The sequence below is a fragment of the Balaenoptera borealis genome, assembly GCF_965194805.1.
Source record: "Balaenoptera borealis genome assembly, chromosome: 11".
NCBI lineage: Eukaryota > Metazoa > Chordata > Mammalia > Artiodactyla > Balaenopteridae > Balaenoptera > Balaenoptera borealis.
The window spans coordinates 80,048,326-80,192,504 of NC_138868.1; the positions used below are offsets into that span (position 1 = coordinate 80,048,326).

General features: G+C 38.3%; 2 protein-coding genes and 2 pseudogenes across 5 annotated transcripts; all 4 read right to left on the minus strand.

Moving 5' to 3' along the window:
- Window positions 1–377: 377 nt before the first annotated feature.
- MMP7 (matrix metallopeptidase 7) lies at window positions 378–18,068 on the minus strand. Of its 2 annotated transcripts, XM_082340029.1 has the most exons (6): window positions 13,662–18,062; window positions 10,924–11,150; window positions 10,690–10,838; window positions 9,183–9,311; window positions 3,153–3,314; window positions 378–686 (listed from the first exon to the last, which is right to left on the minus strand). In XM_082340029.1, the coding sequence occupies exons 1-6, from the start codon at window positions 13,776–13,778 to the stop codon at window positions 658–660; spliced, it is 813 nt and encodes a 270-aa protein (XP_082196155.1). In that variant the 5' UTR covers window positions 13,779–18,062; the 3' UTR covers window positions 378–657. The 2 variants fall into 2 exon arrangements, with proteins under 2 accessions (XP_082196155.1, XP_082196154.1); XM_082340028.1 differs by having other exon boundaries at window positions 378–3,314; window positions 13,662–18,068.
- A 40,804-nt stretch (window positions 18,069–58,872) lies between these two features.
- Window positions 58,873–63,015, minus strand: LOC309604924 (palmitoyltransferase ZDHHC4 pseudogene; annotated as a pseudogene). Its single transcript has one exon. The product of its transcript is annotated as a palmitoyltransferase ZDHHC4 pseudogene (transcript).
- Window positions 63,016–69,178: 6,163 nt separating this feature from the next.
- MMP20 (matrix metallopeptidase 20) lies at window positions 69,179–121,088 on the minus strand. Its single transcript, XM_082340068.1, is given in 13 exon segments — window positions 69,179–70,723; window positions 71,732–71,835; window positions 84,498–84,654; window positions 85,639–85,775; window positions 102,464–102,516; window positions 102,520–102,605; window positions 104,861–105,022; window positions 105,819–105,944; window positions 108,095–108,243; window positions 111,635–111,786; window positions 112,101–112,196; window positions 118,803–118,841; window positions 118,843–121,088. Coding segments are annotated over 13 exon segments (1,449 nt in total). The 5' UTR covers window positions 118,930–121,088; the 3' UTR covers window positions 69,179–70,622.
- Window positions 86,690–89,149, minus strand: LOC309604908 (heterogeneous nuclear ribonucleoprotein K pseudogene; annotated as a pseudogene). The gene has a single exon. The product of its transcript is annotated as a heterogeneous nuclear ribonucleoprotein K pseudogene (transcript).
- Window positions 121,089–144,179: the final 23,091 nt, after the last annotated feature.

Consider the following 144,179-nt stretch of genomic DNA (forward strand, 5'->3'; position numbering starts at 1 on the left):
CATGAAGTTAGTTCAGGGGCAGGAACTTGGTGCCAGAAGGGACTATGAGAATGTAAATCCCTGGGAATTCACACACATTTTGTGGGAAGATTTGGACTTCCCAGAATACTCAGAGTGAGGGATTGGACCAAAGGATGAGGGGAACTTAACATACCTTTGGGTTATACTATCTTGGTTTATACTATACTGTATTATACTATACTATACTATACTATACTACACTATACTATACCTTACCCAACTGGTGATAGGGTGAGGTGCAGCTGAAGACCCAAAATAATGTGGTGGGGTTATTTAATTCTTTTTTCTGGTCTTAGTCTGATTTCATTGTATAGCATATCTTCTCTTGCCACAGAAACAGTACTTCCAAATAGAAATCATTTTACCATGGAATAAAAATTTTATTTATCTATGTATTTAACATTTATTGGCATCCGCCAAGTGCATGTTGCTTGAGGAGAGTCATAGATGAGTAAGACATAGTAATGTCATAAAAGGATTTATCCCCGGAGTGGGAGAGAGATGTACAAAAACCAACCACAATACAAGGATGGAGGCAGCAAGGGGTAAATGGAGTGCAGCAACAGTGTTCTTTAATTCTGGTTGGGAACAACTATATAGAATCCAATGAATGAATGTGTGTTCTCCCTGAAGTTTCTAATTTTTTCTTGAATCATTTCTCTTTCCTGTGAAGAGACAAAATAAGAACAATCTGACAATGTATAAAACATATTAAAAAATCCTAAGACTATAAAAACACAAGAAATGTCACAGTATGTACAGTCCATCGTTAACCCAGCCCAGTTTCTGTGCCTGGGACAACAGTTCTGAAAAACAACCTCCAAAGGCTAAAAAGGCAACCCTGTATGGAGTGTAGTCCCTGGGTGGTCAGATATCTTTGCACCCTGTCTTTTCACTCTGTCATTTTACCAGCCATTTTGTCTTGGGTAAGTTATTACTTAGCCTCTCTTCATGTTAGATTACCAGCCTGTAAAATGAGGACAGTAACAATTCATTGGATTGTTGAATTAAATAAGCTATTGCACGTGAAATGCCTGGTACACTATAAAAACTTGATGCATTTTAGCTATTATTTTTATTATTCTGAAAGGAACATTGGGAATTTTATATCCATGAGTTTAATCACATTCTTTTGAATTTATATTTTCTGCTCACATCACTTCTTGTATTAATGAACTACCTACATTAAAAACCTATGTAATTAAATCTTACTTTCATTTGTCCAGAAGCTACCTCTTTCCAACTTTGACTAGAGGCACTTCACTGTCTAATACTTAAGGATTTAATGCACTAATCCATCTTCTTTATGTTAAATCTAATCAGTCTGCCAAAGAACATTTTTCAGGCCCCTTCTAATTTTCTTAAGGTTCAAAGATAGTTATACATGCCATAGAGTATTCTGTGAGTTCCGTAGTTTTATATAAGGGGAGGTACTATTTTCTGTTTTGTTGGTGTTGACTTTACCAACAATTGCAGTGTTTCGTGAACTTTTTTGGACAGCAGCAGCTCCTTAAGTCAGAACTTTGTGGTATAGTTAATGGTATTTTCCAAAATGTGTTCTCTGAAATGCTATTCTGAGAGGGCTCAATGGGTGTGCCACAAAAAAGATTATAATTTGGGAAGAGCTGAGTTAAATGACAGTTTGTTAGATCATTTTTAACATCCTGTACACCTTAAATACAGTAAGTAGTGGTTTTTGAACTTGTTTCTCCAAAGCATCTTTTTTTGGGGAATTGTCTGGTAGGACCAGTGTTCTGGGAACACAATTTGGGAGATGCTGATTGATAGTAAGTTATAGGTTCAACTGATAGCTTAAATCCATTATCCTACAGGAGTAATTTCCCCCTGAGGACATTACATTACTTATTATGTGGAAGCACTTTCATTGCTCTTCTGAACATTCAGAGACTCTTACGTTATCTTTTTGCCGTATGTTCTTATCATCCTGGTATTTTGCTGGAAAGGTTTAATTATATCTGTGTACTTAAAGATATCATTCCATATGTATTTTCTTTTCCAAATTGCTTTTAGAAGCATACTAAGTAGTGATAGGCTGAAATATGAAGTAGAATGTGAAATCATGCAGCCCTGGCTTGGAATCTTTGTTCAAGAACTCAGCAGCCTCTTGTCCTTGGACGATTTATTTAGCTTCTTTGATTCTTACTATTCTCATCTTTATCTAGAGACATGGCTTTTTATCCTTGTCCTTTGATTCCTTTCTCACATTACTCTTTCTGAGTTGATCAAGCAAATACAAATCAGTTTATTCTTTTAAATTGAATTTGGAACTTGATTAAAACAAAAAAGTGTAGATTGGGACATGGTATATTCATACCCGTCATGACCAGCGATTATAAGAAGTCACTGTCTATGGTTAACCCCTTTCCCTATGCATATATACAGGCAGGAAAAATTGGGTAACTTTTTTTTTTTTTTTAATTTATTTATTTATGGCTGTGTTGGGTCTTCATTTCTGTGTGAGGGCTTTCTCTAGTTGTGGCAAGCGGGGACCACTCTTCATCGTGGTGTGTGGGCCTCTCACTATCGCGGCCTCTCATGTTGCGGAGCACAGGCTCCAGACACGCAGGCTCAGTAATTGTGGCTCACGGGCCCAGCTCCTCCGCGGCACATGGGATCTTCCCAGACCAGGGCTCAAACCCATGTCCCCTGCATTGGCAGGCAGATTCTCAACCACTGCGCCATCAGGGAAGCCCTGGGTAACTTTTAAGCACCTAGGGCCAAACGCTTGGGAGTGGGAAGCTACGGGGGAAGGTGTTATGTTCCTCTGTCCGTCCCTATGGGGGAGGCTCCCCTAAAGTATTTGAACCAAGCAAGAAAGAAGAGTGAGTGGCAGCTTAAAAAAAACGCTTGACAGTGTCATTTTCATGATTTCACCAAATGATACTGTATTACTGAAAATTTAAAATCAATATCCTCATAGTATAAAATAGCATGATTAAATTTCAAGTATCTAATGTCTCAAATTTCTCCCCTCAGTAGGCTTTTGGGTATAAAAGTTCCAGTGTGTTTTTCCAAGTAAATACCTCTTTCCCAGCCTTTCTCATTCAAGCCTACCCAAAGGAGGCAATGTCTTAAGGAGATATTGGAAATACGGAAATCATAAATATTACCATATAATTTCTGAATTCCATTGATATCATCCTGTGCAAGTTTGAAATTCTTGGAATCGCCTTCTTCATAAGTTGGATACATCACAGCATTAGGATCAGATGAATGATCCAGACCCAAGGAATGGCCAAGTTCATGAGTCGCAACATACAGAAAATTAATTCCTGCAACCAAAGAGACATACAGTAACTGTAAAAAATAACTATAAAATCAAAATAGATAATAAAAATAAAATAACTATAAAATACCTAACTATTTAAATTCTCCATAGTTTGCTTATTTGTTTCCAGGCCTACACAAAGGCGGAAGGTTTAGAAGAGGAATCAGAATAATAGTGCTTTCCTCAATACATAAGGCAAATGCTAACAGCCATGAAAGGTGAAATCGACAGTAACACAGTCATAGTAGGGGACTTTAACACCTCACTTTCACCAATGGACAGATCATCCAAAATGAAAATAAATAAAGAAACACAAGCTTTAAATGATACATTAAATGAGATGGACTTAATAAATATTTATAGGACATTCCATCAAAAAATAGCAGATTACACTTTCTTCTCAAGTGCTCCTGGAACATTCTCTAGGATAGATCATATCTTGGGTCACAAATCAAGCCTTGGTAAATTTAAGAAACTTGAAATCATGTCAAGTATCTTTTCCAGCCACAACATTATGAGACTAGATATCAATTACAGGAAAAAAATCTGTAAAAAATACAAACACATGGAGGCTAAACAATACACTACTAAATAACCAAGAGATCACTGAAGAAATCAAAGAGGAAATCAAAAAATACCTAGAAACATATGACAATGAAAACACAATGACCCAAAACCTATGGGATGCAGCAAAAGCAGTTCTAAGGGGAAGTTTATAGCAATACAATCCTACCTCAAGAAACAAGAAACATCTCAAACCAACAACCTAACCTTACACCTAAAGCAATTAGAGAAAGAAGAACAAAAAAACCCCAAAGTTAGCAGAAGGAAAGAAATCATAAAGATCAGATCAGAAATAAATGAAAACGAAATGAAGGAAACAATAGCAAAGATCAATAAAACTAAAAGCTGGTTCTTCAGAGATAAACAAAATTGATAAACTATTAGCCAGACTCATCAAGAAAAAAGGGGAGAAAACTCAAATCAACAGAATTAGCAATGAAAAAGGAGAAGTAACAACTGACACTGCAGAAATACAAACAATCATGAGAGATTACTACAAGCAACTCTATCCCAATACAGTGGACAACCTGGAAGAAATGGACAAATTCTTAGAAAAGCACAACCTTCTGAGACTGAACCAGGAAGAAATAGAAAATATAAACAGACCAGTCACAAGCAATGAAATTGAAATTGTGATTAAAAATCTTCCAACAAACAAAAGCCCAGGACCAGATGGCTTCACAGGCAAATTCTATCAAACATGTAGAGAAGAGCTAACACCTATCCTTCTCAAACTCTTCCAAAATATAGCAGAGGGAGGAACACTCCCAAACTCATTCTACGAGGCCACCATCACCCTGATACCAAAACCAGACAAAGATATCACAAAGAAAGAAAACTACAGGCCAATATCACTGATGAACAGAGATGCAGAAATCCTCAACAAAATACTAGCAAACAGAATCTAACAGCACATTAAAAGGATCATACACCATGATCAAGTGAGGTTTATCCCAGGAATGCAAGGATTCTTCAATATACACAAATCAATCAATGTGATACACCATATTAACAAACTAAAGTATAAAAACCATATGATCATCTCAATAGATACAGAAAAAGCTTTTGACAAAATTCAACACCCATTTATGATAAAAACCCTCCAGAAAGTAGTCATAGAGGGAACTTACGTCAACATAATAAAGGGCATATATGACAAACCCACAGCCAACATCGTTCTCAATAGTGAAAAACTGAAACCATTTCCACTAAGATCAGGAACAAGACAAGGTTGCCCACTCTCACCACTCTTATTCAACATAGTTTTGGAAGTTTTAGCCACAGCAATCTGAGAAGAAAAAGAAATAAAAAGAATCCAAATTGGAAAAGAAGAAGTAAAACTGTCACGTTTGCAGATGACATAATACTATACATAGAGAATGCTAAAGATGCTACCAGAAAACTACTAGCGCTAATCAATGAATTTGGTAAAGTAGCAGGATACAAAATTAATGCACAGAAATCTCTTGCATTCCTATACACTAATGATGAAAAATGTGAAAGAGAAATTGAGGAAACACTCCCATTTACTGCTGCAACAAAAAGAATAAAATATCTAGGCGTAAACCTACCTAAGGAGACAAAAGACTGTATGCAGAAAACTATAAGACACTGATGAAAGAAATTAAAGAGGATACAAACAGATGGAGGGATATACCATGTTCTTGGATTGGAAGAATCAACATTGTGAAAATGACTATACTACCCAAAGCAATCTACAGATTCAATGCAATCCCTATCAAATTACCAATGGCATTTTTTACAGAACTAGAACAAAAAATTTCACAATTTGTATGGAAACACAAAAGACCCTGAATAGCCAAAGCAGTATTGAGAAAGAAAAACGGAGCTGGAGAAATCAGGCTCCCTGACCTCAGACTACACTACAAAGCTACAGTAATCAAGAAAATATGGTACTGGCACAAAAACAGAAATATAGATCAATGGAACAGGATAGAAAGCCCAGAGATAAACCCACACACATATGGTCACCTTATCTTTGATAAAGGAGGCAAGCATATACAGTGGAGAAAAGACAGCCTCTTCAATAAGTGGTGCTGGGAAAACTGGACAGGTACATGTAAAAGTATGAAATTAGAACACTCCCTGACACCATACACAAAAATAAACTCAAAATGGATTAAAGACCTAAGTGTAAGGCCAGACACTATCAAACTCTTAGAGGAAAACATAGGCAGAACACTCTATGACATAAATCACAGCAAGATCCTTTTTGACCCAGCTCCTAGAGAAATGGAAATAAAAACACAAATAAACAAATGGGACCTAATGAAACTTAAAAGCTTTTGCACAGCAAAGGAAACCATAAACAAGACCAAAAGACAACCCTAAGAATGGGAGAAAATATTTGCAAATGAAGCAACTGACAAAAGATTAATCTCCAAAATATACAAGCAGCTCATGCAGCTCAATATCAAAAAAGCAAACAGCCCAGTCCAAAAATGGGCAGAAGACCTAAACAGACATTTCTCCAAAGAAGATATACAGATTGCCAACAAACACATGAAAGGATGTTCAACATCACTAACCATTAGAGAAATGCAAATCAAAACTACAATGCGGTATCACCTCACACCAGTCAGAATGGCCATCATCAAAAAATCTACAAACAAATGCTGGAGAGGATGTGGAGAAAAGGGAACCCTCTTGTACTGTTTTTGGGAATGTAAATTGATACAGCCACTATAGAGAACACTATGGAGGTTCCTTAAACAACTAAAAATAGAACTACCATACCACCCAGCAATCCCACTGCTGGGCATATACCCAGAGAGAGCCATAATTCAAAAAGAGTCATGTACCCAATGTTCATTGCAGCACTATTTACAATAGCCAGGACATGGAAGCAACCTAAGTGTCCATCGACAGATGAATGGGTAAAAAGTTGTGGCACTTATATACAATGGGATACTACTCAACCATAGAAAGAAATGAAATTGAGTTATTTGTAGCGAGGTGGATGGACCTATTGTCTGTCATACAGAATGAAATAAGTCAGAAAGAGAAAAACAAATACCGTATGCTAACACATATATATGGAATCTAAAAAAAAAAAAAAGGTTCTGAAGAACCTCGGAGTAGGACAGGAATAAAGATGCAAACATAGAGAATGGACTTGCGGGCATAGGGAGGGGGAAGGATAAGCTGGGATGAAGTGAGAGGGTGGTATGGACATATATACGCTACCAAATGTAAAATAGATAGCTATTGGGAAGCAGCCACATAGCACAGGGAGATCAGCTCGGTGCTTTGTGACCACCTAGAGGGGTGGGATAGGGAGGGTAGGAGGGAGATGCAAGGAGGGGGGATATGGGGATATATGTATACATATAGCTGATTCACTTTGTTATACAGCAGAAACTAGCACACCATTGTAAAGCAGTTATACTCCAATAAAGATGTTAAAAAAAAAAAAGCAGATGTGGTACATTTATATGATGGAATACTACTCAGCCATAAAAAAGAATGAAATAATGCCTTTTGCAGCAACATGGATGGACCTGAGATATCATACTAAGTGAAATAAGAAAAAGACAAATACCATCTGATATCACTTATATGTGGAATCTAAAATATGACACAAATGAACATATCTATGAAACAAAAACAGACTCACAGACATTGAGAGCAGACTCATGGTTGCCAAGGGGGTGGGGGTGTGGGAAGGAAGGATTGGGAGTTTGGGATTAGCAGATGCAAACCATGATATATAGGATGGATAAACAACAAGGTCCTATTGTAAAGCACAGGGAACTCTATTCAATATCCTGGGATAAACCATAATGGAAAAGTACATGAAAAAGAATATGTGTATAACTGAATGACTTTGCAGTACAGCAGAAATTAACACAACACTGTAAATCAACTATACTTCAATAAAGTTTTAAAAAAAAGAATAGTAGTGCTTTAATCTCATCACCTTTTTTTTTTTAATATAATGTTTTTCTGCCTATTTTCTTCTTATGTAATCACTCAGATAGCAGTATTCAGTAGAGGAAAGCAAAGGCTTATAAGTATTGTATAAATACCTGGTTTTGAAACCCAGCTCTGCTACTTACTAGCTGGACAACTTTGGACAAATTAATGGGTATTTCTGAGTCTCAGTTCCTCATCTGTTAAATGGAGATAATAATTCCTACCTTGTCGATTTGTCATAATGAGTTTCCCAATATCTGGAAAATAATAATGGCTATTCAATAAATGATAGTGACTTTGAATAGCAGGAGAGAGAAAGTTGGCTTTGAGAAAGCACGGCCATAAGGCAGGAACTCCAGGCGATGCTGGGATTTGGTTTTGATTTGTTAAAGTGTATTATGTATGTGCTCTCTCTCCCTCAGACTCATAGAAAGGCTTTGCAAATAAGGGGGAAGGTGTGAGTGTGTGAGTTTGAGTGGCCAGAGTTCCAATTGTGGTGCATTAGATTGAAGGAAGCTGTCTTTAGCTTACCTTGAGTGGGAAGAAGGAAGAATGAAAAAGGTATGCAAGATGTGAAACGGAAGCAGTGTCATAATTTTAAATAGGTTAGATTTTCACGGCAAGGCATCACTTAAGTGGTGAATTCCCATTGCCAAACACAAGTACTCATTTCTGTTTCAGGGCCAGTTAGTAGCCACTTTTTAAAAAACATTGTCTCCAATTAGGATTATTTATCTAGAGCTTCTCTTCATTAGTTTTCTGTTTTGTCTATGATCTTCTACTTTGTAAAGTGATGAATACAATGGGCTGGGTTATGGTGTGGGTTCTTTCTGGAAAACAGTGAATAATATCAGAACTGTATATACTTCTCAAATATCATAGTCTCTGCTCCTCTTTTTCCTTCTATTAAAAAACTTATTTTGGAGATATATACAAAAGAGCTATAATTTATTGAATTATTAATATATTCCAAGCACTGTGCTAAGCACTGCATAAGCATTATCTCATTTAATTCAAACAGCAATCCTGTGAGGGATTACTAAATCCTTATAGTCCCATTTCATAGATAAGGAAACTGAGGCTCAGAGAAGTTAAATAACTTGCCCAAAGACACAAAGTGAGTAATTGGTAGAGGTACAGCAAATTGAACCCAACATTGCTTGACACTGTAGCCTGAGTATCCATCTTCTATATATGGAGCATTATGAGCATATTAAATGCAATAATGCATTTAAAGTACAGAGGTGGCAGTTAGCAAGGGCTCAATAACTATTATTAATTGCTTTCAATTGTCAAATTAAAGATAGTTAAGATATAAAAAGTTCAGGATTTTAAGAAGGATATGTAGTGGAAGAGATATGGGATGCTGTACCTATACTGCTACCATCAGTCCAGCGTTCATCCTCATCAAAGTGAGCATCTCCTCCCAGGCCTGGCCCAGGTGCAAAGGCATGAGCCAGTGTGTTTCCTGGCCCATCAAATGGGTTGGGGTCCCCATGAGCTGAAAGAAAAAAGGGTAATTGCCTTTAGTGACTGAATTTATCTCCAGTCATTTCATCTTTTAGTTTACAGTACATGATAATTGAGGTTAGAAAGATTAGCCCAAGCAGTCAGCTGCATGCACAGGGTGGTTTGGGTGTTTATTTGTCACAGGGACTTTTTCTTTCACAGAACCACTGCTCATCCCTGATAACCACCACATGTTGAAAGCTTACTGATATGGACTTTAAATACATTCACATCCTACTTATGGTGGCATCTAAGTGTTATATTTGATCATTTTCCTTAGCTGGATGGTGGCAGAGTAGAGAATGAGTTTGAGTACTGGATTCAGCAGGTAATTGCATACCATTTAGTATACGTTTTCTTAAAAACCCAGCTTTTTCTTTGTGGGTGTAGTAGACAGTCTCTTGAAGAACTGTGCTGAAGGTGTCTTAAAATAGATTTTGATAGTGCTTTGATTTGTGATGCAGAGACATTTATTTTCAAATTGGTGTCAGGCCATATCCAGTTTATCCAGTTCTTGAAAAACATGGAGTGCCATGGTCAGTGCTTTTCTGTAAGGTTTTCTTCAGTCTTGTTGATATTGTGGTTGAAGCTCAAATTTCGGCTAAATTCACAGCACCCAGGAAGTTTAACATTAAAGCAGGCCAAAAAGAGCAGCATTTTCCTCTAAATTTGCACCATGAAACACCAGCAATTAATAACAGTTCATGTATATGGGTTATATCTCCTTAAGCCCTTTAATATGAAAGTTCTCTATTTTCTACTTTTTACTACATGAAAGGTGTTGGCAATAAGCCACAGGGACTGTTCACTTCTTGGAGACCACTTAAGGCCTTTGGAAGTTGTAACCTCTTCTTTTGGTTTAATGTTGATGTTAGTTAGATATATTTTAAACTGTCCCTTAAATATACATATATATGTATATCATGATTCATGTTACAAAAGAGAGGTTGGCAAACATTTTCTGTAAAGGACCAGGTTTGTGGGCTTGAAGACCTCTGTCAGAATTGCTAAAGTCTGCCACTGTAGCCCCAAAGCACTCATAGACAATAGGTAAATGAAGGACCATGGCTGTGTTCTAATAACTATTTACAGATTTGGCTCATGGGCCATAGTTTGCCATCTTGTGCTATAAAAAGTGGCTCTAAGTTAATGGACTAGAAAAAGTGTAAGAACATTGATCTTTAATGAGATCTATCTACCTATCTATCTATCTATCTATCTATCTATCTATCTATCTATCATCTATCTATCTATCTAATCTATCATCTATCTATATCTCTTTAAAGATTTTAAATCCCAGAAAGAGGAGGGCATTGATATAAGCAACAAGCAAAATAGCACCAGGATCAGCCTGCAGGAATCTTCCTTACCTCCTCTTGCAAAGCCAATCATGATATCAGCAATTCCCCAACTAACTCTCTTGAAGCTCAGTGGGATCTCTTTGCTCCACACGTTGAAGGCCTTTGCCACTAATTGATTCACTATGACATGTGGTAAGTCTCGAGTATATGACACGATCCTGGTAGAAAACAAGAAAACAATGTTTGACCTTTTAGGAAATAGGCTTTATTGTTTTTGCTAAAATGAGCCAAAGCAAAACTAACCTGTAGGTGACTACTTTGGAAGTCCATTTTGGGCGATCTGGGAATAGGGAATATTCTGCAACATCTGGCACTCCACATCTGGGCTTCTGCATGATTTCTATAATATGGGAGCTTAATCTTCCAGTTATAGGCAGGCGAAAGAATTTTTGCATCTGCTTGAGTTCGACTTCTAAACTATTGGGGTCCCTTGATTTTGAGTCAGATGGATAAAATCTCTTCAGATAGTCCTATTGGAAAGAGAGTAATTGATCTATAATTCTTGTTTATTGTCTTCTTTTAGCTCAGAAGTCTGCACATCTTTGCCTCTGACTCCTGTGGACCCAGATAGTAGTGTGAAGGCAGAATACTTACATAGTAACCAAGTAAAACAAGAGTGCATTAATGAAAAGAAAACTTAATATTGATGATGAAGCACTGCCATTTCATTTCATGAGCAAAAGAGTCCCTCCATTTTTCTTTTATCCCATTAAATGTTTTGAAGAGAAACACACTGTATACTTTATAAAACATAGACTTGTGTGTAATAGCCAATCAGGAAGAGTGCCCAGTGTGCCCTCAAGGGGCACAGCTGAGACCTCCCCTTGGTATCAGAGACCCTATGGGGAGATCCAAAGTCACCCAGCCCTTTCTAAAATTCTCTGGAGATCAGGTCCCAGCTGAGGTTAAAGGCCTTAACATTTTAGTCCTGGGAAAGGTTATTATGACATTATTTTGTTTAATATACGTATTCTCCAGGTGAAGAAATCAAAACTCTTAGTAACTAAATGATTTGCCCTGGGGTCACACGTTAAGTTAGTAGCAGAACTGGCTCTGAGTTTCTTCACTGCCAGGCCAGTGCTCTTTCCATGGCTAAATCCTTAGTAAAACCCTCTTTGTGAGGCTGCAGGATAAAGCAGGTCTCTCAGGTGTATTCCATGGGCAATTGGGTCCCTGGGAATTTCTTAAAGGACACTAGTGAATGGGTATGAGGATGGCAGTCCAGCAGCCTAAATAGGAAAAAATAGAAAGTGAATGAAATAACAACAGCAGCAAAGAACTTTTATTAAGCACTTACTAGTGCCAGGGACTATACCAGGAGCTTTACATTACTTATCTCATTTAAACCTCATAACCACCCTGTGAAGTAAGGTATGGCATTATTTTCCTATTTCACATTTGAAGAATCATGGCTCAGAAGAGTGAAATAAGTTGCACGAGGTCACCCCATGAGTAACCAAAGGAGCTGGTATTTGAACTTGTGTTCTGATTCCAAAGCCCATTTCATCAGAAAAATGTATAGTGTTATATAATATGTGATAATATCGTTGAAATGATTTAAACATTGGCTCACTCATTTGCAGTCTAATTTGGAGTAGGTGGTAATGGTTACTTGTCTGAGAATCGCTTAGGAGTATGCACTTTATGTAAGTAACCTTAGCAATATTGTGCTCTGTCTTCCTGTTACCAACGACTGTATTTCATTCAATACAACAAACACTTACTGTTCACCTATGACAATTAGCAATTAATCCCTGATTTGAAAACAAATAGCTCATTTTTTTCCCTTCCAGAGCTACAGGCTTTACAAAGACACCCTTTGAAAGAAATCTCTCTGCATCCTTAAGATTAATTTTCCTGCCTTCCTTTAAACTTAGAGAACCTCCCTCTGGTTTATTGGCAACATGCTCCAGGGGTAAAGGGACTCAATACTCTTGCAAGTGTACTCCTTCTGCAGAGTCCATTAGGTGGACCCATATGAAATTGCTCTTTTGGAGAAAAAGAAACCTGTCAAATATCACTAATTTCATATGGTTCAGTCCAATGTATTACATGGACTTTTAAAAAGTCAAAGTTAGTGTGAAATAAAACACAACTTTTCTTATGCTTAAAGCTTAAATTTATAACCAATACGTAGGAGTAGATGTCCCATTATTTTACCAGGTAATAATTACTTACAATTATTAGGCTACTTATTAAGTAGTATATTGGAAAGAACATGATTTTTGAGCCAGAACTTGTCCTTGACTCTTATCTCTACAATTAGCAAGTATGTGAATTAACCTTACTTTGGTTTCTTCTTTTTCCCAGGATAGAGCTAAGGATTCAATGACACAATGTATATGAAGTACTTTATAATCTGTAATTGTTACATACATGTTAGTTGGTATTGTTACCACTTCCTTTATTCGCTAGAATAATCCTGTGAGGTATAAAGCACAATATTATTATCTCTATTAGATATATGAGAAAACAAAGTCAGAAGTTCATGCCTTGCCCATCATCATTGGCTTGTCAGTGGGAGGACTGCAACTTATACCCTCGTTTTTTCTTTTCAAGTCTCTCCATCACAAGCAGTCCTCATCTTAAGAGGCAACACTTTGCTCTTTATGAGAAAAATCTCAAGTTACAATACATAATAGTAGCAATAAGAACTTCAACTTATTGAATCTGTCTCAGGTACTCTGTTAAGTGCTTCACAACACCCCCATTTGGTTGATATCATTATATTATCCAACTTCCAAATTAGAAAACTGAAGCTCAGAGAAGTTTAATAACATTCCTGTGTTCATCTACACAGTTGAGTGGAGGAGTTGGAACTTGAATCTACTTTGGGCAGGCTCCAAAGCTTGCTCCTAACAGCTACTTGATTGAAACATATATTACCTATATAATCAGAAAAATTATTAAAATTGAAAAACATACTTGCTAATGCTGATGGTGAGCCTGTGGAGGCCCACGTGAGTGGGCCAGTGACATACCTGCGCCTGTTCCCACGGCGGCTCACTCATGCCTCCTGCCTTCCGGGGAAGCTGCAGGGCCAGGGTGCCAGGCAGCACACTCACAGCGTACAGCACGGCCAGCACAACCAGCTGCATAGCTGCTGTCCAGAGATGATTGCTCTCGGACTTACGGTTGGTTTGGTGTTTTCTGCCAGAGGCTGAAGAAATTTATATAGCTTCTCAGACTTGAATGTGGAAATAGGTGACGCATTTGAGTGTTTTCTTTCTTTTTAGTGTCTACGGAACTTTGAAAGTGTGTATTATCTTTTATTAATGACAATGAGGAAGTATTACGTTCTTATTGGCAAGAAGCACACAAAGTGTTTGTCTTTCAAAAGACTTTTCTCCCACCTGTCTTCTGTATAAATTTGACCCATGACAATTTAAATTTAACACATTTTATTTGCCAGAATCAAATTGCTACTTAGACATGTCTTCTCAGTTTAAAAATTTGGGGAGCATTATTCAGGACATATTTTATCTTAACATAATTTTTTAAAAATTTGAAATGCATAGAAAAGTACATAAAAGATACAAATACTCAAATCACTATTAAGCAAGCATTTGTAACAGTCTCCAAAGTCATAGAGGGGAATGATGAGAGGAGTGGCAAGTGGAAATGCTCTGCTGTGATTGGGTCGGTGGCCACCGTAAAGCCTGTGCTCCACTCCCTCACCTTCCAGATACCTTAGTGGAGCCCTGAGAATTCCCTCTTCAAGTCTCCCTTTAATCAGATTATTTCTTTTCTTAGTGGTCAACATCACTTGAATTCCTCTTGAATTACATGAAAAAATATTAAACAATAAAACCCTTCAGGCATGGGCTTGCCTGTTCATCTACCATACTTACCATGCTTCACCTTCTGTAGTTGCAGGTTTCTCCAAAGCTGGCCTTCAACTTGGAAATCACTCTCTCCAATCTTTCTCTTCCAATCGCCCTGACTCTGGCTGCTGACCAGCCACCACTTGGGCTAGTTTGGTCCTCACAACACATAATGGTTATTCTACATATAACAATTAAAGACACATGACCTAGAGATTCTAGTCCATTTACTTCAATTTTCCTGAAGATGAAACTGAAACCAAGACAACAGGTTCACTTATTTCTCCAAGGCTCACACAGCCAGTTAATAATAGGCCTGATTCCCAGTCCAGTGCTTTTTGTGTCATATCACACTACCTATTCATTTTGTCATTATATAGAATACACATTTCTTGAGAGAGCGCGTGGCTTTTTTACTATAATAAGTCATGGGAAACTCCCCAAATATGCTGGAGCTGAAAAATATGATAGAGGTCTTTGGCCTTCTTAGGTAGGTTTATTCCAAGTATTTTATTCTTTTTGTTGCAATGGTAAATGGGAGTGTTTCCTTAATTTCTCTTTCAGATTTTTCATCATTAATGTATAGGAATGAAAGAGATTTCTGTGCATTAACTTTGTATCCTGCTACTTTACCAAATTCATTGATTAGCTCTAGTAGTTTTCTGGTAGCATCTTTAGGATTCTCTATGTATAGTATGATGTCATCTGCAAACAGTGACAGTTTCACTTCTTTTCCGATTTGGATTCCTTTTATTTCTTTTTCTTCTCTGATTGCTGTGGCTAACACTTCCAAAACTATGTTGAATAAGAGTGGTGAGAGTGGGCAACCTTGTCTTGTTCCTGATCTTAGTGGAGATGGTTTCAGTTTTTCACCTTTGAGAACGATGTTGGCTGTGGGTTTGTCATATATGCCCTTTATTATGTTGACATAAGTTCCCTCTATGCCTACTTTCTGGAGAGTTTTTGTCATAAATGGGTGTTGAATTTTGTCGAAAGCTTTTTCTGTGTCTATTGAGATGATCATATGGTTTTTCTCCTTCAATTTGTTAATATGGTTTATCACATTGATTGATTTGCGTATACTGAAGAATCCTTGCATTCCTGGGATAAAATCCACTCGATCATGGTGTATGATCCTTTTAATGTGCTGTTGGATTCTGTTTGTTAGTATTTTGTTGAGGATTTTCGCATCTATGTTCATCAGTGATATTGGCTTGTAGTTTTCTTTTTTTGTGACATCTTTGTCTGGTTTTGGTATCAGGGTGATGGTGGCCTTGTAGAATGAGTTTGGGAGTGTTCCTCCCTCTGCTATATTTTGGAAGAGTTTGAGAAGGATGGGTGTTAGCTCTTCTCTAAATGTTTGATAGAATTCACCTGTGAAGCCATCTGGTCCTGGGCTTTTGTTTGTTGGAAGATTTTTAATCACAGTTTCAATTTCAGTGCTTGTGATTGGTCTGTTCATATTTTCTACTTCTTCCTGGTTCAGTCTCGGCAGGTTGTGCATTTCTAAGAATTTGTCCATTTCTTCCAGGTTGTCCATTGTATTGGCATAGAGTTGCTTGTAGTAATCTCTCATGATCCTTTGTATTTCTGCAGTGTCAGTTGTTACTTCTCCTTTTCATTTCTAATTCTGTTGATTTGAGTCTTTTCCCTTTTTTTCTTGATTAGTCTGGCTAATGGTTTATCAATTTTGTTTATTTTCTCAAAGAACTAGCTTTTAGTTTTATTAGGCTTTGCTATTGTTTCCTTCATTTTGTTTTCGTTTATTTCTGATCTGATCTTTATGATTTCTTTCCTTCTGCTAACTTTGGGGTATTTTTTGTTCTTTTTTCTCTAATAGCTTTAGGTGTAAGGTTAGGTTGTTTATTTCAGATTTTTCTTATTTCTTGAGTTACGATTTTCTTCCTATAAACTTCCCTCTTAGAACTGCTTTTGCTGCATTCCACAGGTTTTGGGTCATCGTGTTTTCATTGTCATATGTTTCTACGTATTTTTTGATTTCCTCTTTGATTTCTTCAGTGATCTCTTGGTTATTTAGTAGTGTATTGTTTAGCCTCCGTGTTTTTTGTGTTTTTTACAGTTTTTTTTTCCTGTCATTGATATCTAGTCTCATAGCGTTGTGGTCGGAAAAGATACTTGATACAATTTCAATTTTCTTAAATTTACCAAGGCTTGATTTGTGACCCAATATCTGATCTATCCTGGAGAATGTTCCATGAGCACTTGAGAAGAAAGTGTATTCTGTTGTTTTTGGATGGAATGTCCTATAAATATCAATTAAGTCCATCTTGTTTAATGTGTCATTTAAAGCTTGTGTTTCCATATTTATTTTCAATTTTGTTGATCTGTCCATTGGTGAAAGTGGGGTGTTAAACTCCCCTACTATGATTGTGTTACTGTTGATTTCTCCTTTTATAGCTGTTAGCAATTGCCTTATGTATTGAGGTGCTCCTATGTTGGGTGCATAAATATTTACAATTGTTATATATTCTTCTTGGATTAATCCCTTGAGCATTATGTAGTGTTCTTCTTTGTCTCTTGTAATAGTCTTTATTTTAAAGTTTATTTTGTCTGATATGAGGATTGCTACTCCAGCTTTCTTTTGATCTCCATTTGCGTGGAATATCTTTTTCCATCCCCTCACTTTCAGTCTGTATGTGTCCGTAGGTCTGAAGTGGGTCTCTTGTAGACAACATATATACGGATTTGTTTTTGTATCCATTCAGCAAGCCTCTGTCTTTTGGTTGGAGCTTTTAATCCATTACAATTAAGGTAATTATTGATATGTGTGTTCCTATTACCATTTTTGTAACTGTTTTGGGTTTGTTATTGTAGGTCTTTTCCTTCTCTTGTATTTCCTGCCTAGAGAAGTTCCTTTTTCACTTGTTGTAAAGCTGGTTTTGTGGTGCTGAATTCTTTTAGCTTTTACTTGTTTGTAAAGGTTTTAATTTCTCTGTCGAATCTGAATGAGATCCTTGCTGGGTAGAGTAATCTTGGTTGTAGGTTTTTCCCTTTCATCACTTTAAAGATGTCCTGCCACTCCCTTCTGGCTTGCAGAGTTTCTGCTGAAAGATCAGCTGTTAACCTTATGGGGATTCTCTTATATGTTATTTGCTGCTTTTCCCTTGCTGCTTTTAATATTTTTTCTTTGTATTTAGTTTTTGATAGTTTGATTAATATGTGTCTTGGCATGTTTCTCCTTGGATTTATCCTGTATGGGACTCTCTGTGCTTCCTGAACTTGATTGACTATTTCCTTTCTCATATTAAGGAAGTTTTCAACTATAATCGCTTCAAATATTTTCTCAAACTCTTTCTTTTTCTCTTCCTCTGGGGACTCCTATAATTCGAATGTTGGTGCATTTAATGTTGTCCCAGAGGTCTCTGAGACAGTTCTCAATTCTTTTCATTCTTATTTCTTTATTCTGGTCTGTGGTAGTTATTAGTATTTTATCTTCCAAGTCACTTGTCTGTTCTTCTGCCTCAGTTATTCTGCTATTGATTCCTTCTAGAGAATTTTAAATTTTATTTATTGTGTTGTTCATCATAGTTTGTTTGCTCTTTAGTTCTTCTAGGTCCTCCTTAAACGTTTCTTGTATTTTCTCCATTCTATTTCCAAGGTTTTGGATCATCTTTACTATCATTACTCTGAATTCTTTTTCAGGTAGATTGCCTAGTTCCTCTTCATTTGTTTGGTCTGGTGGGTTTTTACCTTGTTCCTTCATCTGCTGTATATTTCTCTGTCTTCTCATTTTGCTTAACTTACTGTGTTTGGGGTCTCCTTGTCACAGGCTGCAGTTCATAGTTCCTGTCGTTTTTGGTGTCTGCCCCCAGTGGCTAAGGTTGGTTCAGTGGGTTGTGTAGGCTTCCTGGTGGAGGGGCCTAGTGCCTGTATTCTGGTGGATGAGGCTGGATCTTGTCTTTCTGGTGGGTAGGACTGAGTCTGGTGGCGTGTTTTGGGGTGTCTGTGGACTTATTATGATTTTAGGCAGCCTCTCTGCTAATGGGTGGGGTTGTATTCCTGTCTTGCTAGTTGTTTGGCATGGAGTGTCCAGCACTGGAGCTTGCTGGTTGGAGTGGAGCTGGGTCTTAACGTTGAGACGTATATCTCTGGGAGAGGTCTTGCTGACTGATATTATGTGGGGCCAGGAGGTCTCTGGTGATCCAATGTCCTGAACTCTGCTCTTCCATCTCTGAGGCTCAGGCCTGACATCCAGCTGGAGCACCATGACCCTGTCAGCCACACAGTTCAGAAGACAAGGGAGAATAAAAATAAATAAAGAAAATAAAGTTATTAAGATAAAATATTTTAAAATATTGTTAAAATAAAGAATAAAAAAGTAATAAAAAAGTAAAAAGAAGAGAGCCACCAAACCAGTAAACAAATCTACCAATGATAATAAGTTCTAAATACTAAACTAAGATAAACATAAAACCGGAAACAAATCAGTTGCAGTCAGCAAACCCCAAGTCTACAGTTTCTCCCAAAGTCCACTGCCTCAATTTCAGGATGATTCATTGTCTATTCAGGGATTCCACAGATGCAGCGTACATCAAGTTGATTGTGGATATTTAATCTGCTGCTCCTGAGGCTACACGGAGAAATTTCCCTTTCTCTTCTTTGTTCGCACAGCTCCTGGGGTTCAGCTTTGGATTTGGCCCCGCCTCTGCATGTAGGTCACCTGAGGGCATCTGTTCCCTGCCCAGACAGGGTGGGGTTAAAGTAGCAGCTGATTCGGGGGCTCTGGCTCACTCAGGCCAGGTGGAGGGAGGGGTACCGAACATGGGGTGAGCCTGTGGTGGCAGAGGCCTGCATGAAGTTGCAACAGCCTGAGGCAAGCTGTGTGTTCTCCTGGGGAAGTTGTGCCTGGATCACTGGACCTTGGCAGTGGCGGGCTGCACAGGCTCCTGGGATGGAAGGTGTGAATAGTGACCTGTGCTTGCACACAGGCTTCTTGGTGGCTACAGCAGCAGCGTTAGCGTTTTATGCCTGTCTCTGGTGTCCACGCTGATAGCCATGGCTCACTCCTGCCTCTGAAACTCATTTAGGCAGTGCTCTGAATCTCCTCTCTTCACGCACTCTGAAACAATGGTCTCTTGCCTCTTAGGCAGGTCCAGAGTTTTTCCCGGACTCCCTCCCGGCTAGCTGTGGCGCACTAGCCCCCTTCAGGCTGTGTTCATGCAGCCAACCCCAGTCCTCTCCCTGGGATCTGACCTCCAAAGCCCGAACCTCAGCTCCCAGCCCCCACCCACCCTGGCGGGTGAGCATACAAGCCTCTCGGGCTGGTGAGTGCTGGTCAGCACCAACCCTCTGTGCGGAAATCCCTCTGCTTTGTCCTCTGCACCCCTATTGCTGCGCTCTCTTCCATGGCTCCAAAGCTTCCCCCCCGCCCACCCACCATCTCCACCAGTGAAGGGCCTTCCTAGTGTGTGGAAACTTTTCCTCCTTCACATCTGCATCCCAGAAGTGCAGGTCCCATCCCTATTCTTTTGTCTCTGTTTTTGCTTTTTTCTTTTGCCCTACCCAGGTACATGGGGAGTTTCTTGCCTTTTGGGAAGTCTGAGGTCTTCTGCCAGCATTCAGTAGGTGTTCTGTAAGAGTTGTTTCACATGTAGATGTATTTTTGATGTATTTGTGGGGAGGAAGGTGATCTCCACGTCTTAAGCCTCCACCTTCTTGAAGGTCCTTCCGATTTTAAATTCCCACCAGCAATGTATGAGGTTTTCAATTTCTATATGTTCTTATCAACATTTTTTATGTGTGTTAAATTTTTCAAAATTATAACCATCCTAGTAGGTGTGAAGTTGTATCTCATTATGGTTTTGATTTGTATTTCTAATGAGTAGTGACTCATGTTGAGCATCTTTTCATGTGCTTGTTATCCATTTGTAAATCTTTAGATAAATGTCTATTCAAGTCTTCTACCCATTTTAAGAAATTGGGTTGTTTGTCTTTTTTCTGTTGAGTTGTAAGAATTCCTTATATATTCTGGATGCTAAGCCCTTATCAGATATATGATTTGCAAGTATTTTCTCCCTTTCTGTAGGTCGTCTTTTCACTCTTTTGATAATGTCCTTTGATGTATAGAGTTTCTACTTTTGATGAAGTCCAATTTATCTATTTTTTCTTTGGTTGTTCATGCTTTCGGTGTTGTATCTAAGAATCTACCACGAAGTCCAAAGTCATGATTATTTATGTCTATGTTTTCTTCTAAGAGTTTTATGGTTTTAGCTCTTATATTTAGGTCACTGATCTGTATGCTTTATTTTTGATAGTTTTCCTTTTTATACCTTTAATTTTCCCCTGCTGTACTGTGATTTTCTGCTTTGGTGTTCTGATCACACTGACTGAACTTGTTATCATGTTAAAGGGGTCAGTTTCCTTTTGTGTCATAGTGACAAAGTACTTAACCTCTCTGTGCTTCAGATTCCTTATCTAAAAATGGGGATAGTACCTTTTTCTTTGGATTGTGTTGGAAATTAAATGAGAGGATTAAGTGTATAAAAGACTTAGCAGTATTTATGGAGCATGGTATGGTAAGAGTTCTATAAATGCTAGCTAGCTAGTATTGTTGTCATTGTCGTTATATGTTAGGGATTTTATATATCATAATGCACTTTTTCTTTCACCTCTATAAACATAGCATGGTGATCAGATTAAGTATAAAAGAAAAACAAGAGGTTTAAATAGTTTTGTTCTAGTAGTTTTACTGATGCTGATAATGCCAATGTCTTCTGAGACACAAGGAAGTAACTACTTTAAATATTACAATGTGGTGTATTACAGTAACCAAAGAAATCTTATCATAGATGTTATTTACTTTTTAAACAAGAAAAGCATTTGTGGTATTTATCAATAAAATTTTTGGGTGGAGAATATGAGCAACAAAACAGAAAGGCACAAAGAAGAAAAAGGCACAAAGATTGAAATAGAGTAAGTCAAATATTAGGACTAGTGACACAAATTTAATTTTTAAATGCATGGAAACAGTTCACATTCAGGAGAAGATGGGTTTATACAGAGGAAAGGAAGGCAGTGAAATACCTTAATGGACGCAGCTGATGATACATACAGCCCTCCCATTCCATCTGGGTGAGAGGCGACCGAACAAAGTGACATTTAAGCCTGTTCTGAGTGGAGTGTGAGCTGCTGCAGCAATGTTGCCTCTCATTGCAGCGCCCCCCTCACCCTGCAGCCCCATGCATCAGCTAATGGAAAGTTCTAGAATTGAGAAACAGGAGGAAGAAGGAGCACACAGAGGGAAGGGAAGTGAGAAGAAAGTGAAAGACAGGATGAGCTGAGTGACCGCATCCTCTGCTTAGGTTCCATTTTTCTTGAAGCTTCCTTCCTCTACCACCAAAGGGAGAAAGTGAAAACAAAACCATTTACTCTTCCTTTCTGTCTATCCCTTTCTTTCCTCTCAAACCATAACCTGCAACGATCCAGACTGTGTGTAACCAAGCCCACCTCCCTTGCTTGCAAGAGGAAGGGCAGGGAAACTTCTGAATGGAGCTAGACATTTTTTCCATCAGTGCCAATTTTTACAAGTTATACCTCAGGAAGGAAGGGAAGCGATTGTCCTTGTCTCAGCCCAACCCTGAAGTAGGATATAACTTTGTGTGCTCGACATCCTCCAGATGGACTTGCAAACAGCAGTTCTGTGTAACAGATTTGACTGAAGAGTAAGGGGTAAGGGAAGGAGAAAGTAATTCTCCTTACCCAGCACAGTACCATAGATAATTTAAAATTTAGTGATAAGCTTCCCTGTTCTAAAAAAAAAACCAAAAACCTGTCACCATCTAGATCTGCTTCCTGCCCTGCTGCTGGGCTTTTTCTATTTCTACTGGCTTCCAACCCTAAACTTTTGTTTTATTATTGTTTTTAATTAGGGACCCATTAGTAATCCTTATAATGCAAGCACTCCCTTTCCATTACCAAACAGCACTTCAAGGTATTTTTCTCAACAAAGGTAGTTATTTTTCTAGGGGGACTCTATGCCTACTGGTAAAACAAAAACTTAGCTCCTCAGCTACATCAGATTACATGACCTACACTTTGTAGAAGTAATTCATATTCATGCCTATATTGCTTTTTGTGGTTTTAAAAAAAGAGAGAGAAGCAAATAATTTACTCCAGATTGTGTCTATAAGTGCCATGGCAGTCAATCACTCTGGGAATATTTGCTCTACTCTGTCCCCTCTTCTCCCATATTTTGATTGACATTGAAAACAACTGGATTGTTTTAGAGACAGAACAGTTATTGGGACTTTTTATTGTGTGTATGTGTTTTCTAAGGGCATAAGGTTTTCTTTAATATATCAAAGCAGAACACAGATTTTAAAAGGTAACAAGTATCATTTAAAATCATTAAAAGAATCAAGATCAAAAAGAAGTCACAGAATCCAAATAGTTACCAAGGAATAGAACACAAAATAAAAGTCAAGGAATAGAACATGTATAAGTAAGGAAAATTATATATTATAGCCCAGTTATATATCATTTCTATTATAATATATAACTAAATGACAAATGATAACAAAGCTTGCAAAATTCAAAGGTCTCTATTATAGAAAGAAAACTATAAAGCTAGATTAAAGTAAGAACTAAGACATAAGACTACTAAGAAGCTATAACTAATTATAATGAAGAGTAATTTAGATTTTCCATGAAAAAATAGAGACAAAATGAAAATTTTGATAAACATAAATACAGTACTATATTTTAAACCCTTATATCTAGTCCTCCCTTCCTCCCTGACTCTCTCTCACATACACAACTAACAAATGCTGGAAACAGTGCAGCCAAACAGGAACCTCATTCACACCTGGTAGACATGAAAGCAGTGAAAACCCCTTTTAATAAATGTATGCAGTGGAAAAGAACCCCAAATTACTTATGTCTAAAGGAAGCTCTCACAAAGTTATACTACTCAAAGAAACTAAAGACTTCTTAACTTAACCCAAAACACTTTTTAAAGCAACATTAGTAGCAGAATTGGTCATTTCTACATCCTGGAAACAAAGGATAATGCTATCTATTTTTTTAAAAAATTGAAGTATACTTGATTTACAATATTAAATCAAGTTAGTGTTAGTTTCAGGTTTACCACATAATAATTCAGTATTTTTGCAGATTATGCTCCATTGTAGGTTATTACAAGATAATGGCTATAATTCCCTGTGCTATATAGTATACCCTTGTTGCTTATCTATTTTATATACAGTAGTTTGTATCTGGTAATCCCATACCCGTAATTTGTCCCTCCTCCCTTCCCTTTCCTCTTTGGTAACCACAAGTTTGTTTTTTATATCTATGAATATGTTTCGGTTTTGTGTATACATTCATTTGTATTATGTTTTAGATTCTACATATAAGTGATAACATACAGTATTTGTCTTTGTCTGACTTACTTCACTGAGCATAATATTCTCTAGATCCATCCATGTTGCTGCAAATGGAGGTGTTTAATTCTTTTTTATGGCTGAGTAATATTCCATTATATATAAAGTAATATTCCATGTGTATATACCATGTCTTCTTTTTTTTAAAATTAATTAATTAATTTATTTATTTATTTTTGGCTGTGTTGAGTCTTTGTTTCTGTGCGCGGGCTTTCTCCAGTTGCGGAGAGCGGGGGCCACTCTTCATCGCGGTGCGTGGGCCTCTCACCGTTGCGGCCTCTCCCATTGTGGAGCAGAGGCTCCAGATGCGCAGGCTCAGTAGCTGTGGCTCACGGGCGTAGCCGCTCCGCGGCATGTGGGATCCTCCCGGACCGGGACACGAACCCACGTCCCCTGCATTGGCAGGCGGATTCTCAACCACTGCGCCACCAGGGAAGCCCTACCATGTCTTCTTAATCCAGTCATCTGTTGATGGGCTCTTGGGTTGCTTCCATGTCTTGGCTATCATAAATAGTGCTGCTGTGAACATTGGGGTGCAAGTATATTTTCGAATTAGTGTTTTCATTTTTTCCAGATATCTAACCAAGAGTATTTCTACTTTTAGTTTTTTGAGGAACCTCCATACTGTTTACCATAGTGACTGCATCACTTTACATTCCCACCAACAGTGTATAAGGATTCCCTTTTCTCCATATCCTTCCAACATTTGTTATTTGTAGAGTTTTTGGTGATAGCCATTGTGACAGGTGTGAGGTGATACCTCATTGTGGTTTTGATTTACATTTCTCTAATAATTAGTGATGTTAAGCATCTTTTCATATGCCTGTTGGCCATCTGTATGTCTCCTTTAGAGAAGTGTCTATTCAGGTCTTCTACCCATTGTTTGACATGGTTGTTTGTTCTTTTGATGTTGAGCTGTAAGAGCTGTTTCTATATTTTGGATATTAACCCCTTATCAGTCATATTATTTGCAAATATTTTCTCCCATTCTGTAGGCTGTCTTTTCATTTTGTCGATGGTTTCCTTTGCTGTGCAAAAACTTCTAAGTTTAATTAGGTCCTATTTGTTTATTTTTGCTTTTGTTTCCTTTGCTTTAGGAGACAGATCCAGGCACATATTTCTACGATTTATATCAAAGAGTGTTCCATCTATGTTTTCAACCAGGAGTTTTAGGGATTCAGGTCTTACACTTAGGGCTTTAATCCATTTTGAGTTTATTTTTGTATATGGTGTTAGAGAATGTTCTAATTTCATTCTTTTACATGTTGCTGTCCAGTTTCCCCAGCACCACTTATCGAAGAGATTCTCTTTTCTCCATTGTATATTATTACCCCCTTTGTCACAGATTAATGGACCATTAATATGTGGGTTTATTTCTAGGCCTTCTGCTCCATTGATCTATTTGTCTATTTTTGTGCCAGTACTGTACTGTTTTGAATACTGTAACTTTGTAGTATAATCTGAAGTCAGGGAGCATGATACCTCCAGCTTTGTTTTTTTTGTGTATTTTGTTTGTTTGTTTGTTTTCCTCAAGATAGCTTTGGGAATTCAGGGTCTTTTGTGGTTCCATATAAGTTTTAGGATTATTTGTTCTAGTTCTATGTAAAGTGTAATTGGTATTTTGATAGGAATTGCGTTAAATCTGTAGATTGCCTTGGGTCGTATGGTCATTTTAAGAATATTAAGTCTTCCAATACAAGGACATGGTAAATCTTTCCATCTGTTTTTGTCATCTTCAGTTTCTTTCATGAGTGTCTTACAGTTTTCTGAGTATAGGTCTTTTGCCTCCTTAGGTAGGTTTATTCCTAGGTATTTTATTCTTTTCAATGCAATTGTAAATTGGATTATTTCTTTAATTTCTCTTTCTGATAGTTCATTGTTAGTGTATAGAAATGCAACAGATTTCTATGTATTAATTTTGTATCCTGCAATTTACTGAATTCACTGATGAGCTCTAGTCATTTCTTAGCAGTGTCTTTAGGATTTTCTATGTATAGTATCATGTCATCTGCAAACAGTGACAGTTTTACTTCTTGCTTTCCAGTTTGGAAGTGCTGTTTATTTTTGTACTTTATAATATAATCATAATAGCAAACATTATTATAAAGTTTACCAGGTACTCGGCTCTAAGTGTTTTACATGTTGTTAAATCCTCAAAACAATCCTGTGGTAGGTACTTTTATTATCATCCCCTTTTACTGATGAAGAAACTGAGGTGTAGAGTTTAAGTAACTTACCCAGTATCACACAGCTATTAAGCGGCAGAGACAGGCAGTCTGTCCTCTTCATCACTGTGTAACACTGCCTCTCTCATGGGATGAAATATTGTTTCATAAATTATTTCAAGGTCATTTCCTGCCTCAATAGGACTACAAGGTCCTTGAGAGCAAGAGCTTGTCTTTTTTTTGCTGTGTGCTCCATTTTGCGTGTCCTCCAAGTACTTTTCTCTTTTCATATTTGCCTTAAAAAAACTTTTTAGTTTAAAATAATTTTAGATTTGTAGAAAGTTTTCAAAGATAAAACAAGGAGTTCCTAAACACCCTTTACCCAGCTTCCTCTAATATTAACATTTTATATAACCATGATTCATTTATCAAAATGGAATTAACATTGGAATATCACTTAACTAATTTACAGGCTTTATTTAGATTTCACCAGTTTTTGCAGTAATGTTCTTTTCTGTTCCAGGGTCCAATTCTGTATACCAAATTGCATTTGGAATCCTTTTTTTTTTTTCTTTAAATCAGCAAATAAGCAAGAGAGGAAACCTGACTATATGAGCCAATTTGATAATATCAAATGGCCTAACTCTAAATATTGAGAATTTTTAACCACCAGGTTCTCTTCCTTAGTTTTCAATGATACCAATAATTTTCTGTTTTTTAAATTAGGGCAGTATGACACACAAAATTCAACATTTAAAAATAAGTAGGTTTTTGTTGTATTCAAATAAGGAGAAAATTCAATTTGAATGTGTAATTCTTGTAATTACGTTGAACTCCATTCCCCTAAAAGCTTTGTTATTAATAAAGCTGCTATTTGTTGAGTGTTTATTACTACTTAGTAAATGCTTTACATGGGATTTTGCTGTTAATCATCACATCAATGCTGAAAGATAATTATAGTGCAAATATGTTACTTTTTGTCTGCTTGGAAATTTTTCCTTTAGTGAACTGTCTCTCCCCAAACTTAAGTAATTCTTCATGTGCTTTCACTGGCCTCCACACCCTTTTCCAAGGTTGGATACAATGATTAGTTGAAGGGGCAGGTATTCCAGAAGTACCAGTGAGAACCTTTTCTGGGTTTGATGTAGACAACTGCTGAGAGAGGGAACTTTTTTGTTCTTGTTCTTTTTTTGGAACATGAGTTATATGAACCATGCAAGCTTGGAGCATCTAGCAGCCATCTTGCTACCACGTGGAGAAAAGTTGTCTGAGAATAAAACTAAGCAGAGGTTGGTCTTCAGATTTTCAGTCATATCATTTGATTCCTTGGGTGCAAACAGAGCTGAAGAGATTTCCACTACTTGAATTTCCCAATTATGCAAGCCAATGAAATTCCCCATGTATTTGTTTGTTTGTTTTTGATTGTGATTGTTTGGGATGGTTTTCTGATGCTTTCAACCAAGTAATTCAGAAGGTATTATTATTTATATCTTAGCTTCAAAGTTACATAAATATTAAATGGTAGAGCTGGGAATAAAATCCAGGCCCGCCTGTCTGTGAAACCCATAGTACTTTCAATATTCCATGCTACCTTTCATTCATTAATTTGGACATTGAGTCATTCATTCTACAGATATATATAGAGTGTTTGCCTCATGCCAGGCACTCTGCTAGGTGCTAGTGCTATAGAAACATATGACAGATTTTTTTTTTTATATCTTTATTGGAGTATAATTGTTTTACAATATTGTGTTAGTTTCTGCTGTACAACAAAGTGAATCAGCTATATGTATACATATATCCCCATATCCCCTCTCTCTTGCATCTCCCTCCCACCCTCCCTATCCCACCCCTCTAGGTCATCACAAGGCATTGAGCTGATCTCCTTGCGCTATGCAGCAGCTTCCCTCTAGCTATCCATTTTACATTTGGTAGTGTATATATGTCGATGCCACGCTCTCACTTCATCCCAGCTTCACCTTCCGGCCCTGTGTCCTCAAGTCCGTTCTCTATGTCTGCATCCTTATTCCTACCTTGCCACTAGGTTTATCAGTACCGTTTTTTTAGATTCCATATATGTGCATTAGCATACGGTATTTTTCTCTTTCTGACTTACTTCACTCTGTATGACAGACTCTATGTCCATCCACCTCACTACAAATAACTCAGTTTCGTTCCTTTTTATGGCTAATATTCCATTGTATATATGTGCCACATCTTCTTTATCCATTCATCTGTTGATGGACATTTAGGTTGCTTCCATGTCCTGGCTATTGTAAATAATGCTGCAGTGAACATTGTGGTATGTGTAGCTTTTTGAATTATGGTTTTCTCGGGTATATGTCCAGTAATGGGATAGCTGGGTCATATGGTAGTTTTATTTTTAGTTTTTTAAGGAACCTCCATACTGTTCTCCATAGTGGCTGTATCAATTTACATTCCCATCAACAGTGCAAGAGGGTTCCCTTTTCTCCAAACCCTCTCCAGCATTTATTGTTTGTAGATTTTTTGATGATGGCCATTCTGACCTGTGTGAGGTGATACATCATTGTGGTTTTGATTTGCATTTCTCTAATGATTAGTGATGTTGAGCATCTTTTCATGTGTTTGTTGGCAATCTGTATATCTTCTTTGGAGAAATGTCTGTTTAGGTCTTCTGCCAATTTTTGGATTGGGTTGTTTGTTTTTTTGATACTGAGCTGCATGAGATGCTTGTATATTTTGGAGATTAATCCTTTGTCAGTTGCTTCATTTGCAAATATTTTCTCCATTCTGAGGGTTGTCTTTTTGTCTTGTTTATGGTTTCTTTTGCTGTGCAAAAGCTTTTAAGTTTCATTGGGTCCCATTTGTTTATTTTTGATTTTATTTCCATTACTCTAGGAGGTGGGTCAAAAAGGAACTTGCTGTGATTTGTCATAGAGTGTTCTGCCTATATTTTACTCTAAGAGTTTGATAGTGTCTGACCTTACATTTAGGTCTTTAATCCATTTTGAGTTTATTTTTGTGTATGGTGTTAGGAAGTGTTCTAATTTCATTCTTTTACATGTAGCTGTCCCAGCACCACTTCTTGAAGAGGCTGTCTTTTCTCCATTGTATATTCTTGCCTCCTTTGTCAAAGATAAGGTGACCATATGCGCATGGGTTTATCTCTGGGCTTTCTATCCTGTTCCATTGATCTTATTTCTGTTTTTGTGCCAGTACCTTACTGTCTTGATTACTGTAGCTTTGTAGTACAGTCTGAAGTCAGGGAACCTGATTCCTCCAGCTCTGTTTTTCTTTCTCAAGATTGCTTTAGCTATTTGGGGTCTTTTGTGTTTCCATACAAATTGTGAAATTTTTTGTTCTAGTTTTGTGAAAAATGCCATTGGTAATTTGATAGGGATTGCTTTGAATCTGTAGATTGCTTTGGGTAGTGTAGTCATTTTCACAATGTTGATTCTTGCTATCCAAGAACATGATATATCTTTCCATCTGTTTGTATCATCTTTGATTTCTTTCATCAGTGTCTTATAGTTTTCTGCATACAGGTCTTTTGCCTCCTTAGGTAGGTTTATTCCTAGGTATTTTATCTGTTTTGTTGCAAGGTAAATGGGAGTGTTTCCTTAATTTCTCTTTCTGATTTTTCATTGTTAGTGTATAGGAATGCAAGAGATTTCTATGCATTAATTTTGCATCCTGCTACTTTACCAAATTCATTGATTAGTGCTAGTAGTTTTCTGGTGGCATCTTTAGGATTTTCTGTGTATAGTATCAGACACATGACAGATTTTTAATACTAGGCTTTTGTGTCATTGTGATAATCATGGTGATTAATAATGAATAGATAATAAAATAGTTTCACCAACCAAATTACTGTCTGGTCTGAGTCTCCTTCTACCCTGATCCTAGTATGGTTATGAAAGGCTATCTAATCTTTTTTTTTTTTTTAACATATTTATTGGAGTATAATTGCTTTACAATGTTGTGTTGGTTTCTGCTGTATAACAAAGTGAATCAGCTATATGTATACATATATCCCCATATCCCCTCTCTCTTGCATCTCCCTCCCACCCTCCCTATCCCACCCCTCTAGGTGGTCACAAAGCACCGAGCTGATCTCCCTGTGCTATGCAGCTGCTTCCCACTAACTATCTATTTTACATTTAGGCTATCTAATCTTGCTGTAGTGACAGTGACAGCGGCATGCATGGACTGATGGACCAAGGACAGAGGATTCTCTAAACGTACTGCCACTGCCCCAGTTATAGTTCTTAGTATCCCTCATTTTGGTGTTTGCATGAGTTTTTTTAACTTATTCGTTTACTTACCAAATATTTATAAAGCATGTGGTGTATGGTCTGACCCTGTAATAGGGCTAGGAAACTCTTGAAAAATAACACCTAGACTCTGCCATCAAGAAATTGGCAGCTTGGTTGAAATAGACACAGAAAATTAGAATACAGTATGGTTAGTGCTATGATAAGGTTTTGCTGAGATATTGAGGAATATGGAGGAGGAATATTTAGCACAGCCTGGTGTTGCTGGCTGATGCACTGAGGACAATGAAGGCATACACATACCTGCAATATCTGATTTAATCAGATATATTGTCTCAAGTAACCGTTTGGCCCACTTGAGGAATGGTACCATATTGAGGGCTCAGATTCAGTCCTTAATACTGACAAGTCAAATCTGTAGTAGCAGTGGCAGCAGCTAGGTGAACTGTAGTTGGGCTCATGAATAGCTTCCATGTCCATTACTGTGCCATGTTGTTCATAGGCCCATTATGTTCATGCGGTAACTGAGGACAGAGGCAGGCTGACCTCCATTGTATGCATGATTACATCCACACAGGTGTTCAGTGCTTCCTCCTAGGTAGATGTTCTCCTTCAGGCATTGATGTGAATGAGACACAAAGATCCACACATTTTTGTGCTTACTTGCGTAAGTTCATTCAGGTGTTACTTTCCCAGACCTCCATGTCTTTGGTCTTATAATATTTCTATCTTGTTTGTTCCAGACCCTTGATGAACCAGTCAAGTGACTTGTGATTTCCCAGGAATTTATGTATATTCTTACTTACGATCACTTCGTCCTCCAGGCTGAGTTGATGACTGCTTATCATCATCAGCATCAAGACCAAATGTACTGCTCAGTGTTCTGCTTACTGGAATGATCATCCCTCGTTCCTGTCCTTCAGAGTCACCCCCTGGGAAGCTAGAGTACAGCAGCAGTCTACAGTGAGCTAGGAATGAATTTTTTCCCTGTCATCAGTAGTGAAGGGGGAGCATAATATGCCACCCCAAAATATGCCACTTTGGCATAAGGCTTATTTTGAGCTGAAGGCAAGTGAGAAAAAACAGAGATAAGAAAAGCTCTCTGCCCTTTCTCTATTTGCCTAAAAGAAGGGCATACATTTATAAAGTTATCCCCCCTCCCCTGTCTACCAGGAAGGAGAGAAGTTAATCACCCAGGTCAACTCTAGACCCCTATGAGCTCAGAGACAGCACTAGAAGAATCTATTTAACAAACTTTACTCATTAGATCTTCTATTAGTTTCTCCATATATCTACCTTCTCACAGTTTGTTGCCCTGGAGACTTAAAGCCCCTTTTCTTATGTTGTCATTTCTCACATTCATCTTCTCCACTGAATTAAACCATCATCTTTATCCTAAATTAAATGATCCTTGTGCACTCTCATGTAAATGTTTCCAAGTATCCAGAGACATATAGGTAAGTTAAAAGCAAATAGCTAAACAAAATGTTTAGTATTATTCCATTTACATAAATAAATATATATTTAAATATAAAATATATGTGTAATAGTGATTTCTTTTGAGGAGGTGGGGGCAGTGGAATACAGATAAAGGGAGATTTTCACTTTTTACTTTATAACAGGTAATAAAAGCTAACATTTATTGCATGTGGCAGACCCTCTCCTAAAGCTTTACCTGTTTCATTTCATGTACTCATTACCATCCCAGGAGGAAGATACCAGTGGTTAAGAGTGTAGGCTCTTCTAGTCTACAGACATTTCAGAGTTCATATCTCACCTTACAAACAGACTAGCTGTGTGACTGTGAGCTTTAAACAAGTTACTTAAATGCTCTGTGCCTCAGTTTTCTCATCTGCAAAATGTAAATAAAAGTGGTACCTAAGTAATGGGGTTGCCATGAGGGTTAATTGAGGTATACACGTAAGCTCATTAGAACAGGGGCTTCCCGGGGCTTCCCCGGTGGTCCAGTGGTTAAGACTCCGCGCTCCCAATGCAGGGAGCTGTGTTCCATCCCTGGTCGGGGAACTAGATCCCTCATGCCGCAGCTAAGACCTGGTGCAGCCAAATAAGTAAATAAATAAATAAATAAATATATATTTTAAAAAGCTTATTAGAACAGCCCTTGACACGTGGTAAACACTCATGAAATTATTATTATTATCATCATCTTCATTTTATAGATGAGCAAAGTGAGGCACAAAGGTTTTAAGTAACTTGTTAGTAAGTGGTAGAGCCAAGTTTTAAATCCAGTCTGTCACCAAAACCTATGCTCCTAATTATTTAGTCAAACTGCCTTCTCAATTCTCCTGAGTTATTGAATTTTTTGTAAGCATGCTTATGAATACATGTGTTACTTATGTATCTTGGAGAAATTAAAAACTATGAAAAGAAATGTGAATGGAAAATAAGTAAATTTTTACAAGATAAAGAGAGAATTTTAAACTATCACCTGTGCAATTTTTAAGAGAGCCTCGAAGATATTAACAACATTTTTTTAAAAAACAGCTTTATTGGGGTTTAATTTACATACCATAAAATTCATCTGTTAATGGTGGTTGGTTTAGAAAAACAGAAAAATCTTGGTTAGAGAGTTTTGTTTTAGCTCATGGTAGTATTTTCAAATTCACTGCGGTATTTAGTTTGGTGTCCAATAATTTGGTTCAATTCAAACCCACTCATAATCGTTAAGCACCTACAGAGGAGAAGGCCTTGAGGGATATAGCAATGCATGTGAAAAGTCCCCTATCTTCCCTTCAGTATAATAGCTGGTGTTTTTTTATCATTTGCATTTGATTATTTTTGGCCTTTTTTTCTCTTGATGTAAATCATAATTAAATTAGACATGTAGCCACTGTTCTTTGTGTGTGACATTAGGTAATAAATTCAATAATTTTGCTATCAGGATTTTCTTTTGCCTACTTTTTTGTTTTGAAGAAGCTGCATTCATTAATGGTGAAAGAAAGACTTCTGTAATGTTTACTACACCCTTTGGAAGTAATTCTAACATCACGTCTTATTCCAGTCATTCTAAGTCTGAGAATTTCCCGAAGTGTACAGTCAGAAAGATTCCCCTTAGTTATTAGGAAACCCCACCAGTTCTCCTTTCATGGGGCCCTCTTCATTACTGAATTTCCCACATCCTATGTCTAGCCTTCATCACAAACTGGCATGAATTGACATCATGTCTCTATATATTATAAGCCGAGTTATTTTGTATAAGGGGTGGTCTTTGTCCTTAGGGACCTGAGTTTGGTGTATGTTATGAGCCAGACAGAGAACATCAGTTGGGGAGGCAGAATGGAGGTTACTGGAGGATTATAGATATTTGGGGTGAGTAACATCATGCTGGCAGGGTTACTGTAGCCCCCACAGAAGACTTGACTACATTTCTGAATCTCTTGATGGGGCAGTGACCAAGTCTGACCCTCTGTTTGTACTGATGGAGATGGTTTGTTGTCTGACAGGCAGGAGGCAATATAGGGTGGTAGAAAAAAAAAAAAGACTTTGGAATCAGATACATATTGATTCAAATCCCAGTTTTATCACCTTGGACAGGTTAGTTAACTTCTCTGAGCCCATTTCTTTACCTCTACAAAGAGGTTCTAAAACTCTTGTTTCTGGTCCCCTGGGTCTTGGTAATTTTTTTTATGCAGTGCCTCTAAGCCAAAAGAAATGTCCAACAGTCCTGTTTATTAAGTAGTTAGGTCCAAATCAACTTCGTAATTAAGTCCTAACAACTTAGGAGCTATTTGAAAAAAGAATACACATAAATTGAAAGAAAAATAATTTTTATTTCATCCTTAAATAATCACAATTTCTTACTAATGGAATGTATGTGTGCTCCTGGTGGACACTGCACAACTTCTGGATTTTGGGGAAGATCAATCCACACTGATTTTCACACAGTACTTGCTTTTTTTAAATCACAGAACCTGTGGAAAACCCAGTTTTGCAAAGTTTGATGACATCAAAAGGAATGTAGCATGATCTAATATTGAAACTGTGAACTACTTTAAACTACTACTTTGTCCAATTTCCAAGAAACATTAGGCACTGCTGTATTTCCCCTGAAAATTTAAGCTATCCTATGAGTCCACTTGTGCATCTGGAAGTTTGGGAACCATGGGGTTGAGAGAATTTAAGTGCAGGGATTTTGGAGGGATGAATGTAATAGTGAGTGGGCAGTGCCTGGTACATCACAGGTGCTCAGTAAGTGCAGCTACAGACATGTACTTGGGGGCTGAAGGAGAGAGAATATGGCCCAGTACTTGATACAGTATTATTCCTCTTCAAAGTAAAGTCCTCTCAATATGCTGAAATGGAGTCCTCTCTGGACGCCTCCTGCCCCTTGCACTGACACCTGCCATGATGCCTTTTCTCTCTTAAACACACACACACACACACACACACACACACGATAGGCCAGTAGTACATTGGGAAAGACCTGGGAATTCTACTCAGGTGATCTGGCATGCTGGTTTCAGTAATGTGGGGGTAATTACTTAGCCTCTCTGATCCTCCAGTTAAGAGGCAGCATATTGTTACCAGATTTTTTTCAGAGATTTCAGAAATTTTTAATACAACATGAAAATTCTGATTTTTTTGCATCACTTTCCATTGTGTTTATTTTAATAATGTCACTAATGGCTTCTAAAAGGCTTTACAGTTCTGGGCATAAATTAAACCTTTTTTTTTTTTTTTTTTACCATTTCCTAATCTGCTGAATTCCAGTTATATTTATTATTTATTTTATTTTAGTGAAGTATAGATGATTTACAATGTTATGTTAGTTTCAGGTGTATAGTGAAGTGATTCAGTTGTAAATACATATATATATATTTTTTTTTTTTCAGATTCTTTTCCCTCATAGATTATTACAAAATATTGAGTATAGTTCCCTGTGCTATACAGTAGGTCCTAGTTGGTTATCTATTTTATATATAGTAGTGTGTATATGTTAATCCCAAACTCCTAATTTATCCCTCCTCCCCCTTTCCCCTTTGCTAACCGTAAGTTTGTTTTCTAGGTCTGTGGATCTATTTCTGTTTTGTATATAAGTTCATTTGTATCATTTTTCTTTAAACATTCCACGTATAAGTAATATCATATGGTATTTGTCTTTCTCTTTCTGACTTACTTCACTCAGTATGATAATCTCTCGGTCATTCCATGCTGCTGCAAATGACATTATTTCATTTTTTTATGGCTGAGTAATATGCCATTGTACATATATATACCACATGTTCTTTATCCATTCAACTGTCAGTGGACATTTAGGTTGCTTCCATGTCTTGGCTAATGTACATAGTGCTGCAATGAATGTTGTGGTGCATGTATCTTATTGAATTATGGTTTTCTTGGTGCAGCCACTATGGAGAACAGTATGGAGGTTCCCTAAAAAACTAAAAATACAGCTACCATATGATCCTGCAGTCCCACCCCTGGGCATATATCCAGAAAATCCTAATTTTAAAATAATATTTATTTAAATAATTTAAATAAATAAATAAACAAACAAATAAATAACAATACTATGTGACCCAACACCCTGCAGTTCAAAGAAAACATGCCTTTAGGTTAGAGTTTCCCCATGGACCACCCTTTCCAACTCTGAAACCAGCCCAACCCCCTTATCTCTGGTTGACAGAACCAGGAGCAAACCTAGTGTTTATGGCCTATGGAGTGAGTCATTGTTTTTAACACCCCCTTTCTCTGTATGACAAAATTATTTTGTCATAATCAGGAAACAAAATGAATAAGAATACTGACTGGAAAGGAAATGCAGAAAGTGAAATTTTCAGTTACTGAACATCGTAATGAATAATGTTACAGTTTTTGTTTTTCAGCCTGAGCTTCATTGTAATCGATCTTTGCACATTTGGGTTAAAATTTGTCAGTCTATCTTGACTCATAGTTAATTGAATAACACTTCTTTTGGATTTGCATTTTATTTATTCATTTATTAAAATTTTTAAAAATTGAAATATAGCTGATTTACAATGTGCGAATCTCTGCTGTACAGCAAAGTGACCCAGTTATATACTTATGGACATTCTTTTTTAATATTCTTTTCATTATGGTTTATCACAGGATATCAAATATAGTTCCCTGTGCTATACAGTAGGACCTTGTCATTTATCCATCCTGTATATAATAGTTTGCATCTGCTAACCCCAAACTCCTAGTCCTTTCTTCCCTACTCCCTTCCCCCTTGACAACCACAAGTCTGTTCTCTATGTCTGTGAGTCTGTTTCTGTTTTGTAGATACCTTCATTTGTGCCATATTTTAAATTACACATATAAGTGATGTCATATGGTATTTATCTTTTTCTGACTTACTTCACTTAGTATGATAATCTCTAGTTGCATCCATGTTGCTGCAAAGGGCATTATTTCATAAAGAACACTTCTTATTAATTTAATTTTAAAGTTTTCTTTCACATGGAGCAACCAACATACAAATAGGAAAAATCTTAAACTTAGGGATAATTTTGTCAGAGTCATAAAAATCCCATTTCACATTAATTTCTGGAAATCACAGTGCTATCCATGTCTGTTTCTTTGGGATTGAATTTAGCATCTTTCATATGTCTCTACAGTTGAAAATTTTAAAATATCAAAAAACTCCACATGGTCACAGAAAATGACAGAAATGATGGAATTCAAATTCTGTTTTCTTATTTTTATAATCCCATATTTTGATTATCTCGAATATACTGTTTAAATGCAGGAATCAGTAGTACTATAGAAATTGGCAAAGCAAATTTTACCATAGTGAGCATGAACTGTTATGGACTTACTTTTAAGGGTATGTGTGTAGCTGAGTCCTCATTAGTCCACAGCTAACTTCAGCTAAAAGTTCTCTAAATTAAATTCTATGTGGGACACAATATCTATTAAAGATAAGTAATAAAAATATGCTAACTTGAAGTCTACATATACATTATTAAAATTCAACAGTAACTTCAGTATTTATTTAGAATAGAGACTAAGACAAGATTTTTGGAGGGGGATTATTTCATCAATGCTATTTATTAGAATTTCTGGAACATGGAGATGGAGATTTAGTCATTCTGGAAAGATGAAGCAAGCCATCCAAGAACTCAGAGTTCATTAGCAGAAGACCAGGACTGGAACTCAGATATCTTGTTTCCTAGCACTGGGTAATAAGATGGGTAACACTGCAACATGAAACAATTCCTCAGGACTGTAAAAGGGAAATAAAAATAATTATTAATTATTTTAATATTATACCAATTATTAATTTATTGCTTATTGTGAACTAGGCATTGTGATATGTGTTTTATATAGACTGTCTCATTTAATTCTCACAACAATAATTCTGTAATTATTATTCCCATTATGCAGATGAGAAAACAGGCTTGTGAGATGTGTGTCATCAGAAAGGTAAAGGTGGGAGAGAGCACATTGATCAACAGGGCTGTCTAGAGCTGTGAGCTCCTGCTGCAGCCACTGCCACTTTCCCTCCCACCTCCACCCACATAGCAATTCACCTTTTCACTTTTGGGTTCTGAGAATTTAGGTGGGGTCTGAGTTCTAGACTCTAACAACCTGTGGGTTTGCAGGTATAATATTTAAACTTCATTGCTTGGTGAAAAACGAGAGAGGGTGGGAGAGGTGTCACCCAGGGCCCTTCTGTAGTGAAGCATGAACCCCTTATAATGATAGCACATTGACAACAGTAGCTCCAATGGGATCCAGACAGCCTGTGGGCTGCTCTCTCATGCTCCCAAATCCTGTTTGTGTCTGGACCTTTAACAGTTTGTCCGGGAGAGTTTGAAACTGCCTTGTCTCAGGTTACCAATTAGAAAAATACAACCCCTGTGTACTGATACTTCTCATTTTTCACTTTGTGTTCTCCTCACTCAGGCTATGAGGCTTGGGCTGGAAATCCTGCCCTTCCTTCATAAGATTCGTGAAGCTAAAAATTTCCAGCATTTTGTGATCAAAAAAAAAAAAAAAAAAAAAGTGTTCTCCCTATCCTGGAGAGGCAGAGCAGTAAACAAATAGATTTCTCCAAAGAATAATTAATAATTCAAATACTTTTATCAACTAATAGGTTACCAGTATACTTAATAAACAGAGGCTGACATATTTAATGCTGTATTTGTTTTTCATGTTCCTCTCTGCTGCCTTAGAAAGCTGTCTTCATATTTTATTTTCTCATTGCCCCTTATGTCCCCTCATTTGATGCAGTTTTTGGAGGATTTGGGGCAAGAGGCAAACACTAAGAGGTAGATTGCCACTTGGATGTTTGACTTAGTATCTTCTGTATTTTGGGGAAACACAAATTGCTAGGGACTTGTAATTTGAAGAACAAGATTTTAACCGTTCTTCTGGCACTAATTTGTGTTAAATTAGGCAAAAATCTTAACCTCTGTGGGCCTCAGTTACACTGCTTGTTAGGTGAGAGTAATAACCCCAACTCCCAGGACCATTCTGAGAATTACACTCTTGGCATAGAGTAGGGGAACAAAAAGCTTCTTTCACAGGGACCACAGGAAATAGGACTTAAATATCTGATGTGTAAATATTATGCACCTTGAAGTTAAAACTGTGTTTCAGATCTCTGGAATATTCTTTTGTATACAACAAGAGTTTGTTCTTCAGTTTGACTCTCCATGTGTTTGCTGCCTATTTGTGTTGGCTCCATGATCCAGAGGCGCCTTATTTTCCTGGTGGGAGTAGTGGAGAGGAGAATTTTTTGCATCCTTTGATGTGGCCAATCCTCAACTTGATCTTTTGTCTGATGCCAGAGACATGATTCATCTCTAAGAAACCATGTTCTCGAGAAGTATTTTTACCTATGTAAGAGCAGAAAAAAGCCCCGGCTCTGATGTTTGACCAGGTAAGGGAGAGACTAGCTTGAGAACGGCTCTCCTTCCACCTACAGACTCCTGGAAGGAGAAAGCACAGGTGCTTTCACCATGAAACTAATAAAACCTGAGCCAGAAGCTTTGAAGTTGTTTAAAAAATTCAGAGGTCTGGGCTGCTGCTGAAGCTGGAAGCCTAGAGTGCATAGTTTTCTTTTAAGGATACCACTTATGGTATTTTGATTCTGAAAGTTCAAGATTATGAAATGGGAACTGGAGGCAAAGGAAACTATCAATAAATCGATCTGTGTAATAAAGTAATAGGAATTTCCTATTTTTCCTGGTGGTCCCCAGGAAGTGTTCAAAGGCCTCTGAACTTGGGGAAGCATAAGGGAAAATACAGGCAAGAGGAGAGGGAAGAGTACCACAGATGTGGAGGATAGGGGCCTAAGAAGAGAAACAACTAGGAAAGGACATCGGGCTGATATGGTCAGGAAATGTTACAAGAGAGCCTTAATAGTCCGTTGTAAGTTGTTTCATCTTCTGTGCTCTAATCTTCTCCTTAAACCTGCACTAAATCTGCTACTCACATCAACTCTGTGATTGTGATGACCTGGGACATGGGGAAGAGGGGCTGTGTCCATGCTGAAGGGGACAGCAGGCCCAGGGAGGGTGACAAGGCACAGATGACCATGATGATGATCTGAGGAGGAGCTTGGAGAAAAGACGATGGAACAAATAAGAGACAAGAGAGAATGCAAGCATCCCCCCAGCATGGAAACTCTCAGAGGATCCGAATGGTGATAACTTAAACTCAGTGCAGAAAGGGGGCTCTCATTTTTGTATTTACATAGGGAAAATTGTGACCTCAGAGGTGGAAATTTGGTCCGAAAATGCAGTACTCAGAGCTGGCTCAGGGACATGTCCACCCAGAGAGTAAGGCCAGGCCAACTTGGATCTCAAAGAAGCAGACTGAGTCTCCCAGGGTTTCTGCCTCCTTCAAGGGCATCCAAGAGTTTCAAGAGGGGAAAACCGATGATCTATGCACAGACACACTGCACTTGTGGGTTGTGGGAAGGTGGTCAGACAGCCAGAGGCTCAGAGCGCACTTCCAGGCTTTACCGGGCTCAGCTCATCAAAGAGACTGCTGGAATTTTAGGAGGAATTCCCATCAGAGTAGGAGGATAGACCAGCACCAGGGGAATGAGAAAGAGAGGAAGAAAATTCCACTTAGAAACAACAAACAGAACCAAAGAACAAAGGGTGGAGTTCCAGGAAGAAATAACAAAAATTTTCTCCCCAAGGTGAAATGCGTGTGAAAATCACTTTTTCATTCAGAATCGTGGTGTCTGTATTATTCTGGGGAAAGCTCCAGAAAGTCAGACAACTCACTGCTCAGGAAGTCACATATGCATGAGGCTGCAAGTGCAGAGCGCAGAGCAAGCCCAGTCACAGAGCTCTTTTTTTTTTCTTTTGGCTGCGTTGGGTCTTCGTTGTGGTGCATGGGCTTCTCATTGCGGTGGCTTCTCTTGTTGCAGAGTACAGGCTCCAGGCACATGGGCTTCAGTAGTTGCAGCACGTGGGCTCAGTAGTTGTGGCTCGCGGGGTCTAGAGTGCAGGCTCAGCAGTTGTGGCACACGGGCTCCGCGGCATGTGGGATCTCCCCAGACCAGGGATCGGACCTGTGTCCCTTGCATCGGCAGGCGGATTCTTCACCACTGCGCCACCAGGGAAGTCCCAATCACAGAGCTTTTGACCTCACTTGTGTGTTGCCCACCTCCCAGCCTTGCCTAAGCCATCCTTCCCCTCTTCCCAAATCTCTGAATCATCTTCCCATGCTAACTGTATCTGGAAGGCTTGTGTCTGCTCCCATCAGCCCTCAGGCATATCCCCATGCAGAGCTGACAGTTGACTGATGTGCAGAACTAAATGCAGCTCTTCCTTTACTGCATTGAGGAGTATTTTTCATATGTGTTTGCTCTGGATGCACTGAAGTCTTTCTCAGGGAAGGCTTAGTGGCTTACAGCATTGGACATGGGCTCCAATCCTGGCTCTCCCTCTTTTTAGCTATATGACTGGGGCAAGTTCACCTAACCTAGAAATAGAGAAACAGTAATACCCACCTCACTGAGTTGTTGTGAAGATCAAATAAAACTACACATGTAAAGCACTTACACGGTGTCTGGCTCATACTAAATGCTCAATAAAAAAGATTATTCACTGGAACTCACACACTGCTGGCTGGAGTGTACATTAGGACAACCCCTCTTTTTTTTTTTTTTACACACACACACTGTATTTTATTTTTACAAGAGATAAATAGACTGACACCAAGCATTGTACCTGGATGACCACAACAAAAGCAACAATGATTGCAATTACCAAACATGAAACACACTCATACTATGTCATAATATTGACATTCAGTCCAGTAATCCTCCACTGTAACAGCTCCTTTACTTTGCAGTGAAAATTGATTTGTATATTCTTTGCCTCTGAGTCCTTGTGGGATTTTTTTTTTTTTTTAAATTCAGACAGAAAGTCACAAAAATTATACTCATCCTCATCAGTTCACTCAGTCCCATGTAATTAATTTTTTTTTTTCATCTTGATCTTTTGTTAGCACTTTTATGAGTTCATCAGTTTTTCATTAGAGTTCTGAAAATGCTTATTCATTCAGTTCAGCAGTACAGTCCGTTACCAGAAACCTGTACTTGTCAGAGTCTTTTCCATGAATTTCTTGAAGATGAAACCCTTTTATAGGAACATATTTGCAAAATCATCAGAGTACACCCAGAACTGTCTGTAAATGACAAAAGACTTAAAAATGACCACGGTTAAAGATTTGATGAAAGTTCATAATAATGCAGTTGACAAGAAAATTAGTTATTTCTGAGATATACATTTTAAAGTAATAACTAGGATTATTACTTATAACATTATACCAGAACATATAAGATTTTTAGAAATTTCATGTAATGTCTGAAACATTTATATTAACATATTTCCATACATATTTCCATACAAGTACAAATATAAGATTTTTAGAAATTTCATGTAATGTCTGAAACATTTATATTAACATATTTCCATACATATTTCCATACAAATACAAATATAAGATTTTTAGAAATTTCATGTAATGTCTGAAACATTTATATTAACATATTTCCATACAAATAACCCAATGAAAGTTTAGTATTAGTTGTTTTGTTTGTTTTTTTATACTGCAGGTTCTTATTAGGCATCAGTTTTATACACATCAGTGTATACATGTCAATCCCAATCGCCCAATTCAGCACACCACCATCCCCACCCCACTGCAGTTTTCCCCCCTTGGTGTCCATATGTCCATTCTCTACATCTGTGTCTCAAATTCTGCCCTGCAAACTGGCTCATCTGTACCATTTTTCTAGGTTCTGCATTCATGCATTAATATACGATATTTGTTTTTCTCTTTCTGACTTACTTCACTCTGTATGACAGTCTCTAGCTCCATCCACATCTCAACAAATGACTCAATTTTGTTCCTTTTTATGGCTGAGTAATATTCCATTGTATATATGTACCACATCTTCTTTATCCATTCGTCTGTTGATGGGCATTTAGGTTGCTTCCATGACCTGGCTATTGTAAATAGTGCTGCAAAGAACTTTCCGGTGCATGTGTCTTTTTGAATTACGGTTTTCTCTGGGTATATGCCCAGTAGTGGGATTGCTGGGTCATATGGTAATTCTATTTTTAGTTTTTTAAGGAACCTCCATATTGTTCTCCATAGTGGCTGTATCAATTTACATTCCCACCAACAGTGCAAGAGGGTTCCCTTTTCACCACACCCTCTCCAGCATTTGTTGTTTGTAGATTTTCTGATGATGCCCATTCTAACAGGAGTGAGGTGATACCTCATTGTAGTTTTGATTTGCATTTCTTTAATAATTAGTGATGTTGAGCATCTTTTCATGTGCTTCGTGGCCGTCTGTATGTCTTCTTTGGAGAAATGTCTATTTAGGTCTTCTGCCCATTTTTGGATTGGGGTGTTTGTTTCTTTGATATTGAGCTGAATGAGCTGTTTATATATTTTGGAGATTAATCCTTTGTCCGTTGATTCATTTGCAAATATTTTCTCCCATTCTGAGGGTTGTCTTTTCGTCTTGTTTATGCTTTCCTTTGCTGTGCAAAAGCTTTGAAGTTTCATTAGGTCTTATTTGTTTATTTTTGTTTTTATTTCCATTACTCTAGGAGGTGGATCAAAAAAGATCTTGCTGTGATTTATGTCAAAGAGTGTTCTTCCTATGTTTTCCTCTAAGAGTTTTATAGTGTCCAGTCTTATATTTAGGTCTCTAATCCATTTTGAGTTTATTTTTGTGTATGGTGTTAGGGAGTATTCTAATTTCATTCTTTTACATGTAGCTGTCCAGTTTTCCCAGCACCACTTATTGAAGAGACTGTCTTTTCTCCATTGTATATCTTTGCCTCCTTTGTCATAGATTAGTTGACCATAGGTGCGTGGGTTAATCTCTGGGCTTTCTATCTTGTTCCATTGATCTATGTTTCTGTTTTTGTGCCAGTACCATATTGTCTTGATTACTGTAGCTTTGTAGTATAGTCTGAAGTCAGGGAGTCTGATTCCTCCAGCTCCATTTTTTTGCCTCAAGACTGCTTTGGCTATTCGGGGTCTTTTGTGTCTCCATACAAATTTTAAGATGATTTGTTCTAGCTCCGTAAAAAATGCCATTGGTAATTTGATAGGGATTGCATTGAACCTGTAGATTGCTTTGGGTAGTATAGTCATTTTCACAATGTTGATTCTTCCAATCCAAGAACATGGTATATCTCTCCATCTGTTGGTATCATCTTTAATTTCTTTCATCAGTGTCTTATAGTTTTCTGCATACAGGTCTTTTGTCTCCCTAGGTAGGTTTATTCCTAGGTATTTTATTCTTTTTGTTGCAATGGTAAATGGGAGTGTTTCCCTAATTTCTCTTTCAGATTTTTCATCATTAGTGTATAGGAATGCAAGAGATTTCTGTGCATTAATTTTGTATCCTGCAACTTTACCATATTCATTAATTAGCTCTAGCAGTTTTCTGGTGGCAGTTTTAGGATTCTCTATGTATAGTATCATGTCATCCGCAAACAGTGACAGTTTTACTTCTTCTTTTCCAATTTGTATTCCTTTTATTTCTTTTTCTTCTCTGATTGCCGTGGCTAGGACTTCCAAAACTATGTTGAATAATAGTGGTGAGAGTGGACATCCTTGTCTCGTTCCTGATCTTAGAGGAAATGCTTTCAGTTTTTCACCATTGAGAATGATGTTTGCTGTGGGTTTGTCATATATGGCCTTTATTATGTTGAGGTAGGTTCCCTCTATGCCCACTTTCTGGAGAGTTTTTATCAGAAATGGGTGTTGAATTTTGTCAAAAGCCTTTTCTGCATCTATTGAGATGATCATATGGTTTTTATTCTTCAATTTGTTAATATGGTGTATCACATTGTTTGATTTGCATATATTGAAGAATCCTTGCATTCCTGGGATAAATCCCACTTGATTGTGGTGTATGGTCCTTTTAATGTGTTGTTGGATTCTGTTTGCTAGTATTTTGTTGAGGATTTTTGCATCTATATTCATCAGTGATAATGGTCTGTAATTTTCTTTTTTTGTAGTGTCTTTGTCTGGTTTTGGTATCAGGGTGATGGTGGCCTCATAGAATGAGTTTGGGAGTGTTCCTTCCTCTGCAATTTTTTGGAAGAGTTTGAGAAGGATGAGTGTTAGCTCTTCTCTAAATGTTTGATAGAATTCAACTGTGAAGCCATTTGGTCCTGGACTTTTGTTTGTTGGAAGATTTTTAATCACAGTTTCAATTTCATTACTTGTGATTGGTCTGTTCATATTTTCTGCTTCTTCCTGGTTCAGTCTTGGAAGGTTATACCTTTCTAAGAATTTGTCCATTTCTTCCAGGTTGTCCATTTTATTGGCATAGAGTTGCTTGTAGTAGTCTCTTAGGATGCTTTGTATTTCTGCGGTGTCTGTTGTAACTTCTCCTTTTTCATTTCTGATTTTATTGATTTGAGTCCTCTCCCTCTTTTTCTTGATGAGTCTGGCTAATGGCTTATCAATTTTGTTTATCTTCTCAAAGAACCAACTTTTAGTTTTATTGATCTTTGCTATTGTTTTCTTTGTTTCTATTTCATTTATTTCTGCTCTGATCTTTATGATTTCTTTCCTTCTGCTAACTTTGGGTTTTGTTTGTTCTTCTTTCTCTAGTTTCTTTAGGTGTAAGGTTAGATTGTTTACTTGAGATTCTTCTTGTTTCTTTAGGTAGGCTTGTATAGCTATAAACTTCCCTCTTAGAACAGCTTTTGCTGCATCCCATAGGTTTTGGGTCGTCGTGTTTTCATTGTCATTTGTCTCTAGGTATTTTTTTATTTCCTGTTTGATTTCTTCAGTGATCTCTTGGTTATTTAGTAACGTATTGTTTAGCCTCCATGTGTTTGTCCTTTTTACGTTTTTTTCCCTGTAATTCATTTCTAATCTCATAGCGTTGTGGTCAGAAAAGATGCTTGATATGATTTCAATTTTCTTAAATTTACTGAGGCTTGATTTGTGACCCAAGATGTGATCTATCTTGGAGAATGTTCCGTGCGCACTTGAGAAGAACGTGTAATCTGCTGTTTTTGGATGGAATGTCCTATATATATCAATTAAATCTATCTGGTCTATTGTGTCATTTAAAGCTTCTGTTTCCTTATTTATTTTCATTTTGGATGATCTGTCCATTGGTGTAAGTGAGGTGTTAAAGTCCCCCACTATTATTGTGTTACTGTCGATTTCCTCTTTTATAGCTGTTAGCAGTTGCCTTATGTATTGAGGTGCTCCTATGTTGGGTGCATATATATTTATAATTGTTATATCTTCTTCTTGGATTGATCCCTGGATCATTATGTAGTGTCCTTCCTTGTCTCTTGTAACATTCTTTATTTTAAAGTCTATTTTATCTGATATGAGTATAGCTACTCCAGCTTTCTTTTGATTTCCATTTGCATGGAATATCTTTTTCCATCCCCTCACTTTCAGTCTGTATGTGTCTAAAGGTCTAAACCCACTTAGGTCTAAAGTGGGTCTCTTGTAGACAGCATATATATGGGTCTTGTTTTTGTATCCATTCAGCCAGTCTATGTCTTTTGGTTGGGGCATTTAATCCATTCACGTTTAAGGTAATTATCGATATGTATGTTCCTATGACCATTTTCTTAATTGTTTTGGGTTTGTTTTTGTAGGTCCTTTTCTTCTCTTGTGTTTCCCACTTAGAGAAGTTCCTTTAGCATTTGTTGTAGAGCTGCTTTGGTGGTGCTGAATTCTCTTAGCTTTTGCTTGTCTGTAAAGCTTTTGATTTCTCCATCAAATCTAAATGAGATCCTTGCCGGGTAGAGTAATCTTGGTTGTAGGTTCTTCCCTTTCATCACTTTAAGTATATCATGCCACTCCCTTCTGGCTTGCAGAGTTTCTGCTGAGAAATCAGCTGTTAACCTTATGGGAGTTCCCTTGTATGTTATTTGTCGTTTTTCCCTTGCTGCTTTCAATAATTTTTCTTTGTCTTTAATTTTTGCCACTTTGATTACTATGTGTCTCGGCGTGTTTCTCCTTGGGTTTATTCTGTATGGGACTCTCTGCGCTTCCTGGACTTGGGTGGCTATTTCCTTTCCCATGTTAGGGAAGTTTTCAACTATAATCTCTTCAAATATTTTCTCTGGTCCTTTCTGTCTCTCTTCTCCTTCTGGGACCCCTATAATGCGAATGTTGTTGCGTTTAATGTTGTCCCAGAGGTCTCTTAGGCTGTCTTCATTTCTTTTCATTCTTTTTTCTTTAGTCTGTTCCGCAGCAGTGAATTCCATCATTCTGTCTTCCAGGTCACTTATCCGTTCTTCTGCCTCAGTTATTCTGCTATTGATTCCTTCTAGTGTAGTTTTCATTTCAGTTATTGTATTGGTCATCTCTGTTTGTTTGTTCTTTAATTCTTCTAGGTCTTTGTTAATCATTTCTTGCATCTTCTCAATCTTTGCCTCCATTCTTATTCCAAGGTCCTGGATCATCTTCACTATCATTATTCTGAATTCTTTTTCTGGAAGGTTGCCTATCTCCACTTCATTTAGTTGTTTTTCTGGGGTTTTTTCTTGTTCCTTCATCTGGTACATAGCCCTCTGCCTTTTCATTTTCTCTATCTTTCTGTAACTGTGGTTTTTGGTCCACAGGCTGCAGGATTATAGTTTTTCTTGCTTCTGTTGTCTGCCCTCTGGTGGTTGAGGCTATCTAAGAGGCTTGATGGGAGGCTCTGGTGGTGGGTAGAGCTGACTGTTGCTGTGGCGGTCAGAGTTCAGTAAAACCTTAATCCACTTGACTGTTGATGGGTGGGGCTGGGTTCCCTCCCTGTTGCCTGTTTTGCCTGAGGCAACCCAACACTGGAGCCTACCCGTGCTCTTTGGTGGGGTTAATGGCAGACTGTGGGAGGGCTCACGCCAAGGAGAACTTCCCAGAACCTCTGCTGCCAGTGTCCTTATCCCCACGGTGAAACAGAGCCACCACTCACCTCTGCAGGAGACCCCCCAACACCAGCAGGTAGGTCTGGTTCAGTCTCCCCCAGGGTCACTGCTCCTTCCCCTGGGTCCTGATGCACACATTACTTTGTGTGTGCCCTCCAAGAGTGGGGTCTCTGTTTCCCCCAGTCCTGTCAAAGTCCTGCAATCAATTCCCACTAGGCTTCAAAGTCTGATTCTCTAGGAATTCCTCCTCCCGTTGCCGGACCCCCAGGTTGGGAAGCCTGACGTGGGGCTCAGAACCTTTACTCCAGTGGGTGGACTTCTGTGGTATAAGTGTTCGCCAGTCTGTGAGTCACCCACCCAGCAGTTATGGGATTTGATTTTACTCTGATTGCGCCCCTCCTACCGTCTCACTGTGGCTTCTCCTCTGTCCTTGGACGTGGGGTATCCTCCTTGGTGAAGTCCAGGGTCTTCCTGTCAATGATTGTCCAGCAGCCAGTTGTGATTCTGGTGCTCTTGCAAGAGGGAGTGAGAGCACGTCCTTCTACTCCGCCATCTTGGTTAATCTCTAGGACAACCCCTCTTGAAGATAATTTTTTGGTATATATTATATATTAAAGCTGAACATATACATAGATTATGACCCAACAATTCTACTCAAAGGTATATAGTCTTTTGTTAGTTTAAAAGATCACCATCGTGGGAAATATGTTCTGAGTTCTAAAGAGCCAACTAACAAAGTTTTGAAATACAACCTAAGTATAACTTGAGGACTGTCTGTTTTATATTTTATTAATAATGCTGTGGTTTGGTACTCTTTGGTACTTAAATTCCTGAGCTTTACTGGCTTGAAGTTTTTGGCATTCTGTGGTTAGGTTAGTCACATGGTCATGTTTTGGAATTTGGGGCTCTGTTATTAGAAGAATAGTTACATCTTGGGTTGACTTGAAATTGACTTGGAATTGGCTGACTTCCTCAAATAGACAAGAGTAAGTCCCATGATGCTAGGCCACTAGCAGAGTTTCTCGGTGTGACAAATGTCACATTGAAATGCTTGACAATTTTCACTGTTGAGGACATTATTACTTGTGTAAAAACTAAACTCTCATCAAACTCTCACTTGGTGAAATTATACTCAATGTTCTCTTATTCTCTCCTCAGTAGAAGTTTCACACTTGGTTGTAATGTTTTATGAATAAAGCCTTATTGAAATACATTTTGGTGTAATTATGAAATTGTTGGCTAATTCTACTTCTCTTCCTACCACTTTCCCTCTTCCTTTGTATCTCCTCTGTAATGTTTTTAGATATCGCATAAATATAAACATATATTATGACATACTTTACAGATGACTTTTAGTTTGAAAACTTGCTGAATGACATTGTTGATATGATAAAAAGTTTGAATTTAAGGCACATCATTTTGAATGGCTCCATTCTGTGGACCAGGGCTACCCAAAATGTGCTCCACAGGGCAACACAAGTCTGGGATCTGCTTGCTACCAGTCTGATGACATACATACAGAACTTGATGGTAAGCATTTATAAACTTTTATAAACAATTTCTCAGAGTAATTTTACATCTGTTGAGTATGTCTGTAATAATATCTTCCAAAGAGAAGCAAGCATGCTGTTGCCTCTCTTCCTCTTTTTCTTCCTCCCCCACCCTCCTTCTCCTCCTCCTCTTTCTCCTCCTCCTTCTCTTCCCCCTCCTCCTTCTTTCTTTTCTTCTTCTTGTCCTCCTTTTCCTTCTCCTCCTCTAGATATAAAAGTCCATGATATTTACATAAGGTACATAAACAACTGTTCCTCTCAGTCAATGCAATGACAACTTAGTTTAAACCATTGTTGGAGGAGGTCATGAGAGGACATGACTGCTGGTTGACCCGTGAACTGGACCCGGGCAATCAGAGGCTCCTCACTCCTCCCCTGTCCCTGGAATGCATGTTCTGCCCACCGTTCCCACTGCTGGAGCCATTTTCAAGGATGCAGCCTTGAGAGAGCCTGTGTTGTTGAGATCACGTGGACTGGATATGTGACTTTGACTGAACCCAGTTAAGACCTCTGTATAAACAAGGTTCTGGGGGCAGGTGCAGAGATCTACTCACCTTGCGGTCGCCCAAGACAAGCCTCATATGTAAGTTCCCTTGCTTATCAAATCTGCCACCTACCAGTCTGGAGTGATCTGCCTTTCTTCAGTCTCTCCTTGCTTTCCATGTGTGGGAGCCAGTTTCAAATTTCACCCAGGGAACTCCTGAGGTTGTGAACCTGTAACAGGGAAGAACCAAATCTGACTACATGTTGGATCTGTTTCTTTTACTTTAACCTTTGCTTTCCACTGCTTTTGTTCACTAAAAGGATACTGTCTATACATAATGGCCTGCCTCAGGGGAACCCTGCCCCTCTGCCTGAATGTTAAACCAACGTGCCTTTGTTCAGGGAAGCATCCTGACCCTGTCCACCTGTGGATGGCTGCAAGAAAGAAGAAATTAACACATCCCCTCCCCGAGGCTGGCCATTCCAGGGGACATTTGCAAATCTTATGCCCTTTTTACTTTGCTTCCTCATCTCCTCCCCGTCTCTGTTCTATAAAAGAAATTGACAGCAAATCCCGATAAGATGGTTTTTTGGAGATACTAGTCTGCCATTTTCTTGATCTGCGGGCTTTCCAAATAAAGCTGTATTCCTTGCCTCAACACCTCATCTCCCGATTCACTGGCCTGTTGCGCGGCGAGCAGGACGAGCTTGGACTCAGTAACAAACCAACAACCATTATTTAAAATACCCCCTTTCCTCTGTAGCTCCATTTAAAAAAATTCCATTTTGCAACTGTATTCTTCGTTGAATAAAGTCCAGTTCTCCAGCTTGATCTCCTGGATCTTTCATAACATAGCCCAATATAACAGTCCAAACTCCTCATAATTCTCATAAAAAGTTATATAATTTCTCCTTATTGTCTATTTAAACCATTTCCTTTCCCAGAATGTGTTATCTGCTTATGTATTTATTAATTTATTCACTTATCTAATGAATATTTATTTAGCATCTACTAGATGCTGGGCAATGGGTTCCTGCCACTCAGTAGTTTAATAACTAGTACTTCAAATACATACCTGTTTTGGGGGGACTAGCTCAAGTCTTGCCTTCTCCATGAGGTGCAATTAGAAAAAGTACTGCCTATCGTCAGAAAAGTTGAGAGTCAGAAGACTTGGCTGTAAATCCCAGCTGGTCAAGTTACTTTACTCCTTGAGTCTCATTTGCATATTCATCTGTGAAATGGGGATGATAGTGATCTTTTCTTCATGCAGATTTATCTTAAAAAAAAGATTATGTGGAATAATGATGTAAGAATATCTGGCATAACACGAATCCACTCAATGCTATTTTCCTCTCTCCTCCTATGAAAAATTTTGCTTTTTATTAACTCTGCCACCAAAGGCATTTTTTTTTCTGTCCTCTGCACCATACACATTCTAAATTAGTTCCTTTAACTGGTACTATCTTCCTATTCCAACTTCCCCTTTTTCTGGAATCCTCCCCCACCCCTGCTTCCTTTCCCATCTGCCCCAATTCTATATTTTTTTTCAGGATGGGATTCAGAACCTCGCTCCTCTGTGACTACTCACAGGTCCCTTGACTTTCTGGCATTTTCTTACAGAACTCCTTCAGCTCTTAGCCATGTTATCTTGGCTGTTGTTGGCCATCTTATTAACTCCATCTTGTCTGTCTAATGAAAATAAATATTCTTTGATGGCAAAGAGAATGTTTTATATGTTTGTATTTTTCTACTCCCTGGAGTATAGAGCATATGATAGGTAGTTTAAAAATCCAGCAGAACCTTGACACTGGTGAAGGACGTTGATTGGTAAGCCACGCTATAATGTGGATGCCCGGTGGCTAGCAGGATTTAGTGCTCAAGTGCTTCTCTCATGCACACCATCCTCACAATGCCACTGGACCCAGTTTTTCCTTTAGCAAAATAATGAACCCATGACCTTGGACATTCTGTGCTTGCAAAAAGCTGAAACTTCAAGGGTAAAAGCTTCAAATTCCAAGGGTATCTTATGCTTTTGATAAAGCTGGTTGTACCCAAAAATACTTAATGAAATAATTCTTATTTGGCTAATTATACTGGCACTGTACTGCTTCAGCAATAGACATATCTCCAATTACCTGTCAGGTGTGGGTTGGAAGGCTGGTTTCTGGGTAAATATAGACAAGGGAATAACTGCTTGTCCTTGTCTGGAAGCTCTGGACCTGCCTGCATTTTCCCAGCTCTGAAGGAGCAGATGCCAAGCACTCCTTTAGGTGCTCAGTGAACTTTCAGAGGCCACATCAGCTGTCTTCAAAAGTCCCACTCCAGGAAGTGTCCTTTCTCAAATATTCCATCTCTCAGTAGCTCTACCCAGTAACCAACTTTCTGAAGAATAGTTTCTGGCAAGATGGAAGGATAAAGCAGTGTCTTGACCTAGAAGACTGTCTTTTATTTAATCTCAACTTTATTTATGTTGATTTTATTTGTAAAAATTACTTCAAAAAGAAAAAAAAACTCAAATTTCCACCATAATATTAGGAACTAATATTAGAAATAACTTTCAAATTATGGCTAACGCTAATGGAATGCTTATAATGTACCTGTGTAGTTTTTCTTAGTCCAGATAGATATATGAAAGCAGACAGCAGGCTCAAAATCCAGCTGAAAAATGAATTTATTAGAGATAGCCTCATCCACCAGAGGGCAGACAGCAGAAGCAAGAGAAACTACAATCCTGCAGCCTGTGAAACAAAAACCACATTCACAGAAAGATAGACAAGATGAAAAGGCAGAGGGCTAAGGACCAGATGAAGGAACAACATAAAACCCAAGAAAAAAAACTAAATGAAGTAGACATAAGCAACCTTCCAGAAAAAGAATTCAGAATAATGATAGTGAAGATGATCCAGGACCTCGGAAAAAGAATGGAGGCAAAGATCGAGAAGATGCAAGAAATGTTTAACAAAGACCTACAAGAATTAAAGAACAAACACCTAGAAGAATTAAAGAACAAACAAACAGAAATGAACAATACAATAACTGAAATGAAAAATACACTAGAAGGAATCAATACCAGAATAACTGAGGCAGAAGAATGGATAAGTGACCTGGAAGACAGAATGGTGGAATTCACTGAAGACAGAATGCTGTGGAACAGAATAAAGAAAAAAGAATGAAAAGAAATGAAGACACCTTAAGAGACCTCTGGGACAACATTAAACGCAAGATCATTCTCATTATAGGGGTCCCAGAAGGAGAAGAGAGAGAGAAAGGACCTGAGAAAATATTTGAAGAGATTATAGTTGAAAAATTCCCTAACATGGGAAAGGAAATAACCACCCAAGTCCAGGAAGTGCAGAGATTCCCAGGCAGGATAAAGCCAAGGAGAAACACACGGAGACATATAGTAATCAAACTGACAAAAATTAAAAACAAAGAAAAATTATTGAAAGCAACAAGGGAAAAATGACAAATAACATACAAGGGAACTCCCATAAGGTTAACAGCTGATTTCTCAGCAGAAACCCTACAAGCCAGAAGGGAGTGGCATGATATATTTAAAGTGATGAAAGGGAAAAACCTACAACCAAGATTACTCTACCCGGCAAGGATCTCATTCAGATTTGATGGAGAAAACAAAACCTTTACAGACAAGCGAAAGCTAAGAGAATTCAGCACCACCAAACCAGCTCTACAACAAATGTTAAAGGAACTTCTCTAAGTGGGAAACACAAGAGAAGAAAATGACCTACAAAAACAAACCCAAAACAATTAAGAAAATGGCAATAGGAACATACATATCGGTAATTACCTTAAATGTGAATGGATTAAATGCTCCAACCAAAAGATACAGGCTCGCTGAATGGATACAAAAACAAGACCCATATATATGCTGTCTACAAGAGACCCACTTCAGACCTAGGGACACATACGACTGAAAGGGGTAGGAAAAGGATACTTCATACAAATGGAAATCAAAAGAAAGCTGGAGTAGCAATACTCATATCAGATAAAATAGACTTTAAAGTAAAGAATGTTACAAGAGACAAGGAAGGACACTACATAATGATCAAGGGATCATTCCAAGAAGAAGATATAACAATTATAGATATCTATGCACCCATAGGAGCACCTCAGTACATAAGGCAACTGCTAACAGCTATAAAAGAGGAAATCGACAGTAACACAAAAATAGTGGGGGATTTTAACACCTCACTTACACCAATGGACAGATCATCCAAACAGAAAATTAATAAGGAAACACAATCTTTAAATGACACAATCGACCAGATAGATTTAATTGATATTTATAGGACATTACATCCAAAAACAGCGGATTACACTTTCTTCTCAAGGGCACATGGAACATTCTCCAGGCTAGATCACATCTTAGGTCACAAAGCAAGCCTCAGTAAATTGAAGAAAATTGAAATCATATAAAGCATCTTTTCAGACCACATCGCTATGAGATTAGAAATCAATTACAGGAGAAAGAAACGTAAAACACACAAACACATGGAGGCTAAACAATACATTACTAAATAACCAAGAGATCACTGAAGAAATCAAAGAGGAAATCAAAAAATGCCTAGAGACAAATTACAACGAAAACACAATGATCCAAAACCTATGGGATGCAGCAAAAGCAGTTCCAAGAGGGAAATTTATAGCAATACAAGCCTACCTCAAGAAACAAGAAAAATCTCAAATAAACAATCTAACTTTACACCTAAAGGAACGAGAGAAAGAAGAACAAACAAAACCCAGAGTTAGTAGAAGGAAAGAAATCATAAAGATCAGAGCAGAAATAAGTGAAATAGAAACAAAGAAAACAATAGCAAAGATCAATAAAACTAAAAGCTGGTTCTTTGAGAAGATGATAAACAAAACTGATAAACCATGAGCCAGACTCATCAAGAAAAAAAGGGAGAAGACTCAAATCAACAGAATTAGAAATGAAAAAGGAGAAGTAACAACTGACACTGCAGAAATACAAAGGATCATGAGAGATTACTACAAGCAACTCTATGCCAATACAGTGGACAACCTGGAAGAAATGGACAAATTCTTAGAAAAGCACAACCTTCTGAGAATGAACCAGGAAGAAGTAGAGAATATGAACAGACCAATCACAAGCACTGAAATTGAAACTGTGATTAAAAGTCTTCCAACAAACAAAAGTCCAGGACCAGGTGGCTTCACAGGTGAATTCTATCAAACATTTAGAGAAGAGCTAACACCCATCCTTCTCAAACTCTTCCAAAAAATTGCAGAGAAAGGAACACTCCCAAACTCATTCTATGAGGCCACCATCACCCTGATACCAAAACCAAAGATACTACAAAAAACAAAATTAAAGACCAATATCACTGATGAATATAGATGTAAAAATCCTCAACAAAATACTAGCAATCAGAATCCAACAGCACATTAAAAGGATCATACACCATGATCCAGTGGGATTTATCCCAGGGGTGCAAGGATTCTTCAATATATGCAAATCAATCAATGTGACACACCATATTAAGAAATTAAAGAATAAAAACCATATGATCGCCTTAATTGATGCAGAAAAAGCTTTTGACAAAATTCAACACCCACTTATGATAAAAACTCTCCAGAAAGTGGGCATAGAGGGAACCTACCTCAACATAATAAAGGCCATATATGACCAACCCATAGCAAACACCATTCTCAATGGTGGAAAACAGAAACCATTTCCTCTAAGATTAGGAACAAGGCAAGGATGTCCACTCTAGCCACTATTATTCAACACAGTTTTGGAAGTCCTAGCCACAGCAATCAGAGAAGGAAAAGAAATAAAGGGAATTCAAATTGGAAAAGAAGAAGTAAAACCGTCACTGTTTGTAGATGACATGTAACTATACATAAAGAATCCTAAAGATGCCACCAGAAAATTACTAGAGTTAATCAATGAATTTGGTAAAGTAGCAGGATACAAAAATAATGCATAGAAATCTCTTGCATTCCTATACTTTAAGGATGAAAAATCTGAAAGACAAATTAAGGAAACACTCTCATTTACCATTGCTACACAAAGAATAAAATACATAGGAAGAAACCTACCTAGGGAGACAAAACACCTTTATGCAGAAAACTATAAGACACTGATGAAAGAAATTAAAGATGATATCAACAGATGGAGAGATATACCATGTTCTTGGATTGGAAGAATCAATATTGTGAAAATGACTATACTACCCAAAGCAATCTACAGATTCAATGTAACCCCTATCAAATTACCAATGGCATTTTTTACAGAACTAGAACAAAAAATTTCACAGTTTGTATGGAAACACAAAAGACCCCAATGGCCAAAGCAATCTTGAGAAAGAAAAATGGAGCTGGAGGAATCAGGCTCCTGGACTTCAGACTATACTACAAAGCTACAGTAATCAAGACAGTGTGGTACAGGCACAAAAACAGAAATATAGATTAGTGGAACAGGATAGAAAGCCCAGAGATAAACCCAAGCACATATGGTCACCTTATCTTTGATAAAAGAGGCAAGAATATACAATGGAGAAAAGACAGTCTCTTCAATAAGTGATGCTGTGAAAACTGGACAGCTACATGTAAAAGAATGAAATTAGAACATTCCCTAACAGCATGCACAAAAATAAACTCAAAATGGATTAAAGACCTAAATGTAAGTCCAGACACTATAAAACTCTTAGAGGAAAACATAGGCAGAACACTCTTTGACATAAATCACAGCAAGATCCTTTTGACCCACCTCCTAGAGAAATGGAAATAAAACCAAAAATATACAAATGGGACCTAATGAATCTTAAAAGCTTTTGCACAGCAAAGGAAACTATAAACAAGATGAAAGACAGCCTTCAGAATGGGAGAAAATATTTTCAAATGAATCAATGGACCAAGGATTAATCTCCAAAATATATAAACAAGTCATGCAGCTCAATATCAAAAAAACAAACAACCAATCCAAAAATGGGCAGAAGACATAAATAGACATTTCTCCAAAGAAGACTTAGAGGTGACCAAGAAGCACATGAAAAGCCACTCAACATCACTAATTACTAGAGAAATGCAAATCGAAACTATAGTGAGGTATCACCTCACACCAGTTAGAATGGGCATCATCAGAAAATCTACAAACAACAAATGCTGGGGAGGGTGTGGAGAAAAGGGAACCCTCTTGCACTGTTGGTGGGAATGTAAATTGATACAGCCACTATGGAGAACAGTATGTAGGTTCTTTAAAAAACTAAAAATAGAATTACCATATGATCCAGCAATCCCACTCCTGGGCATATACCCTGAGAAACCATAATTCAAAAAGACACATGCACCCCAATGCTCATTGCAGCACTATTTACAATAGCCAGGACATGGAAACAACCTAAATGCCCAATGACAGACGAATGAATAAAGAAGATGTGGTACATATATACAATGGAATATTACTCAGCTATAAAAAAGAACGAAATTGGGTCATTTGTAGAGACGTGGATGGATCTAGAGACTGTCATACAGAGTGAAATAAGTCAGAAGGTTAAAAACATGTATCATATATTAATGCATATATGTGGAACCTAGAAAAGTGGTACAGATGAACAGGTTTGCTGTTCAGAAATAGAGACACAGATGTAGAAAACAAATGTATGGATACCTAGGGGGGAAAGCGGTGGGAGTTGGGGGGTTGTGGTGTGAAAAAAAAAGAATTAATTATATAGGACTGAATAAATTGATGTTGGAAACTTTTTTTCATTATTTATTTTAAATTTCAAGAACCATTATGAGGCTTGAAAATGGAGAAAAAAGAGATCACTAAGTGTTCTTTCAGTGGAGTGGTCCTGAGTGTTGTCTAGGTGATCCTCCAGGGATTATTTAGTTGTATTTGATTATTTCACTGTCTGGTTGACTAATCTATTTTATAGCCGTGTAGGGATAGGAACTAAGTTGTAGAAAACTGATAACAATCTAAGTTTTTCCAGTCCACGGTAATGCAAACAGTCTTGTCCATAGAAATGCAAAGAGTCTAAAAAACAAAACAAATGAAGAAACAGTTTCATAGAAACAGAGAATAAACTGGTGATTGCCAGAGAGGAAGGGGAGGGGCTTTGGACCAAATAGGTGCAGGGGAATAAGAGGTACAAAACTTCCAGATAGAAAATAAATGTCAAGGGGATACAATGTACAGCGCATGAATTATAGCCAATAATATTTTAATAACTTTGTATGGTGACAGATGGTTACTAGACTTATCATGGTGATCAATTCATAGTGTATATAAATGTCAAATCACTACGTTATGCACCTGAAACTAATATAATATTATATGTCAACCATACTTCAATTAAAAAAATTAAAAAAAGGAATGCAATGGCATATTGTCTCATAGAGATAAAACTTTTAAATGTAAAATTTATATTTAATTGACCTATAGAATTTTAACCAGTTTTGTGTTTATTAGCAAAATCACTTCAATGTTTCTATTTGCACATATATATTCTCCAAAATCTCTTACTAGTACACTCATTAATTAATTGAATAAACAAATTCTTTGACATATGTTTATTTTATGTTTGTTTGAGAGTCATAATTTTACCTTTTAGAAAATTATAGTTTGGCAGTTTGGGAGGTTACACTGAGAAGCCCAAATGGGCTGTCTTGGCAAAGTATCAAGTAAACCGCATTTCTGGAGAAGTTCACTAATGGTTATATAGCCTGGACACATCCTTTCTTGGCCTCCAGAGTGAATTCCAAGTAACAATAGAATTTTAGCTTTGCTTACTCTGTTTCTCTAGTTTTTCTTCTCTCTCTACTGATTTTCCCATAGTCAATAATATATTCCCAAGTGGTTGCATCAGTGACTGGAAATTTGGTTTTATAGCATAACCATTTGATGATGTTTCTAGATGATGGAGATGAATTCTCTGTTGCATGAGAAACAACAGAGAAACTGATTGGTTAGTCTTTTTTGTTTGTTTTTCTGTTCATCTATATTTTCGTGAGCTCACATCAATTCAGAATTTTGTGCCCCCTGGGAAAGAGGATAATTCTTTAAGATCTAGGCCAGTTTGTTTTTGTATTTCTGTGTTTATTCTCGACTGGGCTGAGGTGTGAGGCTGAATCCATAAGTTCACACTCTTCCCATCCTTATTTCTTCTTTCTTTCATAATGTGCAGCAGCAAGTAGAGAGATCTCTTGAAGGTTACTCCAAAGCCCATGAAAGTGAAAGTTCTGGTAAACCTGGGGCTCTGCTGATGGGGGCCAGGCCATCTAGGAGCAATGTTGGCACCAGGCTCGGTCACCTCTCTACCACTTGTGGTGGCTAAGTACAGACAAAAGCACAGGTAGCTCCCCAGGAGGAAGCTCAGCACCACAACAAACCCCAACAGGAAGACAGTCCTTGGGAAGGTCAGGAACAGGTGCTGAATAAGAAAGACAGTGTCAACAACCTGCAAGTGTCCAAGGTCATCAACATAAGTCTCCAGGTACAAGTCTGACACCACCAACTGGACCAGAAACAGTGCTCTCCACAGCCATGGTGGCAGCTTAGGCTGTCACCATCAAGAGGAAGAAGAGGCAGTACCTGGTATTCCAGGCCCCAATGCAGTTGTTCATCCACACACAGTGATGGTCAAACTGGTGTAAACACCAGTTATACATGCTTCAGTGCTTGGATCACGCTGGTTTCCTTAAATCACACATAGAGCACTTCATGTTCTTTGGGAACATAACTTCATCGAATTCATAAACTTGAAGAAACAGTAATTCGTTTGCTTTTGTTATGGTACTGGGGTTGGTTACACAACTTAGGGCAAAAACAAACAAACAAAACAGGTTTACAACCAGCAGCCGATAAGGCAGAAAAAAAGTAACACAAGAAGAACTCCAGCTCTTGACAAAGGCAAAATATTTCCCAGGTGTATTTGGTATAAACTATCCCTTGCAAGATGAGATGCAGGATAATGAAGGTGTGGTTCCGTGTATGAAAGTGGTAATGAAGCAATCTTAGCATGGGTCTCCGAAGACATTCTGGAATCATACAGGAAAAAGAATCTGTGCTCTTCCTCTGACCAGGCCTTTCAAGCAATGGGTTTTTGAGCAGATGCAGATTGTAACAACACCAATCAGCACCAAAGCCAGGTAGAACAAGAAGAGAACCAGAAAGTCCATCCTGGGGGAGGTGATTCAGGGTCCCCAGCCTACATATATCTTTTGTTTGGATAGTTTTCAGCTGGCAGCTCTGGCATTCCTCCTCCAAACATTCACGGAGAATTCAAACGGCATCTCCTCTTGTGCAGTGGCATCCGCCTGGCACAACAGGTGGCACCCAAAGCTGCAGGACATGGTTCCTCTAAGACAGCGGTCCCTAACCTTTTTGGCACCAGGGACCGGTTTCGAGGAAGACAATTTTTCCACCGACAGTGGGGGAATGGTTCAGGAGGTAATGCGAGTGATGGTTCAGGTGGTGATGTGAGCGATGGGGAGAGGCAGATGAAGCTCCGCTCACTCACCCACTGCTCACCTCCTGCTGTCCGGCCTGTTTCCTAACAGGCCATGGCCTGGTACTGGTCTGCGGCCCAAGGGTTGGGAACCTCTGCTCTAGGAGGCTGGATCTGGCACCAGGATCCTTACATAATCTTAATATGTCCCAAATTCACAGAAAATTAGAAAAGTAGTTTTAATATAGTAAATGTATTATTTTTTAAAATTCTTTTTTACAGATACTATTAACTCAAACATCTTAAGAATTTAAGTTCACATAATAACGGTAAGTCTTTGGCAAATCAGAATGGTTTAATAATCTTGGTTTTATGAATAAAGCTAAGTCTTTTCTCTGATTTATTAGTGTTAAGTATTATACAAGTATACACTTTATTTTATTTTAAAATAAGAAATGAGTTTGTTTTCTCATGAACATACTAGTTAATTTGTACTTTCTCAGTGAGTCCTTCCCTGACTTAGAACACTTTAAGTTAAGAACTACACCTTAACCCCTGACTCCCAATTGCCTGACACTGCCTTACAAGTATTTTTCCCATAGAACTTATCATCTTCTAACATACTATATAATTTAATCACTTATTATGTCTACTGTTTATTGCCTGTCTTTCTCAGGCACATGGGAAGCTCCATGAGGGCAAGAGCTTTTGTTTTGTTTGCTGACATAATTCAAGAGTCAAGTAGATGCTCAATAAATATTTTTGAATAAATTAATGTGGAATTGAGGCTGAATGCCAGCAAAGATGGGAAGTCAGTAACAGGATATATAGTCAGCCTGACCAGTTCCTGAAAAATAACTTCTCTCACTCCTCCCCAGACTAGACACTAGAAAATTACAGAAATAGCAGCAGCCCTCAGAAATTCTCAGAACCTGTTGTTGAATTTCTGAGGTGTCCCTGAGGGGAGGATCCACTGATCAGGTTGAGATATGAGAGTGGTTGAGTCCGGACTTCCAACACCTAGCTCCCTGTCCTGAGGTGCTTCAATTTCTTCCTGGCCCCTAAACTAGGCAAGAAGGCACAAACTAAGATGAAGGCCCTCATCCCTCCCCCAGCTAGGGACACTGATAATCCATGAAAATATGAACTCACAGAGCAAATAAGTGAGGCATCCGAGGAGAGAAAGATGTCCAAAAGAAAGTTCACATGCTGAAAACATATATCTGTGAGATAGGCTGGGACCTGGGAACCGGGACCTTTACCAGAGTGTTTGCACCTGGGAAAATGTCTCCTCCAGCAACAGAATACAAAGAAACCTATAAGGGACTAAAAATAATTGCTTGCATGTGAAGTTGGGGCAAATTATGAACAATAAGATACAAAAAGGCCAAAACCCAACTGCCACTTCTGAGGTGTCAGGAGCAAAAGCAGGGTACTGTGCCTGATCCCTGCACACAGCACCACCAAGACCACATAGAGAAATATTGAAAGACTCCAGAATCAGATTGCTAGAGTTTTTCATGTGATACACTTTCCGGAACAGCCTTTACTTTCTGTAGTAGTTTGAAGCCTGCTTCAAATATAGTGAAATTTCCGTTCATATGCATGTAACCTATTTAGGTTTCAGGCTTTCAAACTAAATTTGATCTGGCTGAAACTTATTCACATATTTTTGTGACTAGCCTGTAATTAGCAAAGAGCGAGAGTAGGGGGAGAGAGGGAAGGAGAGAGAGATACAGAGAAGGAGATTGATTATGTAGTTGTGTTTATGGGACGTGGAAGTCCTGGCAGTTAAACCTAACCACTTTAGGGAATTAATATTATGAAAATAACAGAACTGAACTTCAGGTTCACTTGTAGGAAGGAAAATCTGAGACTCCTTTCCTCTTTCCTTCTTTCTTGCCACCTTTTCCTTATTTGGGTTTCTGGAGCATGTGTGGTTTGTGCTACTTGCTTGGCAATTAGTTGGCATTGATTTTACTCTCTGTACACATTCATGTACATTTCTAGTCTTACCTGTGTGACCGTGGAAGTAATAATACCTCTCAGGGTTACCACAAGTCTCAAAGCAGATTAGGTATGTAATGATGCTTGAAAAACTATGGTACTAAATATAATTCTGGGATACCAGCCAAGTGATCTGGGGGTTCAGCCAAGGTAGGGTTATAAATCTGTGTACTGGGAACAAACACTGAGGCGAGGGCCTGTTTGCACACACTTGGTTAGGCAGAAGAAGGTGTACATCTCTGGGATTCATCCTAACCCTTGGTATACTGGCCCACTGGAGAGCAAGACTGGCCCTTCTGATATGAGCGCCACTGATGGCTGGACTGAGGTTCCAGGCATAATGGTTGTTTTGAAGATTGACTTGGGTACTGGGGAAGGCCTTGACTGAGTGACTCTGGCTTTCAGGCAAAGACAGAAGAATGTGGTAGAGAACTTGCTAGTCACTTTCTCTGTAAGGTTTGGTAAGATTAAAAATAGAAGTGTTTTCACTTCTATTTCTATTTTCACTTCTATTTTAAGAACAAAATGGCTTTTTTAAAAAAAATCTTGAAACTTCTTTTTTAACCTTTTAAAGAAAGTCCTAGGCTACCAACAACTTTCTTCCAGAAGAGCAATCCTTAAGATTTTGTATTTTCTTTTATGATTTATTCTTTGATTTTTGTACCAAGAAATGTAAATACCAAGGGAGGAAAACCCCTCAAAACTTTGAAAACTCTTGTTGAAAATTAAACCATGTTCTTGAAGAGGGGAAGAAGAATGGATTAGTAGACTGAGCACTGGATGTTGATTAAAACACTTGAGATCTTTTTATCTGCTTCCTTATTCTTTTATAATCCGTTTTCCCTGAGTTTCCTATGGGGGAAGGGGGCTCAAACCGTTGTAGATAACAATATAAGGGCTATCTATGACTCCCAAATTTCTAGCTCCAAATTCTTCCTTGAACTCAAGCTTTTATATCTACTACCTAATTGGACATTTTCTCTTGGATGTGTAATAGGCAACTCAAACCCAGCAAAGTCAAAATTTCCCTCTTGATTTCCAGCCCTCATTAACCCATTCTTCCTTTAATCGTCCTCACTTCACCACCTTTCTCCCACTTGCTTAGGCCAAAAACTTTGGAGTCATTCTTGACTCCCCCCCACCCTTTTATTCCCTAAAATCCTGCAGGCACTTCAGGAACAAATCCTGTTGGCTTTACCTGGAAGAATTTCCTCGATCTGACCATTCTTAACATCTTCATTGCTCCTTCCTTGGTCAGCACCGTCATCGTCTCTCCCCTGGCAAATGCCACTGTCTGGTGTCCCTGCACCCACTCATAAGCTTTTACAAGCTCTTTGCCACCTGGCAGCCAGACTGACCCTTTGAAACCTAGCTGAGATCATGTTATGCACCTGCTCAAACCCTTCTCACGTCATTAGCGTGAAGTCGATCTCCACAGGTGGCCTGCAGGTTCTGGGTAGTTTGGCTGGCTTTCTCTCGGACCTCACCTCCTTCTACTTTTCTTCTCCCTCGCTGCCTCCAGCCATACTGGCCTTTCTGCTGTGCCTCAAATGTGCCTGACCCCTTCCTAGCTGAAGGCCTTGCACTTACTGCTTCCTCTGCCTGAAACCCAGAGACACCATGTCTCCTTCCTCCCCTCACTCACATCTTTGCATAAATTTCCCTGACTCAGCATATCCTTTCCCTACACATGCTTTTATAAAATGGCACTCCAACACCCTTTATCCCCTTCCCTGCTTTGTTTATTTTTCACATCATTTTTAATGTCTTTAATTGCATCTAGATTTATTTATTCATTTGAATATTGAATGTCTCTCCAATTAGAATGTAAGCTCCTTGAGGGCAGAAGTTTACACTTGAAAGCAGCTGGACCTAGACTGGTACCCACATAAAGTAAACACTTAATAAATATTTTTTCATGCATTAAGAATGAGTACTGAGGGGGATGGTGGGACGGCTAGGGCCTTCAAAAAAGGCTGAATTATTTGTGGAGATAAAACTGTTTTAGGGAAGGGGTGAAGTCTTTCAAAATAAATGGTCAAAAATTTATTAACTTCCAGAAATTGTCAGTTCATACATGCAAATATGCCTAAAGTTTAGTCAAGTGACACACTACAATTGTTGGGCAGCCTGCGATTCATGTGGAATATGCTCTAATAGGACTTTTGACATCCCATCCTCTACCGAGGCAGCTGTGAACACCCAACCTCAAAAGCTCACATTATTTACACTGCATTACAGGCCTGGGCTTTTCCAAGAACAAACAAATTGCTAACTATTTACACAGACTTGCTTTTTTTCCCCCACTGCAGATGAGCTAAAATGGGTTTGAATGTTACATTTCTCAACTGGTCTTTTGCAACAGTTTTTTTCATCCTCCTGTCCTTATCTTTTCTGATCTCTCCCTCTACTCTTGTAGGAACAACATGCTGCATTGTGCAGCAAAGGTTTAATATTATCCCTAACCATTTAAAATGATATATTGAATGAAAGGAAAGTATGTTGGATTAAGATTAATGGAGAAGAGATTAACACGAGGATATGTGCATTAGAAGCATCTTCTTTTGGACTCCAAAGTCACTCACTAATTTCCTACTCTAACTTATTTACCAGCAGGCTTCCCAATTCTGCTCTATTTCAATTCCAAGAGTCTGAGTGCTGAAAGCAAGGCAGAGATTATGGCATTTTGAGTATAATAGGATGCCTTTTAGTCTTGCCATGTTGACAAGCCACTTGGGGATGGGAATGAGACCAAAGACAGGCTCAGCAGATGGAAGATAGTCAGAAGATGCTGTTTAGGCCTACTCAGGCCTGTAGGAGAGAGACACAGAGAATCTTTTGGCCTAGACTTTTCTATGATCCATTATGGGAGTCTAAAACTCCAACCTGTTGACAAACATTATGCATTTCCTCTCAAATGGTACTTTGCTGGGTAATTTGGCTATAAATATTCACAAAAAACCTTCAATATCATTGTACATATAAATGAAAGCACTTGAAGACCCTGTGATATGTTTTAAACATATCACACAGAATTCCAAATAAAAAACGGTAGTTCGTTTGTGATCTACCATGTGAAATGGAAGTCCAAGGTGTTTCCAAAGAAACATTTGAAAAAGAACAGAGGACCTAGAAAGGTGGGTCTGCCATTTCACACCAGGCTAACTGGAAGAGAGCTTGGTCCAGCCACAGAAAATTTAAGGTTGAGCTGTTAGGGAAGCTCCTCACCTAGGTGACTCCATTTGTCCTTCAGTAGCCTTTCTGGTACTTTCCAAATAGTTATCACTGAGGTTAATAGGACAATACACAGAGGTCATCAGAAAGCAAACTCTGTTCTGCTTCCTCTTGATCTCAAAAGAAGCAGTCAAACCACACTTTGTTCAAAACTGTTATTTAACCGAATATTTTTGCACTGTTATTCTGAAAACAAGTGAGGAGCATATGTTATAAATTACTTCTGCACAAAATTCCTCTTTCAGATGAGCATATAAATGCTCTGACTGAGTTCTGACACAAACAAAATCACTATTTCTTGTGTTTTAGAGAGATTATATCTTTCCAAAATACATACAACTATATCTGGAAGCCAGTTCTCTTACTCAACAAAGGAATAAGGATTTGTAAGAATTACTTTCAGGGAATGGAGGTTAACCACAGTCAGCATATTTGATTGTTGATTTAATTTGGAATTTGGAAAAGAAAAATTTCAGGTCACTGGTTATCAATCCTTGTGGTACTATAGCTCAGCTATCTTAAGGGATATACACAAATTCTCCAAAGCATCTCAAAACAAAATTAATTCTAATTGCTTCAAAACCAACAATTATAGAGCCCTTATAAGGTACCAGGGACTATCTAGAGTTCTACTTATTTTGACTCATATATTTAAGCCTCTAAATATCCCTAGGAGGTAAGAACTATTCTTACTGTAATTTTACAAAGGAGGAAACTAAGACAGAAATTAGGGAACTTGACCAACCTCACAAGGCTAAAAATAGCAGATCTGGGGTTTGAATTCAGTCAGGCCTCAGAGCACATGCTTTTTGCATCCAGTAACATTCATTTATTTAGTGAAGTGTTTACAGTGGACATGCCCCTCGGCTAGCCCTGGACGTAAGGAGGACATCTGGCTGGTTGTGCTCGGCACCAGATGCCTTCAGGCTGATGTTTCATTGCTATGGGGTCTCTGTCACAGCTGACCAGATTGCACAGCCTGCACAGATAATTGCACCACCTTGATCTCCTTGCTTATTATTTAAAACAAATAAAAGGTTTATTGAGATATAATTCACATACCGTACAATTCTGCCATTTAAGGTGTACAATCTAATGGCTTTCAGTTATTCACAGATCACCTTTAGCGTGTCATCCATCACCATTATCATGTCATACCCATTAGTAGTCACAGCTGACCCATCCCTCCAGCTCCTGACAAGCAGTAATCAGCTTTCTGCATCTATGGCTTTTCCTATTCTGAACATCTCATATAAATACGATCATACAATATGTGGCCTTTTGTGTTTAACTTCTTTCACTTAGTGTAATGTTGTCACATTTCATTCATGTTGTAGCATGTATTAGTCCTTTTCTAAATTGCCAAATAATGTTCCAATATGTGAATTTACCAGATTTAAAAAAAATCCATTCCTCATTTGATGGCCATGTTTCTACTTGTTGGCTATTATGAATAATGTTGCTGTGAACCTTTGTGTGTACTTTTTTGTGTGGACATATGTTTTGATTTATCACAGGTATATACCTAGGAGTGCAATTGCTGGGTTATGTGGTAACTCTATGTTTGGTGTTTTGAGGAGATGCCAGACTGTTTTCCCTCCTTGCTTATTGATACTAAGAAGTTTTCCTCAGCTGACTGTTTTTGCAAAAGTGACTTTTCTTACTCTGTAGAGTCAGTTGACATTGGAAAGCAGGGATGCCAGATTTTGTCTTCAACAGTCAAAGGTTCAACATCTGGTTGGCTGTAAATAGCCACTTTCAGTAACAGAAACCAAATGGAAAGTTTAGAGTAATCTTGAGTAACTGCCCATCCTTCTTTTTATTCAACATTTTATTTTTTAAAAATATTTTTCTACTTCTTATATTTTATTTTTAAATTTTATTTATTTTATTATTATTATTATTTTTGGCTGCGTTGGGTCTTCGTTGCTGTGCGTGGGTTTTCTCTAGTTGCTGTGAGCTGGGGCTACTCTTTGTTGTGGTGTGTGGCTTCTCACTGCAGTGGCTTCTCTTGTTGTGGAGCACAGGCTTTAGGCATGTAGGCTTCAGTAGCTGTGGCACGTGAGCTCAGTAGTTGTGGCTTGCTGGTTCTGGAGCACAGGCTCAGTAGCTGTGGGGCATGGGCTTAGTTGCTCCGCGGCATGTGGGATCTTCCCGGACCAGGGCTCGAACCCGTGTCCCCTGCATTGGCAGGTGGACTCTTAACCACTGCGCCACTAGGGAAGTCCCCAGTCCCTTCTTAATATTGTCTTTTTAGTGAGTGTATGAAACAAATTTAATAAATGATGGTAATAATTATAGCTAATATCTGTTGAACACTGTAGATGTTCCAGTCTATGAAATATGTTAAATGCATTTTATCATCTAATTGTAGAAGTACTGAAAACTTTTTTTAATTGAAATATAGTTGATTTACAATGTTGTGTTAGTTTCTGGTGTGCAGCAAAGTGGTTCAGTTATATGTATACATATATATATGTTCTTTTTCATATTCTTTTCTGTCATGGTTTATTACAAGATATTGAATTTAGTTCCCTGTGTTATACAGTAAGTTCTTGTTGTTTTCTATTTTATATATAGTTGTTTGTGTATGCTAATCCCAAACTCCTAACTTATCCCTCCCCTCCCTTTCCCCTTTGGTAACTATAAGTTTGTTTTCTATGTCTGTGAGTCTGTTTCTGTTTTGTAAATAAGTTCATTTGTATCATTATTTTTGATTCCACATATAAGTGACATCATATGGTATTTGTCTTTCTCTTTCTGGCTTACTTCACTTAGTATGATAATCTCTAGGTCATTCCATATTGCTGCAAATGACATGATTTCATTCTTTTTATGGTTGAGTAGTATTCCATTGTATATATATACCGCATCTTCTTTATCCATTTTTATGTTGATGGACATTTACTTTGCTTCCATGTCTCAGCTATTGTGAATAGTGCTGCTATGAACATTGGGGTGCATGTATCTTTTCAAATTAGAGTTTTCTCCAGATACATACCCAGGAGTGGGATTGCTGGATCATATAGCAACTCTATTTAGTTTTTTGAGGAACCTCCATACTGTTTTCCATAGTGGCCGCACCAATTTACATTCCACCAACAATGTAGGAGGGTTCCCTTTTCTCCACACCCTCTCCAGCATTTATTATCTGTAGACTTTTTAATGATGGCCATTCTGACCGGTGTGAGTGATACCTCATTGTAGTTTTGATTTGCATTTCTCTAATAATTAACGAAGTTGAGCATTTTTCATGTTCTTTTTGGCCATCTGTAGGTCTTCTTTGGAGAAATGTCTATTTATGTTTTCTGCCCATTTTTTGATTGGGTTGTTTGTTTTTTGTTATTGAGATGTATGAGCTGTTTGTATATTTTGGAAATTAAGCCCTTGTCAGTCTCATTGTTTGCAAATATTTTCCCCCAGTCTGTAGGTTGTCTTTTTGTTTTATTTATGGTTTCCTTTGCTGTGCAAAAGGTTATAAGTTTGATTAAATCCCATTTGTTTATTTTTGCTTTTACTTCTATTGCTTTGGGAGACTGACTTAAGAAAACGTTGCTATGATTTATGTTAGAGAATATTTTGCCTATGTTCTCTTCTATGAGTTTTATGGTGTCATGTCTTATATTTAAATCTTGAAGCCATTTTGAGTTTATTTTTGTGTAGGGTGTGAGGGAGTGTTCTAACTTCATTGATTTACATGTGGCTGTCCAGCTTTCCCAGCACCACTTGCTGAAGAGACTGTCTTTTCTCCATTGTATATTTTTGCCTCCTTTGTCAAAGATTAATTGACTGTAGGTGTGTGGGTTTATTTCTGGGCTCTCTTTTCTGTTCCATTGAACCATACATCTATTTTGTGCCAATACCATGATTCCTGTAGCTTTGTAGTATTTTCTGAAGTTTGGGAGGGTTATGTCTCCAGTTTTGTTCTTTTTCCTCAGGATTGCTTTGGCAATTCTGTGTCTTTTATGGTTCCATATAAATTTTAGGATTATTTGTTCTAGTTCTGTGAAAAATGTCATGGGCAATTTGATAGGGATAGTGTTATATCTGTAGATTGCTTTGGGTAGTATGGCCATTTTAACAATATTAATTTTTCCAATCTAAGAACATGGGATATCTTTCTATTTCTTTGAATCATCTTCAATTTCCTTTATCAATGTTTTATAGTAGAACTACTTAAATGTAAGATTAAAAAAAAATAGGAATGACAGACAGCTGTATTTTATCTGTACTAATGACTAGGTAGGAAAAAAAGGTTTAGCTTGAAGTGAGAAAAACTAAAACAAAAGACAAACTTCCCTAAATGGAAAGCTGTTCAGAAGAGACCCACTTAGATGGGTTAAATATAGTTTCATTGAGGGCATTTTATTTTTGGGAAGAAGGAAAAAGAGTGAATTATGAGTATTTTTTCTGGGTCTGAATACTCATGATACTATATCAAGGTTTGAGTTTTCTATAGGTACACAGAATTTGTTGCCAAAGTGTGATAGAAGCTAGTAAACACTGATGAAAGAGAAATGAGGAACTATTCTTATACAACATTTTTATTGGCTTTGTTAAAAGTCTTCCTGTTGCAAAGTGCCCACCTCTTACCTAGTATGAAAATCCATTTGAGTAGGTTTGCCCATTGTAAACTACTTCAAAGACCAGTGAGCACACATAGAGTCAAACAAACAAACACACACAAAAACAATGAGAAACAAAACTTATACAGTATGTTGTCTGTGATATGTTTAAAGTAAAGGTGGATACATTTATATTCATCGTAACAAATGTTAAGGCCAAAAAAGCCACTGCTTGTAAAGAATTATTATAATTTGTATAGTAATGCTATTTCCTATTAAAAGAATTATAATACATGTTAGGGAGTCCACAAGTAGGCTTCTTCCTGGAAATAAAAACCAAACTTATCAATTTGCCTCAGTGTAATAGGTAAGAAAAAAATGATGGATGTCTAACTGAAGAGTGCATTGTGTTGATTCTGATTTTGTGTAAAGCTGACCATATAGGAATTTTCCATTTGGATTAAAATTCTGAATCCAAAACTAAGAAACAGTTTAGAAGCATAATTATTTTCAACAAATTCTAAATTACCCTTAGAATTGAAGGCCATGGGAAGAATACATAACCAGTGTTCTGATTTAGTCCTTAGGATCCGGTTACCAGCTGCTCTCGGTCATCTTCATTCCTTAGGAAAGACTAGACTTTTCTATTTAACAACCAATCCAGGAACTAGATTTCAGCGCACTAACCACCTCTTCCTTCTCTGTATCATACTTGTATGCTTTGGGTCCTGAAAAGAAGTAAATGTAGCCTAAAAGAGACAAAGTTGAAATTATGGTTACTGAAAATGACTTGCAAATTTATAAATGGGATTGTCTTGTAGTTGTAACTTTCTTGAGGTAGCACCAAAGGGGGACTGAGAACATGTCAGGTGACAGTTAGCTAATCCTCTGCACAGCTCTCTCTGAGCCCTAGAACCTGACACCCCTAACACGTCGATCATCTCTCATCTCTCTGTTCACGCCAGAGGTGCTTTTTGCTTCTACTCAGGCTGTTCCCCTCCAGGAAATCCAGCCCCCGTGGTTTTCTTTCCCTATTCAAATCACTAGCCGTTCTTTAAAACCCAGCTGAAGTACCACCATGAAATCTACAGCACCTGATGCCTGTTTTGATCTTTTCTTCCTCAGATCACCTCTTGCAATTATTGTGAAGACTACCACACAATTCAATACTAAATTATAGATTGTCTTGTTTTCTAGTAATTTCATCTGTGTTGGATGGAGGGTCATTTCCCAAAGAGAATAACCATTCCACAAGTGCAGAGACCATATCAAACTGTCTTTGTGTTTCTGAACAGTGTCCAGCTCTGTGCTATGTGCTCAAGAAGAATGTTTTGACTGATTCAAAAGATCCAATTAAACTTATTCAACCCAGTTCAATTCAATTCAACTTTCCCAGCTATGTGTTGAATTTCAGGAGTTGGGTGATGGTGTGGGGAAAGGCACTGGGAAGGTTGAGAGTATGTGCATTTTAAAGATGAAAAAGGTAATTTTGACTGGACGGCCTTTATGATGTAGCTGACTAATGCACTGAAGCTATACTTTTAAAACTTTCCATTTGTAAGGAAAGAACCATAATGACAGACTCTTTATACCCTTTCTGGTGGTTAATCTTGTTAGCTAAATTTATAAGGGACTCAGGGACAAAAAAATAAGAACCAAGGACTCCCATTTGAAAATCCATCTTCTTCTATGTTAAAGCAGAGACCAGATTTCTTGTTACAATTTCTACAAAGAAACTTTTCGGTGGAAACACTTACCATTTAACTCCACAGCAGCATCTATTTGGCCATTAACTCCTGAAAATTCTTCTTCAGTATTCTTTGGATAGTCTTTTTCCATTTTCCTTTTTCGTTCATCATAGCTGGAAGAAATATTATTTCATAAATATATAAACAAGAAGTATTTATTGATTGTAGAGGACACTGTGCTAGTCAGGCATATTTAGCCAGGGCTGATTTATGATTTACTTTAGATCTCTCTCTGTCTCTCTGTCTCTGTCTCTTTCAAACACACACACACACACACATACACATATTCTGCCATTTCTCTCCCAGTTTCCAGAGATTCTGGGAACACTAGTTTGGGAGTCATTTGTTCTAAACATTCTCTTTAAAAAATTGCCAGATATATTGTTTAGAAGTAGTTATATTGTTTAGAATTATAGGATCATATTTCTATAATTAAAAAAATACTGCCTTTCAATGGGAACTCTACATATATTTTTAGTGCTTTATTTACTGTTGCAATTTCCGTCTCTCTTATGTTCTGTATGTATGAATTTCTTGGCTTACCAAACAGTTGAAAGCCCTTCACAGAGGCTTTCATTAATGAGCTTCTTGCTGTGTACCCATAGAGGAGGGATTGAACAAATAATGCACAGTGAATGAATAAATAAATGTGTGAATGCTCAGTAGATAAAGACAAGAAATGAGAAAATCTGGAATAATGGAGACTTTGCCTTTTAAATTGTTTTAATTGAATTAAATTGTTTTGTTTACTAGAAAGATTATACAACTGACCAAAGAGTAGATTAGGTTTTTTTTTTTTCTGAATCCACAACTACCATGCAATTATAACTCTGAAGATTGGTTAATACATCTCTTTGTGATCTAAATTACCCCTTGTAGAAAAGATTGTGACTTGTATGAATCAGTATGACTTGTATGAGTTCAGCATGTAGGCAGGGCAGACTCTTTTCCCTTCAAGAAGATTTCATTTAAAGTGTGAGAAAGTCCCTTCTTCATTAGCATAGAGCCCCCAATGCGGACATTCCCAAGGTGGACACACCACTCCTTTCCCACCCAAAGGTCAATTTCTCCTGTGACTGGGCCACTGAGAGTTTCCTGCAGCAGCAGATCACATCCACCTTCTCCTGAAATGTGCCTTTCATGTGACTATGACTGCACAGGCCAGGGGACAGATCTTTCATGATACTGAGCAGATCAAACGTTGGGAAAGAAGTATTCAGGCTGAAACTGACTAGTGGGCTGAGCTGCTTTATGGGGTGTTGAGGATAGGAGTGGAAGCTAAATCCTAGAAGTATCAATAGGAGTCCAAACTCCCTTTCCAGGAGAGCTATTAGAATCTTCCAAGTAGGCCAAGGGGAAAAACCAAGCTATATGAGTTACTGTAAGCACAAATAAACATGGAAGACATTTACCATATTTTGTTGTCATCAGAAGTGCCAATAAAGAGTGGGGACAGGACACCTGTATGATATTAGAAGGAGTGGTTGCAAGGTATCTGGACTGTAATGAGGGAAAGACTGGAGAGAAAGAACAGACAGGCATATTGCCTCTCCCATGGCTTGGACTTTTTTGTTCACTTTGTTCCAGTGTCTGAAATCTAGAGTCAGACACTGAAAGTATAGATTGTTTACATATTAATCTTTGTTCACTAGGTTTTCTTCTCTCAATTCCCTGAGGCAGCTGTACTGGGAAAATGGATGCTTTGAGTGAAGGGAGTGAGGAAGATAATTCTAAAGCTTAAAATATTTGGGGAGAGGGATGCAAAAGGAAGAACAAAGAAGTGGCCAGGAGACATTTGGTGTCTGTAGATATAGAGGGAAATGTGGTGGGGGGATGCCAGAGAACATGACATTTTGAATTCTTTGCTTAATGTTGACCCCTAAGCTCAGGGAAAATGGTGAAATGCCTTTCATGTCTTTATCCTCTTTTGTCTGCTCTGAATAGAGGATTAGAAGCTGAGCTATTATAATTAGAGCTATGCCTTACCTTTGTGTTCATTAAACATTTATGAGTGATTTTGAGAACTTAATCACAATTTATATTGTTTTATGGCAAAATGTGTTCTCAGTTCCAAACAAGTGACTGACTAAAGAATATCTATAGGGAAACCTATTACAAGTTGGGATCTGCTTGTATTATATTTAAATTGGATTGAGAAATCTGGAAAGTATGAAAGGAGAGAGTAAAGATCTTTTCTGAGACTAGAAAAACCGTTTAAATAATACAAGAATAAGTTTTAAAGAGAAAATGATGACTATTAATCCAATAGAAAGATCTGAAAAAGAAATCTTTCTCTTTTTATCTGTCTGCTTAGTTTGCTAAGGTGGGTGATGGTGACATCTAAAATCTTATATATATATGTTCAGAGGATAATGGAGGTAATAATATTATATGTAAATAAAATTTCAGAAGAAATTTTAGAGACGCAATGTTTGGCTGAGAATTTTAATTTTCAATTGCATTTATAAAAACGTAGGCAAAAATTTTGGCAAAACTGTGAAATCATTTTTTCTTTCCTCCATCCCTTCTACCACTTGTGTATTTAATAGTCCCTCTCCCTTTCTGCCAACCCCCTATCTGCCTTCTTGCCTCTTATCCTATAACAGCTTTCCAAAGAGTATTACTCTCAATAAAATCTATCTCAAAGTATCAGTCTGACACATAAGTCACCATTTTAAGATTAGCTGATAACATGTATATTTCATTTGGATCTTTTACGTAGACACTGTGTAGATGGGCCTACATAATTAACATAGGGTTACCTACTTTTCATTTTACCAAGTAAGAACATTACCATCAACCCTCAAAATAAAAATTACCACCTATTTTCATTATCATTTCACAAAGAAAAGAAACTTTAATACTAAAAAAGGCAGAAAGGACATAATCTCAGAATAAAAGATGGTTCTTGCCAATAATACTGACCCAGATCACACCCCCCAGTGTTTATTATATTGTGCTATTTTTATTTTTCTGTGGACTGCTGAAAACTTTGTGATGATCTAGCCCTTGGTTTTTGGACAGATATTTGAGGATTTCTGTTATAGAGCAAAGAGTGTATAGTCAGATGATTCTGGGTTTGAGTTCTGACTCTGTTACCTGCTGGCTTTGTGATCAGGAGAAAGTGCTCTGAGCTCTGAGCCCTGGTTTCCTTATCTGCAATACAGTAGTCATGAGGATGAGAGAAATCACACACACACACACACACACACACACGTGCCTGGTACATGTCAACGTGAAGGTCTGGCCCAAGCTATAAGACTTTGTAGTTTATTTTGGTCCCAAGAACCAATAACTGACTGGCTAGTATGACGTTTAGTGAATGTTGCCATTTGGTCTGGGATCCTAAGTCACCAAAGAGTTTAGTCTTTACCTAATTTTTAAAACATACTTCATTAGGGTAACATGCAATAGTAGGCAAGGTTGAGAAGAGGAGAAAGGAGGGCTAGAGAATGTTGGAGGTAGTCCAGAGACCTCAGCAGGAAAGGGGTTAGGAGGTCTACTAGTATGTTGAGGATTTGGCTGCGGGTAAAAGAAAATAAAATTATATGACAGGATGAGAATTATGGGCATGGGTATTTTAATTGACAGTAAATAAATAAATCAATGGTGAAGAGAATAAAAGGTGACTATGTATGGTAGATGGGACGGATCTCTGGATTTGGATTCAGAGGGCATAAAATATAGCCTCAGATGGACTATTTTTAGCTGTGTGACCTTGATCTAATCACTTAATCTCTTAGATGCAATGTTTTCAACTATGAAATCGAGGTAGCAATACCTACTTCTCAAGATTGTTGAGAAGGCAGGTGGGAAAATGAGAGAATATGAGAAAATACTCAGTGTGATTCCTAACACATAATAAACCATCAATATTTGAATACTAAGAAAATATTTATTGTAAATATACTAGATACCTGCTAAAATCATTGCATACGTCTTCTCATTACTGAGGTCTTGTTTGTGAAACCTAAATACCAACTAAAAATGATTGACCAGTAACTATGTTTATTTCCTTTAAGGGTATTTGTTTCATCATTTAATATTGATCAATAGGTATAGATATTAACTAAATCATTACTGACAGTGACACTTTACTAGCGATATTGCCATAGACATCTGATGTGGTTTTTCATATATATTACCTTACTCTCTACCTTTGTAATCTAAGAATTTGGGGACTATATTGGTAAAGTACTTGCATATTGTTTAATTGTATGCTCAGACCTCAGATTTGTTAGGAATTTCTGGTGTTTTCATTGTGATGATTTCTAACTTATGTCAATGGCAAAACTTAACTCCATTCTGCCCTCTTTGAAGTACTCAATAGGGAGTTCAGTCTGCTAAAAGATGCTTAAAGAAAATGTGAGAAAGGATGACAAAAAGAGGAATTTATTGATAAGTATTTATGGTATATGTTTCAGGAAGTTTCTTCAAGGAGACCTTTTTAGTGAAATCTAGTGGAATTTCTAGTGGAATCCCCTTTGAAGTTAATAATCCACTTCTAGCCAGGAATCACATGGCTTTCATGGAGGAAGGGACCTTTGTGATCTCACTAGAGAGGGCAGGAGGGAGAGTGGTCAGGAATGAAGAGAAGGGAGAAGAGTAAGAAGCTGCAATGTACCATCCTAGATAAGGGTCAGGAACCAGGTCCCCATGAGGAAAGTGACTGTGAGAAAATTCTGGAACAAAGAATTAATAACAATGTTGAAAAGTATTGATGGTCTCAATTACTATCTTATTGTATGATGAAATGCAAATTTATATCTCCAGCCTGAAATCTCTGAATTCAAGACCTGTATTTCCAACTGCCTTCCAGACATTTCCATTCTTCAGTCTCACTAGCATTTCAAACTACATATGTACAAACTGGAATTCTTGTTTATTCCTTTAACTTTGCTTTACTTCTTAATTTTATTCTTTCCCTATTGAATGGCCTTAGCTTCCTTGTAAAAAATCAACCGAGCATAGATATATGGGTTTATTTCTGGACTGTCAATTTTATTCCATTTACCTATATGCCTATTCTCATGTTAGTATCACATTCTCATGATTACTTTTGCTTTCTAGTAAGTTTTGAGATTGAGAAGTCTGAGCTCTCCAACTTTGTTCTTCTTTTTCAAAATATTTTGGCTATTCTGGGTCTTATGAGTTTCCATATAGATTTTAAGATCAGCTTGTCAGTTTCCCTGAAGAAACTGGTGATATTCTGATAGGGATTGTGTTGAGTCTGCAGATCAATTTGGGGAGAAACTGCCATCTTAAAAACATGAAGCCTGACCCATGAACATAAGATATCTTTCCACTTAGATCTTGTTTAGTTTCTTTCAACAATGTTTTGTAGTTTTCAGATTACAAGTTTTCTACTTGTTCTGTTAAAATTTATTTCTTAGTATGTTTTTCTTCTTGATGCTATTGTAAGAGGAATTGTTTTCTTAATTTCATTTTTGCATTGTTCATTGAAGTGTATAGAAATACAATAGATTTTTTTCATATTGAACACATACTCTGCAAACTTGATGAACTCATTTATTAGTTATAACAGCTTTTTTTTTTTGAGGATTCTTTAGGCTTTTCTATGTAAAAGATTATATGACATACAAAATAAAGATAATTTTACTTTCTTTCCAATCTTTTCTATCATTAAATTTTTCTATCATTCATTCTTGCTTAATTGCCCCTCTAGAACCTCCAGTAAAATGTTGAATAGAAGTGGTGAGAATGGAAATTTTTGTCTTGTTCCTGATATTAGGGGGAAAGCATCCAATCATTCACCACTGAGTATGATATCAGCTGTGGGTTTTCATAGATGCCTTCTATCAGATTGAAAAATTTCCTTCTATTCCTAGTTTGCTGAATGTTTTTATCATGCAATGGTATTTGATTTTGTCAAATGCTTTTTCTACATCTATTGAGATGATCATATGGTTTTTAATTTTTTTATTCTATTGGTACGGTGTATTATATTACTTGATTTTCAGATGTTAAACAAACCTTGCATTCCTGGGAAAAAAATTCCCCCTTGGTCATGGTGTGTAATTCTTTTTATATGTTTCTGGATTTGGTTTGCTAGTATTTTTGGAGGATTTTTGCATCCACATTCACAATATATTAGTGTGAAGTTTCATTTTCTTGTGATGCCTTTGTCTGGTTTCCATATAAGGGCAATGCTGGCCTCATACAATAAATTGGGAAGTATTCCTTCCTCTTCTATTTTTTGGAGGGGTTTGTGAAAAATTGGCAATAATTCTTTAAATGTTTTGGTAGAATTCACCAGTGAAACATGTAGGCCTAGGTTTTTCTTTGTGGATAATTTTTAAAATTATGAATTAAATATCTTCACTGGTTATAGGTGTATTCAGGCTGTTTATTTCTTCTTGACTCAGTTTCATCTGTATCTTTCTAGGAATTTGTCTGTTTCATCCAAATTTTCTAATTTATTGACACATAATTGTTCATTCCTTTATAACCCATTTTGTTTCTGTAAGGTTTGTAGTAATGTTCCCTCTTTCATTTCTGATTTTAGTAATTTTGGTCTTTTTTTTACTAGGTCAATTTAGTGAGCAGTTTGTCAATTTTCTCGACCTTTTCAAAGAACCAAATTTAGTTCTGTTGATTTTCTCAAATTGTTTATATATTCTCTACTTCATTTTCACTGTAATCTTTATTATTTCCTTTTTTCCTGCTTATTTTAGGATTAATTTGCTCTTTTTTCCAGTGTCTTAAGTGGAAAGTTAGGTTATTGATTTGAGTTTTTTCTTCTTTTTTAATATGGGTATTTACAGCTAGAAATTTCCCTTTGAGCACTGCTTTAACTTCGTCAATAAGTTCTCATATGTTGTGTTTTAATTTTCATTCATCTTTAAGTATTTTCTAATTTCTCTTGTGATTTCTTCTTGTCCCATTGGTTGTTGAAGAGCATGAAGTATAATTTCCACTTATTTGTAAATTTTCCAGTTTTCCTTCTGGTATTGATTTCTAGCTTTATTCCAATGTGGTCAGAGAAGATATTTTGTATGATTTTAATGGTTTTAAATTTACTGAGGCTTGTGTTTTGATCTAAAATATCATCTGTACTGGACAATGTTCTACATTCACCTGAGAAGTATGTGTAGTCTTCTTTTGTTGAGTGAAGTGTTCCATAGATATCTGTTAGGTCTAGTTGGCTTATAGTGCTGTTCATGTCTTCCTTTCCTAATTGATCTTGTTGTCCAGTCGTTCTGTCCATTGTTGAAAGTGAAGTATTGAAGTCTCCAACTATGATTATTTCAGTTGTGGTTTTCTCCCTTCATTTTTGTCAGTTTTTTTTCTTTATCCATTTTGGGGCCCTGCTGTTAGGTTGTCTTATATTCCTGGTAGAGTAATGCTTCTATCACTATAAATGATCTCTCTCTATTCCTAGTAATACTTTTTATTTTAAAAGTATTATTTTAATACGTTTTGTTGCCTGGTATTAGCATAGCCACCTTGGCTTTCTTATGGTCATTGTTTGCATGATGTATATTTTTTCCATCCTTTTACTTTCAGTCTATTTGTATGTTTGAGTACACAGTGACATCTTGTTTTTTTATCCAGTCTGACAACCTTTGCAATTTGATTAGATTGTTTAATCTATTCACATTTAATATTATTGATATAATTAGATTTAAATCTGCCATTTTGCTTTTATTTTCTACAGGTCTTATATCTTTTTTAGTTCCTTTCCTCCTCCTTAATGCTTTCTTTTGCTTTAGTGAAGAATTTCCAGTGTACCATTTAAATTTCTTTCATGATTTTTTTACTTTACTTAATAAAGTTATTTCCTTAGTGGTTGCTATAGAGCATACCATATATATTTTTTACTTAACATAAGCTGCTTCAAAATTTATATATAAATGTATATTATCTTTCTATATGTTATAGGCCCAACCATACAACTATATATATATATATATATATATATATATATATATATATATATACACACACAGCTTTATACAGTTAATTTTAATTAATTTAAAAATCAGTTAAGAGAACAAATACACATTTATACTATCTTTTATAATTACGTAATTACATTTACTGGTACTCTGTTTTTTTATGTGGATTCAAAATTTCAAATAACTGTCTGGGGTTACTTGCTGAAGCCTGAAGAATTTTCTTTAGTACTTCTTGTAAGGAAGATGCTAACAACAAATTCTCTGTTTTTGTTTATCTGGGAATGTCTTTATTTTGCCTTCATTTTTGAAAGATAGCTTTGTATAATATAGGATTCTTGGTTGAGAGTTTTTTCTTTAAGCACTCTGAAGATGTTTCCCACTACTTTCTGGCCTAACTGGTTTGGCTGACTTCCAGTCTTGTCCCCCTCTAATCCAGTCACACTGCTGCCAGAGTGATATTTTAATAACACAAATCTTAATGGGTTACTTCCTTGTTTAAGACATTTAAAGATATCCCTCTTTTCTATAAATTAACACTGATCTCCCTAGAAAGGCATAGGCCCTCCATGATCTCCGTCCTTGGGCCAAATTTCTCATTCTAGCCCACGTTCTAATCATACTGAACTGCTTGAGGTTTTCCTCCTATACACAGGCTTTTTTATGCATCAGTGCTTTTGCTTCAACTGCTCTCTCTGCCTGGAAGCACCCTGCCCCTCCTGTTTGGGAAACTCCTACTCAACTCTCAAGATGAAGCTCAGTCACTGCTTCCTCTAAGAACTCTTTCTTGACAATTTTCTAGAATTGGCCATTTCCTCTTTGTTTGCCCCACTGATCCCTGTTCAGTCTTTTATGAGGCCACTTGTGGCACCTGGATTGCTCTTAATTACTTATCTATATATTTACCCTCAACTGTAAGACTTGTTGAGGACATTAATAACACCCAATATGAACTGAGTACTTACTATAGGACAGGCATTTCACATTTTTCTCATTCATTTCCACAACTCAATGAAGTAGATATTATTTCTGCCTCCATTTTTAAGATGATTAAACTAAAACAGAAAGGTGATCTAGGTTGCCAGATGACTGCTGTTAGAGTTGACATTAACACTCTCTTACTCTTGTCTACACTCTTATAAACAGCAAACTTTGTGCCTTCTCATGTGTCAAGGTCCCAGTACAGATCCTGACATGTAATCATGCCCAATATATGTATGTTGAATGTGGTAGTTTGGCAATACATTAAAAAAAATAAGATTAAAAAACCAAGATTTTGAACTCCACCCATCTTTTAAATTTTTATTACTTATTATTTATTTCTCTATGGTGACTAACTATAAAATCCTTAAATAAACAGATCCAGTTCCAGTATTCTTGGGGTATCTAGGAAGGAAAGAATTTAGAAGACTGTATCCTATTTTGCATCAATCATGCCTCCATATATATAGAAAGAGTGATTTAGGAGTGGAAAAGGGCTGGAACCTGTAGATTTGTAAGTCACTTTACACAAAATTTAGAAAACACTGACCATGTCAAAGAATGATGGAGTTGATAGCATCTCCCCGTCCTCCCCCCCACCCCCACCCCAGTTCTCAGAAACTCCGTGGTGTAATCACTGCTCTGGTATTAATAGGCAAGGGAGAACATCTATAGGGAGAAATTAACCATAGGTAGTGGAAGTACTGTAAAGAAAAAAACTGGCTGGATCACTGAGGCCTTCTAGGAAAAGAAAAGGAAGGAATGAAAGCAAACAAATGTGTGGGGAAGTAGCCCTTGTTAGTAAAGTTTAACCAGTATGTCATTTGGTAATGTAGCATGTGACGGCATCAGCATGGCAGAACCCCCTTTTGGATTTCACTTTGTAGTTCTGTGGGCTGCTCCTCTGTAAGTTACTATCAATAGTACACTGACATGTGGGTTCTTACTCTTACAGCCTGAATCAACCTGGCCCCAAGCCAACACTCAAACCTCAGTGGAGGAATTCTTCAGTAGTTTTCTCATGCCATTTCATTCACTAAAACGGGTCCCCAGCCCTAGGGGTTCATGGAGAATTTCCCTGACAACCTGCATATCCAGAGACTTTTCTTCCCTTGGCACATTATTTGTGTCACAGACTTAACTAGCATGAGGACCAAAGAAGAACCTGAGGAATGACTAAGGAAAATAAATCCTAACACAATGTCAATGGGTGTCAATAGTAAAATTATTGGTCTGTAACTTGAGGCTTCTGTATTTTTTGAGTGTGTCCATGTGATTTACCTATAGAATTCCATTGCCTCCTTTGCTTTTTCCTTCCAGCCCTCTTTCTTCCTATTTAGAATAGGATGTAATGGCTGAGGCGCCATTGGCCGCCTTGAATCCTGTGGCAACCATGAGAGTGGAAGCTACCTGTTAATACTAGAGCAAAATGTCAGAAGGAACTTGTGTCCCTAATGGCCATGGACCCACCTTACCAGCTCTAAATCTGATAAACTTCAGACATTTTACATATATGAGAAAAAAAGACCCTTATGTGTTTAAGCCACAGTTATTACTGGGTCTCTCTTACTAGCAGCTGAACATAATTTCTAACCAATATAGGGCTTTACAAGACAATAAGATGTCATACTCATGCACGAAATGTGTAGAATTCAGGGGGATTTATTAATAAAGATGATATGTTAGCTTTTCCTGAACTTTTGAGGTTATTTGAAAATAACCTTTTCAAGGTTATTTGTCTTATTCCTTAGTATGTAAACCAGTGTCTATGTTGGAGAGTATAAAGTAGAAGACTCCGATTGCTGAAATGACTGTCTCTGCCTTGCCAAAAGCAGAGATTTCGGTGCAATTTCAGGGCCCTTCAGTATTTAAAAAGGAAATCCCCTATGACCAGCACTTTGACTAGATTGCTGTTTATAGGAATACGGAAGTTTAAGCAATCATTTGTTAATTATCACAACTTTTAAAGCAATTATTTGCTAATTACCATATAAATTCCTACTATTACTGAACAGTCACTCTTTTTGAGCACCTACTATATGCCAGGCACTGTGCTAGGTATCTACATGCATTATATCACTTAATACTCTCAATAACCTGGGGAGGTTAATATCAAAAGTGCCTACTGCAGTTTCTTTTCCTTTCCAGCAAAAGGAGCTCTTTAATATTTGCATTAGTGCCCTAGGCCAACTTTTTAATGGATCTGTTTTATCTAGATTACTAAAGACTTTTCCTTAATAGACACTCACAGAGGTTCAGCTGGAAAGGTTCAAAATTATTTCCTCAGGGGGATAAGACATCGTTAAAATCAGGGACCCTCCCCTCCCCATCCCTAAATTTATGGAGAATTAAAAACCTCTCACCAGGCCCCTTGTGTTAGCTGTTAAGCCTCAGTCCTGCCTGGTTGGAGGTCCATGCTTTACTGCGGGTGCTGGTGGGTGGTAGATTAATCCAAAGACCAGGCAATGAATAGAGAATAGAAATAATAAGAGAGTGGATAATCACCCCAAGGAGAATCGGGCTATGAACAGGCTTGGACAAATAACCGAATAATCATAACTCATACTCTCGCACACCTGCTCATACACGCATCTCTGGATGCCATTCTCTGAAAACCTAAAATGGGAGTTGGATTTCTCAATATCTATCTTCCTGCATGTCAACACGGTGATTACAGCCACCTTACCTTAAAGAAAGACTTTGGAGAATATGCCCAGCAGATATTAGGGACTTAATAAGGGAATAACTATTACTATTTCATAAAGGAAGTTCTGAAAGAAAATTAGCTGGCTTAGTGGTTTAAACATTGGACTGGAAATGACAACTCATGACAGCACGTGATACTTTGAGCAATGCTACCAGGGCTCTCAGTGGCCCAGAAAAGTCAGCAGGGTCCACATTTTGACATTCATTTTTATGAAATAAATTTTTCTTTTCATGAAGTATATCTGTGTTTCAGTTATATTACTTTCTCAGCTCTAAATTGAGGAAGATGACAGATATTTATTTATAAATTTATCTTATGCCACAGAAATGGTTATTAAAAATAGATAATAGAAAATAGAATGAAAACCCTTGGACCAAAGTTGGGTCCTCTGCCAACCAGACCCTAACAGGGACATAAAGCATTTAGCACAGTCACCTGTTTAGAGTCTGTTTTGGTTTCTTTCTTATAGTTCAGAAAAACAAGCAATGCTAAAGTGAGAACTGTGAATAAAGAAGGTGCAGAGGCAGCGCTTTACAAAGAGTTGCACTCAGTTCTCTGTCATGAGTCAATTAAAGTGGTAAGATGAGGCAGGAGAGATGGGGTGTGACCCTGTGTGCAGTGATTGGATCTGCTTACAATAACCTCCTGCAAGACGGGCATGGAAATGATCTGTAATCCTCCTTGGATAAGAAGAATCTTCATGTTCTGGGTTAAAGGACTTAGCAATAAGGCCTTTGCCTTTCAGCAAAAATTTCCTTCAAAGAGCCCCATAGTCATGACCACATTCATTTTGCACAAAATCACAGACTATGCTGGAATGCATAGATACTCAAGAGGGAATCAGTTCTTCTTTCAGGCATTCCCAGTGGGTAATTATATACTGGGAGTGCTATATCCACTCTTTTAGGCCACTGGGGGTCCAGTTAATGAGTGATTTGAAAGCTTTGGATGATTCATGTGCTAAAGACCAAACAATGGGATTATTGAATGAAAGTTTCACTTATTTGGATGGTTCAGTATCTTGAAGACAGTATCAACCATCAGTAAATGACACCCCAGTGGCTGAGAAGAGTCAATGGGCCTATAGCAAACTTGCCTGTATTCTTTTCTGCAAAAGAATTTTTCCTTCTCACTGAATACATCTGGACAATCAAAAGGAGAAAAGCCATACCTGTAGTATTCATCTCCCACAAAGAAAAGGGTCTTCTGTGCATCCCTGAGATAGACGGCAACATCTATTCGCTGCACGTATCTTGGGAGCCCAAAGTCATAAATAGTCTGAGGAGTATCTTGCATTTGGAATCCTCTTGTTATCCAGTAGTGGGGTCCTGGAAACAGAAATTAAAATTTACAAAAACTCTGTACCATTTAGTGATGCTCTTCACTCATGAGGATTTCTATGCAGGATCACAAATAGGGCTAGTTTATCAGATATTTACCATGGCTAAAACCTAGGAGGAGATAAAAGCCTCTATGCAATTCAGTAAAAGACTTAAAACTTGCTCTGGAGGCAAAATCCCTAGTGATGCCTTAAGAAAGCAATAATATTGATACAATTATGTTTTAAATTTAACACATTCAATTTTTTCAAGATGCCTTTCGTCTGTATAATCTCATTTCAGTCTCATATATGTATGAGAGACAAGGGGCAAGCAACTCACAAAAGCTGATTCTTGCTTAAATTGGCACTAACCTTCTACCCTGAGCCCTCAGCATCAAGAAAATACAAGCTAAAACTGATAGTTACCACTTATTGGACAACTTCCATTGGCTAGCCATTGTCATATCTTCAAGGTTGTTATTATTATAATTATTTTGCACAGAAAGAAATGAAGACTGAAAGCAGTTAGATAACTTCCCGAAGTCACTCAAATAGTAAAGGTCTGGAGCCAGAGACATATTGTGTGTGTCCACCTCCTGAAGTTGCAGGCGTCTCTCCACTCCCAGCTGCTTGTATTGTTCTCCTGAGGGTTCCATGCTGATTTTTGTGAATTAGAGGTTCTCAGTAGAGTATACCATGTCACTCAGAGCAGAGGTCCAGGGGTCAGGGACTAGGTTTCTACCTTCCTGGACACTGTCACTTATCACAGTGCCTCACTAGATGACATCTTTGGCTCTGAGGAGAGTTTGATGGTCACTGTCACTCCTGTCATTGTCACAGTACAGTAGAGGGGCTTTTCATCCCCAATCTGAGGAGATGAGTGACTGGAACATGCTCTGTGATAGCTAACAAATACTGACAGTACTAGGTGTTCCAAACACACCAAGCACTGTACCCTTCCACTTCTTTCTTTGAGGGTTCTTTAGGGTACCTTTAAAGAAGTAAGCTGTGCCCCTCTCAGCCACTTCATAAGCTGCATCCACATTGGACATAAGCTGGGGGAAGGAGCTGGTGATGGTGCTGGGCCGGATCCCTGACATCAAGTGAACCTGCTGACGCCAGAAAATCCTATTGGGCAATGGAAAAGAAATCAAGGTCAAGGGTTGACTTAGATCTTCAATTGAACCTGGGCTGAAATATACTGCAAACCACACTTCAGAGGCCATTTCTAAATGCCTCTTGCTCTTGCCTTGTTTTTAAGGAGAACATAATTTTTTGACTTTAGTAAATAGTTTCTTCTCCCTTTTCATTCTTTTAGCATCTCTGTAATCCTCTTTCCTTCATTTATTTAAGGATGTTCAAAACATGAAAGGATAGCAAGGGTTGACATCAAAAATTTATACACTTAAGCTGTGCACCTTCCTATTCCAAGTATCATTTACTACAAATTTCCCTTTCCTCTTCTGATCTTTTAAAAATTAAAATCTCATAAAGATAAATACCATCCAGGTGCACTTTATGGATATTATATAAATGAGCCAAACTTTTGTTGTTGGAAGAGGCTAATTATTTACTGTAAAAACAGCAAAAACATTAACAATTATAAATGATGTTGCCTATGTACTTATCTATTGAAAATGTTTATGTCTTTGGACCTAATGGCTGCTTCAGAGAAACTCTGGTACACACACATTAACTTAAGATTTATCAACTCAACCACCCATTTATCCAGTATTATTTACATAAAATTGTGGGAGTATACAAGAGGGTACTGGGCTGAAACCTTCAATGTAAATGAAGTCCACTTTGAATTTTGGAGACAAAAATCATTCTTATAAAATACGAATAGTTTATTTGACTCCATAGAAGCTAGAATCAACACATAAAATTATTTGTGGACAGGGAAATTGTAATAAAGTTCTGACATTTAATTTTCCATGTAGTAAGTTTAGGCACTCCTCAAATCTTGTGTTGAGTTTTAGTTAATTTAACAAATATTTATGGAGTACCTATCAGCAGGCACTGAGGTAGACATCAAGAATGAAACACTGCCCTCAAGAAGATATAATCTAGTAATAGAGGCAGATAAGTGATTAGACAATTATAATTCAGAGCAATTCGTGCAATGAAGAGTCAAGCTCATGATGCTCTGAGAACATAGAGTGTATCCCACAGGAGGGATGTGTCATTCCATTTAGGGGGCTGGCGAAGCCATCCAGGTGAGGCACTTTAAGCTGATGACAAAATCTAAAGGAGAGCTGTATTGAGAGAAATACTTCATGTTCCTAAGCAACATCAAGAGGCAAAAGGAAAAGCACATCATGTTTTAAAAGGCTGTAAGCTGGAGTTGCAATTCCAGTGCTGACCGGTATCTCCAAGCCTGTTCCATAATCTCTATTTTTTTTTTTTTTTTTAGGTTCACTAAATTTATTTTAAAAATCATAAAACGTTTCTTACAAAAGAATATTACATTCTGCACACTGCTCTGAATAGATGCCAGGGACATATGGACTATTGTTACTTCTCCTCCCTGTCCCACCCCCCCAAATGTTACAGTGACCACAAAGCAAAGTGTTCACAATAATTACATGAGGGGATTTTTTTAAAAACCACCAACAATGAACAAAAATTAAAATTCACTCACTCTGCTGCTGTTTCAAAATTTTAATGTTAGTTTCTGCACACCCTCCCCCACCCCCCACCCCTGTTTGTAAGGAGCTAAAACATTACATCTGGTGAATAGCAAAGATTTCACTGCATCTCAAATGCAGAACACCTATGAAGCAGAGGAATGTTGGCTTTTTAAACAGAAGCAGATAAAAAAAAAAAAAGATGCAGGACTCCTTCAGTTCTTCACTAGTCTTAGGTAAACTTTCCAGAATACTGCTTCGCACTATAAAAAAGAAAAAATATCTTGCATTAGAATCCTTCAGCATCTGCATACTGCTTCACACTGTCCTGCAGCAAATATTGTGCATTCTGTATCTGGTTCTGTGTTCCTATAATGGTAATGATCTGATCTTCGGACCCTTCTAAAGGCTCATCAATTTTGATCGAAGCTCCTGACTCATGACGGATTTGTTTAATCCGCTGACCACTTTTGCCAATAATAGATCCAGCCATAGATCCAACTATATCTTTGGGAATAGTTACTTGTGTAGTAATAATAGGTCCACCAAGATCACCATATGAGCCATGACCCCCTGCGTAGGAATAATCATATCCAGAGCCACCCTCTGGTTCATAAGTCATCTGCCACTCTGATGGACTCCATGTATCTATTGCAGAGTCCCAGGTTTCATCAGCACTGAAACCAACCATGCCATCATAACGGTCTCCAGGTCTTCCTCTTCTGTCATAGGCCATTAGATCTCCTCCTCTAGGTGGTGGTGGTGGAGGAAGAGGAAGATTCCAAGCTCTGCTACCACCCCAGCCACCTCGTCCAGGAGGAGGTGGAGGAGGTCCTCAACGAGGGCTCATATCATCATAATCTCTTCTGGATGGAGGCATGGGACGCCCACCCCAACCAGGAGACATTCTGTCAAAACCACCTCTTCCCCACATGGGAAATCCCACGAGACATCCGGCGGTTGTTGAACATCATTGTAAAACCACCATAATCATAGGTTTCATCGTAAAAATTGGGACCATAAGGCTGAGCACGTCCTTTGATGGGAGACTCTGATATAAGATCAAGGATGATCTTTATGCCATCTACAACCCTATCAGGTTTTCCTCCAATAAGAACGACTCTGTCAGTGGATTGAAGAAAACATTCCTGGAAAAGCTTGATTGTTGTCTGAGTGTTCTCTCGAAGTTCTTTGATTTTAGCACTTTTGACCCCAAGAATTCCTCCAGCCAGACTCTGATGAATCAACAGTCTTAACTCACAGTCAAAGTCGCTTCCTTTATAGTGTTGGTAATTTAAGCATTCCACAGCATCAGATTCCAGCGGGAGCTGGCTGGTTGCAGTGGGTGATGGCAACTGCAGGCCCTCTTCTAAGGTAGGGATGATTTTCTTCAGAATTTCTCCAATTGTTTCAATATCAGCACTGATACTCAATATGTGCTCGGGGCCACTGCTGTCTGGGACTGAAACACTGGCATTGTAGTCTGTATGGAGAGCCTTAATATTCTTGCCTCCTTTTCCAATCACTGCCCCAGCATTCTTGCTCTGAAGCAGAATGCGTAATTCAACCATCTCATCAGTGCTTCCAGATCTTTTAAAAGCTTGTTCCTCTTCCATATCTTCAGCAGGGCGTTTACTAAATTTGTCATTGGTTTAGGTGTTGGGAAAGGTTTCCTCTGGCTGTTCAGTTTCCATTTTCTTGTATTAAAGAGTCACACCAATCTATTATTAAATATATCCTTGCAGGGCAGAACTGAAGTGTTCTGGGCGGGACCAACTGACACCCTAGTGCTGCAGTAGCTGGGCAAGGCTACCGTCCCTATGCCACCGTGCCACCTCAGCCCTGCATCATAATCTCATAAATGCAAATAATAATAACTGGCCTATCTCCTGAGATCCTTATGAGGATCAATTGAGATAAAGCATATGAAAATGCATTATAAACTGTAAAGTGCCACTTGGCTGGATATTGTCCATTTTTAAAATTATTATTTGGGCATCTACCATAGACAATACTCAGTGTGGCAGGAGGCCATTGAGGGTACACTTCCTCTCCCCAAGCTCTACACATCACAGCCTTATCTAGACCATATGTATTAACAGATGGAAAACTGAGACCCAGAAAAGCTGATGGGCCCAAATGTCAGCAGTGGTTAGGGGCAAACAGAGCCAATTAGACTAGAGCTATGTTGATTTTCATCACATGCCCTAACTAATCTACTTGCTCCTTCTCAGCCTGTGACCTCTGGTTTTTCTCTGTTTATAACTTGACCCCTTACCCAATGAGACCTAGCCTTTGCTGAAGGCCAGAGGGACTGCTTTCCCCCTCTCCCTTCTCTTCACCATCACAGAAAGAGCACAGGTTTGGGTATCCAGAAGAATCAGGTAATGAAAATAGAAAAAGATGTCATGTGAACAGTCCATAATCTTAGCTTTGATAAGGAGGACAGAACAATGGATTAACTGGGAACCTGATGAAGAATCCAAAAAACAAGTGTTTTCCAATTAATTCAATTTAATACATACTTCTGAAATGCTGACTCTGCTCAAGTCACTGTGCTAGAGTCTCACTAAGGCACAAAGCATGCCTTTCAGGCAATTATAATAGTGGGGATGAAGAAATGAGAAAAGTGGGCAGGGGGAGCAATGCTACTGGAGTCTAGTGAAGACAAGGGATGACAGTTTAGTTTACATCCTACAATGCACAGGACAGCCCAACATGACAAAGACTTGTCTGGCTCAAAATATCAGTAAGTGCCAAAGTTAAGAAACCTTAGTTAAAACACTTATGACATATTATAATGTATACACTGTATGTATAAGGTAGTAATAAACACTACCTATATGTGGTACTTGTGTAAAGTATCACAAATTCCAAAAGAATCTGTACTCATGAAAAACTTCAGTACATTAATGAAGAAAAATTATGTCTGCTGGGTAATAAAGCAATAGAACACATATTCAGAGGATTTACAAACTTAGAGCTATAGATTACAATAATTAATAAATTAAAATTGACAAAAAATGTATAGCAAGGAACCTCCTAATACAGCTGTAAATGGATTTAAAATATAAGCAAAATGAAAATCTATAAAACTGTTGGAAAGGAACAGCTGAAGGGGGATGTAAAAACGTATTCTATGCAAATGGAAATCAAAAGAAAGCTGGAGTAGCAATACTCATATGAGACAAAATAGACTTTAAAATAAAGACTGTTACAAGAGACAAAGAAGACACTATGTAATGATCAAGGGATCAATCCAAGAAGAAGATATAACAATTGTAAATATATATGAACCCAACATGGGAGCACCTCAATATATAAGGCAAATGTTAACAGACATACATAAAAGGAGAAATTGACAGTAACACAATAATGGTAGGGGACTTTAATGCCCCATTTACGTCAATGGACAGATCATCCAGACAGAAACCCATAATGAAACACAGGCCTTAAATGACACATTAATGACAGATTAACTTAATTGATATTTATAGAGCATTCCATCCAAAAGCATCAGAATACACATTCTTTTCCAGTGCACACGGAACATTCTCCAGAACACATCACATGCTGGGCCACAAAGCAAGCCTCAGTAAATTTAAGAAAATTGAAATCATATAAAGCCTCTTTTCCTACCACAATGCTATGAGATTAGAAATCAACTAAAAAAACACAAACACGTGGAGGCTAAACAATATGCTACTAAACAACCAATGGATCACTGAAGAAATCAAGGAGGAAATCAAAAAATACCTAGAGACAAATGAAAATGAAAACATGATGATCCAAACCCTGTGGCACTCAGCAAAAGCAGTTCTAAGAGGGAGGTTTATAGTGATACAAGCTTACCTCAGGAAATGAGAAAAATCTCAAATATACAACCTAACCTTACACCTAAAGCAACTATAGAAAGAAGAACAAAGCCCAAAGTTAGTAGAAGGAAATAAATCATTAAGATCAGAGCAGAAATAAATGAAATAGGAAGAAAACAATAGCAAAGATCAATGAAACTAAAAGCTTGTTCTTTGAAAAGATAAACAAACTTGATAACCCTTTAGCCAGACTCATCAAGAAAAAAGAGGGAGAGGGCCCAAATCAATAAAATTAGAAATGAAAAAGGAGACGTTACAACTGACACCACAGAAGCACAAAGGATCATGAGAGACAAGCAACTATATGGTGATAAAATGGACAACCTAGAAGAAATGGACAAATTCTTGGAAAGGTACAATCTCCCAAGGCTGAACCAGGAAGAAATAGAAAATATGAACAGATCGATCACAAGTACTGAAATTGAATCTGTGATTTAAAAACTCTCAACAAATAGAAGTCCAGGATCACAGGTGAATGACTTCACAGGTGAATTCTACCAAACATTTAGAGAAGAGTTAACACCTATCCTGAAACTATTCCAAATAATTGCAGAGGAAGGAACACTTCTGAACTCATTCTATAAGGCCACAATCACCCTGATACCAAAATGAGTAAAAGATACCACACAAAAAAGAAAATTATAGACCAATATCATTGATTAACATAGATGCAAAAATCCTCAACAAAATACTAGCAAACCGAATCCAACAATACATTCAAAGGATCATACACCATGATAAAGTGGGATTTATCCCAGGGGTGCAAGGATTTTTTAATATCTGCAAATCAGTGTGATACACCACATTAACAAATTGAAGAATAAAAATCATATGATCAACAGATGCAGAAAAAGCTTTTGATAAAATTCCACATCCATTTATGACAAAAATGCTCCAGAAAGCGGGCATAGAGGGAACCTCAACATAATAAAGGCCTTATATGACAAACCCACAGCTAATAACATCATACTCAACAGTGAAAAGCTGAAAGCATTTCCTCTAAGATCAGGAACAACACAAGGATGCCCACTCTTGCCACTTTTATTTAACATAGTTTTGGAAGTCCTAGCCACAGCAATCAGAGAAGAAAAAGAAATAAAAGGAATCCAAATTGGAAAGGAAGTAAAATGGTCACTGTTTGCAGATGACATGATACTATACATAGAAAATCCTAAAGACAGTACCAGAAAATTATTAGAGTGCATCAATGAATTTGGTAAAGTTGCAGGATACAAACTTAATACACAGAAATCTCTTGCGTTCCTATACACTAACAACAAAACCTCAGGAAGAGCAATTAAGGAAACACTCCCATTTACCATCAAAAAGAATAAAATACCTAGGAATAAACCTACCTAAGGAGGCAAAGACTTGTACTCCAAAAACTGTAAGACACTGATGAAAAAAATCAAAGATGATACAAACAGATGGAAAGATATACCATGTTCTTGGATTGGAAGAATCAACATTGTCAAAATGACTATAATACCCAAGGCAATCTATGGATTCAATGCAATCCCTATCAAATTACCATGGCAGTTTTCATAGAACTAGAACAAAATAATTTTAAAATTTGTATGGAAACACAAAAGACCCAAATAGCCAAAGCAATCAGAACAGAACTGGAGGAATCAGACTCCCTGACTTCAGACTATACTACAAAGCTACAGTAATGGTACTGTTACCAAAACAGAAATATAGATCAATGGAACAGGATAGAAAGCCCAGAAATAAACCCATGCACCTATGGTCACCTTATCTTTGATAAAGGAGGCAAGAATATACAATGGAGAAAAGACAGTCTCTTCAATAAGTGATGCTGGGAAAACTGGACAGCTACATGTAAAAGAATGAAATTAGAACATTCTCTAACACCACACACAAAAATAAACTCAAAATGGATTAAAGACCTAAATGTAAGACTAGATACTATAAAACTCTTAGAGGAAAACATAGGCAGAACACTCTTTGACATAAATTGCAGCAATATCTTTTTGGATACATCTCCTAGAGTAACAGAAATAAAGACAAAAATAAACATATGGGACCTAATTAAACTTAAAAGCTTTTGCACAGCAAAGAAAACCATAAACAAAATGAAAAGACAACCTACAGAATGGGAGAAAATATTTGCAAGTGATGTGACTGACAAGGGATTAACCTCCAAAATATACAAGTATTTCAATATTAAAAAAACAACCCAATCAAAAAATGGGCAGAAGATCTAAATAGACATTTCTCCAAAGAAGACATATAGATGACCGAAAGACACATGAAAAGATGCTCAACTTTGCTAATAATTAGAGAAATGTAAATCAAAACTACAATGTGGTATCACCTCACACTGGTCAGAATGGCCATCATCAAAAAGTCTACAAATAATAAATGTTGGAGAAGGTTTTGAGAAAAGGAACCCTCCTACTCTGTTGGTGGGAATATAAACTGGTACAGCCACTATGGAGAATAGTATGGAGGTTCCTTAAAATACTAAAAATAGAACTCTGTGTGATCCTGCAATTCCACTTCTGGGCATATATCTGGAGAAATCCATGATTTGAAATGATACATGCACCCAGTGTTCATTGCAGCAGTATTTTCAATAGCCAAGACACTAAAGCAATGTAAATGTCCATGGACAGATTAATGGATAAAGAAGATGTTGTATATATATACAATGGAATATTACCCCGCCATAAAAAAGAATGAAATAATGCCATTTGCAGCAACATGGATGAACCCAGAGATTATCACGCTAAGTGAAGTAAGCCAGACGGATAAAGACAAATATCATATGATATCGTTTATATGTGGAATCTAAAAAAAAAATGATACAAATGAACTTATATACAAAATAGAAATAGACCCACAAACACAGAAAACAAACTTATGGTTATCAAAGGGGAAGGTGAGGAGGGATAAATTAAGAGTTTTGGATTAACATATACACACTACTATATATAAAACAGATAACCAACAAGGACCTACTGTATAGCACAGGGAACTATACTCAAATTTTTGTAATAACCTATAAGAGAAAAGAATCTGAAAAAGAATAGATATACATGTGTGTATAACTGAATCACTTTGCTGTATGCCTGAAACTAACACAACATTGTAAATCAACTATACATCAATTAAAAAAAACAGCTGCAGGATGTATGGGAACTGGTAATGAAAATAAACAGATCATATCAACAGTCTGTAATCTGCTGTTTGATAAGGAGGGCAAAACAATGGAGTTTATTGATATTATAGACCTGCTGATAGATATTTAACTGCACTGTTTATCTTTGTGTAGCCAGGAGCCACTGCTGTGCCTGGCAGATAGTCAGGGCTCAATAAATATCTGTTGGCTAGATAAATGGGTGTCAGAGTGTTGTGTGGAACTCATCTAATCGTCAATTTTCATATTCTCTGAAATTTTCATTCTCCTTTACTAAAGAACAGCAATTAAATCATCAAGTTTGAGATGAAGTCACTGGTAACATTCTTGAACCTCTTTGCCAGTCCTGTGAGCTCCTTGGGGCAAGGTCATGTATTATTCATCTATGTATTCTCAGGCTTAGCAAGTGCCTGGCACATCTGGGACTTGATTCATATTTGTTGAACTTTTCTTGTTTTGTTTTACCCCACTGTCTTCACTCCCCATCTGCTTAAACTGATCCCCTCAGTCTTTCATTTTCAGGGGAGACCTTCACCTCTTCTTTGCTGACTGTCAAGGTAATCCAGTGGGAGCTGATGGGTGCTTTCATTTTCTACTGTCTTCACCCCTTACTCTCCTTGACTCTCTTCTTCTCTGTCACCCTGTTCCCTAGTTTCAGGGGAATAGGTGTCTTTCTTCTTTTTATCATTTTGATGGTCTCAGATGAACTGATGCTTCTCTCCCCTGAGACTGGACACTGTGGTGCAGTGAAAGAAGAAAGGGGTGCTGCAGATCTTGTTTTATTATTGGATGTGTGACCTTGTATGAGTCACTTAATTTTTCTGGGAGTCAGTTTCTTTCTGTCAAATAAGAATGATAATAATAATAAACCTGTGCTAATATTTCAAAGGATCAATTGAGACAATGCATATTAAAGCATTTTATAAACTCTGGACTACTCTTAACAATTATTTGTAAATACTTTAAAGAGACATGTTTTCACTCTACAGATTTATTAATTATGTAAAACTTAGAGTTTATCAGTAGAGCTAAGTTTCCTTCTAAATTTGTTTCGCTGATATAAAATTTTATCACTGGAAAATTTGAAATACAGTCACATCATTGGCCAAGAAGCCATTCATTTGAGGGGAGCTCACTAACCAGGGCTGTTTATATCAGGCTATTTCAGAGGCCAAAAATCAGACATGCATCATCCATCTCACTGAACCCAAGAGAAACAGAGCTTATAAAATTAAAAACCCACATGCAGACAGTGGTTAAAATAGCCAAAGCTGTGCACAGTGTCCTTAAATTAAGTGTTTATATCCATGTGAGGAGCCTACGGAGATCCATATTTATAAGCCTTAACCTGTGAAGATGTAAAGAACCTCGTCCTTAGTCAGAAGGAGGGTGTTCAGAAGAAATGGCAATGAATCAGCAATCTTAGTACACCTTCTGCCTCTTTGTCTGAATTTGCAGTACATAACAGAATCAGTCTAAGTAAATACAATGCCTTGTGTTGACTTTCAGTGATGCAACCTTATAGCCAGAAAAGAAAGATCCCCAGGGAGACTGAAGGAGGAAGACTTCCTCTTTAGTTGTGCAGGCTTTCCTCAAGCCCACGGAACCCTGGGAAATGCTAAGTTCCAATGGTGCCATTTAATAGCAGAGGTTACTGATTTTATTGTCTCTCCTTCCCAAAGTGCTTTGCATTTCTTTTTCTTCATTGGCTCCTTTTCATGTCTTCAAATGTGCCCAGGTATTTCTCGTCTTGAAAAAAATCCTCATTTAACCCTGCTGCCTCTTCCAGCTATTATCTTAACTCTTTGTTATTAACAAGATTCTCAAATGAATGACCTACATCTACCATTACCCTTTGCTCCCCACCATTTGCCTTTTCACTCCTCGGGATCTGGGTTCATTCCTTACTACACTGCTAAAACTACATCCCTTCATCATCCTGGCCAGTCGGTCCTGTTCTTCAGTCCTCAGTCTGGTGACCTCAGCAGCATTGTCCACTATTGATCACTTATAAAAAAAGATAATTCTCTTTTCCCTGGTTTATCTGGGGCTCCATTATAGGGATTCTGTCTCTGAAGTCAAGTAGACCTAGGTTAAAAATTCTAGCTAGGAAAAAGAACAGTGTGGATTAAATGAGCAGATGTCTATAAAATGCTTAGCAGAACACACAGCGCGTTGTAAATGATCATAAAATGTCAGCTATTGTTATTATAATTATTAGAGTTTATTTTCAAATCTTTCAGTGCCTCCTCCATGTGGGAGATTCTGTAAGCTATGAAGCCTTCAACTGTGACCTCTCCCCTGAGCACTGGCTTATTTCTATAAAACCTCACTAGAATTGTCATCACCTTAAATTCGACACATCTAAAATTGAGTTTTTCTTCATTTGTCCAATAAGTCTTTTGGATTTTCCTATCTATGTGGGCCATGCTGCTTCCTTTTCCATTGTTCTCACCAAATCAGTGTCCAAGTCCTGCTGGTGACTCCTTCAGGATGCCTCTTACATTCGCCCTTCTCTTCAATCCCTACTTGCATGACCCTTAACCATATTTTTCTTTCCATTCGAATCTACTATACATAACGTCTTTCAAATGTGACAATTAGTGATTGACAGATGTTTTTAAATAAAGAATCCTATTTTGAGAATAAAACAGAATGTGAAGAAGCCTAGCAAACATTTTTGGGAAACCTGGATAGTCTAGGACCTCCTTCTTCTTTCCCTTGCAGGTTGGGTAAAGGTTGTGGCTCTTTATCCAACCCGCGGGCCAAGGGCCCAGAAGCACAGGAGCCGCCCCAAAGTGCTTTTCCTACTCACTCCAAATGCATTCCAGTCAAAAAGCATTCATTCATTCAAGTCAAAATTCGGCGTTCTCTTCGTAGTTCCATCGCACAGTCAGAGGTTATCTATGTGAGTGATAGGATAGACTCAGCATCATGAGTCAGCAGACCCGGGTTGCAGTGGAGGGTCTGCTGGGCTGAGAGACCCGGGCCTAGCTTTCTTACCTCCAAAATGAAGGATTAGGACATGATCAACCTTTATGCTTATTCCATATGTAAAATGCTATTATTCTTCTAAGGTCTATAGCTGATTGTGATATTCTTGATTTTATCGTTAAAATTATATCATGTAAAACCCAGAATAATCAGAGAGATGCAAATATCATTTGGGTATGACTGGAGTTCCAGTCATCTCGAGGAAATCTGGGATAACTTTAATATTTTGTCATCTATTATAAAGAGAAATCTATATGAATTAAATATATACATATATTTATATATATATGAAAGTCATATATACTTATGACTTTCAACTTATTATAGCTGAAGTTTATTTCTCTTCCAACAGAACATTTGAATGTACCAATGTACCTTTATACACTGCGGAGAATATGTAACAATCTCACGGTGACTTTAAAAGGCACTGCATTCCATCTTGCTTTGGAAACAAACTGTGTGGTTATTACATCCACAGCCTGAAATGTCTCATCAACAGGTTATTGTTGGTGATGGGGAATTCCAGGCTGGCAGGTGGGAGAGAACAGACTGGGAACACTTTCATCATGGCCCCCAGGTTGCTATGATGACTGTGGCTTGATAGAATTCTTTGTTCTTTGTCCAGGCTTAGCAAGAACTTGGGGACTTTTGGTGACAGCTGGTAGGAGATCAGAGCCATGGGATTCTAGCTCTGGACAGCACCTTAGGAGGTGGTTAGGCAGGGAGGTTAGGAGCATGGGCTCTGGCAGAGGACAGTGTGGGTGTGGGCCCCAGCTCCACCCCTCACTAGCGACGTGAGCTTGAACCAGTTATCTTTTCTATGTCTGATAAAAAAGGAATAATAATCCATATCTCACAGGGGTGTTGTAAGGAGTTGATAACAAAGAGCTTAGCATAGTGAGTACTGGACACACTGAAGTCGCTATGAATATCAGACAACACCTCATTTTAAAGCAGAGAAAGAGAGGTTCAAAGTCCCAGGTTGGGTCAGTGGCAATTCCAGTGTTGAAAGGGTACCACTCCTGGCTCCTTCTAGCTCCTCCTAGACCTTTGGTATTACCTGCCCTACCACAATAGCTCATCAGATCAGAAATGGGAGATGACAAGGTGATGGCTGAGCAGATACAAGTTCCCTTTCTTTAATCCCTTCCCTAACCACCACTCCTTTCTAAATGTCCCTTATATCTATGCCTCCCTTTCTATTCTGTTACCACCCTCAGTATTTACAGTCAAGATTTTGTCAAAGGATGTATTATCTCCACTTATGGCAATTTTTGAATGCTTAGAGTTTGATAAACAGAAGGTTAAAAAAATTTTCTTTTGCTTTTTTAAGAAAACAATTATAATTGCATGAAAGGGCATAGTATCTTTGACTGCACTGTCTCCTTTGCCTCCATCACAAACATTGATATTACCAAAAGAGTAAGCTGTGTGCTGCACTGGGGCACAAGTGCTACATGCACTTGTCTGGGCAGCAGAGTCTGACAAGGTTATCCCTCAGATGAAGCTGACGTCACCTTGCACGGTGTCCAGGCTTCCTGCTCTGCACCTTGCCTATCACTCCTGGGTCAATGTTTACTGATTCCCCTTTGGTTTACTTTTTGGTTATAAACAATAAAAATAAAGTAAATAATCAATAAGGCTTAATAAAAAAGATAATAATTAAAAATACCTCAGGTTGTTTCTAATCCCTAATCTGTTGTACATGTTTTTGATTTCCACTCCTAAATATAGTAACTGCCTTTTATTGAGTGCTTGCTACGTGTCTGGCACATTACTTGCCCAGTGTCACCTGATCAGTAAGAAGCATGGCCAGATTTAAACCAAATTAGCCTAAGTCTAAAGCCTGAGTTCCTGGGCTTTCCTCTCATTTGCCTTTGAAAATCAGATGCCCATTCATTATTGAAGCTGTTCCTAATTTTTAAAAATCAGAAAAAATCCAGATGTTCATTAATTTGGGATTGGTTAAATAAGTTAGGACAGATTTATATATTAGGATAATATATACATACATAAAATAAAGATGAAAATTAAAATTCATTGACATGGAAAAATGAGATATTATTGAGTGAAAAAATGTACAAATTAGCACATCCAGCACATTACAAAATCCCACTTTTGTGGACATCCCTGTCTCCCTCCCATGTTTACAATAAATCTCTACCCAGAGAAAAAGTCTGGATGGACATCCAATAACATGTTTAACAATGTGAGTACTCTGTGTTATGAGCTGAATGTTTGTGTCTCCCCATAATTCATCCCAGCCCCCAATGTGATGGTGTGATGGTATTTGGATGGGACCAGTGGGAGGTAATTAGGGTTTGATGAGGTCATGAGGGTGGGACTGATGGGATTAGTGCTCTTATAAAAAGAGACACCAGAGTGTTTTCTCTCTGTCTAAATGCGCACATGAGCACACAGGGAGATGGCAGCACTTTTTGAATGTCCCTCTCCCTCATCTAACCCTGCAGTGTACAAAAGCAAGGGGACTATTGATCCGTCTTTATAGCTCCAGTCACTACAACAGTTTTTAACACTCTGTATGAGCTCAACGACCACTTTTCCAATGAAGAAAAAAGAATAAAAAATAATGTCACACATGCATATGCCTGAGCCACCTCTGCCTATTCTGATGTGGTTGAATTCAGTCCCCAGTAAGGGGAGGAGTGGAGGTGAGAGTTGGGATGTTTCTCTTTTTGTCCAAGGAGAGAAGTAATTATGCTCCCTGAGAAGCCACAGAACAAGGAGAAAAGGAACAATTTAACTTAAACTCATGAGATTTCCAACAAATCTTCATGCTTAACCTTGGTCATTATCTGCTTCTACTAATGGGGCTTACAGCTGTGGCTGGTAAATCCGCCCAGCTTGGCCTCGCCCACGACTTCCCTCAGCCACAGGAAGCCCAGCAACCGCCCCAGCATCATTCAAGCACAAGAGTTGAAAAAGGTGTTTTTTACTAATTTGCTTTTACCATTGATAGAAAATAATAAAACTATTCAAAACACTGACACTCTGTCTAGGTGCTATCACCACACTAACTCTTCACAGCAAAATGACATTAAGCAGACTGTTGTCTTCTCTACTTCAAGCCAGTTAGGCCTAATAGTTACCATTGGTATTACCCAACCATACTTAGCATCCTTCACATCTGCACACGTGTATTTTTAAATTCCATGTTGTTTATATACTCTGGGTCTATTATTCATAACTTACTGAACGAGACACCTGAAAAATAGGCAGCTTATTTAGAGCTTTACCCTTTACTTCAACCTCACTTATTAACAGAAGCCTAGAGCTCACAGGTAGGCCTTCCCTTACAGGCTTTTACTCCAAAGCCTTAATTATCAAACTGCTAACACACTGTATACCAATGCCTGAGCCCTATTAGTTACTCTCATTGCTACTTCCCTAGCAGTTGCCTATAGTGTTCAAATTATTTTCTTCACCTGTCTAGCACAACCTCATTTTTTCAACACTAATTCTAATGAATGAAAATAATCCTCTCCTAATCGATTCTATTAAACATCTTTTAATCAGAAGCATTTTCACTAGATTTTTTACTTCCAACAAGATTACCCCAACAACTATTCCACATATAACTATGCCCTACGACCTAAAATGAGCAGCTCTCCCTGTAGCTGTTTCAGGTTTTATTCTAGCACTTGAACTTTGTAACACAAAACCTAAAATTTAATTCCCCTTTGCACCTGTATAAATTTTCCAACCTCTTCAGGTTTTTTCCGATTGTTACTCACTGCCTGCCACCATTCATCAACATTTCAGCAAGCCAAAAAGCTAGCATCATTAATATTACGTTTAATTTGGCTAGAAAACTTTATTCCAAAAACTTCTTCTTATCTTCAGGTAAAAACTTCCACATTGGGACTTCCCTGGTGGTGCAGTGGTTAAGACTCCGTGCTCCCAATGCAGGGGGCCCGGATTCGATTCCTGGTCAGGGAACTAGATCCCATATGCAGGCCACAACTAAGTTTGCATGCCACAACTAAGGAGCTGGCAAGCTGCAACTAAGGAGCCCGCCTGCTGTAACTGAGACCCAGCACAACCAAATAAATAAATAAATAAATATTAAAAAAAAAATTTCCACATCAATTTCAAACCAAAAACGTTTAACTTTCCTCTTTTTCCTTATTACACTAATGTTAAAGTTACTTATTTTAATTTTGATGAGTAATCTCCATAACAATAAAAATACTAAAAAATAAAGATCAACCACCTATCACCACTAATCATAGCTGTATCTGATACTATAGCTACTCCTATAGCTCCTATAGTATCTTCACTAAAAACCCAGGATCTCTAGTATCATAAATTACTCAATCTCCTACGCTATTAAAGTTAAATACCAATGCTATCTCATCATTCTTTACAACTCACAGAACTACTGAAACTTCTACTAGTAAGCCCAAAAGAAACATTCCTAAAACAACAGTAATAGAAACTTAAACCTCAGGGTATTCTTGAGTAACTAAAGCTGTAGTATAACAAAAACCCACCAATATTCCCTCCTTCTCTGTGCTTTCTGACAGCTGATAGTTGAAAAGTCAGGAGGCCTTGAGAAAGAGGGGTTTAGGAAGAATACTAACTTTAGAACCATCCACCCATCTATCTATCCACCTGACCATCCATCCATCCATGAATCCATCCATTCTTGCAACAAGCTCTCTGTCCATCTTTCCATCTATCCAACCCCCATAACAAATATTTATTGAGAATATACTATGTGTTCTCGCTAGGGATACAGTGGTGAGCAAAACAGACATCAGATAAATCTGGGCTGGTGTCATAACTTAGCCACTTAATACAACTGTGTTACCTTATGAAGTTACGTGTTCTCCTGAGCTTCTGTCTTCATCTGTAAATTTGGGATTCTAACTCTGCTTCACAGTGAAAAAGGTTAGAAGAAACACTGTACTCGTACAGAAAACAGTACAGTGGCAAGAGCATAGTAGGTGCTTTTTGGGTTTTGGCAGTTCCATATCTCCCCAAAGACTCCTGCCTCCCATCCAAATGCCACACAGGACAGCACTTCTGCATGATCGCCACCCATGGCAGCAACAAGGTCTTCTAGAGTGACGTGTGTCTGGATACGGAGCTGAGGCCTGATAAGAGTTGATGGCATGTCTTAATGCTTACCGGTCCTTGAAGAACAGGAGCTCCTTCCCCAGCATTGTCACAGCATCAAAGGCTTAGCTGGAGTCACAGAGGTCAGGGATAATAGGATTATGAGGGGGGCTGTGGGGCACAGCGGGCTTCCCTGGGAATGTCTTCCAAGGTCCTAGGATTCAAAGCAACTTGGTCAAAATGGTACCAGGAATGTAGAGTCTGTGCACTTCTGCTCCAGGGACCTGCTTTCACTGTATATGACAAGGTAATAAAGAACATGGCTGTCGATGACAGGCAGACCTGGGTTTGAACCCCGGCTTCATTAGTTGCTGACTTGTGTGATACAGGTGAACCTCTCTAAGCCTCCGTTTCCTCATAGTAAAATGGGGCAATAATGGTACCTACTTCAGAAGGTTTTGGTGAGAATTAAATAATGCCTAAAAAGCACTTAGTGGAATGCTGGGCATATAATAAAAGTTCCAAAAATGTTAACTATTATTTCATTACTATGCATAATTTCTTTGATAGCTATGGGTGTTTCAAATTAAGAACCTATTTTGAAAATTGCCTCTGATTTTTTTTCTTTTTGATAATTAAGTACTCTTGTTCTCAATAAGATTATAACTTTCTTGTGTGTTTTCTTATTATTTTTGAACAACTTCTGGGTGTCCTGCCCTGTGCACAAGCCTTTTCTTAGGCACCCAGAAGAGACTGAGCAAATTCTTGGGGCACTGAAGTACCTTGGAAGTGTTTGCCATTTAAAGTTATCTTCTGGTGGACCCTCTTGGAATGTAGGACCCGCCCTTTGGGAGAGGTGTTGGTGAGTTTTCATCCCCCATTCTGTTCCTGAGGACTGTCTGCCAGCTACAGAAGAGTGAGCTGGGGCTGGCTGAGCCACTGCCCCACGCAGGTCTCTGTGCTTGATGGAGTCTTGTTGTGACCAGAGCTGAGGATCAGGGAAGGAGTGAGGCACAGGGAAGGGTCCACTAAGAGTGAGAGATGGGTGAGATCAGGGTGGAGAAGGGTCAGCAATGGGGTGAAGATCAGAGGTGGGGTGCAGCTTTGGGAAAAGATCAGAAACTGGAAATTGGTCAGATCAGAAATGTGCTGCCAGGCACTCTGCCAAAGATCAGGGTGCTCAGGTGGTCAGGGGTGGGTGGTGTGTGTGCTTCTTGGCAATATAAAACCATGCTTCTGCATTTTGTTCACCTGTGTAAAAATGGTCATGTCAAAATATAAGCTGCAGCTCCTGGCCGAGTAAGAGTGGCCATCAGAATGGTGGTGGCTCTCCAGTGCACAAGGACCCATAAAGGGCAGGCACGGATTTGGAGTGGGTTCTTCTTGGTGGCCACAGGAAATGTTTCACCTTGGAGTCCTAGGGCCAAATGTGTTATATGGAGAGATTCACAGTATTTTTTTTTCCTGTCAATCAAGGGAAGAGCAGGACTGGCATATACCCCTCTCTGAAGGGATACAGCTGGCCGAACACTTTTTGGGATGAAATTTGTCTTTTATGCCTCAGGTAAAATCTGACTGCAGATGTGTGTGCCCATTTCTAAGCAGTAGATGGGCTGGCTGGCATGCAGGAAACATGGGTGAGCTGGGCTCTACAGACCCTTTTCTAGGCTGAGAGGAAGAGGAGGGACTCCTATAAGTAAAGCCTGAATAACCAGGCTCTGAGGCTTAAGGAAAAGCCAGTTTCCTAGATTCTTCAGCTTTTATCCATCAAACACAAAAAAATGTCAAGGTCTAATGATGTTTCAAGATTTCATCTCATGGATTAACAGATTTGTCTTTCTGTTAAGCAAAATTGGATATAGAGTTCCTAATAATCCTTTATTATCTTTGAAAGAATGTTGACACTTGAGATAATTTTGAATATTTTGGGACAGTTACTGTGTTTGAGCCTCAGCTTTCTCAACTATCGATTGAGGAAAACATTTCACACCCCACAGGCTGGTCATGAGGATGGTACGGAGATGACTCATGAACATGATTTGCAAACTGCAGATTGCCTATATGACTGAATGGTAGTTATTACCATCATCATTGCTATTTTTAGGAAGATAAGGTCACTTATCTGCAAATGGATAATCACCATATATATGAAAAATATCCATCCTCTCCCAATGTCTGACTCCTGATCGACACTCAAAATACACACAAATGATTGTATTTTCTATGGCCATCAAGGGACCAATATGCTCTAGAGGAAAGATGTAAAATTTAATTGTACATCTTACAAAAGAAAGCAATACTCATATCTGGTAAATAAGCTCTTCATAAGAGGGCATAGCTGGGGCTGTAGTTTCTAGCTTAATCTTCACTTATGCAGGTAACTCCTGACAAAGTATACTTTCTTTAAGTTGGAGACCAAATGCCTGTCACTTTCAGGGTTTGTGGTCAAAAAAAGTGTAGTGATTGTACTGTACAGTGCCTGGATCCCTTTCACATCATCCTTGGGAAGGTGGAATCCATAGGGATGCTGATACTTATAAGTTGGGTACATCAGTGCTGATGGGTCTGTGGAATGGGCCAGGCCCAGTGCGTGGCCAAATTCATGAGCAGCAACGGTGAATAAATTGAAACCTAGACAATATGAGAGAGAAAAGGACAGCATCAGCACAAGGTTTTATTTTCAACATTTCCTGTCTTCACAGGAGAATTTATGCCCAAATCACAGTTTATTCATTTTCTTTTCACAACTGGGTTATTCAAAGGTTGGTAGGTTGTCCTGGCACTTAGCTTTGCTGACTTTAGTCCAGTTCTCCCCACCTTGGCTAGGAGGGGCTTCGGGGTGGGAGAAGATGGAAATGTAAATCAGTTCATTTTGTTCATTGTCAATGGTGCTAGGTAGATTGATAAAGAAGGGCCTTAGAGCTAACAGTAGCAATAATACCTAGATTTAGGCCACAGATGCCTTACTAGTTCCCTGCCTACTCCCTTTTATCCACACAAGTTTCACACTGAAGATTTCCAGTTGACATGCATGATGTTCTAGAACTTTTATACCCATCCCCATCGTACTTCTCAGGAAAGTACTGACTCCCCTTAGGTCATTTCTGAATATAGCCTATTTCCAAGTACAAGTAAGAATCAAAAAATATTATGTAGTTGAAGAAAAATTGAGCCATGTGTTGAGTAGGGGATTGCTGTTTCTTGAGATTATACACTATGAACCAGAGATCAGAAAAGTCTACAGCACATTTGAGAGTGGATCTTTTTCCCTTACGGTGTTCCCTTTTGAATTTTTGGCTTACTTGTTTTTCCTAGCCAGCCCCCCTAGTTAAAGGGTGGCTTGGGACGTTGAACCTCAAGGTTTCATGATGGAGGCCCAGAAGAAGGTACAATATTTTCCAGGTTATGGTGAATTGTGCATATATACCATTCATTCCCATAGTCCACTTCCCAGCATTGTCGAAATGTGTATCTCCTCCCAGGCCTTCTCCAGGTGCAAATGCATGAGATAGAGTCCCCCAAGGCCCATCGAATGGATAGGAATCCCTGTGATCTAAACAAGTGCGGAGAAACACCAACAGGATTTAGTCTTTCTAGCAATTTCTGCAGGGTACCTAATATCACAGTGAATGGAAAACTTTTTCAATAGCATTGACACTTCTCATACAAATAGGTTTATTTTTCAATATTCATTTTTTTTATAAGAAGAAGCTCACATGCCAATGAGTAACCTATCCATTAAAAAAATAAAAGGGATATTTTGTATTTTAAAGATAGTAAGCATTAAAAATAAAAAAATGTTCTTCTGATATTGTATTTGTTGCAATGTCTATTAATTGGCACAAGGCATACTGTAGACTATGAGCATGCCACAGATTACAAAAGGAGAAAGAGCAGATGGTCATTCAATCGCAACCTTGTCCACTGACTGGTCTGTGAACATGTTGGCAGAGTGCTTTCAATGTATGATTCGGGGTTAGGGGGGAAGGGATAAATTAGGAGTTTGGGATTAAATATACACACTACTATATATAAGATATAACCAACAAGGACCTACTGTATAGCACAGGGAACTATACTCAATATATTGTAATAACCTATAAGGGAAAAGAATCTGAAAAAGAATATATATATACATATATATATACACACACACACATATATATATATAACTAAATCACTTTGTTGTACACCTAAAACTAACACAACATTGTAAATCAACTATACTGCAATAAAAAATAAAATTAATAAGAAAAACAAAAAGCTAAACAAAAATATGATTTGACTAAGACAATTATAGTAAATTGAACAAGTGTGTGCTTTCTGTTTCTAGAGCACAATATAATTTAAGGAAGTGTCAAAAAAAGGAAAAGAAAAAGAAAATTTCTCTGTAATTTTGATATACTTTCATGCATAAAACTCATGAAAGCAATAAAGGTGTTTATAAAATTACAACTTTCAAAGCTTAATATGCTTTTGTATTATTATCTACATTTAATTAAAAGTTCATTACAAATATAATAGAAAAGGAGGAAGAATAAAACGAGGGATAGTATAGAAACTACATTTCACAGTTTTTCAGGATTTTCGTGAGGATACCTTGTTTTATTAAAAACCAACAAAACAAATTCTGGTGTGCCATTCCCCAGGTTTCAGTGCAGTGTTGTTTAATCAGATTACATGCCCTGAAGGCCTGGTTAAATGGCAGCACAGTCCCTAGTCAACTTTGTTTTAGGGAACAAAGCACAAGCTTGGAAGATCAAGAGACAGCCAGATGTTAACTCCATCACCTCCAGAGCTGCCTGAGCCCACTGCCCTGCCAGTTCACTGGGGGTGGCCTTGGTCCTCTGGGAGGAACAGGATCTGCCATGCACCAGGCCACAACCAGGGCCACCTCTCAAGGGGTCACACTCAGGACTTACTTGATCTTCTCTCTCCCAGCTTCTAAGCATGTATTTCCCCAGTGACATCAGATTAAAATTAAGATAAGGCCTTGAAATAGGACACTTAGAAATGTTATCTGTGGAGGGGAAGAGGCAGTGATACTCACCTTGACTCTGAGGAAGCTGAGAGGGGAAAGGAATTACATGGCCTTTCCATCATCTACTACTAGACATGCTTCTCTGAAAAGGGCTCTACTCCTTGCTGGGGGGAGTTGGGGGATGGAGAAGAAGTGGGCAGGTTGGAGGCAGGCCTGGCATCTCCAAAAGATGGTATGCAAGTGTGGACAAGACGGCAATGCCAGTCACTCTCCTAAACATTGCTGCACAGGAAAGCTGTCAGGGCTCCTGTGGAATTAATCCTCAGTGAGGATTCAAGATGGGAAATCCTTGGCTAATATGGGAGGGGTATATGGCGATGGACATCATCATGGGAATGGGATGAGGTCAGATGACCTCCTAGCCAATGGGAAAGCTAAATCTGACAGCATTTGTCCCTGATGGGGCAATACCACTATGAAAGCTGGTTATGCTGAGTCCATTCTACAGCTCAGTCTAATGATGACAAGAAATGCTGAGAACTCCTCTGGTTCTATATTCTGGCCAGATGAAGATTGTGACTTTGCCATGATCTTGGCCTCTGCCCTTCACAACTGTGTGAAGGAGGATTGTGCTGATCACATGGATTAAATACTGTAGAAGGAAAAGTGTTGAAACATTTCTCCTCTGATTAGTGGACAAAATCTAAGAAGCACCACAGTACCTCCAGTTTCAAAAGATATCATAATATCTGCTTCTCCTGAGTTTATTCTGACAAAGCTCAGAGGGACGGCGCTACTCCAGGCCTGCAGGGCCATCTCCACTGCTTTGTCCACTTCTGCAGAAGTCATGGAAGGTGCGTATTTGGATATTCTGTGAAAACAGAAGGAACATGTCTTGATTTCAGTAAGTGCTCCTAAGTGAAGAAAGCAAGAATTACGTCAAGATTGTATTAAAAATAAAAATATTGAACATAAATCTACAATTTAGATTTCTTTCTCCAAAATAATAATTCTTATTTTGCTTTCATATTTGTTAAATTACTGAAACATATTAAACAGTAAGAAAAATGAAGGGGAGAAATGAGAGAGTTGAGATAATCTGGTGCTGAAACAGTTTGGCTTTCATTGTTATTATATATCACTAACTTTAAAGAATAATACCTTGTGTAACTTTACGAGTAGCCGGAAGTCCATTTTCCCTAAAGTGGTTTTAATTGAGAAGGGACCTCTTTCCCCAAAAGGTACTGAAAATTTTCAATTGTAAAAAATAAAAACACAGAGTTTTGAGGTTTTTCAAATTCTTATTCAAAGACCATCAGGATTTCCCCAGGGCCATGGGGAATGTTTTTTCTTAAAATAATATGTATCTTAAAGGGGAAGTGCTAGCTCCTCACAAGGATGCTCACCTGAACTGAAAAAGGCTTGAGTCTTTCATCAAGTCCTGGCCTGGCAATGACATCAGAAGGCAGAAAAGTACAGAGCATTTTGGACAAACAGTGGGTGGAGATAGTTGGTGTTTTTCTAGGACATGCCATGCTGGAGGCCAGGGGCTGGGGGTTCTTGGCAGCATGTAAAGGAAGGGCGGGAGAAAGGAACTGCCACCCAGAACTTTGGGCTCAGATGGAATCACGGGTGCAGAGTTAGAAGTGAATTCTGTGAGATCCAATCTTGAGAGCAGACACCTAGCCAACTTTCTCTTTCTCCATTTCCTAGTCCAGGCCCTTGCACATAGTAGGCACTTAGCAAACACTTGCTAAGTGGATGAACTAATGAATAAAAGCTAGTGTTTTTTAGGGCCTACTCAGTAGTTCTCAAAGTTTAGGACTTGTGATAACTACTTAGGAAACTTGTTAAACACACATGTGTGATCCAGAAATCTGCATTTAACAAGTATTCTAGGTTATTCTGATGCAGGTGGTGCATTCTCAGCCAGAAACCAACAGTGGTTATCCTGGGGGCCCAAAAGGAAGGGACCATGTCCCACAGAGAGGATGGGAAATAGCTAAACCTCAGTAATGGAGAGGGAAGGATCAAGGAGATCTTTAACTCCAGGGACTGGGGCCAAGAGGAGGCAGGTAGAGTGTCCGGGGGGAAACCCGAAGGACCCTTGAAGGGACCATTTAGTGTTTTCAGAATATGCCACGCCCACTGCAGAATATGAATCTGTGATTTAGCATGGCTCTGTGTAGTTGGTATCTCGAAATTCGCTCACATTATAGACAAGCTATCCATCCCCACAGAGCTGCCTGTGTGTTGAGCTGGAGAAGACAGGGATGGAGAAGGGACGACACCGGAAAGGAAGAGCATGTGGACAGGTGTCCTGACCCAGGGTCTGGAGACTGACACAGCAGCAGTGGTGACAGTTAATGTTCTGTGAATACACACTACGTGCTGGACCTCGTTCTAGGCACTTTTAAATGCGGTACACCCTCTAACTCTCACAGCAACCTTCAGAGATAATAGTAACACTCTACGTTTTATGACTAGTCAGGACTTGAGCCCAGTTCTTTACGACTCCAAAGCCTATGCACATAAGCACTATGCTATATTTTGTCTTTTGCAGTCCTTTGGGCTATGTTAAAAGGAGTTATTCTGAGATCCAGTAGCTATATAGACAGAGTACTAAGATAGTCTCTAGTTCCTTTTTGGGTGGGGCGGGGGAGAAGGAGAGTTGTTCGGGAGCAACTGGATGGGCAGTGTGGAGGGTGCTTTTGGGACTGCCCAAAATATTATCACAAGAATATTATACTTCTTTAAGTCCCAAATTAGCTTGATCTATCCCCTTGTCTTTGCTGTGCATAATCGCTGACTAAAATTCTATGATACAGTTTATTTTAAGAAATGACAGAAAAAATTTCGAGAGTTTATATAAAATAGTTCTGTCTTACCCTTAATCATCTCATAATCTCTTGGGTGTTTAATTCCTTATAGGGTGTTTCTTCCCCGAGTGCTTTGATTTTTGTGGAATTCTTATGCTGGAGCAGAGGCTAATAATTGTGTTCAGCACCACCTTAATGGACTCTGAAGCTCATAGCAACTAACAAGTGGCCTAGAGGAATCATGTGATCTCTCCTTGGGTTTGAGCCCCCATTTGATCACAGGGAATCACTGGTGTGCTGCTACAGTTTAACAACCGGTTCTATGACCAAAACTCCTCATCTCTAGGGTTTGCTGATTTCCATACTGTAAGTACGCTCACTATGGCTAATTTCAACAACCAACTTGCCACGAGTGAACGTAAAGTTGGGAGGAGATGAGCAGCAGCACATCATTTCCATCATACAGATAAGAGATGTAAATGACCTCGTGAATATAGATAATAGTAAAATGTAGTATAATAATTAGGAAGCACCATGGATGGTTCAACGGAGGAGGGTGGACCAACCTGGGAAGGAGGCCTTTACTGGCCCCACAAATGGATACAGGCTGTGGGGCTGGAATTCTGGCCTGAGAACCCAGAGTGCAGTGAGGGTGTAGATTCTGGTTGGGTGAATGGGTCCTCTTGGATCGTGCAGAATCCTTGTTCCGTCTGGGAAAGGAGGAAACCAGAGGATGGCCAGGTGGGGACCAGGCTCAACTGTGGAGGTAGAGGGGGGATAAGGTGGGAGATGGGGGAGCCTGGGGCTAGGGGCTGACTGGCTCCCGCTTTGCCTACAAGTCAGTCTCAGATGTCACTGGCCAGTCCCTGGGTGACTTGGTAGCTCCCTCCATGTGCTGCCACAGTTGTCTGCTTAGACCTGTAGTTTCAGACTTCTCACCCGGAGCTGCGGCTGTTTGTATGCGTGTCTCCCCCAAAGGAGAGGAAAGGTGATCTACTCACCTTTACATCTCCAAAATTGAATGCCTATGGTAGACATTTAATAAATTGTCAATAAATTATTTTTGGAATTAATAAAAAATTAATTTATTAGTAGGTGAGTTTATTCTGATTTAGAAGATTGTTTTAAGCAAACTGGTTGGTACCATCAGGCTATTAATCCTAGACTAGTTTATTTTTCTTTAGAGAAAAATGTGTTGTCTCTAATTGGTAAAATTGTAATGCCTAAAACGGCCAGCCATTATGATACTCTTGAGATCATATTTTCTAGTGAATTCTCCACTGTCATTTTCTAAAGATTAGACCTAAAAAGTTCTTATGCTCTCTTATGATTGTGATGAGTCATGATTTTTATACATATCAGAAGGAAGATATTTTTAAATGAAAAGAAAGAAGGAGAGAAAGTCTCTTTCTCTCTGAATTTGGAAAGACTCGATCTCATTACCTGTATGTCAAAGTATTTGTTTTCCATTTGGGTTCACCTGGGAAGAGGTGATAGTTTGCCACATCAGGAACTCCACAGCGAGGCCTCTTGATCACATCCATGGTGGCCCGGTATAACTTCCCGGTGACTCGGAGGCCGAAGAAAGCCTGCAGCTCCTTAATGGTTTTTTTTTTTTTTTTTTTTTTTTAATTATTTATTTATTTTTGGCTGTGTTGGGTCTTCGTTTCTGTGCCAGGGCTTTCTCTAGTTGCGGCAAGCGGAGGCCACTCTTCATCGCGGTGCGCGGTCCTCTCACTATCGTGGCCTCTTTTGTTGCGGAGCACAGGCTCCAGACGCGCAGGCTCAGTAGTTGTGGCTCACGGGCCCAGTTGCTCCGCGGCATGTGGGATCTTCCCAGACCAGGGCTGGAACCCGTGTCCCCTGCATTAGCAGGCAGATTCTCAACCACTGCGCCACCAGGGAAGCCCTCCTTAATGTTTTTAACCATGGAATTGCCTCCTCTTGCAACCATCTCACCAATCTGGCGCCCTCCTTTCTTTGTGTAATATTTGTCAAGGTATGCCTGAAACAGAGAGGCAGGTTGACGTCCACAGCACAATCTCTGGGCAACACTTACACTCAGGTAAGACAGGGACGGTATTCTTGATATGCTAAAGATAGTGTGCAGAGCATATTCCCACTTTTGAAAAAATTAGATATATTTGCATAGATGAAGCTTAGATATATGCCAAGTTATTAACAACAATTATCTTTGGGCGGTGGGATTTTAGATTTTTTTATTTGTGTGCCTTTTATACTTTTTCTACAATGAATAGTTATTTGAAGAGGAAAAAATAATGGAAGGAGAATAATGTGAACATTTTCCCCACGGACCATTTATTTGTCATTGAGGTCTTTACCAATTTGCAAAACAAAGACTGTCCTATTTTTCTGGTAAACAGTTATTAGTGTCGTATTTTCATTATACATTATGCAAGATCAGTATGTTCTTAACTCTCTGCGGCCTTATATTGCAGCCTCTCATCTTATACAAAGGCAGCAGGTCAATCTGTTTCCCAGCTGAGACTTTTAATTAATTCAGGTGTGTTCAATACATGGGGTGCAAATTGTTTCCAAGGGGCATGTTTCCTAGGACTGGCTCTTTGTCCCTTGAAGCAAATGAAATTAGCCATAAATTAGAAGGCTTTTATTTGCGCTTAAAGGCTTAAAACCCTAATGTATCACTCAAAACGCTCTGTATGACTTCTTGGGTGAAGTGAGTGAGACAGGGTCGTGAAAATGTAGGGTCAGAGCCTGCTGTTGGCCCAGGAATTTCACCCACCCAACTTATTTCAGGAAAACAAAAAGCAGCTAAATCTTTATATCTGTATTTTATTAAATATAAAATTTTATATTTGTACATTATTATAAGGTACTTACTTGTTGTATATAAATAATATTATTTATATATTTTTGAAAAATATTTAATGGATGGAGTAATGCAGTCAATATAATGGCAATATACTGAGAAAAGTAGAAGTGAAATATTTATACATAATTTCATAAACAAAATCATATAATGTAAATATGTTATATTCATGTTTATTATATCTGTATATTAATATAATAATGTTAACATCTATATTAACACTTAAAATTAAGACATTAATCAAGACATTGATAATTAACATATATATAATTTATAATGAACATAAGTAACATAAGTAATGGAAGGAAATAAGTCTGAATATTAATCTTGTTTATCTCTGGGTTTTAAAATTATGGGTGACAATTTATTCTTTATCCTTTCCTATATCCCAAAGTTTTCTGCTATGAACATGAACTGTAATTGTTAAGGAAAAAAAGAAAAGGAGTAAGACTCGCTCACTTGTTTGGACAAGGTGCTCTGTGTTCTTACGGAGGGGTCAACCAATCCTTACTCCTTGCCCTGCTTATGAGAGGAGCTCACTTCCCTGGTGGTCGTTCTTTGTAAAAATCTTACTGAGATGAGAACCCAAGAGGAGGAAAAGGGAGATGGAGCCCTGAAACCCAGGGCAGGTGCCCTGAAACAAAGGTGTAACTATTTGCTTTCATTTCCGTGTCTGGTTAGGCCAACTTAAATCAGCATTTTATGTTCCTGATCTTTTTGGCAGGATGACGTTGATTCTCTGAGCCATTCTGTTTGCTCAAGCTGATGCTGTGATAACATGATGCTCATGGTAAGTCTGAATTACGCTCTTCAGAGGTGAGCTCTGTGCGGAAGGCCAGATGCTCCATATGTTCTGAGGCCGTTTTGATTTCAAATATTTTATTCCCTTGTTAGGTTATGTGTTACACTTACACTCTAAATTCTAATTTTGGTTTTATGAAATATGGTCATATAAGAAGAAGCTTCTGATATATTAAGTGAAAAGGTTTACAACTATTATTATAGTACAAGCCACCTTTGTAAACAGAAGTCTGTGCCTATTAATACACACAGATATATAGTCATAAACTAGGACTAGGATGAGGAAGTGGGTGGGGGGTTGCCAAATACTCAAGGATCAAGAAAAATAATGTTTAATGCAATATTTTTGGAAAAAAATAAAAATTAATGCATAAAATCCATGATGGACAAAATATCAAAATTGTAAATAAAGACAGGGTCCAAGCTTGTGTCACTCCTTCACGTTAGTACCAGCACTGAGTCATAGAAAGTGTTTTGAAAAATATAGACTAAGGGATTAACAGTGGTTATATTTTAGTGATGGAATTGAGAATAATTCATTTTTAGTTATATATGTTTTATATATTTTTTTGCTGTGAACATATATAATTTTTATAATAAAATATTTTTTCTTCAATATATGCTTAAGATACTAGACCTGCAGCTCGAAAGGTTTAAGGCAAGTCATAGTAAATAGGATTAAAACTATCTTTAACGAAGTAAAGATAAAATGAGAAACTATTTCTACTTAAAGAGACCACAAGGATTGGTTACTGCAGTGACACAGGTGAGTTGCTCCCTACTGGGTGCTCCCACGGAATGTGGTTCTTAGACTAGTGAATACCTGCCACCTTGTACCACAGTCCACCAGCTTCTCATACTCTCACCTGTGGGGTCTCAGGCTGGGGATCGTGATGCCTTCACAGATATGGCCCTGGCCTGACCCAGTTCTAGGTGCAGAGTAGATGTTCAGTTACCATTTGAGCTATTTTTCTTTAGCCAAAATATAGAAAATATGCTTCTTTGAAGAATTATCAAACTCTCTGAGGTACAGAGAGCCCAAATTATTCTGTACACTTTCTTGCCAAGGTTATTGATGAGGGTTTAGCATACTTTTCAGAGTCAAAATGTTCAGTTAGGCACAAAGATGCCCACTTAGAACTGTGTTTGTGTTCTGTTCTAACACTTGTGTGCTGTTGGCTCAACACCTAATTGTGGGCCTGGGTCAAAGATTTCAGGACTCACCAGAATTGTCCTACGTGCCTCCCCACCCTCTGTACTCCCCCATTGTTGAAACCGCAGGAGTCTAGGGTTGGCAATATGGCGGTCCCCTCTCCGTGTCTCTTAACAATGTTTGACAGATAAGAATAGCAGAGGCCTCGAGGGCAGTCCCAGAAGCTAGTGGCCCAGGTCCCCCTCCCAACTCTTCTTTCAGTGCACTTTCCTAGTGTCCTTCCTGAGAGTGAAGAGCTTAAAGCTCAGATTTAAGTGTGCTTCAGGACAAGGTGAAGTTCAAGATACGGTTCTTCAATATTTCTTTCTGTTTTGGCTAAGTCACAGGAATGGAACTGTGGGAACTTTTTGTTGTGTGACAAATCCTAGGTTCTAAAAAGCTTGGGCAATTCCTTTTGGTATTAGGTTTCTCATCTATAAGATGGGGTTGGTGTCTATCCTACCCACACCAGTATGAGGATCCAATGAGATCCTTAGTGTGAAAATATTTGAAATGTATCAAAAGACTTTAAAATGTATATACCTTTTTACTCATTAATTACACTTCTGGAACTCTATCCTGAAAAGAATAATCCTTTAGATTAGGCTGACATACAAAGATGTTCATAGAAACATTATTCATATGGAAATATTCCATATATCCAACAAAGGAAATGGCTAAATAAATTATAACTCACTTATATTCTGAAATATTTGTAACTTTTTAACATGATCTTTATGAACATAGTATAAAATCAAAATTTTATTGTGTTATAATAATAAGAAAGGTAGGAACCAAATTTTGAGTATAATGACAATTAAAAAGTATCTTTATGCACAGAAAGTAAAATGGTAGTAAAAGTACCTGAATTTAACAGTTTGTATTTGGAAGGTTTTTTATTTTCTTTAATTATAAGCTCATAATAATGTGATTATAAAAGCTTATATTATTTTAAGGACAATTTAACAGCCTGTATTAAATGTTGTATTGATATTATTATTTTTTAAAAAAACAAACAAAAAGTAGAATAAAACTCTGGATTATGAGACTAAGTATTTCATCATTTTCCAAGCCTTTATGATAATTAGCCAATCAGAATTTAAAAGATACAAGTGGGCATTAAATCGACTAAAAACCTGTTTATCTTTTCAAGCATAGATTATCGTGTTCATGGGTTTAGGAAGAAGCGAATAGTATTTGGAAATGTTTCTTGCCTGGAGTTTCCAGGCACAGGAAACCATTTGTTATCTCTTAGTGAGCGATCTAGAAAGAAGAGAATAGTGTAGAAGGGGCTTAACCTGGCCTGGGCCCCCAGGCCCCAGGTATGTGCTGGCCTGGCCTGACTCTGGGACTCAGCCAGTATCTTCTTGCCACGCTAGCCCGATGCTCCAATCCAAGCTCCTTCAGCCCCCGGCTGCTGCACTCGCTCTTTTCTCTGCCTGGACTGCTCTGTCTCCAGATCTTCACACGACTGTGAAGTTTAGGTTCACATAGCTCTTTATCTCAAACATCACTTCCTCAGAGAATCCTTCCTGGACTACTCAAGTGAAAATGCCCCCCAGGGTCCCAGTAACTCGCTATCATCCTAATTTATTTTTTAATATCACTTGGGGACTTATTGATTGACTTGATTGTCTCCTCCCAGCATCTTCCCACTCCTCCATCATCCCCATGTCAGCGCCATAAGAACAGGGACTTGACTTGTTTTGTTCACTGATGTTTGTCCAGTGCTTAGAACAGGTCCTGGCACATAGCATACAGTAAACTTTCAATAAATAATTGCTGAATGAATGAACTTAAGCTATTTTTATGAAATAAGTCTATTTTCCTGTCATTTCATTTGTTGTATTGTAAGGCTGCCTAAGTTGTTAAATATTTCTATAAACTATAAGGTGGGACGGTTATTCTTTCTAGACACTGGGATCCACTTGGGAGGTTTGCCCAAATCATTCCAGCTTGCTGCAGAGTGATACCTGTTCCTGCCCAGAGCTGATGACTGGGGCCATTGCAGGCAGGAGAAGGTCTGTTTGCCAGGTGTTGAGAAGTTTCCTTGATCCTTGGTCGAAGGTCTTTCAGAAAGTACGACATAAGGGAGACTGAGGAGGGCTGACTTGCTTTGGAGAGGAAGGAGTAAAGGGTCACTACAGATCCCCAACAGTCCAAGAACACCTAATTATTTCTAAATACTCCTAGCAAGGTTAGCTTTTTCCAAGGCTCACTGGCCTTATTCCTGCATAGACCACTATGGGGTCAGCTAATTGTTTTCTGCAAAGGCCTGATAATTAATATTTTTGGTTTCATCAAGTGGTTTCTGCCATTGTGGTACAAAAGCAGTAAATGATGATTTGTAAATGAACAGGCATGGCTGGTTTGGGCCCAATGAACATAGTTTGTCTGAACCTGGACAAACCCACGGTCTTCAGCCGCCAGATCAGCTCTGGCCTCAGCATGACCCTCCTTCTGGAGGTCCCAATGACTCTAGTTTCTGAATCAGAGTGGCATGAGGCTGGGTGATGGAAGATTACATCTGGGGAGAAGGGATTCAAAGCTTGGTGGCACCAGCAAAATACAATTTGAAATAGACCCCCAGTATTGTGAGATATGTTATTTGGAATTTAGTTCGTCTGAAAGTGGGCTCAAGTCAAAGGAAGTTCAATTCAGCAGGTCTATGCTCGGCATCCACTGTGCTGCTTATATGCAGGGTTGATGTTCAAAATGTTTAACGACTGGTGTGGCAGGGGGATGGACCAATTAGAATGGAAGAGTGGTGTAAACAATCAGTAGGGACACGCCGGTGTGTACAGGTGAAAATCAGCTCTGCAATGTTGTACACAGGTGTAGCCTGGCAGGTAGGAAAGCAACTCGGAGGCAGGGTTAGCAATCACAGATGCGCTATCATTTTGACAGACACTTGAAACGGAGGCGCTGGTGTAAAAACATCTCACCTACACACCTTTCATGAATGTTGGAAATTCTTTCATTGAAGACTTGTTTCTTAAGGTTAAAGTTCGCCACTTCCCTTGAAATGTTAAAAACAAAAAAATAAAACGCTTGGAAGCAAATATACTTTGAATCACTTTGAGTCACACTTAGCCTTCGAAGAAATTCTGATATGAATTATTTTATCAGATCCTCTCCGACAGTCAGTTAGGAGAGATTTTAAAGGAGGGGAAGGTACAGAAATTGTAAGTAAATAAGGTGCTTGGGGAATATGCTTTAGAGAGGAGAGACCCTCACATGAGAAGCGGGTAGCCACCCAGCAAAAACTTGGTTCACTTCAAATTTTGATCAAGTTTGCCCTGAGTACAAGAGCCATTTTTCTAAAAAGTGAACACAGGAAATCTTTCTGTTGTGACTGTTAGGAATTTTAGCACTAAGTTTCCGACCCACCTGTACTGTGCAAATCTTACACTTTGATTTTTATTTTTCTGCCCTTATTTTTCCTCCTACGCTGTTCCTCAAATACTTCTTTTGCCTTTTTTTTGTAATGCATGTATTTTTGCAAGCCGCCTCAAATTCTGTGTGCGGCAAGATACCTGGAGAGACATTCATTCATTTATTTATGCAATCATGGAACACAGGCACTCAGTGTGTACCAGACACCAGCCTTAGCTCTACAGGGGATCATATCCATTAGACTTCAGTGGACTTAGAAGATGTTTTCAAAGCCATAACAGATTTTCCTTATTTTCCTTATTTTCTCATTATCCCCTTTAGGTTTTCTGGGGCAGGAGGGGGAAGAGGGAATTGTGCAAAGATTCACAAACCTGTGTGAGCTGGTAGCTGTTCCTTGAGGTCCTGGGGGGGTGCTGCAAATAAGGAGGGGGCTGCAGTGGAAAACTTCAGAGCCGTGACGAGGAGGACAGCAAGGCCAGATGCAGGGAGCACCTTCATCTCCTCCTGGTGGCTTGGTAATTATAGCAGCCCGGGGGATGGCACTTCGACCTTGAGCTGCTTTTATAGAGTCAAACAGGTCTGGGCCCTCAGAGCAAGGATGATTCATGTCTCAGAAGGTAATTATACAGCTCCTTTCTACCCTGATGATGGGGTAACACAGTGGTACACAGGAGTCAGGGAACGCTTCACTCTTTTCGATTTACCAAGTGGCAAAAGGAGAAAAACAGTCACTTTCAATGCAGTTTGTCAGCTACTTACGTGAACTGGAGTAAACGTGATTCATTTGAACCCACCTCAACTGAAACATTTGATGAGTCTCAGTTTGGGGCTTTTCCATTCTGCTGGCAGAGAAGGTAAATGAGTAGAATATACTTTAACTTGTCCTCTAACTCTGGGCTCCCCACACATCTACCCCATTCACCTTCTTCTGTATCCACTTGGACATTTCTCAGAAACAAATGCTGTTTATAATGATGGTTCTGGGACACGTAAGATCCTGAATCATCAAGGAAGCATTACATTATACCATGCTGACTTAGGGTGGATGGTGCACTGGTAATTGTTAGAAAGCTTTTGAATCAGTTAATGTAAGAGAGATGTTCTTCATTAACCAAAACCATCAATTCCCCTTTCTCTGTGCACGCTGGTTAACTGGAGTCATACTCTTGTTCCTGACTCTGATTCGCATGGATCCTGATTTAGAGATAGCATGGAGAAATGGTGTTGTATGGTGGAAAAAGTACTTTGGCATCGGACAAACAGATTAAATTTTGTTTAAGATACTTCCTAGCTGGGTGACTTTGGGCAAGTTATATAACCTCTTGGAACAGCATTTTTTTTTTAAATCTGCAAAAGACTGACAGTAGTACTGTGTGTAAGCCCCTCATGTTACAGAGGTAGCATAGCCTGTGACACGGTGTCTGTGGGTGTCACTTGCATCCAGTAGACCTGGGTTCAAGTCCTACTTCTGACACTTGTCCGTATGACTTTGAGCAGGTTACTTAATCTCTTTCAGCGGTGGTAATTTTGCCTGAAAAATAGGGAAAAAGGTACCTACTTTGAAGAATTGTCATAAAGGAGTAAATCAGGTCATAACAAAGCCCTCAGCAGAGCGCTCAGTAGACGTCAGCTCTTACAGAATAATGCTCAATTTATCTTTTTACTTTATTACCAGGCACCAGGTAGGCTTTTTTTAAAAAATGAATTAATTGTTCTTAAATTATTTCACTCTGGAGGTTTTTTTTTTAATTTTTGAAATTTATTTAATTAATTTATTTATTTATGGCTGCGTTGGGTCTTCATTGCTATGCGTGGGCTTTCTCTAGTTGCAGTGAGCGGGGGCTACTCTTCGTCGTGGTGCGCAGGCTTCTCATTGCAGTGGGTTCTCGTTGCGGAGCACGGGCTCTAGGTGTGCGGGCTTCAGTAGTTGTGGCATGCGGGCTCAGTAGTTATGGCTCGTGGGCTCTAGAGCGCAGGCTCAGTAGTTGTGGCGCACAGGCTTAGGTGCCCTGCAGCATGTGGGATCCTCCGCAGCATGTGGGATCTTCCCGGACTGGGGCTTGAACCCATGTGCCCTGCATTGGCAGGCGGATTCTTAACCACTGCACCACCAGGGAAGTCCCACCAGGTAGGCTTTTAATTAATGTTTTTTGAACGGATGAGTGGATGACTCAGTTAACGATTCTCAAAGTGTAGTTCCTGGGCTAGCAGCATTACTATTACCAGGGAACTTGTTGGAAATACAAATTCTCAGGCCCCACCCAGACTTACTGAATCAGAAACTGTGGGAATGGGGCCCAGCAGATGCATTTTAACCAGCCTTCCAGGTCATTCTGATGCATGCTAAAGTTGGAAAACCACTGGAGTAGATGAGCAAACAGGATTATGAAGTATGGGATGAAAGGAAAATATATACAAAGTGCCAAGAACATCCTGGTCACAGAAAGTATTCAGTATTGCCCTTGCCATCTATAGCAGTGTGTCTTAGTGGTGACATACCTGGTATTTAAAGTCATTTGTGAAGTCTGTTGCAAATAATTTAATACTATTATTTGTTAAATGATAAAAATACATAAATGTCTTACTTTCACACTTAGGCTAGATTCAAAGTTATTACTATAGTGATCTCTCTCTCTCTGGCTCTGTTTGCATGCTGACACATTATGGCCATTTATGGTGTCTAGTGAATAACCCCAGGTACTCAACGAGAGTTTGTCACACATGTGAACATCATCTCTGTTATATGCTGTGAGGCACACAAAACATGATCCTCAGAAGAAAAAAGAAAAAACCACAGATCTAGTAGACTAATTCAACTAACTGAATTATAAGTTCCTTGAAGAATGAATGATATAAAAGTCACGTAAGTTTGTTTTATAAATGAATGAATGAATGTACAAACATATACTCATTGTCACTTTTTGGTCTAAGTAAAGGAAAATACTATGACAACAATCTTTTAAAATTTGCATTTATATGTTCTCCTGCCCTCTGCAGTGCTACTACAACACTTTCACAGCAGCTGCCACAATTGAAGAACAAAGAATGAGTCCTTGAAATTTCCCTCTATTTGATCATCTCATTCCCCTGATTTCTCCCCAAACCACTGTTGCAATTCATCGTGATGGCCCCAATGCAGGCAGGGAGTGAAGAACGATAGCCAGAAATTCTGGGACCTATAGAGAGAAAATACTCTCACCTCCAGAACTCCAAAGAATTTGCGAAATCCCATTTTTGGAAGTACACTGAAGTAAATAACTGCTTATAAGGTATGATCTAGATATTTCTAGAAGATTCCAGTATCCACTCTTCATTTGTGTGAATGCAATCAATCCCAATATTCCCAAGTATGACACTTTGATTGTTAAGCACAAAAACTGAAGAGGAGTAGCAATTTATGTTCTTATAAGTCATTTACACGTTAATATGAGTAGGTATTACCTCAAGGCCAGTTCTAGGCAACACCCTTGACCCTTCCAAAGTGAAAAACTCAAGCTGGTAATTTCTCACTAGGTGTTTTTTTGTCCTGACTTTCTCTCTTCACAGGGGAGCAAAAGTTTCCTTTCTTTCTATCATTCTTGTGTCAAATCTAAATTAAATCCAAATCATTCTAACCTAAATAGATCATATCAAAGCAAGTCAATGACTAAAAGGGAATGGAATGAGAACTCGTATCACAGAGAAATGTGGAAAGCATAGTATCTGTAGAAAAATCAGATTATAAAAATAATATACATGATGAAACAGGAGGTTGGTAGCCTCTGGGCAAGGTTGATGTTTTGGGGTCCTGCAGACTTTGTAGAACTTTACACAGAACTCAAGTTTCCATGTACCACTAATGTAAGAGGATAAGCATTTTAAATTACAGAATCAAGTTTACTGCAAAGAACTGCTTTTTTCTAGACCCTAGCTGAATTTGATTCCATAGGGGTTTTAGTAAATACTCAACATTGAAATTGCTGAGATAGTGCCTGCTGTGCATGCTATGGACTGATGAATAATTGTTGAATAAATTACTGATTGCCCAGTTGACTTATTAAAGGGCTCTGTATTTAGACAGACCTAGAATTAAATATTGACTTGGTCACTTTCTAGATATATTACTAGTCAGTGTTATTATGTTTCAAGCTATGAAAACCAGTTTTGGATAATTTAAAAGAAAACATTTATTTAAAGGATATCAGATAGCTTAGAGAACTGCCAGGAAGCCTGGAGCATGAGGCTGGAAGAACCAGCAGGACTAAGGGCAGAAGAAACCAGAGCCAAGGAGTGATCAGTTGTTGGGACCCTTGCCTCTTACTACTGGACAATGTTCCAGATGGACAGTCAAGGCTACTGCTGCTCTTGTTTCTATGTCTTTTTCTCACTCCCTCAGCATTCAGTCTTTAATGAGAAATTCTATTAGTTGGGCCTGGGTCATGTGCCCTCACCCTGATGTCCAGAGGCAAGAAGAAGGCCTCCACACTAAGAGGCAGGACAGCTTCCATAGAGACCACCAATTATATATAAATATATATATGATGGGAATATCCCCCAGAGAGAAAATTGGTGCTGGGCAGCCAAAGAACAAAGCAAAACCAAACCCAGAAAATGTCTACCACAATCTGTGAAACCTCCTAAACTACTCCTGCATTGTCAAATGGCGGGTGGGCGATGTGGGGATAATACCTATGTCAAGCGATGTTGAGAGGATTAAATGGATGCTTAGTGTTCAGTCCAGTTCATAAATAGGAGACTACAGAATTGCTTTCTGCCATGATTTTCAAAAATTCCACAGAAATATTGTGAAGGATTAATAAAAAATGAATATATGACATTTTCTTACTTCTAAGATACCATCGGTTATTGAATTGACCATTGATTAAAATAACAGTTGTGGGGAAAAAGTAAAACATTACATCATTAAATGTATACACTGACATGCTATATATTGTTCAAGTGTTTTTTGTCTGTCTTTCACTTCTAGAATGTAAGCTCCATAAGGATAAGGACTCTATCTTTTGTCTGCAGCAATATCCATAGTGCATAAAACAGTGTCTGGCACAAAATAAGTTTTCAATAAACAGCTGTTGAATAAATGAATGTATGAATGAATGATTGATTGAATGATTAAAGTTAGGAATAAGAAAAATAAGATTGCCCTCAGGGAGAGAAATTTTTCCTTAATCCATGTAATGAATCAAACAAATGTGTGTAGCATTACCCTAAGATATTGAAACTTTTATTAAACCCTTATTATATGCCAGACATTGAGCCAAGCACCTTATGTACATTTTCCACAAAACTATAGAACACCTCATTTTACAAATGAAGAAACTTGGGCTTAGGGAAGGTGAATAATTAGTTGAACTGCATGTAGATATTAAGTGGTGGCTCCATGATTTTAACCCAAATCTGTCAGAGCTCAAAAATCTGTGTTCTTGACAGTTACAGGAATACATACATTGATGCATGTGCCAAGCAGTGTCCTAGGGAACACTGGGCACAGAGTTGGCTGGAGGTGGACCACTTGGCTGACCCTGGTGGCCAGGCAGCTCCCTAGCACTCCCACGAGTCCTGCCTACACTGAAGGGGGGCCAGCCAACCTGCCCAAGCTCCCTGACTGATGCTATTTCTCATTGCAAATGATTCAACTCTTTCTCTGGTTTCTACATCTCAATCTCTAGTGAGTTTAGCTTTCATAAATGATTACATTTCTTGACTTGCAAGGAGTTCAGCCCCAGTCTGGAAGAATGCCTTCCAGTGAGGTAGGCTCCTAGCAATCAGCCACCAGCTGGCCTTCCAGCCCACAGCCAGCCATACCACAGTCTTTCTTTCAGACTTACCCAGTAAATATACTCCACTTTGAATGCCTGACTTGTAAAAATGTTTTCTTTAACCCATAAATCATATCATACTCCATTTTGTAATGATATATATATTTTTAGTTTAGAAGGTTTTTCTTCAGACTATAATAGAAAGCTATAGTAATCAAGACTGGCACAAAAACAGAAATATAGATCAATGGAACAGGATAGAAAGCCCAGAGATAAACCCACGCACATATGGTCACCTTATCTTTGATAAAGGAGGCAAGACTATACAGTGGAGAAATGACAGCCTCTTCAATAAGTGGTGCTGGGAAAACTGGACAGGTACATGTAAAAGAATGAAATTAGAACACTCTCTAACACCATACACAAAAATAAACTCAAAATGGATTAAATACCTAAACGTAAGGCCAGACACTATCAAACTCTTAGAGGAAAACATAGGCGGAACACTCTATGACATACATCACAGCAAGATCCTTTTTGACCCACCTCCTAGAGAAATGGAAATAAAAACAAAAATAAACAAATGGGACCTAATGAAACTTAAAAGCTTTTGCACAGCAAAGGAAACCATAAACAAGACCAAAAGACAACCCTCAGAATGGTAGAAAATATTTGCATATGAAACAACTGACAAAAGATTAATCTCCAAAATATACAAGCAGCTCATGCAGCTCAATATCACAAAAACAAACAACCCAGTCCAAAAATGGGCAGAAGACCTAAACAGACATTTCTCCAAAGAAGATATACAGATTGCCAACAAACACATGAAAGGATGCTCAACATCACTAATCATTAGAGAAATGCAAATCAAAACCACAATGAAGTATCACCTCACACAGGTCAGAATGCCATCATCAAAAAAACTACAAACAATAAATGTTGAAGAGGGTGTGGAGAGAAGAGAACCCTCTTGCACTGTTGGTGGGAATGTAAATTGAAAGAGCCACTATGGAGAACAGTATGGAGGCTCCTCAAAAAACTCAAACTAGAACTACCATATGACCTAGCAATCCTGCTACTGGGCATATACCCTGAGAAAATCGTAATTCAAAAAGAGTCATGTACCACAATGTTCATTGCAGCACTATTTACAATAACCAGGACATGGAAGCAACCTAAGTGTCCGTTGACAGATGAATGGATAAAGACGATGTGGCACATATATACAATGAGATATTACTCAGCCATAAAAAGAAATGAAATTGAGTTATTTGTAGTGAGGTGGATGGACCTAGAGACTGTCATACAGAGTGAAGTAAGTCAGAAGAGAAAAACAAATACTGTATGCTAACACATATATATGGAATCTAAAAGAAAAAGAAAAAAGGTTCTGCAGAACCAGGGGCAGGACAGGAATAAAGACACAGACGTAGAGAATGGACTTGAGACATTGGGAAGGGGAAGGGTAAGCTGGGACGAAGTGAGAGAGTGGCATGGACATATATACACTACCAAATGTAAAACAGATAGCTAGTGGGAAGCAGCTGCATAGCACAGGGAGATCAGCTCGGTGCTTTGTGACCACCTAGAGGGGTGGGATAGGGAGGGTGGGAAGGAGATGCAAGAGAGAGGGGATATGGGGATATATGTGTACGTATAGCTGATTCACTTTGTTATACAGCAGAAACTAACACAGCACTGTAAAGCAATTATACTCCAATAAAGATGTTATTAAAAAAATCTATTATGGAAGAATGGTTATCTAAATAATAGGTTTTTTATTTGATGAACATGTATTTATTTTGGTCCTCTTGCATTTATCTTAGCAATGTTCTGTAAGTTTTAGTGCAGAGTTATTTTATACCTTTGTTGAACTTATCCCTAAACACTTTTGCTTTACTTTCTGGTACTTTCAAATTTACTTTTATAGTTCTTCCTTGATTTTTAAATGTTGCCTATATTCTCCAAATTTGCTAAATGCAGTTATTAGCTTTAACATTTTTGTAGATTAGTTAGAATAATCTATGTGAATTATTAGGCTATCTGATACCAGAGATCTAACTTTTGTTTCTAATTTTTGTGCCTTCTAATACCTTTCTTATTACCTCGACTTTTACATTAAATCAGACAGTTACATTGAAAAAAAAAAAAAGAATACAGAATAATATTAACCGATATTCTGAATTTCTAGGTAAACAAATATTTTAGAATCAGGTGGAATAAAAATAGAAGAAAGAAAAAGTGTATTTGAAACCAGACTACCCTCAGAACACCATACAGAAAACGATCAAATGATCTGGCATCACTTGTGAGAATGAGAAGCTCAAAGAGGGCCTCCCAGCCCCTTCCAGAAGCAGAAGTCAACTTGTTTATCTTCACCAAGAACAGGAAAAGAAAGAAGGAGAGGAGAGGAGAAAAAGAAAGAGGGAAGATTTTATATATATATGAATACCTACATTCATTCGCATATTCAATAAATATTTATTAAGCATCAATCATTTTTTAGGCACTGGAAGTACAGAGATATGAGACATTGTTTTTACACTTTAGGAGCTTAAATATTTCTCCTATAATAAGATTGAGAACTTGGAGTAAGATCTTAGAAATGGCCTGAATCTGTGTGACAAAAAAATATGCCTTTACATTGCAAATTGGTAGAATCCTTCTAAAAGGCACTATATACCAAGAACCATACAAGGGTTCATACATTTTTGGACATATTGCATATTCCTAAGAATTTTCAGTGAGAAATAAATTTAAAAGACTAAAAGCAAAGTGTTTATTTTATTCTTAGTTATAAGAGCAAAAACTTGGAAACAACCTAAATGTCTAAAGATAAGGAAGTGGTTACGTAAGTGATGGCAATTCAATGTTATATAATTTAGTCATTAGAAAGGAAATAGCAGTGCATAAAATATTAAAAGAACAATTTTAACCAAAAAAGGAAAACACAAAATTGGGCAAATTTGTTTCTGTCTGCTAAAGAAAAGTATAAAGGCAAAAAAGAAAACCTGGGGAAACGACAACGATAGTGTTAAGGTGGTAAGGCCTTATACCTAACCATATCTGTAAATCTTCCTCTAAGGCTACCATACATTTTTTTAAAAACAGTGAAAATTTCAGATATAGAGAACAAACCAGTGGTTATCAGAGGGGAGAGAGAAAGGGGGAAGGGAAGGATAGAGGTAGAGGATTAAGAGGTTCAAACTATTAGGTATAAAATAAGCTACAAGGACATATTGTACAACACAGGGAATGTAGCCAATATTTTATAATAACTATAAATTTACAAATTGTGAATCACTATATTGTACACCTATACTTATATGATAATGTACATCAACTATGCTTAAAAAACGTATGACATTTGCGCCACAAAAAGAACAGTGAAACTTTGAGAGACTATATCCATGTACCCTTTAAGTCTGTATTTGAGAAAATCTGTATGATGAACTCAATGGCATATTTTACTTATTCATTTGTTTGCCCCCTTTTCACTTATTTACTCAGTCGAAAACTCTTGCATTTAGTCTATGTGCTGGTACTAGGCTTAGTGCTGAGGTACAAAAGGTAAATAAAAACCTGTTCCTACCTACCATGGTCTCAGAGTCTCCAGGGAGAGACTCAGATGTAAACTCAAAGTGTCCCGCAGTGTAATTAGTGGAGTAACAGAGGTATTTCGGAGTCTAGAGGAGGGCAGAAGAGGGCCAGCCTGTTTCTTCCTGGGCTGTTGAGAGTGGGAGTGGGACGGAGGAAAGGAGGGGTCAGGGTGGGCTTTCCATAGAGAGGAGCTTTAGCTGAGTTCACCAGCAAGATGGGTGAGGTCAGAAGGAGGACGGTGCAAGGGAAGTGGGGAGGGGAGAATTCCAAGCTGAGGGATTATGGGGTGAGGAGACATTGAAAGGCATCCATTCCTAGGAAATTGAAGGTATTTCTATGCACGAGTCTATTTGGGGGCAGAACCAGCAGATGGGGCAGAAAACGTAGGCAGAGACCTGTCTGTTGGAGGACACTTCTCACCCACAGTTCCGATGACTGAATCAGCAAGGCAGAGGCCAGGAATCATTTGCTGGGTGAGCCATGGGCAATGGTGAAAGCCAGGAGAACAAGTCCTACCCCAAGCTGAGGTCCAAGAGCAGGAATGAAATGAGGTTCCAGGGCACAGAGCTGGAACATGTTGGCAAAACAAAGAAGGCAGAAGGTGAGCCGAATGCTCAGAGCAAGTCTGGAGCAGCCACAGTAGCAGCAAGGGCTTTTAAGGGCTTGATGGGTTTATTTAAAGGGCACGGAGAGGAGCGGGCTGGGCAACGTCATGGGGCCTTGTGTGCCAGGCTAAGGCATCTAGACATTAAGGGTTTGTGATGGGAAACCACTGGAGCATTTCCTTCCCCGGAATGAGATGACTGGGTTTGCATTTACAGAAAGGCGGCTCTGAAAGGAGCAAGCACACAGTGTAGACTGGAGGGGGTCACTGAGGGGTGAGTTGTAGGAGGCTTGGGTCAGAGGGCTAACAGTTATGTTTATCTTAGCTCACGTACCATGAGAGACAAACATGTCAATATAGTTAGCATTTTGTTTATTCTTGTAAAATCCCAGGCCTGTAATGCTATGATCACTAATGTGAGCTTTTGAGGTTGGATAGTAAATGTGTTTACAGCAGTCTCTGTAAGGGGTGGGATGTCAAAAGTCCCATTAGGACACAGTCCACTTGCCCAATCATTTTAATGAGTCAAATTATAAATTTATAATTATAAATTATAATTATATTATATAATATATAATTATATTATATAATTATATATATTATATAATAATATAATATATAATATAATTATATAATATATAATTATATTATATAATTATATATATTATATAATAATATAATATATAATATAATTATATAATATAATTATATAAATATAATTATATAATAATTATATTATAATTTATAAATTATAAAGGTCTAAATTATAGACCTATTTCAGTGTAGGAATCAGCAATTTCTGGAAGTTGATAGCTTGCCCAGTAGTTTCTTTTGAAATCTCCATTTTTTTCCTCTAGAGTTTTGTCTTCATGTAAAATAAATTCAATCACTTTGAAGGATCTACCACAGCCCCACCACTTCCTCCTCTTCTATTTTCTTTTATATATGTTCGAAAATGTGTTTTGAGTGTCCTCTATGTGTTCCAGGCACAGTTCTGGGTGCAGGGAATGCAGAAGTGAGAAGGCGGCATTTGAGCAGAGATTTAAATGTAAGGAGAAAGTGAGTCTCATCAGTATTTAGGGGGAAGAATATTCCAGGCAGAGGGAACAGTAGCTACCAAAGCCTTTAGGTGGTTTTAGAGTCTGGCGTGTCTGGGGAAGAGCCAGGAGCAAGTAGGAGGCCAGAGCAGAGTGAGCGAGGGGAGCGTGGTGGAGGGGTCAGAGCGGCAGCAGGGTGAATCTTGGCTGGGCTTGGATTCCTGCACCAGACTCCCCATGTGATGGGAGGCGCTGGGAGTGGGGGGATGGAGCATACGCATCACAGTGCATCCAACGTGTCTAAAAGGAAAACTGGCTCCTGTGGAGATGTGTGAGTGTGAGCAGGGAGACCAGCTGGGCTGCTTGGTGTCCAGGCAAGAGGTGATGGTGGTTAGACTGGGGTTCTCAAAGTGTGGCCCCTGGGCCAGCAGCATCAGCATCATTTGGGGATTTGCAAATTCCTGGGCCCCATCAAGACCTACTGAACCAGAAACTCTGGGGATGGAGACCCAGCAACCTATGTTTTAACAAGCCTGCCAGGAGATTCTAATGAATGCTTATGTTCCAGGGCCGCTGGTGGGAAGAACTTATCAGATCTAGGATACACAGAGAGAGAGAGCTTCTGAGGCTTGCTGTTGGCCTCTATGTATCATGATCGAATCAAGAATGAATCTCATTATGTCTGAGCAAATAGTGAGGGAATGCAGTAAAGCATGGTGATTTTGAACATAAGTTTGAGGCAGTATGTCTGGATTTAAGTCCTAACTCCATCACTAAGTATCTGTGTGACTTTGGGCAATTAATGTCTCCTGCAAAAGCAGACTCTGAAACGATTTAGGTGCAGTGATCCCCAGAAGTGCTAGAGGGGGCCTCCTGTGTCATTTCCCTGGGGAGGGAAGAAAGCTAATAAAGGGTACATGAATGAGAAGGTTACCACTGTGGTCATTTGGGGTTCAGCCCCACTGGGGACCCTATGTGGAGTGTACTTCAGAACTGTCCCAGGAAGGGGGTGGGCAGCTGGGCTATTTATCTAGTAATTACTGTCTTCATTGGTTGAGGTTGCTCTTGGGACATTCCTTTTCAGAAGCCTCTAGACTATCCCACATGGGCCAGGTGTGTGCCTGTGACTAGAAAATACCCTCAGAAAGAGGTAGGAATTGGCTGTAGGTAACCTCTGATGTAGGCTAAAGGACTCTGAGAGGGTCACTGACACAGCCTGCAGCACAAATTTCTCTGTGCCTCACTTTTCTCATCTGGAAAATAGGAATGACGGTAGTAATACATCCCTTCCAGAAATGTTGTGAGGATTAAATATTGGGGCATTTAAAGCTATTGGAACAGTGTCAGACACATACTAAGCACTCAGTGAATATCAATTATTACTTTTTACGAGATAAGGAAGACGAGGGGAGGTGTGAATTTGGGAGCAAGGGAAGTCAAGAGTTCTGTGTTGGATCTGTTACATATGATTTCAGGAAGGCAGTGGGATGTAAAGCTGGAGTTAGGAGAAAGGTTGAGACTGGAGATAAAAATTTGGGAGGCATTAAGTATAGGTGATGGTGAAGCTACAAGACTAGATGAGATTACCTACGGAGAGAGTAGATGGAGCAGAGAAATAGGGCAGCTTTGAGGACCCTTTAACCATGAATATGGCATCCACTTGCCTCTTTCTCTAGCTGTTGAACTGGCTTTTGCTCTTCTCTCCCCAACACCCCCCCCCCACTGTTAAAAAATAACCTATTGTCTTCCTTCTTTTCTTTCTTCTTCCGTCCTCCTCTTCCCTGTTTCCCTCTCTCTTTCTCCCCCCTTCCCTTCCTTCCTTCCTTCCTCCCTCCCTCTCTTTCTTATCAAAAAGCCATTAAACGAGGCCAAATGGGGATGGTAACTTGGGGAAGGCAAGCTTGAGCAGGGGTCAGGGTGTGTGTATGTGGGGCAGGATCAAGAGATTGACTACACCTCTAGGACTAAGATAACAGGAGCCAAGTTTCTCACCATCAGAAAAGAGAAGTACAGCTACAGACAGGAGAGAAGCTACAATGAATGAAGCCTGAGCAAATGGGAATGAGGGTATTGGTGTAAACTCATAAGACACAGAAATAAATATGGAGCCACATGTGCAAGCAAGTGTGTATGTGTATACATATATGTATTTCCTATCAGTGTCCACTGAGAGGGCCTGGGAACAGGGATACACCAGCTACAACATGCACACTTTGCAGCCAGATTTTGTTTTCCAAATGCTACCTCGACTAAAAAGCACCAGGGCATCTCAGAAATGGCAGATTCTAGAGCTGGGGGAGGAAAATGAAAAGATGAACCCGGAACATCGTGTGGTGCCAGGTAGTAAGGAAGTTCTCAAATAATGATGGAGGCCTGTCAAAAGAACACAGCTAGCTTGTTGGGCCCCTCTGGCCTAATCTGGGACGCTGCTTAGCATCAAAATACATAATGATAGTAATGCGTTGCAGTCCATTAAATAAAATAGGAACCTATGAGTCTATACTGAAATAAACAAACTAATAATGAAGAGAAGAGAAAGCTCTTCCTTCCAGTAGAAAGCCAACTAACAAATAATTGTGGAAAGAACAATGACTTTAGGAAAATAGCCATTTGGAAACCATCTTAGTGATAATTGATTCAGGCAAGAAACATCAAAGGTTGCTAAAACTAGCAGGTGAAATGGAGGGAAGAAGGGGATTTTTACATGGTTACAAAGTATCATCTCACAAAATGTGTATTACTCAGGAAAAAAATTACCATCACCTGTAATGGGATTAAACGGACACTATTTGTCACCCAATAGTTTCTGTGATAGTCTGGCCAAAAACACAAAGCCAAATTGAAGGACATTCTATAAAATAACTGCCTATAATTTCAAAAATGTCAAGGTCATGAAAGTGTGAATAGAACATATTGTCTGCCATATCAGTAAACAAAGGATGCTGCAGCCATCAACCCACCACATTACAGCCACTCCAACAGTGAGCCCTGAGGGAACTCAGGAGAGAAACAGGATGCCTGCCTTCTAACAGTCAGCCACTGCGGCCATGACAATACACCCTGAGGAGACTCAGGATGAGAAAGCACAGGATACTGGCCCCAGGTAGCTGAGGTGCCTGTCAAAGGAATGATTTCAGTGAGCCCAGACTCTTGCATCTTCCCATACACAGAAAAGTGCTAAATTCCTTAACTTGAGATGTCTGGTTTTCTTTAATTAACAATAATTTTTTGATGTTCCAACCACCTGGTCTTTGCTGCAAAAGCTATATATCTTGGCTCCTCTCTTACCTGTTTGGAGCGGTCACTTAGAGTTACCTGAAAAGCTGCATCCAGAGCTTAAGTCCTCAGTTTTGTCTGCCCGATAAAACATAACTCTCAACTTTTAGGTTTTGTGCATTTTTTTTTTTTTCAGTCGACAAAAGTCCAGGAACGACAGAGGGTCTGTTCCAGGTTGAAGGAAACGAGAGGGACATGACCCCTGGGGCATAATTGGCAGAACGTGAATGAGGTCTCCAGCTGAGAGTCCTTTCTACTCTTCTTTTTTTTTTTTTTTATTAAAAAAATTTTTTTTCTTTAGCATCTTTATTGGAGTATAATTGCTTTACAATGGTGTGTTAGTTTCTGCTTTATAATAAAGTGAATCAGTTATACATATACATATGTTACCATATCTCTTCCCTCTTCCGTCTCCCTCCCTCCCACCCTTCCTATCCCACCCCTCTAGGTGGTCACAAAGCACTGAGCTGATCTCCCTGTGCTATGCAGCTGCTTCCCACTAGCTATCTGTTTTACATTTGGTAGTGTATATATGACCATGCCACTCTCTCACTTCATCCCAGCTTACCTTTCCCTTTCCCCATGTCTCAAGTCCATTCTCTACGTCTGTGTCTTTATTCCTGTCCTGCCCCTGGTTCTGCAGAACCTTTTTTCTTTTTCTTTTAGATTCCATATATATGTGTTAGCATACGGTATTTGTTTTTCTCTTTCTGATTTACTTCACTCTGTATGACAGACTCGAGGTCTATCCACCTCACTACAAATAACTCAGTTTCATTTCTTTTTATGGCTGAGTAATATTCCATTGTATATATGTGCCACATCTTCTTTATCCATTCATCTGTTGATGGACACTTAGGTTGCTTCCATGTCCTGTCTACTCTTCTTACAACTTTTCTGTAAGTTTAAAGCTGCTTCAAAATGAAAATTAAAAAAAGAAAACATTTAAAAACGGGTCATCTAAATTATTCAGGCTCACCTTACTATGTGGAAAAATAGGATTTAGACTCACACAAGAGGAGCTACTTCACAGTGTTGCTCTGAGGAGCTAGTGAAAGAGTGTGAAAGCTATTTGTAAATTTACATTGTTATATCCACTAAAGAGAAGAATAAATGTTAGAGATTTTGAGAACACTCAAGACAGAAAAAATTTGTAAACAATCTGTAAAACCATACTCATGCAAATTAAATTTAGCTTTGATTAATTATGTAAGGGAAAAATAGAAATAAAAGGTAAGTCCAAACAAGTTTGTAATTCATTAAGTGCCTGTGATAAATCTCATTGTATACACAAAAGATATGATCTTTATTAATGGAAAAGATGTTTTTCTTTCTGACCTCCTTTAACTAAGCATTGAAGAAATCGTCAAAGAGTATAGATTTGAAAGTTGCCAAATCATCAGGCTAAATATTAGCTTAGCCTTGGTCTAGCCCTGATTGAGGAAGGAAAGTTATATGACCTCTCAAATTCCCAGAAAAAATTACAATGGTCAGAAATGTGATATAATTTTAAATGTACATGAAACAAGTCATCCTAAATTGGGAAAATTAAATAGTTAAATTATTTGTTCTCTGAATTCAAAAATATCTAAAAAGTTTATCAAGTTAGGTAATAAAAACAATAAAATTATGAGTACATTTGAATAGAGGAAGATATCATTACCATACTCAGTTTATGTGCTCCCATTCCAGCTTTTTAGCCAGATTATACCACATTACACCCATGTCCCTGTGCTCCTCCCTAGTCTCCTTAATTTAAGTTCTTTTCCTTTTCCAGGTCTTTAAATGGTTTTCTCCAGGGCCCATCTCTAATCATCTTATTTGTGTATTCTCTTCTATGTATTCTCATCTTCTATGTGTTCTCTCTGGGTAACCTCATAAATTACTGTAGTTCAAGATCCACATATATGCTGATGAAACCTCAATTTTTATCATCAACCCAGATGATATATCTTTTTTAAATATTTCATACTGAATATATTCAAAAGAATTATTTATAACATCTTTGCAGGGTATGGAGAGCAACAATTAAAAAAGATATCCATTGTGTGTCTTCACCCAAAAACCCTGTGTTCTCCAGCCCACCCTGCCCCCAACAGCAATATGCAAAATAGCCAGATGATGTATCTTTTAAGATACATCCAACAGTCTCCTGGAATCTCCACTTTACTCTCTTTCCATAGGTACTGTGTAGTGGGCATCTACTGTATTGTCTGCTTAGAGAAGTGGTGCTGGTCGACTGGGAAGTTATACTTTCAAATATGTAATTTGAATGAAACTTCTTCTAGGCTGTGTCTCCCTGGAAGAAAAAAATTCCTCCAGGTGAGAAAGGTACCTGACCCCTGCTGGGCCAATCACAGTTTCCCATTTTTCTGGCTACCTTTAATTGGTGTAGGAATGGGCCAATCAGTGACACAAGGGCAAGAATTAGACCAGTTTTCCAGGATTATTGAATTTGGGTTTAGAGACTGATCCCTTTTTGGGGATTGGAGATGTGAGGTTCTGAAGTTATTTGCAGCCATGTCCCCCACTGGGTGGAAATGCCAGGTGCCTGCAGGAGAAAATAAAGCAGAAATGAGAGGGAGATAAGGGGGGGGGGAGGGGAGAAGGGGAGAGGGGAGAGCTGGAAGTATTTTATCCTCCTTAAGGCTTAGATACACATCTTTTTTTTGTGATTGTGTGAGTCTTCTGGTAAATTTCCCCTTGATCTGAACCAATAGTGCAGTTCTAGTTGGATTTTTGTCACTTGGATTCAAAATTCAGACTAATTCTCCTCTCAGATTCAAGTAAGTCCAAAATAAAGCTCATCATGTTTTCCAGTGTGCCTTTTCCACCCCTGGCCCAGCCTATAACTCCTCTTATATTCTCTAGCTTGGCAATGACACTAGCCTTCGGGATGGTATGTAGCCTGTATGCCCTGGTAGAACTGTCATGGTTGCTCATGGCCTTTTGATTCATCATTACTCAGCCATACTGGTAGATAAACATTTTTACTATCACCCTGCCAACATCTATCCAGAAATCAGGAATTTATCCTTGATTCCTGATTCCCTACACCTCTATTTGTTCTTGCATGGCTTTTTAGTTATGAAAATACTTATTTAATTTTTGCTATCTTTTAAATTTTTTGTTTTGAAATGATTTCAGGCTTACAAAAAGTTGCAAAAATAGTACAAATAATTCACCTATACACTTCACACAGATTCTCCAAATGTTAACATATTACATAACCTTAGTCAAATTGTCAAAATCAGGAAACTAACTTTGGATACAGTACTGTTATCTAATCCAGTGGTTCTCATATTGTGGTCCAGGCACCCAGGGAGGTCCTTGAGGAACTTTCACAGGCTCCATTAGGTTTTAAATTCTGCTATATTGCTAAGCATTATTTTCCTTCTCTATGCTCATTCTCTCATACATGTATGGTGTAGTTTTTCAGAGGCTACATGACATTTAATATTGCAACAGATTAAATGCACAAGCAGATATGAGAAAAAAATTTTCTTCTATAAAGACACACATTAAAGAGCTTTTTTAAAATGTGAAACAATGCCACTCTTATCACTATTTTTTTTTTCTGGAAAATGTTATAAAAATGTGCTATGTTAACATGTAATATTACATGTTATAATAAAAATGGCTGGGCTCTTTGACATAAATCACAGCAAGATCTTTTTTGATCCACCTCCTAGAGTAATGGAAATAAAAACAAAAATAAACAAATGGGACCTAATGAAACTTAAAAGGTTTTGCACAGCAAAGGAAACTATCAACAAGACGAAAAGACAACCCTCAGAATGGGAGAAAATATTTGCAAATGAATCAATGGACAAAGGATTAATCTCCAAATATATAAACAGCTCATGCAGCTCAATATTAAAGAAACAAACAACCCAATCCAAAAATGGGCAGAAGACATAAATAGACATTTCTCCAAAGAAGACATACAGATAGCCAAGAAGCACATGAAAAGCTGCTCAACATCACTAATTATTAGAGAAATGCAAACCAAAACTACAATGAGGTATCACCTCACACCAGTTAGAATGGGCATCATCAGAAAATCTACAAACAACAAATGCTGGAGAGGGTGTGGAGAAAAGGGAACCCTCTTGCACTGTTGTTGGGAATGTAAATTGATACAGCCACTATGGAGAACAGTATGGAGGTTCCTTAAAAAACTAAAAATAGAATTACCATATGATCCAGCAATCCCACTACTGGGCATATACCCAGAGAAAACCATAATTCAAAAAGACACATGCACCCCAATGTTCATTGCAGCACTATTTACAATAGCCAGGTCATGGAAGCAACCTAAATGCCCATCGACAGACAAATGGATAAAGAAGATGTGGTACATATATACAATGGAATATTACTCAGCCATAAAAAGAACGAAATTGAGACATTTGTTGAGATGTGGATGGATCTAGAGACTGTCATACAGAGTGAAGTAAGTCAGAAACAGAAAAACAAATATCGTATATTAACGCATGTATGTGGAACCTAGAAAAATGGTACAGATGAACCGGTTTGCAGGGCAGAAGTTGAGACACAGATGTAGAGAACAAACGTATGGACACCAAGGGGGGAAAACCACAGTGAGGTGGGGATGGTGGTGTGCTGAATTGGGCAATTGGGATTGACATGTATACCCTGATGTGTATAAAATTGATGACTAATAAGAACCTGCAGTATAAACAAACAAACAAACAAACAAAAAACAACTAATACTAAACTTTCTTTGGGTTATTTGTATGGAAATATGTTAATATAAATGTTTCAGACATTACATGAAATTTCTAAAAATCTTGTATGTTCTGGTATAATGTTATAAGTCATAATTCTAGTTATTACTTTAAAATGTATCTCTCAATGTGGGCTCAGTAGTTGTGGTGCACTGGCCTAGTTGCTCTGTGGCATGTGGGATCTTCCCAGACCAGGGATCGAACCCGTGTCCCCTGCACTGGCAGGTGGATTCTTAACCACTGCGCCAACATGGAAGTCCCATCTTTACTTATTTTTAATAATTTTTTTTTGGTATACAAAAATTTTACAAAACCCATGCCCATTATTTAACAAAAAAAAAAGATTAAAAAAGTAAATTAAAAATCACCCACAATTCTACCATCTAGAGATTATCAGTGTTATTTCAAAAATATTTAAAATTTAATATTAAACATATATGCAAAATATTTAAAGAACATAATCTCCATTTCTAAACGGCTTACTAAGTCCTGTGAAGTCTTTCTCTGAAGTGTCTTTGGAGTCTGTTTCCTTCTTTCCTCCTTCACTGTCTCTGTTCAGGCTTTCATTATTTCTTACTTGGATTATTAAAATAGCTTCCTTACCAGTCTCTCTGCATCAGTCTTGTAACATTCTTACCCAAACTATCCTCTTACCAAAGTAACATTTAAAAAAATAAAATATAATCATATTAGCATGTACATAAAATCTTTCAATGGCTCTACTTGGCCTCTAAGAAAATGCTCATAATCCTTTGCATGATATTCCTGTCCTGGCCCTGCCATCTTCAGTCTCTTTTCCCAGTGTCTCTCATTGCAGCCTTTGCTATAGCTGTAATGAACTCCTCATCACCCCTGAATTGTGCCATGAGCTGTAATCCTGCTCTGTCTTCCCTATTTTGTTCTCTCAGTCAGGGACACCCTCCTACACATCTCTCTTAGCCTGCCTGTCCATTTATTTATTTTTTTAGATTGAAGTATAGATGATTTACAATATTATATTATTTTCAGGTGTACAGCATAGTGATTCAGTATTTTTACAGTTTATACTCCATTAAAAGTTCTTACAAGATAAAGGCTGTAATTCCATGTGCTGTACAATATATCCATGTTGCTTATCTATTTTATACATAGCAGTTTGTATCTCTTAATCCCATACCCCTAATTTGCCCCTCCCCTGCTTCCCACTCCCCTTTGGTAACCACTAGTTTATATCTGTGAGTCTGTTTCTGTTTTGCTATATACATTCATTTGTATTATGTTTTTGATTCCACATATATGTGATAACATGCAGTATTTGACTAATTTCACTAAGTGTAATATTCTCTAGGTCCATCCACATTACTTACTGCAAATGCCACAATTTTATTATCTTTTATGGCTGATTAATATTCTATTGTATATGTATACTACATCTTCTTTATCCAATTGTCCGTTGATGGACACTTAGGTTGCTTCCACATGTTGGCTATTGTAAATAATGCTACTGTGAACACTGGGGTGCATGGATCTTTTTGAATTAGTGTTTTCACTTTTCCCCAGATATATCCCAGGAGTGGAATTGTTGGGTCATGTGATAGTTCTATCTTTAGTTTTTTGAGGAACCTCCATAGTGGCTGCACCAATTTACATTCCCACCAACAGTGGGAATTCCCTTTTCTCCACATCCTCACTAGCGTTTGTTATTTGTAGACTTTCTGACAGGTGTGAGGTGGTATCTCCTTGTTGTTTCGATTTGTATTTGTCTAATAATTAGCATTATTAGGCACATATATGTTAACGAGCATAATATCCTCTTCTTTATTGATCCCTTTATCATTATACAATGCCCTGCTCTTTTTGTTATAGTCTTTCTTTTAAAGTCTACTTTGTCTGATATGAGTATAGCCACCTCTGCTTTCTTGTAAACCTAGTAGTTTCTTTAGACTTTAGAAAAAGGTTAAACATAATGTGACTTGGAGTTGACATATCTAACATGTTAATTTTTGTGGTACATATATCAAAGTAAGAACTTGTCCATTGTTACAGATGGGGTTCCCCTAGTAGCACACTCTGTAGTGGACATGAGAGTGTAGGAAGTTATGGGGGAGTGCTCTTGGGACCACCAATTGTGGAAGGGAAGGGAAGGGAAAGAAGCAGGATTAAGCAGATGGAGAGCTGAGCTGTGATATAGTCTCAGGATGGTGTCAGCATCCCACGGACAGCTCTGGAGGGTCCTTCAAAGTTGTCCTGAGTTGGAGCGTGATTGATTTGCCTTATAACCCACACATGTAATAAGGATGTGGTCTGCCTTGGAAGAGGCAAAATCTCTTCAGTTGAAGCAGTTCAGAAAAGGGCTAAGAACTGAGGGCTGTCATCTGCAGTGCTCCTAACAGCCGGGGGAATAATCCTTTGGTTCAGAGGAGCATCTAGACATTGCACCATAGCATCCACTACATCTACAAATACTGTGCTCTATATGGTTTGGATTCCATCAACACTGAGCATAATTGTGGGTGGCGGGAGGTGGGGGTGGGCAGGTGCATTTCTTAAGAATCTTCTAGGGCTCCAGTGAACATAAAAGGGAACATATGGGAGGCTTGCCAGCCCGGTGCACAAATCCAGCCTTTCCAGTGAACTTTAGGGCAGTATAGCAACAACAACGAAATCCTTCAATTTGGAATTGGACGGGCAGAGCCTTTCTTTCTTTGAGGTAGCTATGAAGGCAGACTAGTGGAAGCTCTCAGCCGACTAGAAAATGTTTCATCTGAGAAAGAGCAGTACAAGGAAGACAAAGGGAGCGGGATTATGTGATGGCAGAACCGTCAGCCATGATTTCTGTGAGAAAGGACAGAACTCAATAAAACTTACACCGTGAACTGAATTTAAAATAAATTTAACAATAATGACTTAAAATAATTTGATTTTAGCCTTTTAGTTTTATTGCTCCTCAGCACCCATTATTATGTTCAATGCTTCTGTCTAAAGAAGAAAAAAAATATATTTTAAATACTGAAATTCTGCAAATGTGGTCATTTCAAAATCTTCAGCGAGGATTCTAATAGAATAAAAAAGTCACTAAATATAAAGATTTGTGCTTTTAAATGAGGAAAAATTGTGAATAAAGTGCAGTGTGGGTAGCAGTGATTTAAAAGAGGTGTATATAAATAAAGGCTAGTTGTCTTAAACCACATAATTATAGTAATTCAGGAGCACACAATAAAACAACCACAGGGTTTCCTGTTCAGTGTTCCCAGCAATTAAAAATGTATTTTGCATTTATCAAGCTTCTCAAATAATTTTATTTTAATGTCTATGAAGGCAGAACTACTGATCCCTCCATTCTATAATCCCAAAGTACTTATGTCAATAAGTGTTTTCTTAAGACAAGAATGATAGTTACATAAAACCTTAATTTTGTTTTATAAACCTTTCCCTAATAATTTGGGGCATATTCAAAGGAAACAAATTCACTAGTTATGATTCACTTACAATTAACCGGAATCTAAACAAGGCCAGCATTACATTTTGGGAAGGAATTATTGGCCCACTTGAGACGTAGGTGATGTTTTGATAACAAGACAATAGTCTTGAAACTTTTTTTAGAATATCTACCTTTTGGACAAGTCTGCTTATGTATAATGATGGGAAATTTCAGTTAAATTAAGTTATTGATTTCTTCAATTACTTACATATATGCAAGATAAGAAGGCACTTACAGCTGTGTGATCTTTGGTAAGGTAATTTACCTTTCTGAGATTCGGTTTCTTCAATTAAGAAATGAGGATATTCCAACTTAATACATTGAATTATGTGAATCAAATGAGATAGTGTATATAAAGGCTTAGCATGATACCTGAAATGTAGAAAGTGCTGGATAAATGTTTTCTATTATTATATATTATGTACACATATATAACATCCAATTATAATTTAACATAATAATTATTATAATCATAAGATATAATTTATCTGTGAAGCTTCTCAGTATCACTTCCTCTTGACTTGAATCCCTTCAAGCATGCTTAGAAGGACTACACAAATATGTACAGTTGAATGAGTGGCTATAAGAGTGCCCTCTGGTTTTCTTTTCTCTCATACTTTTCTCCTTCCCAATCTTTTAAACATATCCTAAATTTATCAACCCTACCCCCGCCCAACGACTCCCACAATTGAAAAGCATCTCTTTGTCTAGGACACAGGGCTCACTGTGCATTTCCTCCCCACCCTCATCCCTTCCCGGTCGGCCCCACAAAGTTCCCTGGAACATTGCTTAGGAAGTTTTTGCCAACAACAGTTGAAAGAATAGCTGATCAAAGTTTACAACTCTCCCAGTTACTCATCCTCATAACAAATGGCCACACGCTTGCACTAGTGATATTGTAGTAAACATGACCCAGCTCTGTCCTTGGGGAACTCACTAGCTGGTTTAAGAGACAGCAATTCAAAAGAGCAATTATAAAACAGGGGTCAAGGCAGACATAGGTTATGATTTTTATGGAATTATTGCAGAGGTCAGGGAAAGCTTCCTGAGTGTGGTGGGATGAGCAGCAGTGAACCGGGCCAAAGAAAAGAAAGGTGGCACTTTAGAAACTGGGATATCTGAGATGGCCTGGTTTGTGCAAGAAGCAGTGTGGCAAGACACAAGGCAGAGGAGGCTGGGGGGCCAGTCACAGGGTGTCTTCTGCGTCCCATTAAGAACCTGGACTTTACCTTGTGAGAGTGAGGGTTTTAACCCTGCCTGTACTTGCAGCTTTAACTTCCTGGTTTTTCCTGTTTTTGTGTACCTTCTTCTACTGATTCTAGTATCAGGAATAGAATTGTGGCTCTAGCTGAAAATGTGCATTCTTGAGAAATTGGAGTCCATGGGGAACAGAAAGAAGTTCCTGACACATCCTTATCACCTCCTGTCACTAGGGCTGAGTCTACAGCGTGCTCCTGGGTTCTCCCTAGGTAGGCGCTGGTTTCTTTTGGCCTTATTTTTTTACTTTTTTTTTTTCCTAAACCATGTCATCTTTTTTTTTTTTTTTTTTTCTGCTCAAGTGAGATTTCATTCTCATGTCTCATTCCCCTGGTTGCTGTTTTAAAAGAAAATTTCTGACTTTTAACTCTGAATATTCTATTATTATAGTGAGAAAAGTAGTCACTCAAAACAAATGTACTTATTGTAAGGTAGGTCTTCTTTTCAACAGTCACTGCAAAACCAATGATGGCCTGGACTTTAGCTGAAGTCATACACACTCACTAGTCATTCGAATGATTTCTTTCTTTCTCTCTCTCTTACTTTCTTTCTTCTTGGAGATTGAATTCAAGGGAAATTTAATTTTAGTTAATACTTTTATTTTTCATTTTGTCATTGCAGTTGGCTTTGTTTCCCTCAAAGCTTGTTGCTTTGTTGTATATTTAGAGTTACAGACTTTGTCTGTAATTTCTCATTTCACCTGTTCCTTTTTCCCTGGAGCATTGAATTTATTTTTATTTATTTATTTTTTACACGAGTGTTTTGTGTTTTTTTTTAGCATCTTTATTGGAGTATAATTGCTTTACAATGGTGTGTTAGTTTCTGCTTTATAACAAAGTGAATCAGTTATACATATACATATGTTCCCATATCTCTTCCCTCTTGCATCTCCCTCCCTCCCACCCTCCCTATCCCACCCCTCTAGGTGGTCACAAAGCACCGAGCTGATCTCCCTGTGTTATGCGGCTGCTTCCCACTAGCTATCTATTTTACATTTGGTAGAGTATATATGTCCATGCCACTCTCTCACCCTGTCACATCTTACCCTTCCCCCTCCCCATATCTTCAAGTCCATTCTCTAGTAGGTCTGTGTCTTTATTCCCGTCTTGCCACTAGGTTCTTCATGACCTTTTTTTTTTTTTTCCTTAGATTCCATATATATGTGTTAGCATACGGTATTTGTTTTTCTCTTTCTGACTTACTTCACTCTGTATGACAGACTCTAACTCCATCCTGGAGCATTGAATTTTGAAAAATTCTAGCATGTGTCGTTTAAAATCAGGTGTGCCGCCTCCCCCACCCCCAATTTTTATTAAAGAGGAATGAGTAAAAAGTGAAATGAGAAAGAAAAGGTACCAAAGTGTTGCTTCACACATTAATTATAATGCATGGTTTTAATTAGGAAAGCAAACTCAGCTGTGTTTTCACATTATTAAGTAATACTAATGTTTTCTCAGAAAGTCTTTCAAATATTAACTACTTATTTTAAATCAAGGGACGTAATTTCTTCATCTGCAAATAGCTAGTTGGTTTTAGAGTCTTTTGGTGAGAGGAACAGAGGTTAGAATCATTAGTAAGCAGTGGCAAGTAAGAGTGTCTTGTGGTGTCCAAGACTCAAGGTCAAGCTGACAGTGGTGGTCATGAAACCATGACTTAGCTGGTGGGGCTAAATGATCTAAAGCATTTGCATTTATTTTTCCCCAAGACCATCATCATCAAATCAAAGTCATTCTCTACTTATGTACACTAGCCTGAGAAAGTGGCAAGTTACCCTTTTACAATTTCTTTCCTTCTCCTTGATGTTCATCTTACCCTGATTTCATCTGAATGAAATGGCAGTGGTGGCAATGAGCCATATCTCTTAAGGGTGGACTTATCCTGGGGTATTTTGTATCTTCTAATCCTATTTGACCTCTTGAACAGTGAGGCGATCCTTTGGCTTACAGTGCAAAATAATCTGAACACCAGGCTGGTAGCCCTTAAGGAATTATACTCCAACTTTTT

Bases quoted from the DNA above. Each gene is read 5' to 3' on its own strand.
- MMP7 (XM_082340028.1), bottom strand. From the start codon at position 13,778: ATGCAGCTGGTTGTGCTGGCCGTGCTGTACGCTGTGAGTGTGCTGCCT. The intron at 11,151-13,661 runs GTATGTCACTGG...TCTTTCCAATAG, and splicing joins CGCCGTGGGAACAGGCGCAG to GACTATCTGAAGAGATTTTA. The intron at 3,315-9,182 runs GTACAGCATCCC...CTTTGGTTGCAG, and splicing joins GACTGATGGTAGCAGTATAG to GAATTAATTTTCTGTATGTT.